This window comes from Oncorhynchus masou, chromosome 14 (assembly GCF_036934945.1).
Source record: "Oncorhynchus masou masou isolate Uvic2021 chromosome 14, UVic_Omas_1.1, whole genome shotgun sequence".
NCBI classification, from domain to species: domain Eukaryota; kingdom Metazoa; phylum Chordata; class Actinopteri; order Salmoniformes; family Salmonidae; genus Oncorhynchus; species Oncorhynchus masou.
The window spans coordinates 8,293,038-8,437,216 of NC_088225.1; the positions used below are offsets into that span (position 1 = coordinate 8,293,038).

General features: G+C 42.4%; 1 protein-coding gene across 1 annotated transcript; it reads right to left on the minus strand.

Annotated features, from left to right (window-relative positions):
• Positions 1–19,670: 19,670 nt before the first annotated feature.
• Positions 19,671–109,153, minus strand: hs3st4 (heparan sulfate (glucosamine) 3-O-sulfotransferase 4). Its single transcript, XM_064985652.1, has 2 exons — positions 108,521–109,153; positions 19,671–20,572 (listed from the first exon to the last, which is right to left on the minus strand). Exons 1-2 carry the CDS (start codon positions 109,135–109,137, stop codon positions 19,918–19,920), a joined length of 1,272 nt encoding a protein of 423 aa, XP_064841724.1. The 5' UTR covers positions 109,138–109,153; the 3' UTR covers positions 19,671–19,917.
• Positions 109,154–144,179: the final 35,026 nt, after the last annotated feature.

A 144,179-nucleotide genomic window follows, 5' to 3' on the forward strand; every position in this document is an offset into this window, starting at 1 on the left:
GTCAGGTGGTCCACCTTCCCTGTGCCTCTCTCTTCTCCTGTAGCTCCAAGGTCGTGTCCACTATGTCTTCCAACAGCTCTTCTGTCAGAAACAGTTTGAAGCACTCTGCCTCAGAGGGAGATGGCAAGGGGCTTTGCACTCCAGACTGGGACTCATCAAAGCCAACTGCAGGGCCAGGAGGGGTGAAATGGCTGGAGGCCTTCCAGCTACCGCAGACCTCCCACACTTCATCCACTGTCGGTCTGCCTCCATCACCACCAGCATCTTCTGAGGGACCTGGGACTTCTTCGGTGGGCAAGGAGCAGCTCGTCACTGTCAGAATCTGATTCTTTACTGTCATACTCAGAATCATTGTCAGAATTTTACAAATATCTCCAGAATTTCCACATTTGTGAGTCATCTCCTTTTGAAAGGCATTGCTAATGCTACAGCTTAGCCCACTAGCTACATACAGTACACAAACAACAACACTGAATGGCTTCAAGTGAGTGTCAGGGATGACGCGATTGCTGCAGGTGTGGTGATACTGATGATTTGTCTCCCCAGATGGTTTGTTTACATAGCAGGTTAGGATAATTAATGTGGCTTGTTAGGAGAACTAATGCAGCAGGTTAAGTGAATTAACATAGGAGGTTAAGAGAATGAGGTTAAGGTTAGTAAAAGGTTTAGGGTTAGCTACAATGCTACAGTTGTCGACAACTGTTGTCCCCAACACAACCACTAGATAGGTATGTTGTATGCTATCTACTCCATGTAGCACAACGGTAGAAACCTAAACCAGCCACCTGTGGCGACAAATGATATGTATCATAGCACAGGCACAGGCCACATGTATCAATAAATATCTGAAAATGGTTTATGTGGTACTTATTTATTCACGTTTACAAGTACTAGTGATCAAATCATGCATTCTGATTCTGGCATATATTGTAATGGACACATATGATATGTGTAAAATACTTTTTTGAAGGTTGTACTGATTATAATGAGCTAATGCTAACTTATTTTCCATGTTTGTTGACATCATTCAATGCGTGTCACGTAAACATTTGTCAGACCAAAGTTGTTATAGCAAAACAAGGTTAAGAAGGGATGATTCACTCGACTTTCGAGTAAACTTTCGGATGTGAAAGATGGTGGATGACACACTCCCTTCACCTTCAACATGCACAGTGTAAAGAGACCCAACTCATCTTGTCACCTCTTCTTATCTTTGGTTGACACAGAAAAACAAACATGGCAGCGCATACAAACTCTACCCATCGTGGGATTTCATTTGACTTTTAGAAAGTGTTTTACTTAATTATCTTGTTCACTGGTGAGCTCACCCGTGATGTGATGAATTGTAAGTAGTAATTACTATTAGCTCATTCATATGATGGTTTCTATCAGCTGATTGTTGGATAAATATGACCACGTGTGTTAGCTCACTCTTTACTCAGTTAGCGCTAGGACTAATGTAGCCGTCATTTTCCGATTTGGATGAGAATTGTTTTATGCTGTTGCTACATCTGCGAATTTCTGAACATTGCATCCAAAAATAAACTGCTCACAAAGTTGTAAAGACTGTGGTTGTGCAAAAATGTTTCTGTGAAATAACAGTGTTGCAAACTCAAAAGCTGACTGTTACGTCAATTATAACTAGACATTCCAATGAAGTCTTCTAATCATACCGGTTTGAGCGTACACTGCAGGGACCACTGTAGAATGATCACACGTGTGTTCATAAGCGTCAAAAGGTTAACCTTCTCTGGCTTGGCCTTTCGTGTCATGTCTTTCAGGGTAGACACCCGAGCAGAAAACTACAGAATAAACTGCTGGTAGTAACTGGCCAGCCTCATGATGGCTCTTACCTGAGTCTTGGTGGTTGGATAAGTTGTGGATTGTCTCAACATTCTTCTCCTGTGGTTTGATGAGTCCTCGACCAATGGTGTATCCAAAATATTGCACCTCACTTTGTGAAATGTAGCACTTCTTTGGGTTGCCGGTCAGGCCTGCCTGTCTGTCAGAGAGAACTCAAGACACAGCCTAACTTCTCCAAGTAATCTTCCAAGGTCTCCAAACAGATCAAAGTACCGATGTGGCCGTAGGACAATGTCCATCAGCGGATGGAAGTTGACCGGGGCCACGTGAAGGCCAAAAGGAGCCCATCAGTTTTGGAGAAGGCAGTTTGGTAAGATCTAGTGTGGTGATGTAGTAAGCTCATCCAGGCCACTCTATGAGCTCATCAGACCTTGGCATGGGATAGGAGTCGAACTCTGACACCTCATTTAGTCATCGGTAGTCATTGCAGAAGCGCAGTGTACCATTTGGCTTTGATACCAGGATGATGGGGTTGGCCCATGGACATTTTGATTCCTATATGGCATCCAACTCCCACATCCTTTTGACCTCAGCACGGATGGCTTTGTGATGAGCTTCAGGGACCCTGTACGGCTTCTCGTGTACTGTCTTCCCAGGTGGAGTACGCCTATAATGCTCTACCACATCTGTCCTCTAGAGAAAGAGGAACATACACCCGTGTACTGATCAACAAAGTGTCACCTCTTATTGGGGAGTAAAGTCTTGCGCCATGTTTACGATATCTAAGGGTATTTCCTGGGAAGCTCTGTGGGGTCAAAGGACACAGTAACATCATCCTCCTCCCACTTCTTCAAAAGGTTGATGTGATACACTTTCTCCTGTTTACGGCAATCTGGTAGGTTTTACTAGTATATTGCTGGTCCATAACTTCGTAGAGACCCTGCCACCGGGTGAGGAACTTGCTTTCTGTGGTGGGGAGAAGGATGATCAGACAGTCACCAGGATTGAACTCATGTGCTTCTGCAAGTCCCCTGTTCTTTGTGACTCTTGCTCATGCTAGTGCACAATGGGCATCACCCAGGTGATCCTGGTCTACATCCCAACCCCATGTTCTACCAGGGTACAATGGGCAGACACTGGGTCTTCCCAGGCTTCCATGGCAACATTGAGGAGAACTCTTGGGCGGTGAGTGTAGAAGAGCTTGAATGGGGGAAATGTACCAACTCCTAAGCTATGGCCTTGGTGGTAATGATTCACAGGGGAATCATCTAAGGTTACCTGGTGGCATAGTCTACCACCACCAGGATATCTCATTATCTTCACACAGAATTTGGGAGGGGTCCAACAAATGGGGTCTCAATGAATGAGAGGAGCATGGGTACACCCTACTGGTGCAGTCCACTGACAGGTTGGACACCTCTGACAGTACTGTGTGACAGCCGTGTAGATTCCGGGACAGTAAAACCTCTCTACAATTTGTTGCCTTGTCTTTTTCTTGCCCAGATGAGCACCCAAGACATGACAGTGGGCCAGCTGGAGAAGAACTGCAACATACACTTTGAGCACGAGGAGCTGTGATGTATGACATTCACCTACTTCTGTAACCCAATAGAGTAGCCCTTGACAAAGGGCAAAGTAAGGAGTCACCAAAGGTCGGTCTCCCAGGGCTTTTACCATCCACCTCCTGGACCATTCTAGGGCACTTGGCGAGGTTTTTGTCTCTCAGTTGGGCAGTGCCGAAATGGCCCTGCAACCAAATGGAGAAGTCATTGATAGGTAGGGGGGCTCACCTTCAACATCGACAAGATCTTTGTTGTGGTCAGGCTGGTCTGGTTGTGGGGCATCACCCTGCAGCACCTCCATTGACCTCTACTGGCAAGAATGGGTGTTAGTATGTTTCCCCTTCTCAATAAGCAGCAAAGGCTTGTGTTTATGTGAACACCAGCAATAGTGCAAGAGGGATTTTTGCTTACCCCAGCAGCCTTAAAAACGGTAAAATCCGGGGCAGTTTCGACCCAGGAGTAGAGGGGCCATCAATTCTGGCTTCACCCCTGCAATGACAGTCCATGCCCCACAATCAGTGTTGAGCTGGATGCAGGCTGTCGGGTTGTGCCTGGTGTCCCTATGGATGCAGGTGAGGGGTATGGTGTTATGGTTTCAAAGAGACCATACAGGAATCTATTCTGTCCGTATTCGAATCATGGCACTACCAGAGTCCAGAGTAGATTATGGGAGCCCACCTGCACTGGATACTTGCAAGCGGGTACCTCACTTCCGTCATCGCTCAGGTCTGACAGGTGGCAATGAAGGGTTGACCAACCACCCCTGGGTCTGTAGGCATTGGCTCATCCGTTAATCGACACTTGTGAGTAGGGTGTCCCTTGGCCCCACATTTTCCGCACCAAAATACATTACGTCATTCCTCTCTGGCTTGGAAATACGCGGCTGTTTTGGCTCACATTTTCTTGAGGAAAAAGCTTGTGCGTCGGCTTGTTTGGAGGTCGTTCCTGTTTGTTTGATTTAAGTGCATCTTTTGTGGCCTACAACTTTTCCACTAGCTGAATTATGTCCTGGTGAGTCTGAGGGAATTGTTGGGTGGCTGCTTTGTGCAGATTGTAGGAATGGGGTCTCATGAACCGGTCCAGGACAACTTTGTCAATCACCTCATCCACAGAGTTGACTTGTGGCTTCAGCCAATTTTTCCCAAGCCACCCTAGGTGGTATGATTGCACCCGGGGTGCCTGGCCAGCTTACTATTTCCAGGTAATGAACCATCGTGCGCTGGCAAAGGGGTTGAGCCCTGATCTGCTTAGGATCCCCTCCTTCAAAACGGTCATAGTTATTGGTCTCTACTGTCTCCAGATCCTGATAGGCTTGTTACTCTTCTCCTGTGAGATAGGGGCTAGAAGAGCTGACCATGTCATCTGGTCCCATAATCCTCACTCTGCCACTCTCTCAAATGGCGAGAGATAGGCCTCTGGGTCATCATCATCAGACATTTTAGTGAGGATCTCTCTGGCCTTAATTGTGGGTGAGGGAAGAGGGACCAAGGACAAATTTAATAAAACAACTTACGTACATTTTCTCCTTATCATCTTCCAAGTAAGTACGTTGCCTTAACTTTAAGTCCGTTGTACTGACTTAAGTGCTTAATTCAGTGTGGATATCGATGTAAACAGAATTTGTGGAGGTGAATGTTGCTTTCCTCTGCCTTGGTTACAAAAGGAAAACATCAACCTGCTGGCTAGATGCATAGCTAGCAAGCTACTTAGCTAAACAATGGAAGGTGCACAAGCCATGGCTACAAAGCTATCTACCTGCTCTGTAAGTTATCTTGACATGCTAGAAAGTAAGAAAGTAATAGAAACAAGTTGAGAAAAAGGTAACTAAAAGAAATGTGTTTAATTATCTTTGAAAACAATTTGTTTATCCTGTCTTAAAAGTAGAAGTTTTCTTTTGCATCATACTGGAAGTATTTCTGTATTTTAAACGTTTTATATTGAAAACAAATGTTGTCTCTATACTCCAAAAGGATTTGAAATCAAACATATTTTCATCCACATTGGGTGAATCGTTTAGAAATTACAGCACTTTTTGTACATAACACCCCCCATTTTAGGGGAACAAAAGTACTGGGACAAATTCACTTATATGTGTATTAAAGTTGTCAAATGTATACTGTAGTATTTTGTCCCGTATTCTTAGTATGCAATGACTACATCAATCTTGTGACTCTACACACTTGTTGAATGTTTGTTTTACTTGTGTTTCAGATTATTTTGTGCCCAAGAGAAATAAATGGTAAATAATGTATTGTGTCATTTTGGAGTCACTTTTATTGTAAATAAGAATAGAATAATGAATAAGAATAGAATAGAATAATGAATCATGAATAATGATGAGTGAGAAAGTTACAGACGCACAAATATCATAGTACCCCCAAGAGATGGTTACCTCTCATCATTACAATAACAGGGGCGCTTAGCATTTGTTGGGCTGGTATGAGATGTATACCAGTGTAACGTTCTCACCTTCTTCCTCCATGGTGTTGGAAGTCCGCTGGCTGACAACATGAAGGATTATGTGTTGTCCCAGCCTCTCCCAAGTTTCCTCCTCCAGGTTTAGACATGGTTTCACCATTGCACAAAAAGAAAGAGGGACAACAAGTTATTGTTTACTCAATTGCCCAGCATTAACTGCCCCCATTAAATGTCGAGAAGAGTGGCGTGTGGCACTATACACGAGCGACAATGAGTAAACACACGAGAAAAGAGTTCAAGTTACAGATGCTTTAACTTGAGCTTTTACTCTTACAGCTTTCAATTGCTAAGCTCTTCAGTGTCTCTGGAGACTTAGTCCACAAAGCAAGAGTGTGGTTAAAGATGGCAGCCATCTGTAGTCTCTTGCATCGGTGGTGGCGTGGCTTTACTGGTAACTCTCCTTTTGAGGAGTCTATAGAAGGAGAGACAGTGTAAGTGTAAAGGCGCCAGCATGCTAGTAGGTTCGGTTTGCTCCTAGCAGAATTCGGCTAGGCGAAGCAACCACCTGTGCCTCGCATACTCCTTTAAAGCACGTTATAGTTTTTGATGTGAAAAAAGCAATATTACTGTTTGTCCCTCTTGAGACGCCATAGCAACAACATGTAACCAGTGTACACTTCCTCAAAATAGCGTAAATTAATCAAAGATAAATCAAGAAGAGCTCCTCGTTTACGCAGAGGAGGTTTGGTACAGTATTTCTGAGGTTAAAAAATGTGCATTAAAACTTAGCCATCTTTTGTTGAATGACAAACACTTAATTAATGAATACCATCCATACAGTAGTTCCCCATCCTATTGGGAGTAGTTTTGTTGTCCGGAAAAAACCCTGCCGAACACAAAAAATGTCACGACATTTCAACATAATATACACAAACTGTTTCAACTGGGAAGCATGCAACAGGCTTTAGCGCCCACGCCAGTAGAAATCCACTTTTTCGAGCTGAAAGATGATGGCCAGAGCTTTACCCATGATCATTGCACAATGAATTTTATTCAATAAGTAATTATTTCTGCCAAAGTATGATACATTTGTGTATCAAGTGAGAATCCCAAACTGCCCACTTCATGCAAATCCATGTGAATGCAGTCTTTTCCTGACATACAATTTATTTTCAGCCTACGTTTCGTTTCAGGGCTGGGTTTTACATGAATGTTACCATCCAAAAGCATGGAATAGTTTAGAATCAGAAACAGCTGTTCTTCCTCTTCGTAATTGAGATAAGAAAAACAGCCTGAGCCATGGAGCAAATTAAAATAGAGGGTTCAAACTTATGTTTTTGCACTTTTTACCAGAAAAATTTCATAATCCAATGAATAATTTGTAAATTTTTACTTATTGTTTTTGCTGGTAAAAATAATAAAAAGATACACTTTATTAATATATAATTGAGTGATATGATAGCATTTTGCAAACCTGCTTCCCCCGTCACCCCAAGATGAATGGTTTTGACCACTAAAGTTTTGCTTCACTACATGCTCCAATGCTTTGATAGTTGTAACCGTTAGCTAGATTTTGCGGCATGTTCTATCACAAGCAAGGTCATTGAAGCCTATCATTTCACTTCCCCTGTGAGAACCATGAGCGCGGTTTTACTGGCTTTACTGATCTGCAGCCAAATCCTGCCAGCAGTCTACATACCAAAGGTTGCACCGTGTCCATTACAATGTAGAAAAATGTATATCAGTTATTTTTCAAGCTATCTTACCCGAGCTTCATCTTATTCTTTCAAACTGTTTTAATGGCTGATTTGCAACTGCAATTTATGGAAGGTGCCCCAAAAAATTGGCAATAACAATAGATGGCAAAGTCAAAGATAGGCCAGTGACTTCCATCTGAAGCAAAGTTCACCCTAAATCAATGCTTATGACAAATCCAGTTCCAAAACCGGCCAATCTTTTTAATACGGTGTAGTAAAGAAGAAAAGAGCTACATCAGATAACATTAGATTACTAGCAACTAGCTTAGCTACACTGACAGCTGTCAGAGCCCTATTTGTTGATGTTTATCAACTCCAAGTAGAAATTGCCACACCTAATTCGTGAATATGTATACGTAGCCTTTATCATTCTTCTGAGGTGAAACCTAAACATGCATTTCCTCCCTAGGATGGGAAATTGCATCAAAACAGTGGCAGCAATTTCCTCTGAGAGGCCCTTCAAGTGGGAGAGTAGGCATGCTGTGGCTGTCTTCTTAACTGCTCCAATTGAGTGAGATCCAGCTTGTACTCTTGTGCCAGTCAGTTGATTAGGGAATGCCTTGCAGGTGTGCTGATTAGTAATCCTGTGTTGGGTGAGCAGAGCTGTGGTGCTGTCTTCGGTTGGCCTGGTGCTGAAGGGAGTGCAGCTTTCCACATTGCTAAACTGAATGCTGCAGTGCTGAAGTGAGCGCATCTGTCTCCTGTGTTGGGGTTGGTGGCTTTGTCCAATGTGCTGGGTATATCTCTTGGCCCATACTGTTCTATATTGTTCTATATGTTTACTAATGATCGACCGCTAGCATTAAACAAACGCCTGTGTGTCCGTGTACGTTGATGATTCAACATCATACACGTCAGTAACCACAGCTAGCGAAATCCCTGCAACCCTCAACAACGAGTTGCAGTCAGTTTTGGAATAGGTAGCTGGTAATAAACTAGTCCTGAACATATCTAAAACTAAAAGTATTGTATTTGGTACAAATCATTCCCTAAGTTCTAGACCTCAGCTGAATTTGGTAATGAATGACGCGGCTTTTGAGCAAGTTGAGGAGACGAAACCTCTTGGTGTCACCAACTGTCATGGTCAAGGCATATTGATTTAATTGTTGTAAAGATAGGGAGAGGTCTGTCTGTGATAGATGCACAGACAGACCAAACACAGTTGACCAAACATGTGCTGCATGCCCCAGTTTTATCTAATCTTTACTATTGTCCGGTGATATGGTCAAGTGCTGCAAAGAAGGACCTAGAAAAGCTGCAGCTGGCCCAGAACAGAGCAGCACATATTGCCCTTCATTATACACAGGAGGCTAGTGCCAACAGTATGCATGTCAGTCTCTCTTGGCTCAATTCTTGTTTTTGTGAGAAATATTAATGTGTTGAAAATTCTAAATTGTCTGTATAATCAACTTGCATATGGCTCGAACATACTTACCCCACTAGCAAAAGTGCCACCGGGAGTTTCTTCACAGTCCCCAGGTCCAGAACAAATTCAAGAAAATGTACAGTATTATATAGAGCCATCATTGCATGGAATTCCCTTCAATCTCATATAGCGCAAGTGAACAGCAAAAAACTAACACATTTGTTGTGTGTATGTACTGACATGTACACTATATATACAAAAGTATGTGGACACCCCTTCAAATTAGTGTATTCGGCTATTTCAGACACACCCATTGCTGGCAGGTCTATAAAATCGAGCACACAGCCATACAATTACCATAGACAAACATTGACAGTAGAATGGCCTTGCTGAAGATCTCAGTGACTTTCAACGTGGCACCGTCATAGGATGCCACCTTTCCAACAACTCAGTTTGCCCCTGTCAACTATCCCTCGGTCAACTGTGAGTGCTATTATTTTGAAGTGAAAAATGTTGAGGAGCAACAACGGACCAGCCGCAAAGTGGTAGGCCACACAAGCTCCCAGAATGGAACCGCCGAGTGCTGAAGTGCGTGGTATGTAAAATCGTCTGTCCTGGGTTGCAACACTCACTATCGAGTTCCAAACTGCCTCTGGAAGCAACGTCAGTGCAAAAACTGTTCATCTGGAGCTTCATGAAATGGGTTTCCATGGCCGAGCAGCCGCACACAAACCCAAGATCACCATGCACAATGCCAAGCGTCAGCTTGAGTCGTTTAAAGTTCGCCGCCATTGGACTCTGGAACAGTGGAAATGCGTTCTCTGGAGTGATGAATCACGCTTCACCTTCTGACAGTCCGACGGACAGATCTGGGTTTGGCAGATGCCGGGAGAATGCAACCTGCCCGAATGCATAGTGCCCACTGTAAAGTTTGGTGGAGGAGGAATAATGGTCTGTGGCTGTCTTTCATGGTTCGTGCTAGGCCCCTTCGTTCCAGTGAAGGTAAATCTTAACGCTACAGCATACAATGGCATTCTAGATGATTATGTGCTTCCAACTTTGTGACAATGACAATGCCCCCGTGAACAAAGCAAGGTCCATACAGAAATGGTTTGTTGAGATTGGTGTGGAAGAACTTGAATGGCCTGCACAGAGCCCTGACCTCAACCCCATCAAACACCTTTGGGATGATTTGGAATGCCGACTGCGAGCCAGGCCTAATCGCCCAACATCAGCGCCCGACCTCACTAATGTTCTTGTGGCTGAATAGAAGCAAGTCCACACAGCAATGTTACAACTTTTATTGGAAAGCCTTCCTAGAATAGCAGCCAATATCAGACCAACACCATATTAATGCCCATGATTTTGGAAGGAGATGTTTGATGAGATGTTTGATGAGCATGACCTTTGGTCATGTAGTATATGTGTAACTGATGGATGCACACACACACACACACACACACACACACCCACCCACACACACACACACATGCACTCTACACACACCCACACATTATTATTGTTTATTTTGTGTGTGTGTTTGTGTCTTTAGTTTTTATATATATATAAGTATGTAATGTCTTTGCTAATGTAATACATGTATGTAAATTGTAAAGTATTTTTGTCTGTAATGTATTGTTCGTTATGTGTCGGACCACAGGAAGAAAAGCTTGTGGCCCTGTCCATGGTGCTGAAGGGTCCTTCAGCCACACATTTGCCCATGCCACTCACGGTTTCAAGGTTTTCCTGTTATGCCACTCATACAAATGTATGACAGTTTGCATGCAAATCTTCAAAGCTGTTGAGCTAACAAGGAAAATATAGTAATGACTGGTAAAATGTGGATCAACAAACATAGATGACAGCCACCAATGTTGAGATGGTAAGACGCGGTCACCGATTCTGTTCACTGACAACACTTCTTACCTTGTTTGTTTGTGCTAGGTGTGTGGGGGTTGTCAAGTATACATGCATTATGCACTCTTCCCTCAGAAAACTGACATTACTTTATTTTTGCATCATTTATGTAGTGTCAGAGTTAGGATGGAACAGAACAACAGTCCAATGTCCAAACATGAGAAAACCAGGTGCAACTTTTGGCATCCTGCCTTCTGCCAGGTTATCTCTCCATTCAATCCGCATCGTGGAAGTTCAGCTTTACAGCGTGATTGAAATTTAAAGGCAATGTTCCCGCTTTAGTGGAGACTGCATTCATGGTAAACTCTCCATATTTTGGCTCAATCTGAAATTACCTTTGAAATTTCTATCGCGGAATCTGTAAAGCTTCAGCTTTACAGATTGACTAGAGCCTTAATACGTTTAAACTTTGCCTGTGTACCTCAGTTTTTGTGTCAGTTTAACAGATTGTATAGAGCTCTAATACGTTTAAAATTTGCCTGTGCACCTCAGCTTGTGTCAGCTCTTGTATTGCCTGTAGGCTTTCGAAATGAGGTTCTTGAACATATTGTACCCTTCTCACTCTGTCACTTGCAAAACACGTGGAATACATATGCATTGGAAACGTCCAGAGTGACATGCCTTTTCTGCAAATGCGCTGAAATGCCAACCAGAGATTTCTAACCCTATGATCGTGGTAAATCCTGTGCATTGAATTGTCTTACAATGTAAGTAACTAGCTAAATCACCACATGTTGTATCACTGGTAATGGAGAATCATAACAATGTTAAGCAAATATGTACGTGTTATGATTAACAACTGCATAAAACCTCCCAGAAAAGTTTGATCAATTATTCAAATAATACCTGGGGCAATTCTAAATAAATGTTAACCATGAGGGTAAGCGTTTCCATTACCATTGTTCATTTCAAGTAACACTTTCAGAAATAGGACAGGGGGCTGTTTAATAATGGAGGCTTTCCAAATAATTTAATGCATGATCTGCACTAAGAGGGGTAGCTTGGATGACAAACTACATAAAGCAGACCATAGTTACATTCTGATAGATACACAAAATCCATTCTACTGTGCACACTTGACTGTGTGCTATATGTTTACATTACAAACCACACACCAGCAATCCCGAACCCAATAAGCATTCAAATTAAAAGGCTATACAAAACAATATGCATACCTGATAAATGGAAATTGTCCAACCTTTATCAAAAGGACTTTTTTGTGAATGATGTTAGCTGATTACATGTAAATGGAACTGTTGGGAGATTAGACAAATCTAATGAAAGCTGGTCTTTACATGTGACTTGAAGGAAGCTGGTACTGTACAGTTACCGCCAAGGGAGACAGGTTTACTTGGCCTAGTGGGAACAGATTCATCTCCCTACTTAGATTCCCGTCACGACTTCCGCCGAAGTCGGTCCCTCTCCTTGTTCGGGCGGCGTTCGGCGGTCGACGTCACCGGCCTTCTTGCCATCGCCGATCCACTTTTCGTTTTCCATTTGTTTTGTCTTTGTCTTACACACCTGGTTTCAATCCCCCAATTACTTGTTCATTATTTAACCCTCCGTTTCCCCCATGTTTGTTTGTGAGTGATTGTTTTTATGTAAACAGTCTGTTTATTGTGGGCTTGTATTTGGCTATTTTGAGTAAAATACGTTTATTTACTCATATCTGCTGTCCTGCGCCTGACTCCTCTACACCAGCTACACACAGACTACATTACAGTTCCTCTCTTACACAGGACTAATTCATCTCCTACTTAGGGTTTATTGTTCATGCAAAATTGCCGTACCTCACAGAATATGAAGATTATGTAGACAATTCTCCAGAGATGTCTTTTCATTGCATGCAAGAGAAAGATAGAGAGGAAATTGCAAGGCTTTTGATAGTGATTGCAACGCAAATGTATACATTATAGATTAGAGAAAAAAATGCATGAATAAATGTATCACTTAGGTTACAGTCAGAGGTGTATAGTCAAACAACATATAAAAATACAATTTTATCTTTCATAAAAAATTGATGATTCAAGGAACAACGTGAAGTAGGTCTCTCATTAGCGACATTCCCCCATGGCACAAATGGATCATAAACTCATTGAAATAAGGCTGTTGGAATAGTGAATCAGTTTTATGTCATGCATATGAAAAACAAAAGGAGAGCCGCACACTCTAGGAGCTCAGATGCAATAATTAAGTAATTCTTATTACACATCTGATAAAAGATTAACAACCTTGTACAACTCACCCAACTGTGGCCTTCCATGTCATTGCAATGACGTCGGAGTGAGTGTCTTGTAGCGACCAAGATGTCTTTCTTTAAAAATCAACAAACATTGATAATTGTTACCCTCAATACTCTCATGAAAAACATACCTTCTAATTAGGCTGAGAATCTTTTACTTTGCTGACAAATGAGAGTGGAGACCAAACCCTCATAGGAGAATAGGAGCTATTGAAGGATGTGCACTAAGCCTAATTAAGAAAAGAAAGAAGTGCTGCATCGTATGTGATATCTAGTGAGGGTAGAATTGGTGAAAAGTTATTTTGAGAACTTAAGTGGTTTATATTCCAGTTGCAGAGTTTTAACACCCCAGGCTTCCTCAAACCCAATCGCTAGCATGTCTAAACCTAACATTACCCCATCCCCTTACATGAAGCAGTTATCAGATGCATCGGGCCAGGCATTTAGATCACCTACTGTACCATGAGTTTTAGATTTTTCAGAGCATAATAATTGCCCCCGAAGGCATGCATCACTGAACAAAGCAACGTGAGGGACCACTGTTGCCACTTTCATGGCAAACTTACATGATTGTGTACAAAGGAAAACAGAACATGAACAGGGAGAGAGTAGCGAGTCTATCGGTATGGCAACTGAAATCAACATACAGTAAATGCAGTGAACTGTAATATTTCCATTTTAAAGCGCAACTGAAGCTCAACTTATCGGATAGAAAATGGCCTATGTGGCATCGATATTAGTCAGAAACATTTATTGACTACAAAGTGTAAAGGATAATATTGTTCATAAAGTTAGTCTCATCCAAAACAGTTCTTCATGACTTACTTGAGGGTTGGGTTTTGATTCCGACAATGCTCACTTGCCCTTAAAGGCACGGCATACTAGATTCGGTTTGCTCCCAGCAGAATTAAGCTAGGCGAAGCGAACATCTGTGCCTCACATACTCCTTTAAAAGACCTTCGCTTGAAAAAACGAGAAAAAAAGGCAACAAAATGACCGTTGAGATGCCGTAGCAACAACATAGCCAAACAACTTCCTCAAAATAGTCATAATTAATAAATCAAGAAATCTGTAATTCATTTTTACTTTTTTTGCAGAGGTCTTAGACGCGCAATTTTACATCGAACTAAAATGTTTGTTGCAGTATTTCTCAGGTGAATTTTTTTTGCATGAAAACTAGTCATCTCTCATTGAATGACAACAAACACATCATTGAAGAATCCCATCCATAGTTCCCACTCCTACTAGGAGTAGTACTGTTGACCAATCATCGACGAAGGGGCGTAGACTTTGGCTACCGAACTTCGAGTTGCCTTAAGAAAAAAAAGTGCTCGAACAGACGAAAAAAAACCTGCCACACACCAAAACGAACAAAAATGTCACAAAATGTTGGCATAATATATGTGCGAGCTGTTTTGACTGGGAAGCATGCGACAGGCTTAGCACGATACACAGCTGAAATGATTGCACTCTCTCCATTCCTTCCTCAGAACACACAGACAGTGAGACAGACCTGCCCATCAGGATATTGGATCTGACTTTGTTTACATAAAACGATTAATTGCAACAACAAAAAATACATAACAAATATTGCAATGAACATCTTAGCTAGACATAAAATTGTACGACTAAACCCTTGGCAAAACACGTCAAAATTCATTACAGATTTCTTGAGTTATATTAGATTTATGCTGACTATTTTGAGGAAGTAATACTGTCTTTGTTCTATGGTGTCTCATTGGGGACAAAAATCAGCCACATCGAACCACATCGCCAAGAATGAAATCCCTTTTTTTCTTAATGAGCAACAGAGAAACACATGCAGAATCAATGTGTTCAGTCGCTCTTTAAGAGGTTTGTTTATGTGGCCTCCAAGAATCTAATTCACAATACATACTGACTACACCTCTGACAAACATAATTAATGATTGCTGGCAAAAGGTTAATATCCACTCAGCAGAAAATGAATCAACAGTGTATTAATGAGCCCATTACCAATGATGGATCAAGAAATTAGTCTCCTTTAGGACGAGGAGCATATTGGATGCAGAGAGATATTGATTGGAAAAATAATGCTTTTTATATAGACAACACTTTGTCCTGCTGGCATCAGAAGGGTGATCCCAGACAATACAGGCCTTCATGCACTATAAATGGTAAGGTAATTGAAACTCGGAGACGAGGATGAAAAACAAGCTCACCCCTTCCCCTCCTCTACAACAACAGTTTACCTATTTAGACACCCCCACATACACACACACACACACACACACTCCTACAGTAATAGATGGATCATAAACTTTCAATGGCTCTCGATAAGATCAGTTTAGGTCATGTAAATGATATGCTGGATCCTGTTGAGATGCTTTCTATTGTACTTTACAGGAATTGTTTGTTTCCATTTGAGATCACATTTCGCTTTTAGCCAGTCAGAGTAAGATTGGACTGCAACGTAGCTAACAACTATGATTCTTTCTAGACATGGTAAACTACTGTACTGTGTTAAAAAGGACCCTTCTCCCAACATATTTGATGACAAATTCATATTTTTAAAAGAGAGAGTGTAAGGGCTAGATTCAATCCGGAGTGTGGGAGATGCGCGCTATAACACGATTGAAATTTAAAGGCACTGTTCCCAAGTTGCCAGAGGGTGTTTCTCAATATGCATACTACCGCGCTCCACACTCTCATACTCCGGGTGCATGCTCTGGCGACATTCTCTTGAATACGTTCTTGTGATGACGAGAGTGTGGAGAACGCATAAAACATTACATTTGAGAAGCACTCATACTCCCCCTAATGTATTACCTCAGGCTACACCTCCCCATGCACTGAACCTTCTTCCAGCCAGGACAATGGATAACAGTAGACTAAACAACATATACACAAAGCAACCGTTTTACTTCATAACTGTCAGTTAGCTATATGTGAATCGTAATAATGTAGCTAACCAGATAGTTTAAAAGGCTAAATGACCTAAAACTAATATTATGCAAGATAGATGTAAATTCTTTGTGGGTAGCTAGCTAACAATTCTTCATGGCTAGCTATTGTAACAGTAGTAGCTCGCCAGTTAGCCCTATTGACTTATTATGGGCTTGCAATCTACGATACGAAGGTAGGTAAACATGCAAAACTGAACACAGCATGTATTCATTAACGTATCAAGATAATATATTGTAGTCAGGCAACATATGAGATGTGAATAGGCAACATTTCAAAGTCAGAGTGTATTTTCTCTCTTCAACTCAAATAATGGCCGCCATTGATTTCAATAACATTTTTCAATAACATTTTGGTAATTTTTGTCTTTGCATACTTTCTGTTAAAGCTTGCATCGATGCATGATTCAAAATATATACAAACAGAGTACGTCTTCGAAAAACTGCATACAGAACGCTGTCAGAAATTACCTTTACGTCTCAATTTCACTATAACTCGGATCTTCCGCTCTCCGGAGTGTATCTACGTGCTTCTACAACTGCATTTCTTGCTGTTTGGAGTTTTAGGCTGGGTTTCTGTACAGCACTTTGAGATATCAGCTGATGTAAGAAGGGCTATATAAATACATTTGATTTGATATCCAGCCCTTAGTTTATTGTTTTTCCAAGGGTAGATTTGCATCATTGTTGTTTACGTTCATGCCTTAATGTTCTTCTTCGTCATTCTGCGAGCTCGGCTATGTTTATAAAGAGCTTTTTTCATTGGACAGTAGGCTACTGTGAAGTACTGCGGATTCCACTCGCGAGGAAATTATACACAGTCTCTTTTATCTCCTTACAGGTATTGAGTGACAGACATTCATTTTCATTTGTACATTCGGGGAGCATGATGACAGCATAACAATAGTGGTTGTGATGAGTGGGCGAGGCTCCTCCTGTTGTCTAAGTAGAGCTCCTCTCTCCTCTATCTCCTCACACCACCACCATGCCGAGCCAAAAACACCCCACGACCCCCATAGGGAGAATCATGTGGAGGACAGCTTTGCATGCCTTTCATACAATGGAACTCTCGCAAGGCATCTCAAAGCACTGCACTACTCCACCGACTGTGGCCTGTACTTTGGTGCACAAAGAGAAGATACTTACATGCTTTGTTAACATTTGTATCTGTTTTCATGACACTTTAGGTATCTTTGTCCTTCCGTGTGGCATCTCTGAATGTTTGAGGGGAATTTGAGGCACACAAATGTTGGATCGATCTTTGATCACCCTGTTGCATGATAACTTCCTTGAAAATCAGGACATTTAAAACTTCCCTACAAAAAATGTCACTGTTGCGGCAGGATTGTTATCCTTCTGTAGAAACTGGCTCAAATTAAGATCCTACATCTGTATGTACTTCTACATATACCAAAGTTGTTGTTGCCACTTTGTCAAATCCAGTGTTTCCATCTTTTTATTAGATTTGGCTTTACTGAGAAACCAAGTAGGTGTTTCCTAAAAGTATGATTGATATTATGTTTTTCCTCTCAACCCTCTTGTTTAATCTCTTAGTTGTGCAGCCCTAGTTTCTCAAGCACACTGACTCAGCAGAATTTTAAAAAACCTTAATAGCATGGATCCTAATTAAAAGGAAAGAACTTCTGCAAGCAATATCTGAAGGTTTGCTACAGAAAATGTTTAAATGAGTTGCCAGAAAAAGAATTGCTTTTGTGTGCAATATAGTGATTCGCTAGCTAGAATATTTTGTTTGTGTTTATTTGGCAAATGGAAAGTATTCTTTTTGCAAGAAATCCCATTTCTCCACCTCTAAGCATATGCATTCAATGCAGTTTCTTCATCGGAGTAAAACAAACACACTATTAAAACAGGCAGCAGAATCCCATTCAAATTTGATGATTTGATGCGACCTACCATTTTCCCCAAAGTAGTCAAACTATAAACAATCTTATTTATGACCCCGCATCTCTGTTCTAGACTGAACAAAGAGAGTAGTGCTAGACAGAGAGAATCATGTGAGGAATGAGAGAGTGTGCTCCGGGGACGGAGAGAGAGACAGAGGTTCAGAGGAAGACACCAGGGGATATCTGCACAGGGAAGCCTCAGTGGAAGGTGTGACTGGGAAACCGAGGCTCTGAGGTAAGTGTTCATGCTCAGTGCTCGAACGGGTAGTAGAGTTCTTACCTTGATTGAATCAATTGCTCTGTGTAACGAGCTGCTGCACCCAGCCTCCCCTGGGTGACAGGGGGGCCGGCAGAGAGCGAACCAATCCAGCCTGTCATGGCCGACCAGGAAACAGGGAAGATGAACAGTGTAATGCGTCATAGCTGTGGGCGACCATTGATGTGTAGAAGACTGTATTTATTGACTCATTGACTGTATTGATTGTCTCAATTGATGAAAAGTCCAGAGACAGTAGCAGACAGAAGCACAGCAAGCTATGCAAAAAGGATGACGGTTCTTATTTCATGGAGTGAAACATAAAGTAACATTTATAGAAAAGCAGCAAAGGACTGTAAAACTCTTGTTATTATAATCCGTGCAATGTATACAAACCTGGATGAAGATGAGCACAAGTGGGTTGCAATGCGATGATGTACATAATGTTTCCTCAACAAGTAGACATATTCCAGTCAGATACATGATACTGTCAAAACAATATGGGAGATTTACTGGGTAAACCTGTGCATAATAACATTTTGTCTGAAGCAAATCCTCAATTTGACATTGACAATGATGTTCCAGGCTTACTTAATTAACCCATTTGTCTCTTAATGACAGAAGACTGTGTGGCACCAGATGTTTGTTAACTCCCTTCTGTTGGGTCCTCCTCTGTTGTTCTTCACTTCATCGACTTAACAATAACAGGAGAACCCAATTGGCTCGCAAATCTCACTGCAAATTTTGTTTTCGTAGTAGTTCTGTCACATTTATCATATAATAGCTCTATATAAAATAGTTTTTAGAATAGTTTTCCTCCATTTATAATATACTTTGTGCACACCTCAAAATACTGTTACTTCAGATTAGTGGGCATAGGATACTTTGCATGGGTGTGACATTTACAGTAATCCCCTTGATGTGTGTGAGAAATACATTCTAGTTGATAAACCATATGCCAATTCCAGCCTCACAAAGGATGATATACAAAAACAATTTGAAATATATGTACTGTACATTTGTTTAAAACATGTTACCTACAAGTGCAGGTCAACAAAAGTATTGACTCTGACAAAATTAAAGCTCTGCTTTGGTAAACTTGGATTGACAAAGAAGGGATTGTCTCCATTTATAATACATACACGGACAACCTCAAATACGACATGAGGGTCACGTCAAGGGATAATTGTACTGTAATAATTGTACTGTAATTTTTAGCTCTCTACAGAGTGTTGAAATAAATCATCCAGAATACTTCATGGCCTCAGTCATCTGAGTAGTATGACTGTTTTGTACTGTATGCTGGTGGGTGTGGGTGAAAGGGCAACAAACTGCATGAAAAGTAAAAGGAGAAGAAGCAGGCAGAATACACCCTCAGGGCTCAGGAGGTAAGGACACTTAACTTATCGCATGCATCGTCATAGTCGACATGATTCATGTATCAGCTCTATGTTTTCAAAACAAAAGGAATAAAATCAGCTCCTCTTCACAAATATAAATATAATTTTATGTATAGTATGTACAATAATGTTTTGCCACCATCAACAACATTAGTTTTGAGGGCGAGAATAGAAGCATATCGGTAAACTCTTTTTTTCCTATGGATACAGACACCTTCTCAAAGACAGCCATGATTGATTGACGTACTCAAGCCCTCTCTCAGAGGATGAAGCGGTAGGGACAGACAGTGGATGTGTTATTGAGAAAGGCTGGTGGTGTAGCTGTGGCTGTGACGTGAGGCAACAGTCTGTTAGTTCTGAGAGCCCCGAGAGTCACTGCCCTCCTCCAGCTCCCACTCAAAGTTCTGGCCAGTCATTTGGTAGAACATCATGTTAAAGGGTTTGAAGAACTTGTGCAGTCGGCGGATAACGTCCGGGTCAATTTTAGGGTGAGTTCTCCCCTTAGATTTGCCGAGACATCTCGGGGTGCTGCTGTCCTCTGGCTTCTTGAGACAAGGAAATCCCTTCGTTTTGTTGAAGTAAAAGTGTTTATCCGTGACGATCCGCTTGAGCCCAAGAAAGTCCTGTACCTTGCCCATCTCTCCAGCGGGATCAACAATAAGCCTCTCTCCACTGACAAAGTGCATCTGGGCGAGAGGGAAGTACTGCATCCACGTCTCCAAGTGGAGCGCGTAGATCCCTATACGTAGAGCACTCCACGACGCATCTATTAGGCCCAGCGTCCGGTTCTTAAAGGCCAAAACCTCAAAGGTTGGGATCTCAGGTTTCTTGGACAGAGTCTGTGTGTAGTCTGAAATAGCCCTGGTGACAGGGTTGCGAACCACAATGATTAACTTGATGTCCCTGGCCATCGTGTGGATGCGTTTGGGGGCGTGGCTAGTCACAAAGTAACTGGGTGTCTTCTCCATGGTGATTTGTCCCTCCAGCGTCGAAGGCATCAGGTCTCTGTGAACACAAAGCAGCAGTTAGCTCAGCTCTGTTAATACTGAACTTTCTGCACCTACTGCAACACAAATGAGGTACTCAAGGAAAGGGTAAAAGAACATTTGGTATTTATGGAGCAATAAATTATTTGAAATTACAAGTGAAAATAACTGTTATTATCACTGGATATTATGTAGCGAGGAGAAACATACAGCTTATTTCATCCGTGGAGTAATATGGGCAAGATGAAAGAAATGGAAGATGTAGCGGCAAGTGAGCAAGTATGCTCATTGCCTAATTGGCTCCATCTGTGTTACTCCAGGAGCTGTTTTGGAACTTTAATAATGAGTTCACTGCATATCATTAATACTGCTGGTGCCTGGGGTATTGTTTTGTCATACATTTATTTTGTGTGCTCCACACTGTGTGCTTGCCTTGAGTTCCATTCCTTAGCATTCACTTCCACTTCTGCGTTGTGTGCAACACACTCATTCCTTTTCTTTCTTAAGGTTAGTGGCTGTTCATTGAAGGGAATAGTGATTAATTATACGATTCCTTGTGATCATTTGTAGTAGACCAGAAATGCCCCTGCCTTGAGAGATTTATCTCAGGGATAACAGGAAACCATTTGCCAGTGCCGCAAATATTATGTTCAACTTTGTCTCTGGGACTAAGTTGGGGGATAAATCAATGTGGAAGCAAATGTAATTCATACATACGAAAGAGAGATTAGTTCCTACAGTTTCTCTGTTTTCCTGTATGGATAATGAAGCATTATGTGTACCTCAAGCAAATCGATATTAAATGCTTACACTGTTTTTCATTGCAATCCATGTTCTATTTGTTTAGAAATGATTACAGTCTAAATTGGCTACATTAAAAGCTGTGAATGGTGTAGCCTTTATGTACTTACACCAAATAGAAACATGAAATACAATACAAATGTATGAACACTGTAATAAATGCTACTGCTTTGATCATGTTTTACAATCTCCTTGCTGTATAAAAGTCCGTCTATTTTTAGTCATGCTATATTTTCTTTGAATATTTGTGAAATCCACATCTCGTAACTATTCCATTCCTTCAAAACAAATTATTCCGCTTTCACAGATACAGAGAGTACAATGTTTTCTCAATTTAGATTGTACCATCTTTAAGTCTATGATGATGACAATGTAGCCACATCAATCGTTTGCATCCTGGACACATTCTATAGGGACTGTTCTCTTTGCAAAGAATCCAATTTACTGGGAGAAACAAATCAAGTGTAATGTACATACATATTGACCCCCCCCCCCCACACACACACACACACACCACATAAACACACACATGGACACTGGCCCTCAAGACACACAAGTGGCCTGGTGATGTCATTTCTGTAACAATATTGCACTCCTGATGGGTAATTTCCCCCTGGATTCTGTTTGGCTCAAGATACTATAGAGGCTGTGGCTATTTCTTAGGCTGTAATTGGATTTAAAACATACCTACAGATTGCATAGTGACTGGAAGGAGTATTAGTTTTCATTACATTCCATCAATGTTCCACACTTCCTCAGTGGGGTAATGAATGGCTAAAGATTTTTTTCTCCCTTCAAGGTCTTCAGCTGATGGCTATTTAAAGGCAAGTCTAAAGCATGTTAGATGGTAGCGAAGGTGTGCCATCACTGTGTATGAGAACTAAAGCACAGAGAGAGGAAACTCAATAAAACACACCACAATGAATCGCCTTGAAACAACCTATGTACTGCACATCCTATATAGAACCATAAGCACAAAATAGCATGTCTCAACAGTAATGTGTCATGCCTCTTTGACACAAACATCCCATTGACAGGACAGATAAATGATTCTCAAGGTGACCTCTTCTATATACGTCAGCCACATCAGAAGCTATTGTCCTCATCAGGCTTCATTAAAAAAAACATAGTGGTTGAACAAGCGCGCGATACCTTCATCTTTGATAGAGGTCGAACTCATTTTGATTGAGGAGGAATCCGTCATGGATCGTGTACATCGAAAATGTCAGTGGAACAGGGAGGCGGAACAGAAATCACAATGCTGATAAACAAGCTAATTTTCCTGCATGCGCCAGGCAGATTGCTCCTCTGGCCTTGCACTCTGGCGAAACTGAAGTAAACAACAGCGAAGAGTTAACTCTCATATCTCTACCCATCAGCTGTTGAGCTCAACGTGGGTCATTCAGGTGGGTAAGTAAATAAAACACAGAACGCTAAAGAGGCCCGGCGAACCATCTGCTGTTTACTCAGTCAGACCACATAACACATCTCTTAACATTTACCTCTTGTACCATAACAGCAGACCCTCTAATGTATACACTAAGGGCTGGATTCAATCCCTATCGCTGTCGTTCAGCGATAAGCTCACTTGAAATGGAAATGGAACATCTGATTGAGCCAACATATGCAGCGTTTACCGTTTAATGCAGTCTCCGCTCCATGACAATAGGGCTACAACGCGGAACTTCGGCAATACGGATTGAATCCAGTCCTATCTAACATAAGTGTAAGGGCTTCCCGTTTCCTGGAAGACAAGTGAGTCACTCACGTCCTGCTTCTGAAGCATAAGGGGATGCAGTGGTTGTATGACAGAGTACATGGTGGTCGTGCTTGTACCAACTTAGAGACAGGAGAAAAAACTGTGTGACTACTACATATTATGACAACAAAGCTGCAGTTCTCAACATGAGAGGGTAGAAAAGGTCATTTCGATAAGTACTTTGAAAAGCATGCTGTTCTGAAGTAGTACAATGTAAACAGGAAAAAGTTCTCTTTAAAATGCATTTTCATTTACTGCTTTGAAGTTAAATGATTTCTAATATACAGAGGAAAAAATAGGAGGATGACAGCACTGATAATTTCTGCCAGGTGTTTCAAACTCATGCAAATGGAATGTCCTTTGAATACCAATGGATAGCTACAGATGTTAGCCCAGACTCAGACAAACACCTATTATAATATAGTTGCTTCGCCAGATTGGGTGCCACTATCTGTGCACTGTAAACTGGGTATAGGTTCACTCCACCATCACAGCTTTGAACCATTTCACATAGAGACAAAAATGAATGCTAAATTCACACGTCTGGAGTGGTTACAAAAGATCCAGGATTCAGTGCCATTTCATGACCATCTCTTAAACACCTACTGAGGAAGTCTTCTGCTACACTCACTATATCGGCAAGTGAGGTAAAAAAAAAATGAGTGGGCTCTGGAACATGCCCATGCATTTCCCTCAATGAATATGTTTCATTACGCCCTGTCAAAACCATTAAAGAAGAAAATGTTGAGGCATGACGAGTTGGGGATAATATTCATTTGCATCCCAGACACTAATAAGGCCAAGCTGTTTCTTGGAGCATAGAAAACATTGCTGCTGAGAGGCTTGGTCATTTCTAATAAAACACTGGCACAGTAATAAAAGCTGCTCCAATCTCTCATTTGGCTTCATCGTGGCACTGGTACTGAATCGAACTCACAAAGCCATGTCATGTCAATGGCATTTGTACAATCCTTGAGCAGTCCACACACAGTGGGTCCTATCCAGCGAGAAAACAACATTTGTTTGTTTTTTTGTCATGAGGAATACTGCAAATGGACTTATTCTGTCTTTGTTAATGGATGAAGGCATTATTTTGAGAAGAAAAGTGGGTTATGTTGCAAAACACTTGTAGCAGCTGTGTGCCGGCACACTTCCATCTCCCAGCTTTGCCATGTTACTTGGTATGTGTAATGAGCACAACATTGGTGTATAATTTGCTAGTGCGAAAAGGGAGAGGTGAGTTGAATTAAAACATGACACAGCCTCCCCGCTGTAAATAAACCCATTATACTGCAGATGAACTGTGCGCTTCAATGGAACAGTTAAGGAGAGAACTGACAGCTGGTCCTGATCAAAACCTTTTTCCCGCTCTCTTCTTGAGATCCCCTGAAGACCATTCCACTTCCAACAGTGGGGGAGCCAGGCACTTTCTCTACCCACAACAGCAGACTGGCGCGCTGAGATCTGAAGCAATGTTCACATTCTCTTTGGACATAGAACATTGTGAAATAAAACAAGGCAAGGGGAAAAAAAACTTTATGGACCCTTGGAATATCATAATAAACTGCATGATTAGGCCATTATTATTATACATTGGCCAGTAAATTAGCCTATTTTCACATTGAAGCCAGGGGAGGAGAATAGGAGCAATCGCATTTCAAGGATTCCAAGGATTCTAAGATATTATCGTCAGCTTTCAAGTTCATTTTCTGTGTCACTCTTTTAAGTTCAGTGGCTTAGAACCGAAACTGTACTCTGCAGATCCATCCATAAGAAAAAAATATTTTCAAACATTACTGGTTTTATCAGCACTCAAATACACAGGTCTACAATACTAGGAACATGCCACTCATTTGAATATATATGCTGTTACTTCTAAATGTTCCTCGCTTGTGTTTGTTTATGTGCATTTGGATGAACTGATGAGAGTGCTTCAGGCTACACACATACAATTTGCTCACAATAGCCCTCTATATTATACGATTGGTGTTGGAATTACAACAACAAGCGGATGTGATGGCCTGTAATTCTGCTTCAGAGCACCACAGTGAATAGACAAGTACAAATTATCAGTCACTCTCATTGTCTCTCAATGTCATTTATTTACCTTACCCAAACACAGTCAAGAATATATTGGAATAAAATAAAAGCCCAGACAGTAATTGCTGGTCACACCTGAATATACCAGAAGCAAAGAGTAAAATGTGTATTCAGGGCATTTTTGCAGATCTGGTTCAGTTATGCAGAACCAATTAACAATATGACAGATTGAACTTGATAGATTTCCTATCCTGCATTGGAATAACAGCTAGGAACACTCATCTGGCCACTTAGGAGATTTGGCTGCAACTGATCATGGATGTAAGAAACTCCACACATCTCTCTCATACTAAGGCCTTTGCATGAGTGATGAGTGAAGGACATCTATTAGTGCGTGGATAAGCATGTGGGCGTAAAATATAGAAAACCACTTCACATCAGAGAAAGCCCCATAAGGCTCACACCACCGTCCGAACAAAGTGACATAAAACCACCCATGGATAATGTTCAATATGGTTTACTCATATTGTAAGACATTGTCATCAACCCAGAGTGCTGTTAGACAATACAGTGCATACTGTCATTGTACTATAAATGTTTCACTACAGGAAGTTTTAAGTTGAATTCTAGATCCAGGAATCATGGAATCCAAAAAGCAAAGAAACTAAAATATATATTTGACTTAATAACTCAAATGGCTTTAGATTCTGAATTTGACATTTTAGTAATTTTACAGTTTGTGCATTAATCTTAAAATACTGTAGCCAGGTGGGACTAGGGCTGTAGCGGTCATGAAATTTTGTCAGCCGGGTGATCGTCAAGGTAATAACTGCCAGTCTCACGGTAATTAACTGTAATTAACATCAACACATTTAGCATCTCCTGGCTTCCACGCATAGCCTACACGACACTGATGCAGACGTTTGGAACATCTACATTTTCACAAGTCTAATAAATCCATATAATATAGCCTACACCATCACAGTACATCCATTATTTATTTTAGACAGGTGTAAAGAATCATGATATGAAGAAAATATAGTATATTTCAGAAGAACAGAATAGCATACTCTGAGCTGTCCTTATGTTAGGCCCTGATCTGGCTATGCCATATGGCTGTGGGCGACACTAGTTCATTTAACAGACAAGATTTGCTTAGAATTCCGTGGCATTTTTTTCTATTATTTTATAGTATGAAGAATACAATTGAACATAGCTGAATAAAATAGAAAGGACATTTTCTCCAAACGATTTGAGGGAATGCGCACATGTGGCTATTCTGTGTTGACCAGTTAACAAAGAAACAGGCACTCCTATATGCTTCATTTAGAGATATTTAGTTGTGATACAAATGTCGGGCTATATGTTTTGTTTTTTAATACATTCTAAGGCTGCATGATGCGACTCTAATGATGATTTTTTTTTTTTAAGTTGCATGAAAGGCATGAGCTCCGCTTTGTTTTTTGAACAGGCTGTACACACTTCATCAGTCACTTGTTCACAATTTAACAAGCACTTGATGCCTCAAATTTCCCGGCTGAATCCCCTTCGTGTGGCCATACTCCCCCTATAATCCATGCCTTATGCGGCCAGTGGCCGTTGTGCCCTTGGGCGGAATATAATAATTAAAATTCCCTTCCCCCGCTGTTTTCTGAACCACCTCTCACTCACATGGCACTCAGTCACGTGATCAGGTCTTTCTCACAGGCTACAAGTGAAGACAGCACTAGCAAAAGCACTAGCCTATGTCAATCTACTATCCCCCTTAGCACAAAAGTTGACCTATTCTATTCTGTGCGAGATATAAATATTCCAAACATAGTCCGGAAGAGTTGTGGGATGCGATAGATCCCAAAATAATACAACCACTAGCATCAAAAAACCTGTTTTAAGCAATGAACCTGACACAACAGATGAGAACGTTTAGCTTAAAATGTTGATAAACTATTAGGCTATTGCGCACATGGTAGTAGGCTATAAGTGCAAATGTTCTATTAGCAGGAAGTCACGATTCTTAAAAGTGACCACAAATGCGATTATTCATGTTATTCTTTTATTATAAATGTGCATTTTTATGGTGAAAATTGTCTTCCCCAAATTTGAAACTCACGCCAGATAGGCTCTAAATGTGTTTCCCTTTAAGAAGTTATTTGGCCAATTTAGTTGTGATACAAACCTTTTCAAAACATATAGGCCTATGGGATATGCTACATGAGGTGTGCGACTATGATTTGAAAAAGCTGCAAAAAAAAGAATGCGTTGTTTGCCTTTAGTTGGGCATCATTCACAAGTGGCAATACATCATGTACAAGTGATAGGCTAATATTGTCACCCATCACACTATTCTTGATTTCATCTTGTCTTTACATATACTAAATAATATGTGTGAGAAATTTGTTTTGATTTAGAATGGACCATTATCATGCAGCTTTCTCGAAACAGGGATAGTGGGAAAATAATACATGTAATCTATGCACTTTAATAGCGAATGAGGACGCTTTTCCCGTGGTTAATTTTCATGCCAGCCAGGTAGGTTATACAATGACCATCAGCAGCACCAGAGCTTGGAGAAGCCTAATTACCTTGACTACATGGTCACATGGAATTTGACTACCATCATGACTGGTGACCGCCGGTGTGGCGGTACTGAGGTCACCGTAACAGCCCTAGGTGGGACAACCACATCTCAGTCATAGTAAATATTTTTTCATCAATAAAGTATCCATAAGCAAAGTCAGTGCCAGTAGGAAAAAGTCAAGTGTGAGTATTAGCTCCCGAAAAGCAAAGGCTGAATGTCTTTTAGATTGTAGAATATAAGAATATCTTATGTATAGATTTTTATTTAACTAGGCAAGTCAGTTAAGAACAAATTCTTATCTACAATGATGCCTACCCTGGCCAAACCCTAACCCGGGTGACACTGAGCCAATTGTGCACTGCCCTGTGGGACTCCAAATTACAGCTGGTTGTGATACAGCCTAGAATTGAACCAGGGTCTGTAGTGGTGCCTCTAGCACTTAAATGCAATGCCTTAAACCACTGTGCCACTCGGGAGCCCCTTATAGCTTGTGCAATTCTCTCAGGAAGGTTGAGATGCCAGACCCACAATATCTCCCACTACTCCATGGAAACCGCTATTGGTTTGAGTCAGCAATCCTCGCTAGAACTATAATTGTCCACAGCACTGCTTTGTCCAAACTAGAATTTGGAGTTGGCCAAGATTCAACTCACGTTCTGTGACTGTCAATTTGTTGGTGTAATATGACTGATGTGATATATCCTCTCGCCCACAAACTTAATATTAAACACTTGTTTACTGTTCATAGTGTGTGGATTTAATACAAATAATGCTGATGATATCCCTGACAGCAACTGCTCCAAGTTGCAGATAATTCTATAGTTATACGTTTTGGAATTGCCTTAATCATCGGCCTCCAATATACTGTACTGTTTATCTTCCTTCCTTTTGTATTGTGTTGTAGTGGGTGTTGATGAGTGCTTACAATATAAAGTGCTTTGAATAAACCCATAAATGAATCTCCATTAAATGTATTTCTGACTTGTCAATTGTTCCCCCAGTCTTCAAATGAGCTCATGATTCAATGTACTTTCTTCATCTGTGAGAAAAGAACAGGCCTGCAGGAACCCTCAGACATTTACTGTGTTGCTGAGGCATGATTTTGACGTTGAAGTTGTGAAATCAGGACACGTCAAGTTAGAGAAGCTACTGTAGATTCCTTTCATTCGTGATCAATTGAATTGGGTGTCAGAATTTTACCAAATTTTTGTCAGTTTAACCTGGTTTACCCCTAATCTGACTCAAATTGTACAATCACACTCCAATCATGATATTGAACCTCCAGTTTGCCTCTGGTCTCTTTCTGTTGTCGGTTACTAATTACCCCCAGGATATGGAGTCATTAATGGAATCACGCACATGGGATAGTTCACAATACTCTTCCCTTTTTGGTGTCAGGGTGAAATCACACGGAGGTTTGTAGACACAAAAAGATCACGTAGAGTAAATACCTGTGCAAAGAATGTGGAGATAATTCACTCACCTATAAATCTGGTCCATTAAACCAGCATGATCAGTTCAATAGAGATCAGAATGACACTTGAAATACTGAAATCAAATCAAATTAGCATTATGAATAGGGTTTAAGTCAGAGTTGTCTCTTTACTCTATTATAGCATGTCATAAAAAAATTTAAATCCCTGAGTTTTGTATACATCATTTCTAAGTGTGGTAGGCTATTGCCTTCCCTTCAAAATCTTGAGCTCTTTTCTGCAACTATTTATAAAGTTACTCAGCAAAGGGCTGCCAGAAAGCCTTTAAACATGCAGTAGTAGGTGGTCACTTAGAATGAAAGCTATTTGCTGCAATCTGAAGATGTCAGTATGTGTCCACATTCATTAAGGAATCTGAATAATATTTCAAAATCCTATGCCACTCACAGAAGCTCTTCATATGCAGGAGGTGCTTCAAAAATATATGTTTGACTAAATTAAATATATGAATGGAAGGTATTTGTTTCTTAAGCAGTCCTGAGAGGAAGAGGGGTGAACCTTGGTCAGAAGATAATGAGTTTTTATAATGCACTTCTGTTGCAGTGTCAAAACATGTCAGCACTGTTCAGTAGCTAAATCGCAACGTCTGCGCTTAACCTGCCAACCTATTTCAGTAGATTCTTCCTATATCATTTGTATTAAGAAAGTTACTTAGACATCTGTATGCACGGCTTAGTTTCCCTGTCACAAAAAAAGAGCACACCAGGTCTGGGTTTAAGGGGAAGAGCAACATGATTACACCCGGGTGTTTATTCCCGGAACATCTGGCTACAAGAAAATAGGCTGCTAAGAACGTTATAATCATGTACAGAAGGCCTAAGCCGCTCCATTAAGGACTAAGCTGACCTATCAGTGGAACCTTTGCTAATCCAAATTGTGCTCTAGCTGGCACAGATTGCTCAATTCAACCAGTGAGATGAAAATACTCTGAAATGGTGGATCAGGATCCTGAACGGCTATTGCCATTTATGCAAATAGTTATCCTTTCGATTATCTCTGTTACACAAAGAGACTGCAATAAATAATACAAATACTGAGCGATGTTGTATGCTAAACAAATTGAAAATTATTTTATACTAATACTAATTAGAAGCAATATTTTTTTCTATATAAATTATTGCCACCCCTGTTTTCAATACCTCACCTTGCGAGGATAACGGCACTGAACCTTTTCCTAAAATGTTTTATGAGGCCTCCCGGGTGGCGCAGTGGTTAAGGGTGCTGTACTGCAGTGCCAGCTGTGCCACCAGAGACTCTGGGTTTGCGCCCAGGCTCTGTCATAACCGGCTGTGACAGGGAGGTCCGTGGGGCAATGCACAATTGGCCTAGCGTCGTCTGGGGTAGGGAAGGCTTGGCTGGTAGGGAAATCCTTGTCTCATTGCGCACCAGCGACTCCTGTGGTGGGCTGGGTGCAGTGCACGCTAAACAAGGTTTCCAGGTGCACGGTGTTTCCTCTGACACATTGGTGTGGCTGGCTTCCGAGTTGGATGCGTGCTGTGTTAAGAAGCAGTGTGGCTTGGTTGGGATGTGTATGGGATTTGTCTCTCCCGGGCCTGTACGGGAGTTGTAGCGATGAGACAAGATAGTAGCTACTAACAATTGGATACCATGAAATTGGGGGGTAAAAAAAGTCTAAAATCAAATGTTTTATGAGATTGAAGAACACATTGCACATCACCTGATATACTTCGTATGCGCTTATGGACTGCTCTCTTCAATTCAAACAACAGGTTTTCAAATCGGTTTCAAGTCCGGAGACTGAGATGGCCATTGCAAAATAGGCTTGGACGGTATGCTGAACCATATACCGGGGTACTTGGGAAAAGCCACGGGATGTTTTTTCAATACCGTCACTGGCGTCAAAAGTATTTGACATTTGAATATTTGTAGCTCCTTTTTAAGTTAACACCTGCAGTCAACTTGTGCAATACATTACGAGATAAAACAGATTGCGTTCATTTTACATTATGAAGCTTACAGTACCTTCGTTCCCCAGAACAGTTGAGCTAGTCGCTTGTTTGTTTGTAAACAGAACAGTAGGAGAAAGCAGGAGCTAGTGAGTCCATAGCGTTCTATACAGTATCTATCGGCGAGTCTCTGTTGTGCTGCACATATGAGTTTATGAAGCTACACTTGTATGCAATTCACTACTACATGTTTGCCATAAGCTACCTTATAACGGCTTTCTGCCGTGAGAAGTTTAGGTGAATTATCTGTACAGCTGCCATTTTTCCCCCCTGTGCTTTTTTCTCCTGTGTTCTTCCCCCCTCTGCTCTGTGCACACGAGGCTCTTCCTTCAGAAACAGCATGTTTTGTTCATTTGCACAATTTCTCTCGTACACTTTCGCTTGTAAATGTCGGCACTCATCGAAAGTGACATCCGGTAGCGCCTAGCTATGCTTGTATAACCTTATGAACTGGATTCACCTGTCTTTGCAATTAGTTTCTGTTCGCTTTCGCATCTTAGCATTTCGCTAACAGCGTCTATGTGACTTCGCTATTACTTGTGCTGATTTTGTTAGCATTGTGGTTAATAGTAGATCCTCAATGGGCTTTTTTGTGTGTTTTCTTTGCGTCCAGCGGTTATACTGTAAATTCCGGGATGGCAGAAGAACGGTGTGATGTTATGAAAATCTGAATACTGGCCAAGCCTATTGCAAAATGTTGATTTTGTGGTCAATTAACCATTTCTTAGTGGATTTTGATGTGTGTTTGGGGTCATTGTCTTGCTGGAAGATCCACTTGTGCACAAGAGGCAACCAGATTTTTGGCTAAAATGTTCTTGTACTGGGTAAAGTTAATGAAGCCGGTGATCTTAAACAAGGGCCCCAGGACCAGTGGAAGCAAAATAGCCCCACAACATCAAAGATACACCACCTTATTTTACAGTAAGTATGGGGTTCCTTTCTGCTTAAGCATCCTTATTTTGATGCCAAACCCAACACTGGTGTGCGTGGCCAAAGAGCTCTATTTTCATGTCATCTGAACATAACACCGGTTCCAATCCAAGTACCAATGGCATTTATAGGAATTCTCTTTCTCCCCTCTCTCTCCAGATGAAATCTCGCTTCTTGTGACGGCCGGCCGCCCAACAACCTGCCCGCTTGACCCTATCCCCTCCTCTCTTCTCCAGACCATTTCCGGGGACCTTCTCCCTTACCTCACCTCGCTCATCAACTCATCCCTGACCGCTGGCTACGTCCCTTCCGTCTTCAAGAGAGCGAGAGTTGCACCCCTTCTGAAAAAACCTACACTCGATCCCTCCGATGTCAACAACTACAGACCAGTATCCCTTCTTTCTTTTCTCTCCAAAACTCTTGAACGTGCCGTCCTTGGCCAGCTCTCCCACTATCTCTCTCAGAATGACCTTCTTGATCCAAATCAGTCAGGTTTCAAGACTAGTCATTCAACTGAGACTGCTCTTCTCTGTATCACGGAGGCGCTCCGCACTGCTAAAGCTAACTCTCTCTCCTCTGCTCTCATCCTTCTAGACCTATCGGCTGCCTTCGATACTGTGAACCATCAGATCCTCCTCTCCACCCTCTCCGAGTTGGGCATCTCCGGCGCGGCCCACGCTTGGATTGCGTCCTACCTGACAGGTCGCTCCTACCAGGTGGCGTGGCGAGAATCTGTCTCCTCGCCACGCGCTCTCACCACTGGTGTCCCCCAGGGCTCTGTTCTAGGCCCTCTCCTATTCTCGCTATACACCAAGTCACTTGGCTCTGTCATAACCTCACATGGTCTCTCCTATCATTGCTATGCAGACGACACACAATTAATCTTCTCCTTTCCCCCTTCTGATGACCAGGTGGCGAATCGCATCTCTGCATGTCTGGCAGACATATCAGTGTGGATGACGGATCACCACCTCAAGCTGAACCTCGGCAAGACGGAGCTGCTCTTCCTCCCGGGGAAGGACTGCCCGTTCCATGATCTCGCCATCACGGTTGACAACTCCATTGTGTCCTCCTCCCAGAGCGCTAAGAACCTTGGCGTGATCCTGGACAACACCCTGTCGTTCTCAACCAACATCATGGCGGTGGCCCGTTCCTGTAGGTTCATGCTCTACAACATCCGCAGAGTACGACCCTGCCTCACACAGGAAGCGGCGCAGGTCCTAATCCAGGCACTTGTCATCTCCCGTCTGGATTACTGCAACTCGCTGTTGGCTGGGCTCCCTGCCTGTGCCATTAAACCCCTACAACTCATCCAGAACGCCGCAGCCCGTCTGGTGTTCAACCTTCCCAAGTTCTCTCACGTCACCCCGCTCCTCCGCTCTCTCCACTGGCTTCCAGTTGAAGCTCGCATCCGCTACAAGACCATGGTGCTTGCCTACGGAGCTGTGAGGGGAACGGCACCGCAGTACCTCCAGGCTCTGATCAGGCCCTACACCCAAGCAAGGGCACTGCGTTCATCCACCTCTGGCCTGCTCGCCTCCCTACCATTGAGGAAGTACAGTTCCCGCTCAGCCCAGTCAAAACTGTTCGCTGCTCTGGCCCCCCAACGGTGGAACAAACTCCCTCACGACGCCAGGACAGCGGAGTCAATCACCACCTTCCGGAGACACCTGAAACCCCACCTCTTCAAGGAATACCTAGGATAAGATAAGTAATCCTTCTCACCCCCCCCCTTAATGATTTAGATGCACTATTGTAAAGTGGCTGTTCCACTGGATGTCAGAAGGTGAATTCACCAATTTGTAAGTCGCTCTGGATAAGAGCGTCTGCTAAATGACTTAAATGTAAATGACTTAAATGTAATTTAGCAAACTCCAGGCGTTTACATTTGTTGGATGACGTGAAAATAAAGCTCTGAGGCCACGCACATCAGTGGTGGGGATTGGCGTCGAAATAAGGATGCAATGCTCTATTATAAACTGCGTTCAAATGTTTTCAATACAGTGGCAGCTGCATTCATATAGACAATATTGCCATAGTCAATAATGGGAATGAAAGATTTGTTTTCAGCTATTTCACGAAAGACATAACCTGTTCCTATAGAAGAGTTCTATAGGAATTCCTATATTTTAATTCTTAAATTCTTAACTAAGTCATCAACCTGCTTTATTGAAAGAAAGTCATGTCTAATCCCGTTCCCCCTCTTTGGCACTCATTGTCGCTAGTTTACTAATTACTACCCGCACCTGCGCCCCATGAGACTCACCTGGACTCCATCGCTTCTGTGATTACCTCCCCTATATCTGTCACACCCCTTGGTTCTTTCCCCAGGCAGTATTAGTTATGTTTCTCATGTCCAGACACTACTCTTGGTTTGCGCCATGGTTTTTGTATAATTAAATTCACCCCCTGTACTTGCTTCCTGACTCCCAGCGCCTGCATTACAGATAGCTTTTCTTGAATCCAGATTCCCAGGTATTTACAGTATATGTGGGGACACAATCAATGAGGGCACCATACAAAGTGATTTGGAAAAGAAGTATCAACTATTGAAATGAAAACAAAAGATTCACTAGAAGTTAACAAAACTTACATTGAGCCAGCTAGAGGCTGAGATAAGGGCAGTCAGTCGATTGGCTGACCAGGGTAAATTAAACCACCATTTCCTTCAAATAAAAAGCCTGCCGATATCAAATGTTGATTACAAGCATCACTTATCAAGTTTTTCTCAGTAATGATGCCCAAGTCTGACACAACTTGCTTAGGCAGGGAAAGAGAGGAATGTCCATGCTTCAGTGCAATAACTGTTTTCCAAAATGTTGACGGATCACCAGGAGAGTCTGAGATAGAACTTAGAAAGTAGCCTGATTTAGCTTTCTTGATTGAGGAAGTGCATCTATTTCTCAATTGCCCATAAATCGGCCAATCAGCTACAGAGTTCATTTTTCTACCGTGCGCACAGACCTGATTTCTCATCATAACAAGATCTGAAAGTTCTATAGAGAAACAAGGAAACAAAAACAGTGAGAAAAAAGTATTACTTGTTAAACAAAATGTGTGTTTCTGAACTGTATTAGTATAAAATAATAGAATTTAAAAAATATTTTCTACATACAATACAGTATTTGTATTATTTATTTTATACAGTCTTTATTGCTCATCTTTATCAAGGGTGTCAATAATTTGGGATGTGACTGTATCTATGAAATTTAGCATGCTATCATTTGGACATTTCATAGTTCTTCCACAGCTGCGGTATAGTTACATCACACACGGATGTATTGAGCGACAGACCTTTTCACAGGCACGACAGTAGAGTAGGTGAAGGACAGGAAATGCATGCTTATATAAGAACGACAACTATGTTTACTTCCATCTGGTTAGTGCAGGGATAGTTTTTCCTGGTAATGTCTGACAAAATGTTTTGAAATGGGTTTAAAATCATTCAATATGTATGGGAAGATGTGTTGTTGTACTGAGTTCTGGCCTGTTTTCAGGGAATAGTCTTATTACCATTACTCTATGTGGGTTGGTTTATGCAAGCCTGGCTTTTTATGGATGGGTTGATGCAGTGTTCAGTTTGAGTACATTTGAGTGAACATGCCACTGGCTACTTGAATTTTCTGTTGATATAATTTAATTAATTGCAATCTGATCTCACAAAAACACCAGAGAACAACTTAATCTCAAAAGATTGCTTCTAAAGGAATCCCCATAGTGTGCCCTGTTTCTGATCCAGAATCCCTAAGGGAGGGACCCTTGTTCAACAACATAAGGGCAAGAGGGTTAACAACACTGTCAAAATAAACAACTCAAGAGAAAAAAAATGCTATGGCCAGACCACTCGATTTAATGTCGCTCTCTGCGCTGGACAGGGTTCACGTAACACAAAGAGCCCTTTTTCATTCTAGGTTATATTTTCATGTACAGTGCCTAGTGAAGGTCTTCACATTTTAACATAATGTTATGGGTATGCTTGTCACTGGCAGAGACTGGGGAGTTTATCAGGATCAAAATAAATATGAAAGGAGCAAAGCCTCTGGTGCGGATTTTCCTCTCACTTTTTACAGTCTTTGGAAAACATTACCCTGGGATAGAGTTTTATTTTTCAGCGGGACAACTACACACATTTTAATGCCAAAGACACCACAATAGCATTCCAAGAGGTGTTGAGTGTTCCTGAGTGGTCTTGTCTCAGTCCTGACTTAAATTTTCTTGAAAATCAGAGACTATATTGCTGTCTATCAATGACTCCAAACAGAATTTACTGAGCTTGAGCAATTTTGACAAAAACGATTGATATATGTTGCCCTAACAGCTGTGCAAAGTTGGTAGAACCTTATTCAAAATTATTCATAGCTGTAATGGCATCCAAAGGTGCTTCGACCAAGTAATTATAGTGCATTTGGGAAGTATTCAGACCCCATGGACTTTTTCAACATTTTGCTACGTTACAGCCTTATTCTAAAATTGATTAAATAATGTTTTTCCTCATCAATCTACACACAATACCCCATAATGACAAAGCAAAAACAGGTTTTTAGAAATGAGATATACATTTTTTGTTTTAACTAATACCTTACGTATTCAGACCCTTTGATATGAGACTCGATATTTAGCTCAAGTGCATCCTGTTTCCATTGATCATCCTTGAGATGTTTCTCCAACTTGATTGGAGAAAATCTGTGCTAAATTCAACTGATTAGATATGATTTAGAAAGGCACACACCTGTCTATATAAGGTCCCACAGTTGACAGTGCATGTCAGAGCAAAAACCAAGCCATGAGTTCAAAGGAATTGTCCATAGAGCTCTGAGACAGGATTGTGTCGAGGCACAGACCTGGGGAAGGGTACCAAAAAATGTCTGCAGCATTGAAGGTCCTCAAGAACACAGTGACCTCCATCATTCTTAAATGGAAGAAGTTTGGAACCACCAAGACCCTTCCTAGAGCTGGCCGCCTGGCCAAACTGAGCAATCGAGGAGAAGGGCCTTGGTCTGCGCGGTTACCAAGATCCCAATGGTTACTCTGACAGAGCTCCAGAGTTTCTCTGTGGAGATGGGAGAACCTTAAAGAAGGACAACCATCTCTGCAGCACTCCACCAATTAGTCATTTGTGGTACAGTGGCCAGGCGGTAGCAACTCCTCAGTAAAATACACATGACAGCCCGCTTGGAGTTTGCCAAAAGGCGCCTAAAGGACTCTCAGACCATGAGAAACAATATTCTCTGGTCTGATGAAACCAAGAATTAACTCTTTGGCCTGAATCCCAAGCGTCACGTCTGGAGGAAACCTGGCACAATCCCTATAGTGAAGAATGTTAGTGGCAGCATCATGTTGTGGAGATGTTTTTCAGCAGCAGGGACTGGGATACTAGTAAGGATCGTGTGAAAGATGAACAGAGCAAAGTACAGCAAGATCCTTGATGGAAACCTGCTCCAGAGCGCTCAGGAACTCAGACTGGGGTGAAGGTTCACCTTCCAACAGAACAATGACCATAAGCACATAGCCAAGACAACGTATGAGTGGCTTTGGACAATTCTATGAATGTCCTTGACTGGCCCAGCCAGAGCACGGACTTGAACCCGATCAAACATCTCTGGAGAGACCTGAAATAGCTGTGCAGCCCCATCCAACCTGACAGAGCTTGAGAGGATATGCAGAAACTCCCCAAATACAGGTGTGCTAAGCTTGCAGCGTCATACCCAAGAAGACTCGAGGCTGTAATCGCTGCCATGGCTTCAACAAAGTAGTGAGTAAACGGTCTGTTTTCAGTTTTTATTTATTTATACATTTGCAGAAATTTCTAAAAACCTTTTCATTGTGGGGTATTGTGTGTAGATTGATGAGGGGGAAAAAACGATATAATCAATTTTAGAATAAGGCTGTAACGTAACAAAATGTGGAAAAAGTCAAGGGGTCTGAATACTTTCCCAATACACTATATTATTAGGTGTGAAGACATACACAATCAAGACATCATAATTTAAATACATAATCACAATTTATACTTTGAAAATGTGGAGTAGGTTGTGGATCTCTATATTAAAACCCTCAATGTAATCCTTTTTTAGATTTCATTTTAAGGCAGTAAAATGTGACGAATCTACGGGGTGTGTAGACTTAGACACTGTATATTTTATGATTCTCAGGATCAAAGCCTAGCACCTGCAGTCCAATTGAACTGTGCCCAAGTACCCCACTTGTAACCATGTTATAAAGAGAATCTCAGACAATATTCCACATTGGTAGAGCACTCAGTACAGATTGATTGTTGAAGTTTAGCATTATGTCTCCTCAACAGTATGTTGAGCCAACTCAATATAAAGTCCTTCTTTATCTTTGGGAAAAGGGACAGGGACCATGTCAGTTGTGAAATGGCCATCCCAAGTCATTGAGCAGACTCACTGGCTTGCAATGCTAAAGATGGGGGGCGATAGGTTTGTTATCCTGGAATAGATCTCAGTGCATCCCTCTGAGGCCAGCTTTGAGCCAATGAGCAGCACTTCCAATAAACCACTGTACACAACATTCTTAATCTCCTCAGCAGAGGTAGTCTGACACTGTGAGAGAATCTACCATAAACACACATTGCAAATGCAGGATAGTGTTTTACAGATATACAGATTAACTCGTGTAATCCTCACTGCCAAAGGGGGAGCTTAAAAAGGAACGTATCAAACGTTTATGGACAAAATAAAACCCAAATATTAAACCCTCATCTCAGCTCCGGGGGCTTTTTTTTCCTCTTGTTGCTTTAATCTGAAATGTTTTTCTCTTCTATGAGTATCTGCAAGATCACTGACAAATCTTCTCCCTCTCAAGAGAACTGAGAATCTCCCTTTGCTGAACAAGAGGGTTAAAAATGAATAGTTGAAGAACTTTACCGACTTTACCAACAGTGTCCATGGTGACAAATGACTGTGATCCCGGGGTTATAACAACGCTAAGTATAAGCGGTGTTTCTCTGACCACAGCTGAAATAAACTATTTAACAGTACTATTCACCAAGGTTATGGAGAAAAATGAGTGCTAGGGTAAATCTTTTCCAGAATGTCAGTGGGCTGGCTCACACTGCCGAGGTTAAACTGACTTATTCACCATCATCAGCAGCAGTTTTACAGTCTGAGATATCGGACTATTATTCAAAAGGCCTTTTGATGGATTTAAGTTGTGCCTAAATGTGCCTTTTTGACCAAATATTGGCGTTTCAAGCAAGTGAAGTGAGTGAAGATAACCCAGCCAAGAGGATTTTGCAGGATGAAAGAGTGTTCCAGTATCAGTGAGCATTTCCTAACTGGAAATAAGATACATCTCCAGACACTGATGGAGGATCCTGTCCTTCGATCCCCAGCTGCACAGCCAACCTTGAAAAAAATGTAATTTAGCAGGCAGGGCGATATAAAACATTTTACTGCTAAACAACAGCTTACATCACCTCAAAAATGTCAACAAAATACATTTTACTGGGTGGAGCACTGCAGTGAAACAGAAACTTCAGGTGGCCTTCTGTACTTACACAGGTTATCTTTCATCCCAAAGTAGTTGCAGAAATACACATAAATACAAAAATACAAATGTCCAATACTAAATGCGAACTGTTATGATTGCATGACTTTGTGGGCGGTGATGGTCCTGATCAGTTAAAGCAGGGGCATATCTCCGGCTCTGTGCCTGTGTGATGGAGTGATTGACCTAGGACGGTATATGCAGCATAGTCAGAGCCTTTGAAGCTTGCCACAAAGAAGGCCTGCTCCACTTCATAAATGGCAAGGATGTGGACTAAAAGGTGTCTGGCCGATGAATAACCTCTTGGAGAGTTTACTGTCCCCACTTTTATCCATATACTGCTTCAGTTAGACTATATTTTCTACAGTAGCTCAGGAGAATAAAAAAATAAAAATACTTTGAAGAGAAGTGAAATGGTACTATTTACAATTTTCCATGACAGTTAGCTCCTTGAAAGGCTGGATTTATCTAGGGATGGTATAATAGAGAGGCACCAGTTTTTTTTTCTACAAACGAGTATGAATTTGGTGTTTTGTTTATTTTCCTCAGCTAGCTACAGTACATTACACAATTTCTATTTTATTGGCCTATATTCCGCTTCTGCAGATTTGATTTTTTTTTACCTTGTAAAATGTTTGAGTAAATGTGTTTCACCGATTTCACGATGCAACTGAATGTCTGTACTTATCATCTGTAGAGTGTCAGTCCAAGTCTCCTGATATATACGGAACAAGATAACAGTTTAGCAACCAAACCCTGCAAATATTTGAGAAAATAAGACATCCTTTTAAATGAATGAAGACATATTAGGAGGGGAAAGTCATCTTACTCGTGTGGTAATGAAATGATGGCCTTTGGCATCATTTCCACTGAGGCTGATTTCCCTTCCTATAATACATGCAGATATATTCCATGTAATAGTACAGCCTCCCTCTATGCACCATTGTAGTTCCATCAGCCTCATTTTAACACTCGACCCTCAAACAACTCCCTCATGACCCACTTTAGTTTTCCTCAACTGCTGTGAGAGTCTCTTTTGTTTAAGGACGATCCACTGCCTGTCAATTAACCCGAGTGTCAGAATCACTGGATATAATAACAGATCTCATATCTGACCAAAGATTGTTTAATGTGATCAAACATTCTAGAGAATTTCACGACTTTACAAGTTTTTAAAAAAACCTATCCAGGAATTGTGGACTTTTTTTCTTGTTCATTACATTGTCTACTTGTGGTACTGAATATGTATAATCACATAATACCGCCTTGGCAGGAATCATTCTGATAATCAGACAAACCCCTTCCAAAGCACTTCTGAATCATGGGGAGCAAGGAAGGTTCACTAGCAGCTTTATACCTTACACTTGATACCTGAGAACTTCCTATAACCTCAGTCACCCCAGTGCCAGAGACGGTCCCTGGGCCTCATTAAGTTGAGCGAGACAGGGTACAAAAGGATAAAACATCCCAGTAAAGCCCTGGAAAAGCTCATGGGGACTGCTACCCGTGCTCCAGCTTGGTTACCGGAGAGCACTTAAGTGGAGGGTACTCCACTCCTCAGGAGCATGTTCCCCATCTACACTATTGTTATAATAAGCCCCTGTTTCTGAGACCACAGCACATTGTCAAGACCTGTCATGCCGCGGAACTGTAGGTTATAACAATAGATTTGCATTCCATGAAAGTTCAATGACAGTTCATCACCATACACCTCTGACCGTGGAAGGGCTGTATCCCTACACAATAATGATATCAGGCCTATTCCTCTGCAACCAAAGTATCTATCTATCTATCTATCTATCTATCTATCTATCTATCTATCTATCTATCACATTTATTTCATAAAGCCCTTTTTTACATCAGCAGCTGTCACAAAGTGCTTATACGGAGCGTTACAGAGGTTTAAAGGGTAAATTGATCAAAATAATTTGCTATGAACTGAACTGTATATTTTAATTACTTTGAATTTAGCCGGCTGGCTATTACTTGCTGCCTGGTTCTTGAACAACATTCAATTAAGTACTGTGATCTGATGATTTGACACAGCAAACTGCATTGCGGCTTTCTGGCGTCTCCCCTACTGCGAGGAATCCGAAACAGATGTTATTTCAAAGAGAAGACTCTTTATAATGAGGGAGGAAGGAGGGAGTGGAGTCAACCTATATTGAGGATACATGTTTTTTATTTTCACCTGTCTGAGAACTTGCAGACTTTAGTTCAGAATACATTTGGATTCTGGTCTAGACTGTCAGCATGACTGGGTATACATTTGTCTGGTTGCTTTTAAATCTATAAGACACATGGATAGAGCTACTCTACCTGAAACAGAGCTACTAATCCCGAAACGCCCCGTGAAAATGGCGTCAACGTCTATGTGGCTGAAAATGAAACACTCACTACACCAATGCCCCATGTCTTCATCAACACTACAGTAAGTGGTCCATCTGTATACGTCATTAACTGCTGGGCTTTTTACTGATTTATCATCTAGTAGAAACTATCATCTAAAAGCAACAGCCATCAGCGGTAAGATGACCGGCCCTTGAACTCCTACTGAAGGCTGCATCTGACACAGGTGGTGTGTTGGATGCATTCCTGCTAGGAGAGGAATGAATAGTTGCTTTGAATAATTTGGTTAGCGCCATCGATCCATAATGACTCACAGAAGCAACTGAAAATGTGGACCAACAAGAAAGTTAAAGGACATCTGCATAGCACACAACTTTGTATATTGATTGACTAGACTGCTTTTGTTTGCTAGCAAAGAGTGGTGTGGAGCTAACAGAAGATAAGTGCAGACACACACACAAGTGAATTATTTAACCCCACAGTTAGCTAAGAGGGTTAGCTAGCTAGCTACGGTTGTGTTAGTTTTGCAACCATTTAGCAATTGTGACACACCTGCATGCATATTCACTTTCCATGTAATCAAACATTTTTCTTCAACATTGGCTTCATTAATTCTGTCTTGACTCATCTTGCATTGAAAACAGATCTCAAGCATTCACATCTACTGATGAATAACATTGGAGTTATTATTGTTTTTAAAAGTTTGAGCACGGCAGTTAAAAGCTTGTCGAAGGAATTTTCCAGGCAATTAATTCCCTGCTTTGCTTATTTCACATGATCACATCTCAAATGAGCATATTCAAAACTACTGGCAGAAATATCATGTGCTGTATACGAGTGGTAGTTGTTTGCACCGTTCAAGATGGAATCAACATACACAGAGCACTATAAGCGTGAATAATGTGTATATTGACTATCCAAGACTATGGTGAACAATTCCGTTCAGAGGGTAGGGGCATGACACGTCCATGCAAGGTTTGTGAGTAAATGGCTTTGCTGTCCACCAAATGAGCAGAAGGGTGTTATGATGAGGTCCAAGCTCCTGATGGACTCATTATAAATGGTTTCTACACTAATTCTTGCCTCACACAGGCAGTGAGCTATTACGAGCTTATTTTATCCCTTTAACTGTTCATTATTTCCTTGAGCAAAGGACGCCGGCATCTCACAGTCCTCCCAAGTGTCCTGCCTCCTCGCATGTCCACAGCATGGTTAGGGTTGACATTAGTATCATGCAGCTTGGAATTCTTTCACACCATTATACCCAATGACCATGTGTAACGGAGTTAAAAACGTACCGTAAGCTCACTCCACGGATAGCTTGAAATGTCACCGAAGGAGCTATCGAATTAGATATTTGATATAATTCGATAGCTCAAAAAGTTGGTACGTTGTCGAGGAGGGCAGTCACGTGTGTCTGCGAGCACAGCAACACTGGTTTGAGTGCAGTATGTGGACAGGGGCAGTGGAGGAAGCTAAACTGTTATCAGCACACTGACGTCAGTTGCACACTCAGCAATACATTACTTTCCATGGAAGGATTATCTCTCAGTGCATCAGTGCTGCAATCTACACCGATATAGTGTCTGAATCTGTGGTTGTATTGAGGAGGAGTTCGGATTCACAGCAATGTTTATTCAGGTGTCTTATTCAGGACCTGGTCTAGCCTTTTGGGGGCCCTAACCGAGATTTGGTTGGTCCCCCCTGTAATTCTACACATTCTACACAGGCATCAAAAATTCATTATTAGAATTTTATAAAAAATGTAGCCATGATTTATGCCATGCTAATGATATGAGTCAGAATGACAAACCAAATGATGTATTTTTTAATTGCTGATGCACAACCAAATATCGAACTTGCACCTTGGTCCCCCCTGTAATTTGATTATTCTCTCTCATTATTCTCTCCCTGGTCTTATTAGTACGTTTGTACCAGATGAGGTCTAGTGAGAGGAGCTATATCAGGACAGGCTCATTGTAATGGCTGGAAAGGTATTAATGGTACGTTATCAAACACATCCAACACATGGAAACCATGTTTGACTCGGTTCTATTTATTCTATTCCAGCCATTACAATGAGCCTGTCCTCCTATAGCGCCTCCCACTAGCCTCCTCTTGTTTGTACGGTACCCAAAGCCATTCTGTGATTCTCTTTGACCATTACAACCAGAATACTGCAATGCGGGTTCGATGGCCTTAAAGACATTACTAGAGCAGCACGGTACAAGCTCAATGGGAGGTCTGAATTTGCCTTTCATTATTGATGTGACAACAGCCCTAGTTGGACAGTGCTGAAATCACGTTGCCCTAATGTGCAGCTGATGACAGTCACACACAGTCAGACCTCACACACTCACTAGTGATGCTGTTTTCACACACACACAGTGGTGTAATGTACTTAAGTTAAAAATACTTTAAAGTACTACTTAAGTAGTTTCTGTGGGTATCAGGGCCCCGTTGCATAAAACACTTTGAGGTGAATTCCCCCCTTAAATGAAGAGACAAGTTAAGGGTGCCCATGAGGTCCTTTTTAATTGCTTCGTTCAGTATTGATATCAATGTAAAAAGCTTTTGTGGAGGTGAATGTTGCTTTCATCTGATGTGGTTACAAAAGTAAAACCTCAACGAGATAGCTATTTAGATAAACAATGGAAGGTGCACTACCCCTGGCTACAAAGATAGCTGGCTAGATAGCTATACTGTAGCTACTCTGTAAGCTAGCTTGACGTACTAGAAAGTAATATAAACAAGTTGGTTTAAAAAAAGTAGCATGAAACATGGTTTACTATCTTCTGAAGCAATTTGGTTGTCCTGTCTTGATTGTAGACATTATATTTTTTTCCAATCTCACAAAACGAAAGGGATCTCTTTGAGGAGACGTTTAGTCAGTGAATCAGTCCATCTCCATGGTCGCCAGATACTCTTTCTGCCATACATGCCTTCAAACTACCGTAAAACCCCTTAAGTATGCCCTTACCTAAGGAAATATTTGAGGGGCTCTATGCAACGCCCTTAAACAATTCCCTTAGGTAAGGGAACATTATTTATTAAGGTAAACCCTTAAAGGAAACACTTTAGATGTTTTATGCAACCGGGCACTGTACTTTACTTTACTATTTATATTTTTGACTACTTTTACTTTTACTCCACTACATTCCTAAAGAAAATGTTGTACTTTTTACTCCATACATTTTCTCTGACAACCAAAAGTACTCCTTATTGTGAATGCCTAGCAGGACAAGAAAATGGTCCAATTCACGGACGTATCAAGAAAACATCCCTGGTCATCCCTACTGGTCATCCCTACTCATCCCTACTGGTCATCCCTGGTCATCCCTACAGCATGCACACACACAAGCTGCTGTCGCCCCATCCTACCACAGAGTGTAATTATTCATGCTGCTTAAGTGCTCTGAACCAGACATTGGAATCATTTGTTAGGTGGAACTTGCTTCAGAGAGAAAGTCAGTGACTTGGGTATTTAGTTTCTCCTTATAGTGAATACAATGGACTTGAAATTGCTGCTTGAGATGAGATCCAAAAAGAGAGAAACTGATTGAAAGAAACAATTTTGGGACACCTTCTCTTTTCTTCAAGCACCTGTTTAGCCTAAACATTCCATTTACCAGTCAGTCCAGACTCAAGAGCAGGACTGACAAAAATATCCTGCACAGATGTTGGATCTTCATTGTATCACCCTGTTGCAGAAGAATTTTCCTGCAATGCAGGACATTTTAAACGTGCAGTGTATGTTACATTGCCGTGGGAAACAGGGGTGCTGAGGGTGATGCAGCACCCACTGAAAAATCTTAACAATACAACAATATGTTACAAAAAATTACATATAAATATATATATACATCACAATAGTATTGCCCTGGGCCTTTACTTGTATTAGTGGACCGATATAGCCATCTGTAGCGCGGACAAACCTATTTTTGCAGCACCCCCACCCCCAAATGTATCTACCCCTACAAAAATATAAATGACTTATAGTCCACATAATAATTCACATTTCCTGTTGCTACATTATCTTCCTGCTGTAGCAAACTGGCTCAAATTAAGATCTGTAGCCTACATAGAACTGATTTCGTACTCATTCTAAATCACAAAACACATGTTCTGATAAAAAAATATATAATAAAAAGGTTAAAAAAACAGCCCCACTTTCAATTTCCACAACATTTTAGCACTTAAATAATATTCTCATTCAACAGCTTCACTCACGGTGACATTTCTGATCTGACAGCTTGCATGCATATTGCATAAACTAGCCATGGGCAGTTTGCTCATCATTGACCAAAACTCCCCATCTCACCCTCCCTCCTCCCTGTCTTCCCACTCCCATATGAGATAACACAGCACAGGGCCCTTTGGGTTCCTGATCCTGACACTGAAAGCTGAGTCTCAGAAACCTCCAGCTCCTATCTGCCTGCCTGGCTGTCACTGGCCCTGACGATGACAGAGAGGCATAAGGCTGCAGGCAGCTCACACATTTCCCCTGCACTGATTCTGCTGCCTCAGACTGTGACAGTCCATCTCATGTGGGATGAGCTATGTTGGAAGGCCCTGGGAGCAACTCCTGGCTGTCTAAAAAAAGAGGTATGGGGAGTTTCTGAATACCTGTCAAGCTATGCCAAGCTGTGTGTTGTACACTCTAGCAATTTTAACGACCCTAGACTTAACTAGCTGTATGTAAAGCAGGGATCATCAACTAGATTCAGCAGCGGGCCGATTTTTTGTTGCATTGCCTTTAAATCCTCAGTTTTCACCTATCAAAGCCATTAAATCTCTGTATGTCACGTTCTGACCTTTATTTTCCTTTGTTTTGTCTTTATTTAGTATGGTCAGGGCGTGAGTTGGGGTGGGCAGTCTAGGTTCTGTGTTTCTATTTTTAGGTTTCTGTTGCCTAGTATGGTTCTCAATCAGAGGCAGGTGTCGTTAGTTGTCTCTGATTGAGAATCATACTTAGGAAGCCTGGGTTTCACTGTTGGTTTGTGGGTGTTTGTTTCCGTATCTGTCACCACACGGGACTGTTTCGGTTTGGTTTTCGTTCATGTTCACATTTATTGTTTTGTAGTTCTTAGTGTTCAGTTTATGTTTTATAATAAACGATGTGGACACTTACCACGCTGCGTTTTGGTCCGATCCCTGCTACACCTCCTCTTCAGACGAAGAAGAGGAAATCTGCCGTTACAGAAACACTCACCAACAGAGGACCAAGCGGCGTGGTAACGGGCAGCAGAAGCAGCGGCAGCGATGAGGAGGAGGAGTGTGAGGAGGGATCCCGGCAAATGGAGGCAGCACGGCGGCGCGGTAGGAAGCCCGAGAGGCAGCCCCAAAAAATTATTGGGGGGGGGGCACAGGGAGTGTGGAGAAGCCAGGTAGGAGACCTGCACCAACTTCCTGTGCTTACTGGAGCGTGAGAGAGACCGGGCAGGCACCGTGTTATGCTGTGGAGCGCACGGTGTCCCTGGTGCGGGTGCATAGCCCGGTGCGGTACATTCCAGCTCCTCGTATCGGCCGGGCTAGAGTGGGCATTGAGCCAGGTGCCATGAAGCCGGCTCTACGCATCTGGTCTCCAGTGCGTCTCCTTGGGCCGGCGTACATGGCACCAGCTTTACGCATGGTGTCCCCGGTTCGCCAGCACAGCCCAGTGCGGGCTATTCCACCTCGCCGCACTGGCCTGGCTAGGGGACATTGGCCTGGCCTGGCTACCGCACCAGCCCTCTGGTGGCAGCCCCCCGCACCAGGCTGTCTCTCCGTCTTCTGCCTACAGGGTCTCCCGCCACAACAAAGATACAGGCGTCCTTCCTAACTCAGTTGCCGGAGAGGAAGGAAACAGCTCAGGGATTTCAACATGATGCCATTTGTGACTAAAACAGTTAGAGTTTAATGGCTTTGATAGGTGAAAACTGAGGATTTAAAGGCAATACTAATTCAGTGTATGTAAACTTCTGACCCACTGGGAATGTAATGAAAGAAATACAAGCTTAAATAAGTCTCTCTACTATTAAAGCTCATTTTGCGATGTTCATGAAGAAAGGATGAGAAAAGGTACAGATCTTCCCACAAATGATACTTTGGTGCAGCACATTAAAATTGATGAATACAAAAGTTATTTGTATAGTCCTTTTCACAATGACTGTCACAGAGTGTTTTACAACAACCTGGTCTAGACGAACAAAGAGCACGCAGCAAAGGTTATGCATATGACCATCTAGGCCATACAAATTGTCAATTTAGACGAGAGTACATGTAAAGTATGTTACCATTAATTCACCAGTTGTTCATTTACGCAATATTCACGCCATGGATGACCATAGTAGATCAGAGTGTACAAGACACTTTAGCCAGAGAGTTGTCCACATAGGCCGACAAACATCTCATATCCTAAATAGGCCTCAATCCGGCCAATCCACTTCATCCCCATTGGGACATAAGTCCATAATGAGTCTATATCTGGGCATTCTGAGAATGTGGCCAAGCCATCAGAGTCATGCTGTGACATTTTGGCAACTGGTCTTGTACAACTTACTGTAGTGCATTTTATTCGACCAGAAGACGCAGCAGATTCTCGAGACAACCACTGCTAAAAGACTCCACCCTTCTCATGTTCTTGACAACAGGGCATCACTCCAAACCATACAACAGAACAGATTTGACAGAGCTGTTCTATTCTAGATGGATATTTGTTTTGAGGCTGTTCTGCTAAGAAATTCAAATGGGACGAGTTTGGCAAATGCACAATGAGAAATTGTTGTCTAGAGATCTTCCAGCTGGGAGAACACTCAATACCACTGGGTTTATAAGATTGGTTTTGGTCATGATCGAGTCAATGTTAATAAGAAAGTGGATAGGAGAGATGAGTGACCCCGGGCCTGTCTTACTCCAGACTGTACAGGGAATCACTTAGAGGGTACTGCCAACGAGAATATACATAAAGAAACTGCTTCTCTAATAGAAATCCTTCATCACGCTTGTGGGCAATGTCATCGTGACGTTGGCTAACTAAGCTCATGCACAGAAACACATAATCAGGTCAGTGTCCCGCCGGTCTACGCATGTGCAGGCCATCAATTCAAAGGCATTCCTTTGAAAAAAAGTTGTTTTTGACTCAAATTCAAACGTGTCAGTTTGTCACTTTTATGAGGTTGTAGTAATTACATGTTCAGCTATTTGAGACTTTGGCTTGAATCTAGGTTGTGCCTTCAGAGAAAAGTAACTAGTAAGGAAGACATTTTCACTTCTCCCATAGACTCCCCAAACCCGTCTGGTCTGTTGAGTCTGTTTCTTGAGACGTTCCCAGTAGTATTGGCCACTTGTAACTCTGGGTTTGAAGCCTCTGTGGTATTACCCTTGAGCTTCACTTTCAAGCATTATGTAAATAAAATAATAATGTAATACAACTTTCTAATCAACAACAGAAATAATATTATATTTGGTAGGTCGTCAGAAATGCCGATTTCATTGGATTTCTTGCCATATAATAATCAGAACTGTTTATGGTGTTGTACATGGTACCATTTTAATCTCTTGCCATCAAAACATGGGGGTAGACATCATATTTTTGTTGTCATGTTTAGTTCAGCAGATATGATGGAAAATACATTGTCCGGTTATGGCGTGTGCGTAAAAGGACAATTGTGAATTGCTCAAAAATGGAAATGTTCTCTTCAGAAATATTACTTGAGGAGTGGTGGGCCGCATTTGGGACCGACAAGCACTTGAGGTACATATGTGCCCATGAAATCACCAAATACCTGGGTCCAGACCATTTCTAAAACCTCCCTTGTGTTCCATGAATTTACACAGTGTCTCACAGTATCCACATTCACAACCAGGGACAAGACGACAGCAGTAGACAACTGTACGGCTCTGTGTGCCACATAAATAATATTCAATAGGGCACGCTGTCAGAAACAACGATTTTATTGAATTTCATCCCATGGCTTAACTTGGCAGGCCACCATTATATAATCATCTAACCTGCTTGTGATGTTGCACATGTCACTGTTGTAATCATTGACCATCAAAACAGAGGTGTAAATATCAGCTTTTCTGTGTTATCATGGTTGGTTCTACAGATATGACGAAAAATACATTGTACGTTTATGGCTGAATAGCAAAATGTCCGCCACGGCTGTCTGGAGTCTTTTTTGATGCTGTGCATGGCATCATTGTAATCCTTGACCATCGAAACATATAGGCAAATCAAATCAAATTTTATTTGTCACATACACATGGTTAGCAGATGTTAGTGTGAGTGTAGCTAAATGCTTGTGCTTCTAGTTCTGACCATGCAGTAATATCTAACAAGTAATCTAACCTAACAATTTCACAACAACTGCCTTATACACACAAGTGTAAAGGAATGAATAAGAATATGTACATAAAAATATATGAATGAGTGATTGCCGAACGGCATAGGCAAGATGCAGTAGATGGTATAGAGTATAGTATATACATATGAGATGAGTAATATAGGGTATGTAAACATTTTATATTGTGGCATTGTTTAAAGTAGCTCATGATTAATTTATTACATCAATTTTTCATTATTAAAGTAGCTAGAGATGAGTCCGTATGTTGGCAGCAGCCACTCAATGTTAGTGATGGCTGTTTAACAGTCTGATGGCTTTGAGATAGAAGCTGTTTTTCAGTCTCTCGGTCCCTGCTTTGATGCACCTGTACTGACCTCGCCTTCTGGATGATAGCGGGGTGAACAGGCAGTGGCTCGGGTGGTTGTTGTCCTTGATGATCTTTATGGCCTTCCTGTGACATCGGGTGGTGTAGGTGTCCTGGAGGGCAGGTAGTTTGCCCCCGGTGATGCGTTGTGCAGACCTCACTACCCTCTGGAGAGCCTTACGGTTGTGGGTGGAGCAGCTGCTGTACCAGGCGGTGATACAGCCCGACAGGATGCTCTCAATTTTGCATCAGTAAAAGTTTGTGAGTGCTTTTGGTGACAAGCCAAATTTCTTCAGCCTCCTGAGGTTGAAAAGGCGCTGCTACGCCTTCTTCACCACACTGTCTGTGTGGGTGGACCATTTCAGTTTGTCTGTGAAGTGTACGCTGAGGAACTCAAAACGTTCCACCTTCTCCACTACTGTCCCGTCGATGTGGATAGGGGGCTGCTTCCTCTGCTGTTTCCTGAAGTCCACGATCGTCTCCTTTGTTTCGGTGACATTGAATGTGAGGTTATTTACCTGACACCACACTCCGAGGTCCCTCACCTCCTCCCTGTAGGCCGTCTCGTCGTTGTTGGTAATTAAGCCTACCACCGTAGTGTCGTCTGCAAAATTGATGATTGAGTTGGAGGCGTGCATGGCCACGCAGTCATGGGTGAACAGGAAGTACAGGAGAGGGCTGAGAACGCACCCTTGTGGGGCCGCAGTGTTGAGGATCAGCAGGATGGAGAAGTTGTTACCTACCCTCACCAGCTCGCAGCGGCTCTTCAGGAAGTCCAGGACCCAGTTGCACAGGGCGGGGTCGAGACCCAGGGTCTCGAAGGAGAGCCCGCAGGTTTTGGTAGCGAACGAGAGCCTGCAGGTTTTGGTAGCGAGCCATGTCAGTTGCACTGTGTTGTCCTCAAAGTGAGCAAAGAAGTTGTTTAGTTTGTCTGGGAACAAGACATCGTGGTCCGCAACAGTGCTGTTTTCTTTTGTAGTCCGTGACTGACTGTAGACCCTGCCACCTACCTCTCATGTCTAAGCCATTGAATTACGACTCTACTCTGTCTCTATACTGACGCTTAACTTGTTTGATTGCCTTGCGGAGGGAATAGCTACACTGTTTGTATTTGGTCATGTTTCCGGTCACCTTGCCCTGATTAAAAGCAGTGGTTCGGGCTTATAGTTGTGCAAGATTGTTGCCATCAATCCACAGTTTCTGGTTGGGGAATGTTTTAATAGACACTGTGGGTACAACATCACTGATACACTTGCTAATAAACTCACTCACCGAATCAGCATATTCATCAATGTTATTGTCCGACTCTATGCGGAACATATCGCAGTCCACATGATCGAAGCAATCTTGAAGCGTGGAATCTGATTGGTCGGACCAGCGTTGAACAGACCTGAGCACGGGCGCTTCCTGTTTTAGTTTCTGTTTATAGGCTGGGAGCAACAAAATGGAGTCGTGGTCAGATTTTCCAAAAGGAGGGCGGGGGAGGGCTTTATATGTGTTGCGGAAGTTAGAATAATGATGATTCAGGGTTTTGCAAGCCCGGGTCGCGCATTCGATATGCTGATAGAATTTAGGGAGCCTTGTTTTCAGATTAGCCTTGTTAAAATCCCCAACTACAATCAATGCAGCCTCAGAATATGTGGTTTCCAGTTTACATAGAGTCAAATGATTTCAAGGTCATCAATGTGTCTGATTGGGGCGGGATATACACGACTGTGATTATGATTGAAGAGAATTCTCTTGGTAGATAATGCGATCGGCATTTGATTGTAAGGAATTCTAGGTCAGGTGAACAAAAGGACTTGAGTTCCTGTATGTTGTTATGATCACACTACGTCTCGTTATTCACAAGGCATACACACCCCTGCCCTTCTTCTTACCAGAGAGATGTTTGTTTCTGTCGGCGTGATGCGTGAAGAAGCCTGGTGGCTGTACCGACTATGATGACGTAGCCCGAGTGAGCCATGTTTCCGTGAAACAAAGAACGTTACAATCTCTGATGTCTCTCTGCAATGCTACCCTTGCTCAGATTTCGTCTACCAAGAGACTGGACATTGGCGAGTAGTATGCTCGGGATATGGACCCTGACCCGAAGACCGCTCCGTATGCCGCTTCTGCAGCGCCGTTGTTTTGGATTGCCGGCAGGGATCCGATCCATTGTCCTGGGTGGTGGAGGATCAGAGGATCCGCTTTGGGAAAGTCGTATTCCTGGTCGTAATGTCGGTGAGTTGATGTTGCTCTTATATCCAATAGTTCCTCCCGACTGTATGTAATAAAACCTAATATTTCCTGGGTTAACAATGTAAGTAATAACACATAAAAAAAACAAAATGCTGCATAGTTTCCTAGGAATGCGAAGCGAGGCGGCCATCTCTGTCGGTGCCGGAAGTGACACCTCTAGACATCACCTTTTCAGGGTTATTATGTTTGGTTATTATGTTTGGTACACAAAATACATCATTTGGTTATGGTGGAATGGAAAATGGCTGTCTGGAGGCATTTTTGAGATGGCTCCATATGTGAAAATATTCAGGGCCCCAAACTGTACAAGTTTCATGCTTTTATGAAAAAGTTCAATTTGGCATATATCGCCTGGACTATTTGGACTACTGTTCACCCACGACTGCATGGCCAGGCACGACTCCAACACCATCATCAGAGACCTGCCCGGGTAGTGCCAGAATAACAACCTATCCCTCAACGTAACCAAGACTAAGGAGATGGTTGTGGACTACAGGAAAAGGAGGACCGAGCATGCCCCCATTCTCATCGACCGGGCTGTAGTGGAGCAGATTGAGAGCTTCAAGTTCCTTGGTGTCCACATCACCAACAAACTAAAATGGTCCAAACACACCAAGAGAGTTTGAAGAAGGCACGACAAAACCTATTCCCCTTCAGGAAACTAAAAAGATTTGTCATGGGTCCTCAGATCCTCAAAAGATTCTACAGCTGCAACATTGAGAGCATCCTGACTGGTTGCATCACTTCCTGGTACGGCAATTTGCTCGGCCTCTGACTGCAAGGCACTACAGAGGGTAATGTGTATGGCCCAGTACATCACTGGGCTTAAGCTGCCTGCCATCCAGGACCTCTACACCAGGCAGTGTCAGAGGAAGGATCTAAAAATTGTCAAAGACCCCCAGCCACCCCAGTCATGGACTGTTCTCTCTACTACTGCATGGCAAGCGGTACCGGAGTGCCAAGTCTAGGACAAAAAGGCTTCTCAACAGATTTTACCCCCAAGCCATAAGACTCCTGAAGAGTTAATCAAATGGCTACCCGGACTATTTGCATTGTGTGCCTCCCCCTCAACCCCTCTTTTTACGTTGCTGCTACTCTCTGTGTATCATATATGCATAGTCACTTTAACTATACATTCATGTACATACTACCTCAATTGGGCCGACCAACCAGTGCTCCCGCACATTGGCTAACCGGGCTATCTGCATTGTGTCCCACCCACCACCCGCCAATCCCTCTATTACTCTACTGCTACTCTGTTCATCATATATGCATAGTCACTTTAACCATATCTACATGCACATACTACCTCAATCAGCCTAACTAACCGGTGTCTGTATGTAGCCTCGCTACTGTTATAGCCTTGCTACTGTATATAGCCTGTCTTTTTACTGTTTTATTTCTTTACCTACCTATTGTTCACCTAATACCTTTTTTGCACTATTGGTTAGAGCCTGTAAGTAAGTATTTCACTGTAAGGTCTACACTTGTTCGGCGCACGTGACAAACTTTGATTTGATCATTCTATTCTCAATACCATGTTATCTTTGCCTACTGTCTGTTGCAAATTATTGTACAGCCATTTCTAAAGCTTGCACAAAGAAGACTACTGCCAGGGGAAAAAAGCTATTAACCACATACTGTAGGCAGAAGTGTTTTGATGGGTGTCTTGGTGAAATTGTGAACAAAAATTGTGAATAAAATGGCAGTCAAAAGCAGTTAAATATCATCTGAAAAATGGCATAGATCAGGGCCCTAAAACTTTCTTGCGCCCAATTAAAGATAAATATGCCATGGATTGATATGAGAGCCATCCGGTTCAGGGCACTTCCATTTTACAGCAATTAGTTTGCAGAAGACTGGGAGCTTCTCCGACTGGTGAGCAGTTCAGCTTCATGTGAAGAGTTCCACAGACCTGTAACATGAAATCAGTTAGTTGGAATCAATGTCCATGACCTTTGCTACCTCCAATATTGCTGGGTTGTTCTGACAGAGTCCTTAATATAATTGTAGTGAGCACATGTCATGGGTAGGGGTTGAACCAATGTGCCAATCTGCCAGTCACGATCCCCCTTGCTCATTGCTGCCTTTCATGCCCTACAACACATGCCCTTTATAAACTGGCAAAATAAAGAAATGCCACAGATGACCTTTCTGAGGCCTTGTCATGGACATCTAAATTGACCTGCAGACACTGTTATTCCTCTCACCTCTTTTCTCCTGCACACAAAACAATTCCTTTCTGATGAGTTCCTTTCATATGCCACATTGCTTAGGCACAGAGAAGCAGGCTGGTGGGGGAGGGTGGGGGGGGGGCAGGAATTGCTCACATGAAAAGAATCACACAGATTGCCCCATGAAAAATGCACTTGATGTTGGATGAACTGACGCCAGAACTACACTGGATCAGGGTGGATGGCACTCGGGAGAAAAAGGAGAGACAGAAACAAACAATATCATTAAAAATGCATGATTGTCTTTTCTTCTAACATACAGTATTTGACCAAGTAAATGGTTCCTTTACATGGTAATCCAGAGAGACATGGAGACAGGGCTATTAAAGAGAAACAATGCACAGAGAAGGAATACACAAGCCCTGGGAGAGTTGCGACTGAAGGAGAGCTACAAATGCATTGTAAGCCTTTACTACAACACAGGCATACTTTTACAGTGTATCAGAAAGTTTAAAGAAAAAATGGAAACGGTTGATGAAAACATGAAATGAGAAGACCTTTTAGTCAGTGGGCTTCATTTCGTCTGGGGAAATGTAAATGTCAAAATAATTCACCTGGAATATTAGCTATACAGTTTTATCAAATCTACATTTCTGAGAACTAATCTGAGATTCTGTGCACAAACCACAGGCACAAAACTGGGCCTCTCCGACAGCACACATTCAAAGTCATTTCTATAAGCCAGGTCATTTGAAATGCTACATCATTGAGGTCAGAATTCAATTTTCCTGCTTTGAAAGCAGTCAACTCTTGAATGGTTAATCAATTACAGTTGCTTTGCAATTGAATCCTCTCTACATAATGCCGTAGCTAACTGTCATGGCCTTCCTCCTCACTGGCACAAGAATTGCTGAGCACTAGGCACATCCTTTAATGTCAGTGGGCAGCACAGGCTTTTGTTTGAAGAGGTTTGTTTATTTTTTGCCACTTTATAGCCAACAATATCTCATATCCATTAATGCTAGATTTGTCAGTCATTACGAATCATAATCATCATCATCATCATTACCATCACCTTCATCATTATTAAGGATAGTATATAGAACTAAACCTCACTATCATCCCATAGGAGTTAGTAGCTACCATCCAGTAGTAGCTACTTCGGCCGTCTTCTGTGTTCTCCAATTTGATGTATAATAATGAGACATGCTTGTTGTATTTTCCCATCAACTGCAGTTAAAAATATTCTTCCTCTTCGTGTCATCTTTAACAAGCTTGACAGAAAACAACCTTGTCTCAATTAGTTTTGTCTCCTTATTTCTTGATCAACATTTTTGCAGTTGCACGCTATATGGCTTTTATATAATGTGTTTCCCAGACAAAATCAAGCCTGCTTTCTTTCATCTCCGGAGGAGACATAACCCTTGTGCAATCCTGCTTCCAGACACTGTCTGAAGTGTACAGAGCTCCACAGAGCTGTGGGACTTATTTACTTCTCTCCTCCATCATCTACATGTCAAAACCACTTTTCAACTCTTATCACTTCATCTGGGGGAAGAGAAATGAAATGGCGCTTCATTATGACAGCAGCGGCGAGCAGGATAAAAGGCTGAGGATCACACTGACATTTCCCTTGACAAGTGTGGCCTTGGAGTCAGCTAATGTTCAAAAAAGAACAATATACAGTATACTCATTTTTTCCCCCGTATTTAAAGACTCACCTCTAATGGGAGACACAGAGCTATTGTGGGGGACATGTTTACGGCAAACTTTCATCTGCTCAGGGTGGTTACCATGGTAACGATAAGGAGAGGCTCACGTCACACAGACAAAAATTGACCGGGATATTGGAAGAACTTAATAAAGTGGACTCAAAAGTAATCACCAAACCACAGGGAAAGCAAATGTAAAATGTGAGGAATCAATTAAATACGAAATGGTAGGACAATGACCACGCAATAATCGTAGTTTTGAATGTGTTTTTCTGAATAGTGTTGATAAAAGTCGGGTGGTGTGTGGGTGAATTAGATTCAATAGAAGTGTCAAATCTGTATTGAAAAGGGAAGCATAGGCCAGTTGTGCAAACATGCTGTCAGTATGTACATACTGTACCATGTATGAACTGTAGAATATACATACTGTACCATGTATGAACTGTAGAATATACATACTGTACCATGTATGAACTGTAGAATGTACATACTGTACCATGTATGAACTGTAGAATGTACATACTGTACCATGTATGAACTGTAGAATGTACATACTGTACCATGTATGAACTGTAGAATGTACATACTGTACCATGTATGAACTGTAGAATGTACATACTGTACCATGTATGAACTGTAGAATGTACATACTGTACCATGTATGAACTGTAGAATGTACATACTGTACCATGTATGAACTGTAGAATGTACATACTGTACCATGTATGAACTGTTGCATGTACATACTGTACCATGTATGAACTGTAGAATGTACATACTGTACCATGTATGAACTGTAGCATGTACATACTGTACCATGTATGAACTGTAGCATGTACATACTGTACCATGTATGAACTGTAGCATGTACATACTGCACCATGTATGAACTGTAGCATGTACATACTGTACTATGTATGAACTGTAGCATGTACATACTGCACCATGTATGAACTGTAGAATGTATGTACTGTAGAAGGTTTCTAGCTACTGTAATCTGTAGAAAATGAAATGTTTTGGAAAAAGGTGGGCGACTACAATGTCATCCTATGAATATTACCAACTAACAGACATATCTGCAATGACGCATAGTCCTGAACATTCTAAATGGAGGGATCTGAGAGCTGTGCAAATTATATACCATTTCTGACATTGCACCAACGCTACTCAAGCTCATAATAATTAGAATAACATTTTTTTTTAGCAGTGTTTGAAGTACAGTATTTCAATCAATTTCACTAACATATAATCAGACTGTACTGGTCACATCTTGAGCTTTTATCAACAGGTCACATGGACCTGGCTCTTAAAGGGCCTGGAAGCCAGCCGCACCAATGTTTCAGAGGAAACACCATGCACCTGGCAACCCTGGTTAGTGTGCACTGCACCCGGCCCGCCACAGGAGTCGCTGGTGCGTGATGAGACAAGGATATCCCTACCGACCAAACCCTTCCTAACCCGGACAACGCTGGGCCAATTGTGCGTCTCCCCACGAACCTCCCGGTCGCGGCCGGTTACGACAGAGCCTGAGCGCTAACCCAGAGTCTCTGGTGGCACAGCTGGCGCTGCAGTACAGCGCCCTTAACCACTGTACCACCCGGGAGGCTCCTCACCTTACTTTTGATTGAATACCCAATGTCCTACTATGAATTTTAATCAAGTTTAATGTGAAAATGTTTATTTGCTAATTGTGACAGTCTCACAAATAGAGCATCTGGCTGTTTATGCTTAAAGCAGAACAACAAATGTAAATTAGATGACTTATCTCTCCTGCCTCATTTGGATGATAGTGTGCTGACTTAATCTGGACCCCACAAACCAAATGACTAATGTGTCAAAAGGCAAAACGGAGGAATGGAAAAAGCTCTTTCAGGCATGAGTTCTGCTGTTTCCACGCATGGCTGATATGAGGATGAGAATGCCGACCCCCAGGCCCCCCCAGCAGGCAAAGCACTGAGTGAGTGAGTTCCCGTTGGTCACAATGAGTCACAATGAGTCGTCAGCAGGGGAGTTGAGTGTCTATGCGAGGCTTTGTAAATAAATAAAAACAAGTCAGCGTCTAATTAAGCTCAGTATAGCAGGGGTTTGTTCGGCTCAACTTGTACAGCTGACGCTAATTAAAAGTTAGCTCGCTGAACACATCAGATCCCTTTTAATTCATGCACTCGAGTTATTTAAAGAAAACTGTCTCCACAGCAGACATGTCATATGCTTTGAGTTACCGAGGACCACAACTCAACATGAAGAGACTCTTAACTCTCAAGAAGATTTAAACTGGTCAAAACAAGTGATTCATATCTCCTGGAATACAGTAGCTATTCTTCAGCATGCATTCTGAGTATGTACAAAGAAAACTGTTTTAGCCGTTAATTTAAAAAATCATATACAGTCTGATTTGATTTGAAACATTCCAAGTTGATTTGTCATGTGCGCCGAATACAAAAGGTGTAGACCTTACAGTGAAATGCTTACTTACAACCCATAACCACCAGTGCAATTTTTAAGTAAAAAAATAGGTATTAGGTGAACAATAGATAAGAAATAAAAACAACAGTAAAAAGACAGTGAAAAATAAACAGTAGCAAGGCTATATACAGTAGCGAGGCTATAACAGTTCATGGCTATAACAGTAGCAAGGTTATATACAGTAGTGAAGATATAACTGTAGCGAGGCTATAATCGTAGAAAGGCTATAACAGTGACGAGGCTATATACAGTAGCGAGGCTAAATAAAGGCACCAGTTAGTCGGGCCAATTGAGGTAGTATGTACATGTAGGTATGGTTAACGTGACTATGCATATTTGACAAACAGAGAGTAGCAGCAGTGTAAAAAAGGGCTTGGGGGGGGTACACAATGCGAATAGTCCGGGTAGCCATTTGATTACCTGTTCATGAGTCTTATGGCTTGGGGGTAAAGCTGTTGAGAAGCCTTTTTGTCCTAGACTTGGCACTCTGGTACCGCTTGCCATGCGGTAGTAGAGAGAACAGTCTATGACTGGGGTGGCTGGGGTCTTTGATCATTTTAAGGGCCTTCCTCTGACAACGCCTGGTGTAGAGGTCCTGGATGGCAGGCAGTTTAGCCCCAGTGATGTACTGGGCTGTACGCATTACCCTCTGTAGTGCCTTGCGGTCGGTGGCCGAGCAGTTGCCATACCAGGCAGTGATGCAACCAGTCAGGATGCTCTCGATGGTGCAGCTGTAGAACCTTTTGAGGATCTGAGGACCCAAGCCAAATCTTTTTCGTTTCCTGAGGGGGAATAGGCTTTGTCGAGGATCAGCATGCCGGATGTGTTGCGACCAACCCTCACCACCTGGGGGCGGCCCGTCAGGAAGTCCAGGATCCAGTTGCAGTGGGAGGTGTTTAGTCCCAGGATCCTTAGCTTAGTGATGAGCTTTGAGGGTACTGTCATGACGCTGGCCAGGGGATAGGTTTATGACAGTCATAAATACCTCTCCCCCCTTTTTTCCTCTATCTACCCTACTGATGTGACTATTGAAAATCCTTTGGTTAACATAGAGATTCAGGGAACATCAGAAGGTGGGGGGAAATTAACCATATTTTGGTAATCCGACCAGTTGAACATATGCGTTGATACTTAATGAATATGATGTCAGTTCGGTTGTCATCTGAGACATTCCCATCAATGACAGGATGACATAAACTGTATAGTGGAAAGTCTACAAATTATAGTTATCAGATTCACATGGAATTGTTGTCCAATTTAAATGTTTGTATATGAAAATATTTGTGAGGGGATGAAATGTGATTTTAGATTCTAAAATGTTAGGGCCAATTGGGTTTTCATGACTGATTTAGGCCCGACTCAGTGGCCTGCCCACTTGAAAAGACATTGGTTATAAACTATGAAATATGCCCTCCTCTACCTTCATATATAAAGCCTTGACGACAATATAACCATCTGTTCCGAGGACGTGAGGACGACGGTCCATACGTTAAAAAGGATTAACATGTGCAACTACAGAACTAAGCCAACCTCAGCGTGAGCTTTGGTTGTGAATGGTATGAACTTTGAACTCTTATTCACTAAAGAAGTGAGACATCCTAGCCGTTGAGTAAGCAACAGCAGCTGTAAACGTGGGCAAGGAAAGGACAGACAGAGTATCCCATCTACCACACAACAACAACACTACATGTATCCCGTTCACCACCAGATACACTCTTCAAAGGACTAAGTTCCATCTACCACCAACCTATGGAAGCACAGCTCAGAGTAAATAATTATTGCATTTTCCTTTTCCAAATGGGCGGTAATTTAGAATGCATAGGATATTGTATTTACGATAGCACAGCTTCTCCCTTTATTCCTCAGTCTTCCCGCTCTTTCACTCAAACCCAACCCACTTTCTTTGTGTAACCAGTTGTCATAGCTGTTCCGTCTGCCAGGGACGTTTTCCTTTATGACATAATTTGTAATCAAGGTATGATTCATTCTGTGTATATGTCATTCTGTGTGACTAGTTAAGTATTTAGTAAATAAATTATTCAACCCAATTTTGTAATGCTGATTCAACTCGTTAGCCAGGGTTCGTGAAGAATTTACAACTTTCAGATGAGACTGAAATAAGGTGATGATTAATGATTAATATTGAATGCTATTGATGTAAAATATTACCCGGTCTTTAAGAGTTTATACGGAAGATAACAGCTCTATAAATATTATTTTGTGGTGCCCCGACTTTCTAGTTATTTACATTTACATCATTAGCTCAGTCAGGTAATTTTAATTACAGAGAAAGGATTATATAGAATAGCATGTCATATCACTTAATCCGGCATAGACAAAGACATGACAGTACTAGTGAAAGAAAGTCCACCTGTGTGCAATCTAAGTGTCACATGATCTGTCACATGATCTCAGTATATATACACCTGTTCTGAAAGGCTCCAGAGTATGCAACACCACTAAGCAAGGGGCACCACCAAGCAAGCGGCACCATGAAGACCAAGGAGCTCTCCAAACTGCTCAAGGACAAAGTTGTGGAGAAGTACAGATCAGGGTTAGGTTAGATTATAAAATATCAGAAACTTTGAACATTCCATGAAGCACAACTAAATCAAATGGAAAAAAAATGGAAAGAATATGACACCACAACAAAACTGCCAAGAGGGGGCCGCCCACCAAACCTCACGGACCAGGCAAGGAGGGTATTAATCAGAGAGGCAACAAAGAGACCAACGATAACCCTGAAGGAGCTACAAAGCTCCACAGCAGAGATTGGAGTATCTGTCCATAGGCCCAGTTTAAGCCATACACTCCACAGAGCTGGGCTTTACAGTAGAGTGGCTCGAAAAAAATAAGCAAACATGTTTGGTGTCGCCAAAAGGCTTGTGGAAGACTCCCCAAAAATATGGAAGAAGGTACTCTGGTCAGATGAGACTAAAATAAATGCTATTTCTGGCGCAAACCCAACATCTCTCATCACTCCAAGAACACCGTACCCACAGTGAAGCATGGTGGTGGCAGCATCATGCTGTCGGGGTGTTTTTTTTTCATCAAATTCTTGAGGGAAACCTGTTTCAGTCTTCCAGAGACTTGAGACTGGGGCGGAGGTTCACTTTCCAGCAGGACAATGGCCCTAAGCATACTGCTAAAGCAACACTTGAGTGGTTTAAGGGGAAACATTTAAATGTCTTGGAATGGCCTAGTCAAAGCTTAAACTTCAATCCAATTGAGAATCTGTGGTATGACTTAAAGATTGCTGAACACCAGCGGAACCCATCCAACTTGAAGGAGCTGGAGCAGTTTTGACTTGAAGGATGGGCAAACATCCCAGTGGCTAGCTTATAGAGACATACCCCAAAGTATTGTCGTTAGGGGGGTTGAAAAGTTATGCACGTTCAAGTTTTCAAGTTTTTTGTCTTATTTTTTGTTTGTTTCACAATAAAAATATTCTGCATCTTCAAAGTGGTAGGCATGTTATGTAAATCAAATGATACATACCCCCCCCCAAAATCCATTTTCATTCCAGGTTGTAAGGCAACAAAATAAGAAAAATGCCAAGAGGGGTGAAAACCTTTGCAAGCCACTGTACGTACAGTCACTGTGGGGACGACATCCTCGATGCACTTATTGATAAAGCCAGCGTCTGATGTGTACTCCTCAATGCCATCAGAAGAATCCCACAATGTGTTCCAGTCTGTGCTAGCAAAACAGTCTTGTAGTTTAGCATCTGCTTCATCTGACCACTTTTTTATAGACCGAGTCACTGGTGCTTCCTGCTTTAATTTTTGCTTGTAAGCAGGAATCAGAAGGATAGAGTTGTGGTCAGATTTACCAAATGGAGGGCGAGGGAGAGCTTGTACGCGTCTCTGTGTGTGGAGTACAGGTGATCTATATTGTTTTCCCTCTGGTTGCACATTTAACATGGTGAGAGAAATTCGGTAAAACTGATTTAAGTTTCCCTGCATTAAAGTCCCCGGCCACTAGGAGCGTCGCCTCTGTGTGAGTGGTTTCCTGTTTGCTTATTTCCTTGTACAGCTGACTGAAAGCGGTCTTAGTGCAAGCATCTCTCTGTGGTGGTAAATAAACAGCCACGAAAAGTATAGATGCTAATAATAAGATACTCTACTCCAGGCGAGCAAAATCTAGAGACTTCCTTAGATTTCGTGCACCAGCTGTTGTTTACAAATATGCACAGACCGCCCAACCCTCGTCTTACCAGTGTGTTGTTCTATCTAGCTGGTGCAGCGTATATCCCACTAGCTGAATATCCAGTTTCTGATGTCCGGTTGGTAGGATATTCGTGATAGTACCTCGTCTAATTTATTGTCCAATGATTGTCAGTTGGCAAGTAATACTGATGGTAACGGCAGCTTTCCCACTCGCCTTCAGCAGACCCTTACGAGGCACAACGCTGTGTGTCGTCTGTCCCTGCATCTCTTTCTCTTGCCAATGACGAAGATGTTGGCTTTGTCGGGTGTTCGAAGTACATCCTGTCTAATCCAAGGTGAGTGATCGCTGTCCTGATATCCAGAAGCTCTTTTTTTTGCCGTAAGATACGGTGACAGAAAAATTATGTACAAAATAAGTTACAAATAACGTGAGAAAAAAACACATAATAGCACAATTTGTTAGGCGCCCGCAAAACTGTTGCCATTTCTTCCGGCACCAAAGGGGATTAGATTAGTGTTAATCAATTTCACCTCCAGTAGTTAATGATTTTACTGTACAGCCAATAGAATGTAAAGGATTGCATGTGGTACATCTTATCAGATTCTATGTCAAGGACTAGGCAGGGCATAGAGCAAGATTTGTTATAGCTCATATTTTCTCCTAAATCCAACTGAAATGGCTGTAATCCTTTTCCACTTGCATGTTAGGGAGGTTTAAAGCAACGAACACATGTCATTCAGCTGGCATTCAGCTGACGAGTTACCCTCATACAGTACACATCATAAGTATACATAATAAACTAGTATGTTTACATGCACACTAATCATTCACTATTAAACTGATTAGGGCAGTAGGCCCAACACAGCATTAGTCATGTAAACACCTTGCTCTCCTTAGTTTAACAGCATACGGTCATCATCGAAACACAGTTTAAAACGCCTGGTTTTCTGAGCAATCTTTCATATTATTAGTACATGTATAACAGTTCAGAGTTCCAGCAGTGTGTATGTCCTGCCACCAGCAACCTCCCTCTTACGTCAAGTGAGTTTGGAAAAACTGAAAGTATTCATCTTAGAAATAGTTTTCACATACAAACGTTATATGTCCGAACTAGGCTTCCCAAAAATAACAGTCGCTGTGGTAGAATGTTTATTTCGATTGTTTTTCTGCCTTTCCCAAAGTCCATTAGGGAAGCCTGATTTCAGATGTGCCCATGTCAACAGGATTATTAGGGAAATTGTCCTTCTTGCAAAGCATGTAAACGTTTAAATCAAACTATAAAATGTATCTGACTATTCACAATAATCGTGTTATTGTGTGCATGTAACCATACTCACTGACTGTCTAAGATATGAGTACTGATGTTCATACTAAACTCAGTAAAAAAAGAAACGTCCTCTCACTGTCAACTGCGTCTATGTTCAGCAAACTTAACATGTGTAAATATTTGTATGAATATAACAAGATTCAACAACTGAGACATAAACTGAACAAGTTCCACAGACGTGTGACTAACAGAAATTAAACAATGTGTCCCTGAACAAAGGGGGGATCAAAATCAAAAGTAACAGTCAGTATCTGGTGTGGCCACCAGCTGCATTAAGTACTGCAGTGCATCTCCTCCTCATGGACTGCAGCAGATTTGCCAGTTCTTGCTGTGAGATATTACCCCACTCTTCCACCAAGGCACCTGCAAGTTCCCTGACATTTCTGGGGGGAATGACCATAGCCCTCACTCTCCGATCCAACAGGTCCCAGACGTGCTCAATGGGATTGAGATCCGGGATTCCTGAATCGAGCAGTATGGCTGGTGGCATTGTCATGCTGGAGGGTCATATCAGGATGAGCCTGCAGGAAGGGTACCACATGAAGGAGGAAGATGTCCTCCCTGTAACACACAGCATTAAGATTGCCTGCAATGACAAGCTCAGTCCGATGATGCTGTGACACACCGCCCCAGACCATGACGGACCCTCAACCTCCAAACTGATCCTGCTCCAGAGTACAGGCCTCGATGTAACACTCATTCCTTCGACGATAAACGCAAATCCGACCATCACCCCTTGTAAGGCAAAAGTGAAGAGCACTTTTTTCCAGTCCTGTCTGGTCCAGCGACGGTGGGGTTGTGACCATAGGCAACGTTGTTGCCGGTGATGTCTGGTGAGGACCTGCCTTACAACAGGCCTACAAGCACTCAGTCCAGCCTCTCTCAGCCTATTGTGGACAGTCTGAGCACCGATGGAAGGATTGTGCATTCCTGGTGTAATGTACCGATCCTGTGCAGGTTTTTGTTACAAGTGGTCTGCCACTGCGAGGACGATCAGCTGTCTGTCCCGTCTCCATGTAGAGCTGTCTTAGGCATCTCACAGTACGGACATTGCAATTCATTGCCCTGGCCTCATCTGCAGTCCTCATGCTTCCTTGCAGCATGTCGAAGGCACATTCACGAAGATGAGCAGGGACGCTGGGCATCTTTCTTTTTGTGTTTTTCAGAGTCAGTAAAAAGGCCTCTTTAGTGTCCTAAGTTTTCATAACTGTGACCTTAATTGCCTTCCGTCTGCAAGCTGTTAGTGTCTTAATGACCGTTCCACAGGTGCATGTTCATTAATTGTTTATGTTTCATTGAACAAGCATGGGAAACAGTGTTTAAACCCTTTACAATGAAGATCTGTGCAGTTATTTGGATTTTTACGAATTATCTTTGAAAGACAGGCTGCTGAAAAAGGGGCATTTCTTTTTTTTCTGAGTTTATATATGTGTGTATATAGTGTATGTGAAGCATCTCAGTATGTGTATATATTTATATGTTTTGTGTATGTACAGGATGTGCAATATTTATATTCAATGTGATTTTCATGTGGACATTATTTTATTTTACCCTTAAAGTCACTGTAGGTTCTTCCATTAAGCGGGGTGTAAAGATGAAAGGATGAAGACAAAAACATTTACATGGCACTAACAACTAGAATAGGACGTTTCTCAGTCATTGCCAGATTGTCAGCTTGGGAAATTGTTTTCTCTCAAGACATGTCGTCAGAAGTCCCAGGTAAGACAGACATCCCTTTTTAGTGCATTATCAAAGCAGTTTGGCGGTGATATACCGTCATGGACATTGACAAGTTTCCAATTCAACTCCCTAGGAAAAAACATTTCCATAGATAAAGTGAAATAAAAAGTTAAAACCACCCACTGACTAGGAGGCAGTAAGCATCAATCATTGCAGCTGCAACATTTGGAAATGGCTGCGCACAACAGCTCTATATTAATTCTCCAAAATCCACCCATTTCAGGGAATTTAGGACAATAATCACCAAGCACCACCACTTTCATCCACTATTTGTCTGTATATTTCTGCTTTTACAAAGCATTATGGTCCAACAGTGCTCTTAGCATCTACAGTAAATCCCAGTTCCATAGATCAATGCAGACCAGCAGGTGATGTGTGGCTAAATCTGTACTCGTTGACATTGTGCAACTACACCAGTTAATTCACTAGAGACCTCTCTATATACAGGCATAATATTTTGTCTAAACATTTGTGTAGAGGCTAGCTCCACAGAGAGGCTAGCTCCACAGAGGGGCTAGCTCCACAGAGAAGCTAGCTCCACAGAGGGGCTAGCTCCACAGAGAAGCTAGCTCCACAGAGGGGCTAGCTCCACAGAGAGGCTAGCTCCACAGAGGGGCTAACTCCACAGAGGGGCTAGCTCCACAGAGAGGCTAGCTCTACAGAGGGGCTAGTTCCACAGAGAGGCTAGCTCCACAGAGAGGCTAGCTCCACAGAGAGTCTAGTTCTACAGCGAGGCTAGCTTCACAGAGAGGCTAGCTCCACAGAGAGGCTAACTCCACAGAGAGGCTAGTTCTACAGAGAGGCTAGCTCCACAGAGAGGCTAGCTCCACAGAGAGGCTAGCTCTCTACAGCGAGCAGTCATGATTTGATTTGACCATAAAAACAGACAATAATTATTATTAAAAGGGGTGACAGCAAAAGCATACACTTAACTAATTGAGCGTGATGAGTATCCTCAAACCAAATGAGCTATGACTAAACGTCTCCTTGGAAATAGAAAGCTCCATTTACTAGGGCAAGCAAAGAGAGGCATGACATTGCACACCACATCCGATAATATACAGGGACATGCTGCTCCGTGTCAGTTCCATAAACACAGCAATCAGTGCAAAACTGGGTGCCAGGAAAAAAAAATCTATGATGCTTAAACATGTGGTGCTAAAATAGGAATTCTAAATTAGGTGTGAGTTGTGTATGCCCATCCTCTTCATCACTATGGATGCAGTGCCTGGTGTTCAACTTCAAACAGCTAGAGCCACAACCAATCACAAGGAAGATCCAGTAATGAAAACACATGTGTCGCTAATTTAGCGCCTGCTGTCAAACATCTGAGATGTGTCTTCGGGTACGAAAAATGAGACTGAATTGTTCTACATATTTTGAATGCTGCACAATGCTGTATTTGTTCTAACGATGTATTTGTTCTATAAATTTCACTCCTTGGCGACAATGAAAGGCTCTAAAAATAGACACAGCGATCAAAGGCACATCTGGGACTGGCAACCAGGAAAGAGAACTCTATCATCAGTCAGAAAAAGTGGGTCTGTACGAGTCCTTTCGGAGTGCAAAGGAGAGAAGCATAGCTGTTCCTCACACATCTCCTCAGAGAGGCAGGTGTTCCGCGTCACCTGAGATCACCAACACTCTCCCTACATGGGCCTTCATGTTCTCTGCAGGTATTATCAATGTTTAAAAGCTGAACAAGAGGGGGAGTGAAAAATCAAGGTGTACATACAAAGCTAGAAGAAGAAAAAGAGAGAACGCAAGAAGGTAATATAGTAGGAGAGAGAGAGGAAGAGGGAAAAATTAAGCACTCGAAAAGGAAGAGATGAGGGTGGTCAAATTGTTTCAATTACTTTTTCCCACCCATCTTATTCCAGAAATATAAAGTAGGTCATACATTTTACACATTTTGCGTTGTATAAATCTAGCAAATCAGTAGGCAACTTCCTCTCTCTCCAGTTAAAAGCTAAAAATATGAAAGTATGAAAAATGGATGGCTAAAAGAACATAGACATTCCCAGAATGCTTTGCCCTTAGTGCCCCGAACAAAAAGCACCATACAAAGTGTCTCTTCATAGCCTGGACATTGCGCTAAAACTGACAAGCAGCACTGCGAATAACTAACTGCCTTGCAGTGTACAACTGCTGTAATTAAATACTCGGTCACTAAATATGCTCCCCAAAGCTGTGGATGAAGAATGTATTGCTAGCGTTTTAGTGAGTTAGAATTAGCAACATTTTGGAGACTACCCTGCTATTTGATGTGCAGTCAGACACAGTGTATGACAGAAGGCTGTGGATATGTGTGCTTCACAGGGGAGAGACACTGTGGATGCGTTTTGTTCACATAGGGTGTGAGTGTGTGTGTGTGTCGGGGGTTTGTGTGTGTGCTTCAGAGAGGATAGTCTGTGGGTGTGTGTGCTTCACAGAGGGATGGGGTGTGAGTCATAATTGAGATCCAGATCCCTGTGGCAGCCGTCATGTCAATCACAGCCATCAGTTAAGAGCTGCCTGTGAGGCACACACATTACTGTACACACATATAGTGATCACAATGGGCTCTGTATTCATGTCCAGCAGCCAACAACACACCAATGGTACTATGGAGCTTGGAAAACTAATTTAAGACAATTGGAAAAATCGTTTAAGCTTAGATTTACAATGAGCAAAAGCTTATTAAAAAGGTCAACTATATTAGTTTATCGATAATGTAAAGGAATTACATGTATGATCTATGATCCTGTTATAACTTGTGCAAGACAGTAAGTCGAGGTGTTAGCGTTAGTGTGAAACATAATAACCTTGAATCATTGGAATCAGTTGGGGGTCAGTGACATGACATAGCCAACATAGCATGCAGCACAAAGCTCAACCCCATTTTAATGAACCGTTCCATTGCAGCACAACAGCACAGGTAGCGACATAGCATATCTCTTTCATGACAACTTTCCGAGCCCTCAAAGCAGGCTAAGTGGTATAGAAGCACAGCATTGATTACATTACTCAAGGTAGATGTAACCCCGTTTACATCCAGTGGACATCAACATCGGCGCAATAGCTTCTCATCAAAAGCTGCCTCATTACCGGTGGTATCATTAAACTGAATGTTCAGACAGCAGCAGTCGGCCATGTGACAACGGTACAAGAAGCGCAAGGTGACAAGCTCATCCTTAATGACACATTTGCATCTCAAAACACAGGCAGGCCACTCTGTCGTTCGTCTGGAGGTGTTTTATTTATTTATTTATGTATTTAGTTTCCAGTAGTTGTCAGTATTAGCCACGTCACAGGCTAATAGTTGTCAGTATTAGCCACGCCGCTCCCTGTGAGCGGAGCGGAGAACCCACTGTGCTGTAAACGAGATTAGATGAGTCCTGTTGAGAGGTGGCTGTGCAAGCTGTCCTCTTTTGTGTGCCGCTGACCTTCTAATGATCGTGTCCCCGACACGGGACAGCACCCCCTGTCTAAAAATGCAATGCAGGACAGTGTCTGAAGAAGGAGATAGACTTAACCGCCGGTAGCCTACTCATTTCATTTTAGCTCTTTGCAAAGCTGATAGTGAAATCCGTTAGACAATTGGGGAGGCGGTTGGCTTCCCCTCTTAATTACCTGAAAGAACTGCAAGCCAAACAGTACGGAAATACCCTCCAGATTCATTGATGGCAATTGCCGTCAAGTAGGCTAACCCCTCTAAACTGGCGCATGGATTTCTAACTAATCCGAGTGGGAGGGAAAAGCCTGATGGATAAACAGTGGATGGAACGGAGAAAACCATTTTAGCTGGGGCTTCAGTATGTCCTAAAGCAAACACCCCCACCCCAGAAGCAAGAGGGATGTTCATGCACTTGTCTTTTCCTTAGAAGTGAAACTACCAGTGATTTCACTGCAGGCCGAGGGTATACCAGACATATGGTTTCTCCTTATTCCTTGTGCTGTTTTAGTTGTTAAGGGACAGGAAACATCTTCACAGAGGGCACTTCTCATAATAGCCTGAAACAAGCCGATGAATAAACCTGGGCATTTCTTATGGAAATACTGTGTTCCGCCATGTAAGCAATATGCCCCGGGTGAAAAGGCAAGAAGCTAAGGTTTGCTCAAAGCTAATGCCTGCACCGGTATATACCTAGTGGCATGGAAACAAGTAAGGCCATGGCAGTTGTTTCTTTAGGGTGTTTGTGTTGGTAATGGTGGAGGGTCTCCAGTGGTTTGGGAAGGAATTATTAACAAGGTCACAAACTCTCTTTATCCCTTTCCAGACGACCAGTATTCCATCCATCCTGACCTGATCGATGCAGCTTTAAAGTCCACAGTTTCATCGCTAGCTTCTTATCTCACGAAAGAGGGTTGTTGTATTCCACTATTTTGAGCTGCAATCTGTAGTGTGCACTTCTTAGTTCAGGCGTTTTCTTTCGACTGTATCTGACTAACATGTTTTTGAAACGTACAGGGGTTCTAGTATTAGCGAAAGCTAATGATGAATGGCTCTGTGGAGGCATCCTATTTGTCTCCTTGATCAATGTCATCTTTAGTTTCTTCTGAGACGTTCCCTGCACTCCAGTCCACTCGCTCCCCAGTAGTGTCGCACTTGAGATAATGTCACTGGAAGGGCATCGGCAGCACTTTCACCTATCCTCTGTTTGAGACACTCTTCTCTTTTCATCAAGCACCCAACCAGACATGGACAAGCATGTTAAAAGGTTATCAGTGGTCTTCACAGATCTCTATCGAAGATAACTCCCCTAGCAAACGCTTTGTACACAGAGAGACACAGCAGGGTGACATGGCAGTAAATGTACCAGAGACAAGAGGCAACAAAACAAACCACCTTCTGTTTCAAATCGTAAGATGTCAGAATTCCTTCCAAGGAGTGTTGCTAATGCAGTAAACAATGCCCTCAAACCCTGACTAAACTGTTTCATTTTCTGAACCCTGAAACAAAATATCTCTCAGGAGATGGGGGAGGAAAAAAGAGGTCTGTGCTCATTTGATTTAGAGCACCGACTGCAGAGAAGAAACTTGAAAGATGTACATTTACAAGAGTGAAGTAAGGTTTCCCCCGGCACACAGTAAATAATCCTTCTTACTGAACAAGATACGTAGAACTAGAACCACCAAAATCCCCTTTGGGGGGCCAAGTTGGACATCTGTGACACATAGCACAGTTAAAAGAAACCTGTGGTGAGAGAAGCTGAGAAGGGATACGAACATTGTAGTGTTTATATGTCAATAACCCATAGCCCATATGATTGCCTTCAAACCTGCACTTCAGACATATTCCCATTAACATACATACATTTTAGTACTACGAATGTAAAAAAATAAATATAAAAGAGATTCTCAATTTGTAAATACAGTTGAGGTCGGACGTTTACATACACCTTAGCCAATTAAATTTATCCACATCATTTTCCTACTTCATGATGCCATCTATTTTGTGAAGTGCACCAGTCCCTCCTGCAGCAAAGCACCCCCACATCATGATCCTGCCATCCCTGTGCTTCACGGTTGGGATGGTGTTCTTCGGCTTGCAAGCCTCCCCTTTCTCCTCCTAACATAACAATGGTCATTATGGCCGAACAGTTCTATTTGTGTTTCATCAAACCAGAGGATATTTCTCCAAAAAGTACAATCTGTCTCCATGTGCAGTTGCAAACTGTATTCTGGATTTTTTATGATGTTTTTTGAGCAGTAGCTTCTTCCTTGCTGAGCAGCCTTTCAGGTTATGTCGATATAGGACTCGTTTTACTGTGGATATAGATACTTTTGTACCTGTTTCCTCCAGCTTCTTTACAAGGTCCTTTGCTGTTTGTTCTGGGATTGATTTGCACTTTTCGCACCAAAGTACGTTCATCTCTAGGAGACCTTCCTGAGCGGTATGACGGCTGTGTGGTCACGTGGTGTTTATACTTGCATACTACTGTTTGTACAGATGAACGTGGTACCTTCAGGCATTTGAAATTGCTCCCAAGGATGAACCAGACTTGTGGAGGTCTACAATTTTTTCTCTGAGGTCTTGGCTGATTTCTTTTGATTTTCCCATGATGTCAAGCAAAGAGGCACTGCGTTTGAAGGTAGGCCTTGAAATACATCCACAGGTACACCTCCAATTGACTCAAATGATGTCAATTAGCCTATCAGAAGCTTCTAAAGCCATGACATAATTTTCTGGAATTTTCCAAGCTATTTAAAGGCACAGTCAACTTAGTGTAAGTAAACTTCTGACTGACTGGAATTGTGATACAGTGAATTATAAGTGAAATAATCTGTCTGTAAACCATTTTTGAAAAAATTACTTGTGTCATGCACAAAGTAGATGTCCTAATCGACTTGCTAAAACTATAGTTTGCTAACAAGAAATGTATGGAGTGGTTGAAAAATGAGTTTTAATGACTCCAACCTAAGTGTATGTCAACTTCCGACTTCAACTGTTAATTAACAACCATTATTAGGTGAGTTGCTTACATTTCTCCACAATCTTCATGTGTGAATTGGAAATGTGTTTTTTTTCTCCACATATCCCACTCCCACGAAGAGTTGGGTGACAGCCAGGGTCAGCCATTATCAACGGCAACCCTCGAGCAATTAGGGTTAAGTGCCTTGCTCAAGGGCACGTTGACAGATTTCTCTTGTCGGCTCAGGGATTCAAACCAGTGACCTTTCAGTTACTGGCCCAACACACTCTAACCACTACCTGCAATATTGATGATGAATTGAGTATTGGTTTTAAAAAGTTGTATAAAAAAAGGAGATACTGCACGAGAGCTTCGATGACTGCTAAAATCAATACACACAATGGGTTCAAAGTGAGTATTCAGAGGTGAGAAGGCCTTTCCTGTGATAAATAAAGGTTGCCCTATCTTCTCTCTGACATGCTCCACACTCCTTGCATTTAACAGTTTATACGGACTGTGGTTTCCAATACGTTCACCAAAGTAAAAGGGGAGAGAAAGAGAAAACCAGCCAAGCATTTTATAGGCAGAGCAAATGGCTTGGCCACATCGCGTAACGCTCCCTTCCTGGAGTAGTGAGCACGTGTACGTGGAAAGTAGCAGTGCTTAGGTACACATGTGTCTCTGTTTTTATTTCAGCTGAGTCAGAGGCTGAATCGATGCCGTTTGACAGGTGATGCACTTGGACTAAACCTGCTAAGAATGGCCTCCGGACACCTCTTGAATATTTGAGGTGTAGGGAGCCTGGGTTAGAGCATACAGATACCCACAATGCTCCTTTCCATCTTGGTAAAGGTGGACTTCAGTACAATAGGCGTTCCATGTGAAAATACAAATGAGTCAACATCTAAACAGAAAGACAAAATGACAATGGTTCCTATCCGGCTCGAAAGACCAGTGAAAGCTGTAGAGGTCTTTTATACAATAAACATCCACAGCGTATCCCTAGCTGATATTGCCCAATCTATTGTTCCCGCTTCACTCTTGTTGGCTCAATGCTCATGGTCTGTTGCATGCTTAATTAGATAGGCCACGTGAGTTAATACATTTTGTGATGAAGGCAAAAGCCATAGGTTAGGGGCCACTCTATCCAATACAACTCATCTAATCTGAGGGTCCAATGGAGAAATTAATTGTCTTAAAATCATGGAAGCCAGAGTATTGTGTGGATTACACTAATCTACCTCGTACAGCTACTTGTTTCAAATGCAATAGTGAGATGAAGGAGAGGAAGAATGAAGTAGTGTATAATGCACAAGTCATAACACATGTTCATTGCTCAAAATGATGCAGTGTAATTGAGAGTATTACGGTTTGTGTTCTGTGCTGGTGTAGTTAGAGTGCAGTCTAATTTCTCCACCCATTTCAAGTGAAAATAGGCACTGTAAGAGAACTGATTCAAAGGTACACAGATTGTCTCTTAATTGTGTTTCTGTCATGCCTTGCAGTTGACATGGTTTAATAAGTAGCTTGTGCATATAATTACTTCAATTAGTAAAAAAACAAAAATCACAGGATTTTAATACATTACCATTCATTATAAATATTCAGCACATGCAAATAGCCCTCCACAGTAAACATAAGGTAATTATTTGGATATGCCAGGGATGTACAGTACTATACAGTGCAGTGTACTATACAGCAGAACCGTGAACTATAAGCAGCACATACATCTGATCATAAAAAGCATCTGTGCAACCAACCAACCGCACAATCTCTGCTTTGGTAAAGGTTGGAAAAGATTATCTGTAAACTTGCAGTGACCTCACTTTGTGCAGGTTGCAGAAGTACTTTTAGAGGAATTCAAGACTTCACAGTAGAGCAAACTTTGTTTCTCCCAGCTTAAACATACTAAACGTACTAAAACACTTTTACACTTGCTAGACACTATCTGAGTGCAAACTCTACTGATGCTTAATTGATGATACTAGTCTGACATTTTGGCCAGATGGCATCTTTCATAATCCCAAAGCTATTGTGATCGTCTGAGAGTAACACATCATGTTATTTTTCCTCTGATAACAGAGTCGCCAAAGAATGGATCGAACCTAGCAATGACCAGATTACGCAACACACTTCACAAAAATGTATAAATAATAATTAGACCAAAACACATCATGGTGCCACATTGTTGACAAAAAAATATCTGCTCTCTTTAAACATCTCTGGCAGCGACTTCAACCCAAAGTGCTGCTTGTGCCATGGTGGGCGAGGGACTTAAGACTGCGCCTTGGCAACAGAGAGGAGGCTGTTCTAGACCAACCCATGAAGACGCTGCTGAACAACACACACAGCGATGGGACGGCAACATCAGTGCAGTCATGCCAGATGACAAACACTGGAGACAGCGTGTGCAAATAACCAAACAGCAGGAAAAACATTGAGAATCAAATTCAGCTAATCTTCCTGCAGATTGCTGTGAGGCAGGCAGTGCATGAGGTTGCCTATCGTCTGCGAGTTTAATTAATTGTCTTAGAAGTCCCGACTTGTATGCTTTCCACACAGGGCGAGAACAAAAGACCAAAGGATAGGAGGGGAGGGTTGTCTCTCCAATATTGCAGACCAGAGTATGCCCTAGGAATCACTAATGAACTTCCAACATCCAATTTCATTCTAATGGTTATCAGCGGTGATTTGATTCCTCCGGCCTTTGTGTGTAGTCATCGATTGTCCCGAGAAAGGTGGACTGTATAGAGCCCAGTAAACAGCAGGTAATTAGTATTGCTGGACCTTTTGGCAGGATTATACTCAACACAGCTTTTATTAGCCTGCATGAACGGAGGAGGGCGGTATTCATTTACACACGTAGAGAGATAACGCTTGCTTCCGTCATAAGTTCTATCCTGACTTTCTTCCCAGGATGTATTGCATGACATAATTGAAATGACTGATCTAAATAAAGCATATCAGAAGTGACACTGACACATTTAGCCATGTGGGGAAAGAACATGAAAGCACTTGCAGTTGCATCCCTATTATGCAGCAGGGGGAGGAAAAATACACATTATTTTAAGGGCATTAAACATGTTTCTTGCTATGACTCGAGAAAATCATACTTCATAGATGCTAATAGCATCCGTTCCATGCTTTGAAGAACAATGGGGGAGACAGTGGTACTGGTATCTCTCTTTTGTTGTTGTTCAAAGAATGTACTGCATCCATTCAAATGACTTTATCCAGTCTAATTTTACCCTGTAATTACATGTCCCTGTATTAATAAACCTCATCAGCTGTCAGGGATGAGCACAGTGGGTCCTGAGTAAACATTGCATCAATGTTTAAGCCTCGCACACAAAAATGCAAACACTGATTACTGAACTCACAGCGGGTGGCTTTCACAATGCACAGTTTGTGCAACCAGAGCATGAATTCACCATTATGGCTCTCACACAGTAGGAGCACATTAGTCACAGGGTTAGAGTGTCACTGAAAGCTCTGTTCTTAATGAGTGTTGTTTGGTGGGGGCGATGATGATAATGGTTATTTGGCAGGGTCTGTTGTTGTTTAATGTTTATGGCGGATGGAATCGTTGCTTCGATCTTCATCATGAAAATGTGTCCTTTTTTAATGATAAACAATTTTCCACATGACTTCCCACGCAGTACAAAAGGGTGGGTTGATCTGACCTATGCACTTGGGAGCACTGGGGTCATGTCCTATGATTCACTGATCTCAGTGTACCTGCCTGTATCATGGTCATCGCAGGGGGCAGGATGCAGGGGTTAGAGGGAAGGCTGACGCTGACTGATACTCTGCTGATGTCCCTCTACTGTGGTGCCGGATCACTTACTACAACTGTCACCTCAGTAAGCTGCCTGAGCCTGGCGCTCTGCCCCCTCCGGCCATACAACAGTCAGAGTCAGGCCAGGCAGGGGCACACTCTGTGGGGCAGCAGACACTGTGCCCGAGCCCCTATGGCTCTACTAGTGGAGAGTGACTCACACCGTGGGAAGGTGGACAAACGAATACCATGCCCACTGCAGGCAAGTACTTAACAAATAGATAGAATACAAAAGTGGAAGCAGAAATCAATCTCACCAAACTTTGCCCGCTGTATATTGGTGTCTTACTCAGAACAAGTAAGACATAGAGAGAACCTCCAACTGAACTCTTTCACCCTCACACTATAAAGTTCAGTTTAAATATCCAAAGAATTGTGTAGAACTGAAGGTCAGTGGTCAGTTCTACACCATTCTTGAGTCCTTCGTCTCCAGCAGCTAAGAGAACTGCTGTACCTGTCCTCGGAGCATCAACTCCCACGCGCACAACTCAAGCCTCTAGTGGGGGCGGCTAAGAGGCCAAATCACTCCCCTGACGTCTCAGAGAGTAACAATGTTTTTCAAATCCACGGAGTGGAGAAGGTGAAAAATCTACCTTTCACTATTCTACCTGATGCATTATTTAACCACATCTTAATGGCACTTAGGAGGCACAGAGGATTGAATAAACTTCAACAGTGCACTACCTAATTAAAACAACATTTTTATTTATGCACACGACTGTTGAACTTTTCCAAGTCCGGTGGAGATCCAGGTACTCGTGGAGGCCGGCTCTGCCTGCTCTCCCTGATGGATAGCCAGCCTCTAGGCTCAGCTGTCTCCCCCTGACACAGGATGGCCCGATTGATTACGCCTGCTGCCAGTCTTCCTCAGAACTGCCAATACTCCCTATCAAGAGTCAGACGAGGAAAGGCCATGCCAAAATAAAGGCATCAAGTGTGTATCTAGAATTACCAAGCCTACCTCCCCCAGACAGAGAGGCATGGCCAGCAGATGGATCCAACCGCTGACTGACAGAGGATAAGCCCTGGTAGCCTGAAATGTCATATGCTCTGAGCTCCACTGTTAAATATAGGCCTCATTTCCAATAGATTAAAGTAATCAGCAGCTCAATGGCGCTTTCAGTGAAGTTAAAAGGAAGATAAGCTGGCAAAGTGACTGGCTGATAAGGAGCTATCCATGCAACACAAGGAGGAGAAGGTATAGGGATAATTGTTCATCACTTTTTGTCCCCTGCTATGTTAGATGTGGGTTTAGACACAGTGTAGGAGCCTGATACTTGCGTATACTTCAAGAAATGAAACAGAGTTCATACAGCCTGTGTCTCTACCACACAAAGGAACTTTTCCACAGAGAAAATAGGGCCAGGTGATCGTTATTGAAAACTGAATATGAGGGACAATGAAAAGTGAACAAAAAGGAAAGTGTAAATTGAGACAACATGCACCCATTTTCTGCAATTAATTCTGCCACACGGCATTTACCATGGCACCTAAGACTACAGTGGGCAAATTGCTGTATAATTACATGCTAAAAGTTAGACAATTACAGCCATCCGGTCTTTTTTTTTTTCTTCCACAGAAACAGCTGCATAATCACATGTAAATTAGCTCGGAGGATATAATCGCGGACATATTTGAATGGCATTCTTAAAATCACAGAGGAGAAGTTTCAGTCTCACATCACTTATTGCAGCATTAAGAATAACAACAGATCAGGTAGAAATAAAAGTGTTAAGTCATTAATGTATCACGCAGCCTGGAAGACAAAATGTGGCTCTTTTGAGGTTGAGAAGGAAATATCTGACATTTATTACAATCTCTGCAATGGATGTTATAGGGGGTATTCTTTGAGTTAATCCCCCTTTGTGCCCATCCTCGTTTATATATATTGTGTTCTTAGCACTAGCATTGGATTCTTACAGTCTGTTCCAGGTGTCCCTGAGATTTTCTGCAGTAGGTCATGCGTATATTGTGAGGGGGAGTTGGATGATCAGTGTAGACATCCACCGCCAGCCCAGGTAATGGGAAACCACATGACCCATTGTAACGCGAGAAACCAAGCCTAGACACAGCAGAGAAGTCTCCTTTTCCTGCTCCTTACTGCTGTGTCTCCTGGTGATGGCGTATCAGTAGGCAAATCAGCTTAGTCATTGACCCTGTGCCCTCTGGCACTCATTAGGCCTGGCTCTGACAGTGATGGAGGGGTGGGCTTGTCCTGAAGTCTGCTACTGACACTGGAAACACGGGTCAGAGCTGGTCGGTGGCTGGCGAGATTAGCGTGCAGCCAGACAGCTCTCTGGTGTATCATGCCCCGGGCGAGCTTTTTGCCTTCTGCATGAGAAGCTGCTCTGGGACTCTGTCGGGAACCCAACCCCCCCCCCCCACCCTATCTCTGCTCTTGTTACCCTGGATAATGGAGGACAAACTAGAATCGGAGAGAGTGGCTACACAGAGTGATGTCATGTGGCTCAGGCAAGCACTCAAGGCATTATGGGCCCAACGTGCTGAGTGCACTGAAATGAGAGAGAATCAACCGGAGCTTTCTGGCAGTTTCCACAGCACGGGCACACGTTGGAATGGTACATCAGTACCAGAGTACTGGGACACACATCAAACAGTGATCTCTGAAATGCTATTTCTTTACTGACTAGTCCAAGGCTAATCCCTGTTTTTATACAGTGCATATGACACAATATTCACCAGGATTGCATTCCATAAAATTAAGCTCAACTGACTGTAGGGTAGATGTATGCGGTTGTATATGAAAGTGAGGGAAAGTTTGACATTGTGTGTTTGAACTCCTCTCACTTTGAGACTGCCATTTTATGCTCAGCAGTGCGACAGATTATGGCCCACTTTGATCTAATCATTTGAATATCATCCATTGGCAATAATTGGAAGTTGGCTAAACAGATCTCCCAGTGTGAAATCTAGCTGAGATCTTATCAAAAGTAATTGCATCATCTGCTACATGTGTGTGCTGTAAGCATTGTTCTCTTTAAATCATCCTGAATTACTGCTGCCTTCTCGTTGACAGTGCAAAAAGGGAGGTTACCCAATAAATCCAATGGCAAGTAGTGGCCAATGAATCAATCAATCATGGTAACCATGACATTAACATCAGTTTACTTTGCCTTTCTTCATGGCTAAATGGATATATGCTTAATCGTTAGTCACTGAGATGTCTTAGGTTGGCACACATCAAATGAATAAAGACACATTACTGTCATCACGATTCCTGCAACTTGAGTGAGACCTCAGTCGGGACTAGTGGGAGTTGAAAATCTGTTTAGTTTCACAGCAAGCAAAATTATTTTCAGATGCACAAATTTCCCTCGTCTTTCCATGGATCCCACAAGGGGACTGGATTCACAGAGCTGATACTAGCTGCAGAAGCTGACGCATTCAGAGGGGTTTTTTTTCACCCCCCAACTCTGTGCTACTGTTAACTGCACTTCTATAAATACTCCAACATGCAGTGTTAAGACGAAAGACAAAATACATTCGATGACTTGATTGCTTGCGATAGAAAAAAAGGAAGAAAAAAACAGAAGGATAGAAAGAAAAGAGACTTCGGGATCTAAAGATAAAGCGTGCAGGAGGAGTCTTTCCTGGAATATGTGGGATGTGTGGCTAATTTCATTCTTTTTTAGGGGCGGGTGTGAACACTACGGAATGGTGATGCTTCACCCACATATAGCAGTTTATGGGATGGAGAGGAGCGAGCTGGTTGGCTAGAGGCTCTTGTGGTATTTAATCAGGCTCCCCAGGCCATTACCTCAGCGGGGGGGGTGCAAACACTGGGTATTGTCTTCATCTAATTCCAGGCTATTTTTTTATTAAACCAGCGTGACAGACCAGGAAAAGGAATCGTTATATTACGACATAGAAAGGAATGGAAAGGAAAATGGAGAGGCATATTCAGAGCAGGTGCATAAAGGAGGCTAATTTCCCTTATCTCACCCTACAACAGGCATTTTAATTGGCCATTCAACTATTCAATTACAGAGGATTTGAATAACACTCAATTCTAATAATTGACCTTCTGTTTTAATGACAGGTGTGAAATCCATTAACAGAAAACAATCTACTACAGTTGAAGTCTGAAGTTTACATACACCTCAGCCAAATATATTTAAACTCAGTATTTCACAATTCCTGGCATTTAATCCTGGTAGAAATTCCCTTTCTTAGGTCAGTTAGGATCACTACTTTATTTTAAGAATGAAATATCAGAATAATAGTTTAGAATTATTTATTTCAGCTTTTATTTCTTTCATCACATTCCCATTGGGTCAGACGTTTACATACACTCAATTAGTATTTGGTAGCATTGCCTTTAAATTGTTTAACTTGGGTCAAACGTTTCTGGTTGCCTTCAACAAGCTTCCCACATAAGCTGGGTGAATTTTGGCCCATTCCTCCTGACACAGCTGGTGTAACTGAGTCAGGTTTGTAGGCCTCCTTGCTCGCACACACTTTTTCAGTTCTGCCCACAAATTGTCTATAGGGTTGAGGTTTTGTGATGGACACTCCAATACCTTGACTTTGTTGTCCTTAAGCCATTTTGCCACAACTTTGGAAGTATGCTTGGGGTCATTGTCCATTTGGAAGACCCATTTGCGACCAAGCTTTAACTTCCTGACTGATGTCTTGAGATGTTGCTTCAATTTATCCACATAATTTTCCTACCTCATGATGCCATCTATTTTGTGAAGTGCACCAGTCCCTCCTGCAGCAAAGCACCCCCACAACATGATCCTGCCACTCCTGTGCTTCACGGTTGGGATGGTGTTCTTCGGCTTGCAAGCCTCCCCTTTCTCCTCCAAACATAACAATGGTCATTATGACTGAACAGTTCTATTTTTGTTTCATCAGACCAGAGGATATTTCTCCAAAAAGTACAATCTTTATCCCCATGTGCAGTTGCAAACCATAGTCTGGCAATTTTTATGGCGGTTTTGGAGCAGTGGCTTCTTCCTTGCTGAGCGGCATTTCAGGTTATATCGATATTGGGCTCGTTTTATAGATATAGATACTTTTGTACCTGTTTCCTCCAGCTTCTTCACAAGGTCCTTTGCTGTTGTTCTGGGATTGATTTGCACTATTTGCACCAAAGTATGTTCATCTCTAGGAGACCTTCCTGAGCGGTATGACGGCTGCATGGTCACATGGTGTTTATACTTGCGTACTATTGTTTCGACTTTAACTGTATATAGAGCATAGTAAGATACGGCTTCAGCTGAGATCAACAATGAAGAATAAGGACTTTTTCAATTTAGAAAAGTTCAGTTCGGAATTGCCAGCAAACCTGTTAATTTGGAGCTAAAAATCATGTCTTGGCAAGGCGTCTAAGGTTAAATAGAACAGGCTATGAGTCCTTGACCTGGTGTCACTGAATGCATCGGCATGTCTCTGTGGGAATGCGCTCTGACAGTGTACTTTAATCAGCATGTGTATTTAGTGTACTCTAGTCTAAAGCAAACAATCAGTACATTGCCAATTGTAGTAATTTTGGTATGGTGCATTAAAGGGCAGAGAATTTGCATATTTTAAATCACTAGTAACATTCTAGACCCACCATTACTTTCGGTGCATAGATGTCTAAATTGATTCTGATTTGACTCCCGAATAACAGTCTTTGGCCAGAACCAAGTCTGCGGTGCCAGTAAAACTGTCCATTTTGTGTGCCAATTAATATTGAAAACATGGGCCAACATCCAAGACAAACACGAAATATTTGTCTTTAACCTTGACTAATGATTCTAAAGGAACAATTTGGTTTTCATCCAAACATTAATGACTCCAATGAAACCATTCAGGGAGGAAAAATCATAGCTCCCATGCAATGAACAAATTCAACAACCTAGAAACATGCCAACCAGAAAACATTTCCTTAGTCAGTTGGACCAGTTGAAAACAACATGTACGTTCCTAACTTAACCTACCGTGTGGCGGAAAAAAACTATTCCATTGTCACGCATTTGCAGACAAGACTTATGACGGAACTCACTTCTGACAGATTAATGTGTGGCGTTTCGGCAGTTGTGAGCTCAACTCGGATAAATGGCATCGGGTGAGATCAGGAGGGACTGGCATGGTAGACTCTCAGTTCTTTCCCTTAGTGTTGGGTTAATGCAGCTGTGCCACTAAAGCTGTCAGGACGTGTAATAGCACTGCAGATGTACAGCTGCCAGCACTAAAAGGCTATTACTGGTGCTACTGTGAAACTCAAATATGTACAGCAACAAATATGATGGAGTGAGAGGCAGGGATACACCCAGAGTGACAGCCAAGATGTGATGGGAAAATATTCAGCGACAGAAACGATGCATAATAATATACTGCAATCCATGTCAAACAAAACTAGAATTCGATTCAATAATTTACTGTACTTACGCTCATATTGTCTGGAAGTAGAAAACAAAAACACCCCTATATCTATTGTTTATCCATTAGTCTAAAGACAGACCATAATCTGAACACGTTTCTTGTCACAACAAATGCTTTGATACATATTAAACCTGACTTTCCTTAGAATTATTTCATGTTTTAAATCCTACAATCTTCCATCCAAATCATTTCCACATACAGCACAATGCCACCAGCACCAATTATACAAACAGAGTTGCTTGTTAGCGTATATTAGCATTTAATGATCTTGTTAAGCACAACATGATGGAATATTAATTTGCAGGCTTAGCATTCTGAACCAGCGCACCACGCTCCATGACATCTAATTAGTCAAAGTCATTGTGCAGGTTAGTCAGGTCACACAAGTTTTAGAAAGGCTTTCATCATCGTTCTGTTGCTGATGCTAACCATAATCTGCTCTCCAGTCCAGACCTTCATAGTGGATAGAGGATACAGGAAGAATGTAATGACTTCATGTCTGTTGTCATTTGAAGGGCGAAATGACTTCTGAAAGCTAAGTATCGTACTGTCAAGCTATCTCCAATATCTTATCTGAAAGTGGAACACTGCTTTTCCCAAGATATGCACAGAGCTGAATGTTAATAGCATAACGCGTAATACTTTGTAGCTAGCTATTTACATTTCCACAGCATAAAGACATGGTAAAATTGAATCATAATGGACAGGCAAAACCAGCCCAAGAATAGCAAAATACCCTAGAGTGTATTTTCTTTCTCTAGACCATGCGTTTCTTCATTCCTTTATGTTCTTGAATCAGAGGCCCTCTGAGGAGAAGACAAAGAGGACTTACTATATTCGGTACAATGTAGGCCATGCGCCTTCAAGCAAGGGTCAGGCCCCACAGTGGATAGATACTATGGTCATGCTCTGGAAGAGAATCAGAGAGTACCCACCAAACCCACAAAGAACAGCTTGGCCTTGTTATATATTGTTAAAGACACGCAGTAATACAACAAACAAAACCATTTAAAAAGTCACAATTACATTAGGCTGTTATGTAACAACTATTTTTCAGAGTATTTCTATTTTTTGATGCTACTCGTCTGTGCAGAGATGGAAAATGACGCTTCAGTTATTGTTTCATTTTTATTTACTGTGTAGTAGAAGTGTTTTTAACAATTCCAAGAGAAATGCAATTTATTGTTAAACAATAAGGCACAGCAATCTTTTTATTGTTTCAAGTTGAATTATATCACCAATACAGCAGTGAACCATAAAATCAAAAGAACTTGAGCCCGGTTTTAAAGAGCAACGCAACTATCTCCTAGTTGACAGGGAACGGACAGAGCAGACTGACTGGGTGCTATCAGAAATGATGCAGCCGACTGACAGATTTCAACATACCAATGGTGAACCAGGAAGTCAGGCAGGGAATATTAACATCGCTCATTACCATACTAAGAGTGTGTGTTAAGACCTAGACTAAGCAACTGCCACAGACCAGAGCAAGGTGGGTGCCCAAGGTCAGAGTCAAAGCCTGATCTTCCACACTGAATCTAAATCAATCTAATGAGATAATATTAGACAATGACATTTTTTAATGAGCAGAGTCATGATCACCATTAAAACAGTAGCAATCAAACAAGGATGACATGCTACTTGGCCTGTGCTCTGCAGATCCATCCCTGAGCGGAGAAGTTTCCAGTAGAGTAGGCTTTACAACTGGGACTGATAAATTAATAAGCCACACTCATATAAAGTTTATATCCATGTTTTCCACTGGTAGTAAGAGATTCTAGTGCTGGTGAGTTGTGTGTGACACGGCATCAGCTTCTCCGTCCAATAGGAGTGTGAGTGAGTATTCAGTATAGAACTAAACTACAGTAAAGGACCTCGTAAACCATAAATCTGTATACATGTTGTGCAGTTATCATGACTCCCCAATCCGTTGGCAGTGTTCTCCACACAGATACCAACACAGTCTTATACTGTGACACTTGAGATGTGTAACGTCTCTAAGAAAAACATTTTTTTTTTCAGGTGTGTTCTGGACGTTCAGTGCAATTCCCCTTTAGTGGACATGTTGTCATGACGGCCTGTCACTTTGAGGAATGGCTCGCCATTGTCATGCCGATGGGCAGTGGGAATTGGTTGCACAGCTGGAGTTATGTTAAGCATAAAGCGAAGTGACAGAAATGCTAATCAAGTATCAAAACTGACACTGCATCCCCATCGGTGCACATCAGACCTTCAATGATTTATTAGCAAAAGTGAAAGCATGTGTCAGTGTTGTGAGTGTCTCGTGGGTACACCCAGCCTTCGCCAAGGTGCACCACTTAGCCACTCCCCCAATTCCCCCTCAAGCGTGGTCAGCACTCTTCACCGGGGCCGCTGATAGCACCGCTGAGGAGTAACTCTCAATATAGATGAGATGCACGCAATCTATCTACCTAACTCACTCCCTGTGTACTAAAGGGGCCACTATGAGAGTACAAGGAAGTAGAGGTTGTGTGCATGCCCACCTCAAATGTGTTCCACTGCTGAGTAAGTCTTTTTTGACCTCTTCTCCACCCTGTCTCCCCTTCCATTGGCTGCCCCTGGATCTGAGAGGGGGAAAGAGAGCTGCAGCAGACCCCAATTATCTCAGCGTCATTCACAATCCCTCATTCACCTCTCCAATCGCCGTCTACCCCTGCATTCATTTTGGTCAGGATATTCCTTTCGGAGACTTGGGGATCCGGAGGTGGAGAGGTTAAACACTGCACAACTCAACTGAATTTGGCATTAGAACTGAGGGGATGAAACTTAAAAGACAGTGGGCTCTGCTTTTCCCCATACTGAATATGATTTGCATCGTGGACCGAGTGAGAAAGGTGTCTGTTTGCTGTGTCTCCATTCTGTTGTTGCCAATTAATACTGAGCTTCTTTGTGAGAATTCTGGAACGAGGCCTGGTTTGACGCATAAACAATGCTATGGTGCATAATTTAGATAGGGTGTTAAAAAAAAAGAAAGGAAACATGAGATCCTTTCACTCTCCTGGTTGCCTCAAAATTCCTTTCTGTTGACTATAAAGCCCAATTCTAAATAATGAGATCACTTACCATTGAGCAGCTGAAGACATTTTATTGGGATATTGTTATGCTAGCACAATACCGAACACTGCAAACCGTATTTAAGGATTTGCATGAAGTGCAATTCTTAATACCCTCATATTTCATCCTTTAGCATCCATCAACCAAATGTATGCCTAAATATGTAACAGATATAATGACTTTGGCTTCCCCCATATGCATTAAAGAATATTCACACATAGTGATAAATATTGGAACAGCTGGTTTCTGCATAATTCATATGTCTTAACATCTGAGAATGGCCGCCCCCGCCAAGCCGTTTTATTGGTTCCCCCGCAAATCAAGACCAAGTCCCTGCTGCCAAGTTTTGCAGCCATAGCGGGCCTGTTCATTTTTAATAGCGAGGGGAGAGAAATAGAATTCATAATGATGTTGGTTATTTAGTGGGGCAGACCAACATGTTGCCTTTTTCCTTGAGTAAAGTATGAATCATCGTAGACTTTCCACATTGAAAATATTCTCATTCAGCACAAACAAAAACACACAGACAGACTGACAGGCTGACACAAAACATAATGCACGCACGCACGCACGCACGCACGCACGCACGCACACACGCACACACACACACACACACACACACACACACACACACACACACACACACACACACACACACACACACAATTTTTTTGTTGAGTCCGCCACTACCTTTGATGTTGATCACCATTAAAAAGGCTGCTTTGTTTATGTGTGTAATTAATACCAAGTCTTTGATTTTTAGAACAGGAGAGAAAATTGATATTCCACTCCTTGTGAAGTTTTCTTTCTCCACAACATAATCAAGTGATACAGGGATGGGCAAAATCTCTACGTTTCAATCGCATACAATACCGTCCTCCCTCGCGACAAGAGGTTCTGCGACAAGAGGTCCACACTGTTGAAATAGTCATGGTCTCCTGTGAGTAAGGTGAATGCTTTTCTGTGTTATGGACAGTGTGAACCATTGTTGCATGAGAGTAGCCCCAAGGCAGTTTATGCTTCATAAGGAAAGTGAAGGTGAGAATGCAGTGGGAGAAGTGGGTGTAGGAACAATATGGAAAAGAGTATAAGAAGAGGACTGTGCATTTCCAAGGCAAGTTTTGTAATTGTCAGAAACACTGTAAATCACAAGCTCAAACAGAGAGCTTGCTGAAAGGTTTTTTACTCCCTAGAGTATCTGTTGCTCAAATATGCTACCTGTCCTGTCTAAATACAGACATCTGCCTCAGTGATTCAGCATTACTCGAGCTCTTTCTGCCTAAAAATCACTACCGTCCCGGGTTTATACACCACAACATGATTCATTTACGATCACCGGCCAGTTGGTTTCATACATTTTATAAAACCCTAAGTATATGGCTCTAACCCATAATGAAGGCCTTTAAAGATAAGCTACAGAAGGGTTGACAGTTATGTAGCTTTTCCATGTCTCTCTAAGTGATTGTTGACAAGTGTAGTGGCCAATTCCCAATAACTTTATTTCAAAAAAAGGGTTTCTGGGTAATTTTTTCAAAGCAGCTGTGCTCGTGTCACATCTACAGGGAAGGTTGGTTATGAAAAGCTTCTGAGAAACGCTTCAAATACAGTCATGCCTTTACAGTAAATGCACCCTGGGATCAGAGCAAGCTGGATGGAGGAGCTGTAAGGGGACAGCTCATTGTATGCCAGCAGCATACCACCCTGCATACCACTGCTGGCTTGCTTCTGAAGCTAAACAGGGTTGGTACTGGTCAGTTGCTGGATGGGAGACCAAATGCTGCTGGAAGTGGTGTTGGAGGGCCAGTAGGAGGCACTCTTTCCTCTGATCTAAAAAAACATCCCAATTCCCAAGGGCAGTGATTGGGGACACTGCCCTGTGTAGGGTGCCGTCTTCGGATGGGACGTTAAACGGGTGTCCTGACTCTCTGAGGTCATTAGAGATCCCATGGCACTTATCGTAGGGGTGTTAACCCCGGTGTCCTGGCTAAATTCCCAATCTGGCCCTCAAACCATCACGGTCACCTAATAATCCCCTGTTTACCATTGGCTCATTCATCCCCTCCTCTCCCCTGTAACTATTCCCCAGGTTGTTGCTGCAAATGAGAACATGTTCTCAGTCAACTTACCTGGTAAAATAATGAATAAATTTAAAAAATGACTGGAATGGAATAAATGGAATGGTATCAAATATATGGAAACCACATGTTTGACTTTGTTCCATTTATCCTAGGAAACATAGTCGATGATTCTCAAATGTAGTCATGACAATAAAAATATTGAACAATGAAGGCTCTGATATACAGTGGGACAAAAAAGTATTTAGTCAGCCACCAATTGTGCAAGTTCTCCCACTTAAAAAAGATGAGAGAGGCCTGGAATTTTCAAGCAAGATTTCTGTCTCTCACAGACCTGTAACTTCTTCTTTAAGAGGCTCCTCTGTCCTCCACTCGTTGCCTATATTAATGGCACCTGTTTGAACTTGTTATCAGTATAAAAGACACCTGTCCACAACCTCAAACAGTCACACTCCAAACTTCACTATGGCCAAGACCAAAGAGCTGTCAAAGGACACCAGAAACAAAATTGTAGACCTGCACCAGGCTGGGAAGACTGAATCTGCAATAGGTAAGCAGCTTGGTTTGAAGAAGCAGCTTGGTTTGACTGTGGGAGCAATTATTAGGCAATGGAAGACATACAAGACATACATCTCCCTCGATCTGGGGCTCCACGCAAGATCTCACCCCATGGGGTCAAAATGATCAAAAGAACGGTGAGCAAAAATCCCAGAACCACACGGGGGGACCTAGTGAATGGCCTGCAGAGAGCTGGGACCAAAGTAACAAAGCCTACCATCAGTAACACACTACGCCGCCAGGGACTCAAATCCCGCAGTGCCAGACGTGTCCCCCTGCTTAAGCCAGTACATGTCCAGGCCCATCTGAAGTTTGCTAGAGATAATTTAGATGATCCAGAAGAAGATTGGGAGAATGTCATATTGTCAGATGAAATCAAAATATAACTTTTTGGTAAAAACTCAACTCGTCGTGTTTGGAGGACAAAGAATGCTGAGTTGCATCTAAAGAACACCATACCTACTGTGAAGCATGGGGGTGGAAACATCATGCTTTGGGGCTGTTTTCTGCAAAGGGACCAGGACGACTGATCCGTGTAAAGGTAAGAATGAATGGGGCCATGTATCGTGAGATTTTGAGTGAAAACCTCCTTCCATCAGCGAGGGCATTGAAGATTAAAAATGGCTGGGTCTTTCAGCATGACAATGATCCCAAACACACCGCCCAGGCAATAAAGGAGTGGCTTCGTAAGAATAATTTCAAGGTCCTGGGTTGCCTAGCCAGTCTCCAGATCTCAACCCCATAGAAAATCTTTGGAGGGAGTTGAACGTCCGTGTTGCCCAGCAACTGCTCTAGAGGAGATCTGCATGGAGGAATGAGCCAAAATACCAGCAACAGTGTGTGAAAACCTTTTGAAGACTTACAGAAAACGTTTGACCTCTGTCATTGCCGACAAAGGGTATATAACAAAGTATTGAGATAAACTTTTGTTATTGACCAAATACTTATTTTCCACCATAATTTGCAAATAAATTCATTAAAAATCCTACAATGTGATTTTCTGGATTTTTTTCTCATTTTGTCTGTCATAGTTGAAGTATACCTTACAGGCCTCTCTCATCTTTTAAGTGGGAGATCTTGCACAATTGGTGGCTGACTAAATACTTTTTTTGCCCCACTGTATACACCCTTGTGCTATATTTACAGTGTGAAATACAAGTTAAATGTTTAACATTGTGTAAGGAACTCATTTTACCACTATTGTTGAAAATGATGTTGTGCAGTGCTTCTTAGAAATTCAAGGGCTTTGACTCCAGTGGCACCTGAATGAAATGTGCTTGTTGGATCTTGTTGATTATTGAGGGCTACATCAAGATAAACACATGCTGACAAGAATAATAATTATCCTGTCTGACCAAATACGCATCATTTGATGAAAGGAAATATTTCATCATACCGCTGCAAAGCCGAGATGTGATTGGAAGGAAAGGGCTGTCTGAGAAAGGGTTATTCCAATTTACGGCTTCATATCGGGTATACACTACCGGTATAAAGTTTCAGAACACCTACGCATTCGAGGGTTTTTCTTTACTTTACTATTTTCTACATTGTAGAATAATAGTGATGACATCAAAACAATGAAATAACACATATGGAATTATGGCAAAATCAGGACAATAACCCATATGGCAAAATCTACAATGGAATGGTTAAAAAAATAAACATATCCAGGTGTTAGAATGGCCAAGTCAAAGTCCAGACCTGAATCCAATCGAATCTGTGGAAAGAACTGAAAACTGCTGTTCACAAATGCTCTCCATCCAACCTCACTGAGCTCGAGCTGTTTTGCAAGGAGGAATGGGAAAAAATTTCAGTCTCTCGATGTGCAAAACTGATAGAGACATACCCCAAGCGACTTACAGCTGTAATCGCAGCAAAAGGGGGCTGAATAATTTTGCACGCCCAATTTTTCAGTTTTTGATTTGTTAAAAAAGTTTGAAATATCCAATAAATGTCGTTCCACTTCATGATTGTGTCCCACTTGTTGTTGATTCTTCACAAAAAAATACAGTTTTATATCTTTATGTTTGAAGCCTGAAATGTGGCAAAAGGTCGCAAAGTTCAAGGGGGCCGAATACTTTCGCAAGGCACTGTATGTAGTAACAAAAAAAGTGTTAAACAAATCAAAATATATTTTAGATTCTTCAAAGTAGCCACCCTTTGCCTTCATGACAGCTTTGCACACTCTTGGCATTCTCTCAACCAGCTTCACCTGGAATGCTTTTACAACCGTTTTGAAGGAGTTCCCACATATGCTGAGCACTTGTTGGCTGCTTTTCATTCCCTCTGCGGTCCGACTCATTTCAAACCATCTCAATTTGGTTGAGGTCGGAGTATTGTGGAGGCCAGGTCATTTGATGCAGCACTCCATCACTCTCCTTCTACGGAAAATAGCTATTACACAGCCTGGAGGTGTGTTGGGTTATTGTCCTGTTGAAAAACAAATGATAGTCCAACTAAGGGCAAACCAGATGGGATAGCGTATTGCTGCAGAATGTTGTGGTAGCCATGCTGGTTAAGTGTGCCTTAAATTCTAAATAAATCACTGAATGTCACCAGCAAAACACCCCCACACCATCACACCTCCTCCTCCATGCTTTACGGTGCGAAATACACATGCGGAGATCATCCATTCATCCACACTACATCTCACAAAGACACAGTGGTTGGAACCAAAAATGTCTAATTTGGGCTTTCCACTGGTATATTGTCCATTGCTCATGTTTAATGGCCCAATCAAGTCTCTTCTTCTTATTGGTGTCCTTTAGTAGTGGTGTCTTTGCAGCAATTTGACCATGAAGGCCTGATTCACACAGACTCCTCTGAACAGTCGATGTTGAGATGTGTCTGATAATTGAACTCTGTGAAGCATTTATTTGGGCTGACAACTCTAATGAACTTATCCTCTGCTGCAGAGGTAACTGTGGGTCTTCCATTCCTGTGGCGGTCCTCATGAGAGCCAGTTTCACCATAACGGTTGATGGTTTTTGTGACTGCACTTAAAGAAACTTTCAAAGTTCTTGACTGACCTTGATGTCTTAAAGTAAAGATGAACTGTTGTTTCTCTTTGCTTATTTGAGCTAATCTTGCCTAATATGGACTTGGTCTTTTACCAAATAGGCTATCGTCTGTATACCACCCCTACCTTGTCACAACAACTGACTGGTTCAAACGTACAACTTAACTTAAGAAGGCACACCTGTTAATTTAAATGCATTCCAGGTGACTACCTCATAATGCTGGTTAAGAGAATGCCAATAGTGTGCAAAGGTGTCATCAAGGGAAACGGTGGCTATTTGAATTATCTCAAATCTCAAATATATTTTTATTTGTTTAATAATTTTTGGGCTACTAAACTCAGCAAAAAAAGAAACGTTCTCACACTGTCAACTGCGTTTATTTTCAGCAAACTTGACGTGTAAATATTTGTATGAACATAACCAGATTCAACAACAACTGAGACATAAACTGAAAAACTGAACAAGTTCCACAGACATGTGACTAGCAGAAATGGAATAATGTGTCCCTGAACAGAGGGGGGATCAAAATCAAAAACAACAGTCAGTATCTGGTGTGGCCACCAGCTGCATTAAGTACTGCAGTGCATCTCCTCCTCATGGACTGCACCAGATTTGTCAGTTCAGGCTGTTAGATGTTACCCCACTCTTCCACCAAGGCACCTGCAAGTTCCCAGCCATTTCTGGGGGGAATGGCCCTAGCACTCACCCTCCAATCCAACAGGTCCCAGGCGTGCTCAATGGGATTGAGATCCGGGCTCTTCGCTGGCCATGGCAGAACATTGACATTCCTGTCTTGCAGGAAATCCCGCCCAGAACAAGCAGTATGGCTGGTGGCATTGTCATGCTGGAGAGTCATGTCAGGATGAGCCTGCAGGAAGGGTACCACATGAGGGAGGAGGGTGTCTTCCCAGTAATGCACAGCATTGAGATTGCCTGCAATGACAACAAGCTCAGTCCAATGATGCTGTGACACATCGCCCCAGATCATGACGGACCCTCCACCTCCAAATTGATCCCGCTCCAGAATACAGGCCTTGGTGTAATACTCATTCCTTCAACGATAAACGCAAATCTGACCATCACCCCCGGTGAGACAAAACTGCGACTCGTCAGTGAAGAGCACTTTTTTCCAGTCCTGTCTGGTCCAGCGACGGTGGGTTTGTGCCCATAGGCGACGTTGTTACCGGTGATGTCTGCTGAGGACCTGCCTTACAACAGGCCTATAAGCCTTCAGTCCAGCCTCTCTCAGCCTATTGCGGACACTCTGAGCACTGATGGAGGGATTGTGCGTTCCTGGTGTAACTCGGGCAGTTGTTGTTGCCATCCTATACCTGTCCCACAGGTGTGATGTTCGGATGTACCGATCCTGTGCAGGTGTTGTTACACATGGTCTGTCACTGCAAGGACGATCAGCTGTCTGTCCTGTCTCCCTGTAGCGCTGTCTTAGGCGTCTCACAGTACGGACATTGCAATTTATTGTCCTGGCCACATCTGCAGTCTTCATGCCTCATTGCAGCATGCCTGAGGCAGGTTCACGCAGATGGGCAGGGACCCCGGGCATCTTTCTTTTTGTGTTTTTCAGAGTCAGTAGAAAGGCCTCTTTAGTGTCCAAAGTTTTCATAACTGTGACAATTGCCTACTTAAAGACTGTTCCACAGGTGCATGTTCATTAATTGTTTATGGTTCATTGAACAAGCATGGGAAACAGGCTTTAAACCCTTTACAATGAAGATCTGTGAAGTTATTTAGATTTTTACGAATTACCTTTGAAAGACATGGTCCTGAAAAAGGGGCAGTTTACATGATTCCATATGTGTTATTTCATAGTTTTGATGTCTTCACTGTTATTCCACAATGTAGAAAATAGTATAAATAAAGAAAAACCCTTGAATGAGTAGGTGTTCTAAAACTTTTGACAGGTAGTGAATATTTAGGTGATAGTCCATGAAAACACAACACATGACTTTACAAAGCCGAGATGCACAATGTCAAAGATTCTGGACTGATATGCTTCTGACTGTCACTGTACACATCTGGTCTTTTTACAAGGCACAATTATCGAACCTCACTGACGAACGAAACCACTTGAGAGCGAGCTTCTTCTTTGGGGAAAGTAGTCCTGTGAAAAGCAGGTCAGGATAAACAGCCTTTACTACAAGTCTTTATGAGGTCACTGAAGAAGTTGATGTGTGACCCTGCACATGACTCTACATACAGTACGCATCTTGCACAGACATACCATAAGGATCAGAGGATATGTGACGGAACACTAGCGAAGCTATCCTACTGGGAATAATACATTTAATTAGTGTTCACACAGCCCATGTCTTGGAGAGAGAGGGGGAAAAAAACCTGGCTAGTCTTTTCTAGAGATATCCTTCTTCCCCATAATAAATCTGTCCACGTCTCCCATCCAAACAGCTCCAATATGCCAGGGAGAGAATTTACAGTGCATCTCTGATTTGTTTGCTGCTATTAATGGGGCAGTGAGGAAGGAAGTGGTCTGTGGCTGCCAGCGCAATATCTGACCTCTGAGAGTGCATTAAATCAAGCTATTAGGGGCCGCTGCAATAAAGAGGACAGCCAAGGAAGGCAGAGTGCTCTCTCCAAAACAAACATGCCCTAGCCAGACACAACACGAGGCTGGGATCACAACCTCAGGTTGGGCTGATACGGTTTTATAGGGGGTGCCTTGGTGACAGTCAGTCAATCCAGTGGGTTGTCAGTTCTGGTCGGGTGCAAGCCAAATAGATGAACCAGCACAGCGGGCAGCATTGTAGAATGTTAAGAAATGCATGGTTGATGCTGGGGCCAGGAGTTTTCCTAGCCACGTGACATTATTAGGAAAGATTCCTGTCCCTATTGAAGCCCTATTGGAACATGTTTCTGTATTAAAACATTTACTTTCCTTATAATAAAGAAATACATTATCATTGACAATTATTTTCATCTAGGAGTGGGTGAAGATGACTATTTGGTGTATCTTACACTTCGCCACATGCACAGGTCCACAGGCCTGACTGCATTTTAAATAATTGGGTCTGTGCCATAGGAGAAAAGAAATTACATTCATTATCACACCAGGACTGCTCTGGTGAGGTTCACAAATTGACAGACCATGTGGTGGACCTTGCTGTGTCTTTCAGACTCAGATAATGGACAAGTCTGATAGAAAATGGCCCTTGACTCGTGAAACAAAAGGAACTAAAATGTGGGGAATGCCAGGGCCATGTCTGGCTCTGTGGGGCACCATTTATTTGAGTTGGGGGGGGCATGCCCTTTCAATGTCAAGGTTTGTCTGAACACTATACTGTTTTTCACTGATATTCATTACCATAGTCCTGTATTACTAGGGCTAGTTTTAGAATTTTGCCTTAATAAAGACGCTGTTCAATATGAAAACGTTACATTACCTACCTTCTCTTTTCCTGTTCAAACTCGTGAGGATACGGGGGACAGATCATTTTGACTTACACTACAATAACCTAAACTCAGCCTACACTTCAGCTGCAGTCTGATGGTGGCCTGAGTGAACTGGTTTGGGAGCAAGAAGCAGCATCCAGTATTTCAACCATGCCTAAGGCGATTATACCAAAAAAGTTGAGACATTTACAAATAAACTGGTGCACTCAGTCAAGCAAAGACATTCAATTGTGAATCACATTTACGGTGGAATTTTTATGCACAGAAACTTTGCTATATCAGAATGTGAACAACTCATCAAAAGACAATGGGCAAATCACCTGTCAGAACAATTTAGAAACACGGTGCGGCTAATCTGAGTGTGAAGGCTCCCGGTGAGAGCTGTAGTCCAACGGAGCAGTTACGTTAAAACTACAAACTAAAAAATTCCCATCATGCACTGATGATGAAACACTTGAATACGGATAACTAGAACGTAGTAGAATGAAGACAATTGGGGAACAAATGCAGTTATCATTTAAGTTGATCCAAATGCCATACTGTATGGAAAAATTCATGGAACATCTAATGAGATCTACAAAGACATTTTCCGCTTCCCCATATTTATAGGAAAGCGCACAAAAAAAAGCTACAAAACAAGAGATGATGCAAACCACTGTATATATCGCATGAAAGGGAAAATAATCAGTTATAATTTTAAGACAAATCTTTCTTTATTTAAGTCACTCATAGTGTGGTAATATACACTGCTCAAAAAAATAAAGGGAACACTAAAATAACACATCCTAGATCTGAATGAATGAAATATTCTTATGAAATACTTTTTTCTTTACATAGTTGAATGTGCTGACAACAAAATCACACAAATATTATCAATGGAAATCAAATGTATCAATCCATGGAGGTCTGGATTTGGAGTCACACTCAAAATTAAAGTGGAAAACCACACTACATGCTGATCCAACTTTGATGTAATGTCCTGAAAACAAGCCAAAATGAGGCTCAGTAGTGTGTGTGGCCTCCACGTGCCTGTATGACCTCCCTACAACGCCTGGGCATGCTCCTGATGAGGTGGCGGATGGTCTCCTGAGGGATCTCCCCCCAGACCTGGACTAAAGCATCCGCCAACTGCTGGACAGTCTGTGGTGCAACGTGGCGTTGGTGGATGGAGTGAGACATGATGTCCCAGATGTGCTCAATTGGATTCAGGTTTGGGGAACGGGCGGGCCAGTCCATAGCATCAATGCCTTCCTCTTGCAGGAACTGCTGACACACTCCAGCCACATGAGGTCTAGCATTGTCTTGAATTAGGAGAAACCCAGGGCCAACCGCACCAGTATAAGGTCTCACAAGGGGTCTGAGGATCTCATCTCGGTACCTAATGGCAGTCAGGCTACCTCTGGCGAGCACATGGAGGGCTGTGCGGCCCCCCAAAGAAATGCCACCCCACACCATGACTGATCCACCGCCAACACCAGTCACGCTGGAGGATGTTGCAGGCAGCAGAACGTTCTCCACTGCGTCTCCAGACTCTGTCACGTCTGTCACATGTGCTCAGTGTGAACCTGCTTTCATCTGTGAAGAGCACAGGGTGCCAGTGGCGAATTTGCCAATCTTGGTGTTCTCTGGCAAATGCCAAACGTCCTGCACGGTGTTGGGCTGTAAGCACAACCCCCACCTGTGGATGTCGGGCCCTCATACCACTCTCATGGAGTCTGTTTTTGACCGTTTGAGCAGACACATGCACATTTGTGGCCTGCTAGAGGTCATTATGCAGGGCTCTGGCAGTGCTCCTCCTGCTCCTCCTTGCACAAAGGCGGAGGTAGCGGTCCTGCTGCTGGGTTGTTGCCCTCCGACGGCCTCCTCCACGTCTCTTGATGTACTGGCCTGTTTCCTGGTAGCGCCTCCATGCTCTGGACACTACGCTGACAGACACAGCAAACCTTCTTGCCACAGCTCGCATTGATGTGCCATCCTGGATGAGCTGTACTACCTGAGCCACTTGTGTGGGTTGTAGACTCCGTCTCATGCTACCACTAGAGTGAAAGCACCGCCAGCATACAAAAGTGACCAAAACATCAGCCAGGAAGCATAGGAACTGAAAAGTGGCCTGTGGTTACCACCTGCAGAACCACTCCTTTATTGGGGGTGTCTTGCTAATTGCCTATAATTTCCACCTGTTGTCTATTCCATTCGCATGTGAAATTTATTGTCAATCAGTGTTGCTTCCTAAGTGGACAGTTTGATTTCACAGAAGTGTGATTGACTTGGAGTTACATTGTGTTGCTTAAGTGTTCCCTTGATTTTTTTTGAGCAGTGTATATAAAACACTGTAAAAATCACACGTTTGACTGCACTCGGCTTTTAAGAGTGTAAGTCTCTTCATCTATGGGTGGTACCGTGAGATGTCTTTTGCCTTTTTGGTTTGACTTTGGACATTCACTCGTCTCGAACGCACAACAACACACACCCCTCTCACAGCTTTAGAATTGGGTTAGCCCAACAGACAGGCGAGAAGGAGAGTGATCATATTACACCTGGAGTACCCTATAAGAGAAAATGCCTAAAAAATGTACTTCGATAACATCCGCTAGAATGCAGATCAACCCATCAAGCAGCCAATGGCTGGCTGAGTGAACTAACCAATCACAGCGTCTTTGTTTTGATCGGATTCCGCCATGAGCAACCACCAGTGTTTTGTAGGCAGTTTTCAGTGTTTTACACTGTCTTGCCACCACAAACCAAAAATCTACTGAAAGGAAAAACATCAAATGGGTGTGTTTGTGCAGATCCATCTGTGTGGAGGGAAGGAGCCAGCTAAGTGAGTCCCAACTATTAAATAGCATGAAGAAACACATGTAACATTAGTAGCAAGACAAATTTAACTATCTGTTATTAAACACAAGGTGTAAATTCCTTCCTCTTGCATCGCACTGTTGGTTAACTAATTATTATGCAACATTAATTTTGAAACCCTGAAGCGTTTGTTGAGTTTACCCAAGGTGCAGTGAGTACGTGTTTAGCCCTGTAAAAAGTGGGTTTATTACAGCACAGATCTAACAGCGAGTGATTCAGCGTAAGGCTGAGACGACGCAGAGCCAGAGGCTGCTGGGATTGCTTCATTTATATTCCACTGATTGCATCAGAAAATTGTGAGACTGTTAATTGGAGACAATGTGGCCAGAAATATATACGGAGAGACGTGACTACAACAATGGCATCAAAGATAATATTTAGCTAAAAGCCGGTGTTAGTGATGACAGCAACAACCCTACCATGCTGTTCTACAGAATTATATACCTTTAATCATTAGGAAAATAATAACCCTCACAACTATCCCCCCAAATAAACTTCAATCGCGTTAGATATGCCCAATTAACCTTCCGTTGGCACGTCAACGTTTCGAATCAAGAAGCAATTGTTATTGCAAATGCTCCCTTGCATCCATCTGAGGACATGTTGACAAAGCTTTCATTTATGACCGATTCCCCAGCCCAGCGAGCATGGCCCCAGCGTGACGTTGATTAGGTGGTTTGTACGAAATAAGCTTGAGAGGCCCATTTCACCGCAAACCTGTATTCATTTAGTTCTGCAGATTTATACTGGCCTGCTATCTCGGCAAGAAAATCCAGCATGACATGAGTGAAATTTGCCCTTTTGAAAAGAGGGTTAATCTTTCTTTCTTTCCCACTGCAACCTCAAATCTCACTGTGGCCAGCATGCCTCCAATGACCTGGGGGCCACAGGCAGTAAATTAAATTAAATAAACCCATTAGTTACAGCACTGTTACCTTCTCACCTCTGCCCAGATGCGCTTTCATGGTAAGTTGTCCCATCATGAAAAAAAACAAGGGACTCGGTATAGGATTGTGATGCCAAAGTCACCTTGACTGCAAAGACAGGGTGGTCTGTCCTCAATGTTCATCACAAAGATCAATTAAAATAGCCTGTTTTGCAATACAGGACGAGCCCAATATGTTCGCAGGTGTCTGAAGGTAAATGTATGCTTATTTAAAAATCTATTCATACTTAACATTCTCCCTCCTCGAGTCATGCAGATGTGAAACAAACTGGAGGTCGATGGGAGTGGAAGGAGACCGTGAGTAGAGTCATACCAGGCATACTGAAAATGAACGGGATGAATAACCAAGTGTAGCTCACATATCTAAAGAAAAACCTCAGACAAAAAGAGAGTCTAATCCTGCTATAGCCCTGGGTATGGGTTGGCATGTTTTCACTCCTATCTTTTCTTCCTGCTCTGAAACATATCTTGTGAATAGCTAACCGATCGCTGAAGCTGTACATAGTCTATCGGTAAATAGCCCACCCAATTTTACCTACCTCATCCCCATACTGTTTTTATTTATTTACTTTTCTGCTCTTTTGCACACCAATATCTCTACCTGTACATGACCATCTGATCATTTATCACTCCAGTGTTAATCTGCAAAATTGTAATTATTTGCCTACCTCCTCATGCCTTTTGCACACAATGCATATAGACTCTCTTTTTGTCTACTGTGTTATTGACTTGTTAATTGTTTACTCTCTGTGTTGTCTGTTCACACTGCTATGCTTTATCTTGGCCAGGTCGCAGTTGCAAATGAGAACTTGTTCTCAACTAGCCTACCCGGTTAAATAAAGGTGAAATAAAAAAATAAAATGAAAATATACTGTAACTACAGTTTGGCATCTATCTTTTTTTGGAACGATACAAAGCTAAATACAAAGCTAAATCCTGACATTCAACAGAAAATCAAGACCATGGGGAAACGTGATTGTACCTGTGATGTCTGACTGTGTACCCCTTTGTACCCCCATACATAGAGGATTATGGGATATGTAACTTTTCTTTTAAACACACAAGCATCTTTAAACGTGATTTCAATGAAACACATTTCCTCGTGTGTTGCCCTGCACACGTGTGTGGCTGAGCATGTTACAGGCATAAAGAAAAACTCTCAGCCACATTAGCTAAGAGTTGGCTTCACATGGTTGGGAGGAGCTAATGGCCCCATTAAAACAGGAAGAGCACGTTAACTTGCAACTAAATCTCTAATCCCAATAATCCAAATTATCCAGGAAAAACAATCACCTTCTTATACACCAATTAGTAATTAGCATAATCCCTAAAAGCACCTTTTGCATTTCATCAGCTTAGACCAAGTCTCAAAGGAGCTTGGCACAATGCCACAGCCTCTATATTAAAATCACTTTCACCAGCCTATACTGAGAATAGAGGACAGCATTATCATGGTGGAGCTGATTAATAAAGTGTTCTTGATACAGATGGTTGAAACTCAAAAACCTAAATACTTATAAAGGGGTTTCTATAAACACAACTTCCAATGAAGATCTTCTACTTGAAAGTCCCAATCAACATGGAAAGGGAAAGGGGGATACCTAGTCAGTTGTACAACTGAATGCATTCAACTGAAATGTGTCTTCCCCATTTAACCCATCCCCTCTGAATCAGAATACCATCTCAATGTAAGGACTGTGTTGTGCGTAGTTTACACGTCTAATACTCAGCTCCTTCATTGTTTCACACTGTGCTAAAATATTCTAGCGGAATACCCCATGGTGATTTCAGGCAAAGAAAGAGCATGAATAAATAAACAACATAAAGCGATGAGAAACTTCAAAGGCAATGGGGCAATCGCAGCAAACAAGCTCCTGGAAGCCAATGAATGTGTTGTCTTTGTTTGTGACAGTGACTCAGGGGTGTAAACAGAGGAATTAGCTCACACCTCCGGAGTCTCAGCACATCGCACTGCCATAATTGAATTAAGCCTGTCAAGATTGTTGTGAGCTGTGGATGGCGTCAGTGGCGCGAGGTGCATGTGGGCTCACAGGACACCTGTATGTTTCTATAGCTAGAACTGCCTTTTCATTCTGCTCTGTTCTTTGGCAAGTCCTTGAAAAGAAATGACAATTGCTTTCCATGTCATCCCAGACTATATCTCAAGGTAATTCCTACATCTTGATACGGCCAAGCTGCTGTATTTCCTATGAATAAGCTCTGTGTGTAACATGTCATGGGCATGCAGGCGGAATAATGCTACTGGTGGAGCATGGAGGGAGAAGTTATGATTTCCACTCTCCCCACATCCCTCAGCTTAACACACTCCTGGAGTACATGTCAGGTCACGGCCACATATTTGAAACATGCTCCCAACAGCCCTTGCGTGACGTCTTGGCTCCATGGCCAGCCCTGTCAGAGAGAACCCTGCTCCTACTGAACCAATGCATCAGCTTGTTTTTGGGTTTGTGTCATGAGACTGCATCACTCACAACCGATAAGGGGCATGTATGCACAGCACCAAGTGCTCTAGGAGAGGCGAAAGGAAAATTGGAATCTTGCCCAGTATGATTGACATGCCCATTTGTCCCAAAAGGAAGTCTTATTCAGGAAGATTTAAAGATGGCTGTAAAGCAGCATTCTTGCTGAATGGAATCATTGTTCCTTCTGACTAGAAGCACATCACGGCAATTCTGCGGCAAGTAAATAATCCCTGGGAGATAGGAATCCTTTCAAGCTTAAAATGACTTGTGCTTATACTTTATTTTTGGTCCAAAATAAATCATTTAACAGGCGAGACTGGGGCTGTCATTTTCAGGCAATCCATCTATGACATGGAACTGAAATAGGGGTCTAAGAATTCCCTGTTTTCCCATTGGCGATGGAATGGAAAAGAACGCAAGGAAGAATTCCATCCAGTTCTATTTTGACAGACACAAACCTAAAGGGAGGCCGAGTCTTGATGGCGACCATGCCCCAATGCCAATTGATTGTGTTGGGAAATTGAATCAGCAAATTAAATTCTAAGCTCAAGTAAAGTCAACTTTACTGGAATTGGAGAATGATCACTTTAGGTGTTTGGGTGTAGCTTTGTCCATGACACGGAATAGGAAATGAATGTCAAAGAGAGAGGGTAAGGTATTGCATGTGAATAGCAAGAAGAAGCTGGGGTAGAATGAAAATGTCTGCACTAACCCACTGCCAGAGTGATTTGTCCTCTCTCTAAGCCACAAAGAATGCAGCAGTATTACTTCTTTCATAATTCTAGTGTCACAATAGAAATAGACCCAGATAACCCCCCAAGGCTGACCCTAGAGTAACACAAAACAAATTGAATCCACATTCTCCCAACAGAAAACACTGATTCCATTGCAAAAAAAAAAAAATCTCAGGCAGTGCAATACTGTGTGGATGGTGTTCATGACTAAATTTATTTTGATAATACCTGCTGATATTGTTTAACTGGAAAGATAAAGTGTTGTGAATTGTTCCCACAGTTCCGCTGTAAAGACATACACATTAGATAGCTATACATACCTAAATATCTAGCTAGTAGACATTTAGCTAGCTAGCTACCTAGCTCACACCTCAGGTACAGTTGAAGTCGGAAGTTTACATACACCTTAGCCAAATACATTTAAACTCAGTTTTTCACAATTCCTGACATTTAATCCTAGTAAAAATGGCCTGTCTTAGGTCAGTTAGGATCACCACTTTATTTTAAGAATGTGAAATGTCAGAATAATAGTTGAGAGAATTATTTATTTCAGCTTTTATTTCTTTCATCATATTCCCAGTGGGTCAGAAGTTTACATACATTCAAATAGTACTTGGTAGCATTGCCTTAAAATTGTTTAAATTTGGTAAAAACGTTTTGCGTAGCCTTCCACAAGCTTCCCACAATAAGTTGGGTGAATTTTGTCCCATTCCTCCTGACAGAGCTGGTGTAACTGAGTCAGGTTTGGAGGCCTCCTTGCTCACACAGGCTTTTTCAGTTCTGCCCACACATTTTCAATAGGATTGAGGTCTTTGCTGTCCTTAAGCCATTTTGCCACAACTTTGGAAGTATGCTTTGGGTCATTGTCTATTTGGAAGACCCCTTTGTGACCAAGCTTTAACTTCCAGACTGATGTCTTGAGATGTTGCTTCAATTTATCCACGTCATTTTCCTACCTCATGATGCCATCGATTTTGTGAAGTGCACCAGTCCCTCCTGCGGCAAAGCACCCCCACAACATGATGCTGCCACCCCCGTGCTTCACGGTTGGGATGGTGTTCTTCGGCTTGCAAGCCTCCCCCATTCTCCTCCAAACATAACGATGGTCATTATGGTCGAACAGTTCTATTTTTGTTTCATCAGACCAGAGTATATTTCTCCAAAAAGTACAATCTTTGTCCCCATGTGCAGTTACAAACCCTAGTCTGGCTTTTTCATGGTGGTTTTGGAACAGTGGCTTCTTCCTTGCTGAGCAGCCTTTCAGGTTAGTATAGGACTCATTTTACTGTGGATATAGATACTTTTGTACTTGTTTCCTCCAGCATCTTCACAAGGTCCTTTGCTATTGTTCTGGGATTGATTTTGCACTTTTCACACCAAAGTACGTTCATCTCTAGGAGACAGAATGCGTCTCCTTCCTGAGCGGTATGACGGCTGCGTGGTCCCATGGTGTTTATACTTGCGTACTATTGTTTGTACCGATGTGGTACCTTCAGTCGTTTGGAAATTGTTCCCAAGATCTGAGATCTTGGCTGATTTCTTTTGATTTTTCCATGATGTCAAGCAAAGAGCACTGAGTTTGAAGGTAGGCCTTGAAATACATCCACAGGTACACCTCCAATTGACTCAAATTATGTCAATAAGCCTATTAGAAGCTTCTAAAGCCATGACATAATTTTCTGGAATTTTCCAAGCTGTTTAAAGGCACAATGAAATTAGTGTAAACTTCTGGCCCATTGGAATTGTGATACAGTGAATTAATTATAAGTGAAATAATCTGTCTGTAAACAATTTTTAGAAAAATGACTTGTGTCATGCACAAAGTAGTCCTAACCGACTTTCCACAAATTTCTTGTTAACAAACTATAGTTTTGGCGTGGTTGAAAAAGGACTTTTAATGAGTGTATGTAAACTTCTGACTTCAACTGTATCGTGCATGTGATTATACACAAGTAAATGGCTACACAAACCTGCCATTCACAGTTGTAGGAACTTGCTACAGAGTGAGTTACATTAGGCTATTTAAGTGTGATCCAGTATCCATATTTATACAGACTGACAGTAATTGGTGGTGCAGCAATCTGAAGGTTCTGATTATTCTCCTTCATAAACTCATGTTTAACAGCCAGACAGAGATGACACAAAGGCTTTCTGGCGGGAAGGTACCGTCTGTGTCATAGCGCTGTGCCATGTCTGCATCCAGTCAAAGTTATTGGAATGGGAAATAAATATGTTTCTGTTGAGGACACTGGTGGAATCTCTGCGCTCTGTGGTGCTTGGGAGTTTAATCAAGTGGAAAAGGGGAGGGGGGATGTTGAGACCAACACTGACTGCAGCGGTCCACTCTCTTGACAGGCACTGGGGCATGCTACTAATTAAAAAGTTTAATTCCACGACTGCCGCGTTGGCATCCAAGTACCCAGAGGTGCGTCCTTGCGAGCCTTGGCGCCATCTTATCAGGCATAGACAGATTCCGGCTTGCCGGGGAGGAGCGGAGGACGTGGAGGTGCTGCAGGAGCAGCAACACAGGCCCAGCTGGAAGATGGAGGGGATGGCATCCAGCCTGCTGCTCAGGGATCAGGCCCACCTCCCTCCATCCCATCTCCCCGCCGACTGGAGTCACGGGCCCCTAGTCTGGTGGCAAGACTCCGGGAGCTGAGCCGTGGAGCAGCATGCTGAGGTGGGAGCGCAGGGGTAAACAAGGGATAAACACAGGATTTAGACTCTCTGATGCTACACTCAGCAGTAGATCGCTGTCTCCGACACACACTTCCTGTCAGAGGGTCCTGTCTTACTACAATGAAGGGTGCGGATAAAGCTGGGTCTGGAATTCATGCTATTCTCCTCAGAGTCCCCCCGGGCCTGCAGCAGTGCAAAGACATGGTTCTCTGACATGGTCTCTACACTACTAGCATTTCGTATTTACTGAAAAAGAAGAAGCAGCAAACTGGAAATTCTTTCGTTAAGCTTTTTCCACCATTCAGTGGGAAACAGAGCCTCGATGAAGAAGTAGATAAAAGAATGAGAGCACTTCATTGCAAGGCCTTGGCAGAGCGTAGAGCCTGCACTGTGTGGGCTTCTGAGCTGTGTAGGTCCCTATTGATCAGAATGCATTACAACTCACACAAAGAGAGAAAGTCCTTGGTGATGGCAAGGCCGATTCTTTGGCATCTTTTTTTAAAGGCCACCTCATATAAAAGACAGCAGGCAGCAACCAAGACCTCCGCCTGAGGTGAAATAGCTTGGGGAAGGAGAGCACATTCAAAACAACATTCTGCACGTTATAAGCACCCCTGTAATTTCACATTATTGTTTGTCATCTTGTGCAACACAGGGCCATAGCCTTGCAAAGGTACAAAACAGCTGAAAAGATTTACAGTCCCTTTGCCTCAGCTTTTATCGCTTACAAGGTCCAAGTGTCATTCTCTCAACACAATGATAAAGTGCTCGGAGACCTCAGAGCCGCTTCAGAGCTATGCATCTCATTGACAACTCACACAATATGATCAGCATAGTAGTACAACCCAGATAATCTTCCTGGAAAATCAACTGCATCACAAGCAATAGAGTTGTTCCTAAATACCAGCTCAATGGATCGTCTGCTGTTTTGCAGCACCTATTTAAACCTGAGAAAGGCTTCCAGGCAACGGCGTGATTCTTCTAATGATGGTATATCTATTATGACCCGACACACAGAAAGAATGACCTGCTGTTTAAAGACTATAGCTTCCCTTCACAAGTGGTAAGGAGTTTAACAAGGCATAAGGTCCTCCCCGGCAAGCCTTTTAAACATTGTGTAACCAGATGTGTAACCCAGGTAAAAACAGATGTCACCGAGGTGCTGCATCATATTTCATGAACAAGAAGATGAACTTACTCCCTGTGAAATATATGCCCAGCGGATGGGGTATAAAAATATGTTTTCACTTGATATTTTCTACCAGATGAATTCTGTATGCGTACCGGGATTCTGGAGCACCGTATAACTGTGGCAAGCACAGAATAGCTCTCTCAGTGCACACCTCTTCAGGCTGTGCATTTGTACGGGATTCTTTTAAATCTTTTACAACGGTACCACATTCATCCTCTGCCAGTGTCTAACTCTCCAAGCCATCGCAAAGTATGAAACTGGCCACCGCTGCACAACTAAATTGATTCAGCGCGTGTGATGACATTATCAGACGCCAACGTTAAATGGTTGTGATCATGATTTCAGTCATAGGATTAGGCACACAGCCTACACAGTAGGCCTGCACACAGACGTGATGTAGTATATTTTTTTTGACATGCTTTGTCTGTAGCATCAGGACGTGGGCAGATCACATAGCTCTGAGTGTAACTTTTCTTTCCCTTGTCACACTACAACACTGTTCAAATTTGGCAGACAGAATAGACACATTGCTATATCGTCCCCATGGGTGTAAAAAACACCGCTACCCGATACTTAAAATTCTGCATACGTCATCCTGAGGTTAACATTTCTCAGAGGACAAAACGCGGAAATAAAATGTTAAGAGTGCTTAAGGGATTTGGTTGGCTCACGGGCACTAAAACACACAAGCACACTTTGGTGTTATTTATGTAAGCCTGTCATCTTGTCGTCTGATGAGCCTGACACCGAAAGCGTAACGAAACGCCTCACATTAACACGGGCTAAATGAACAGCCAACAGCTGAGGACAGAGGAGAGCATAGCTCCCATCCACACTGCAATGAGTTGAGGCAGATGGTTCCTTGTATAACCAAAGCCCCAAGCCACTGTACTAGACTGGGTTCACAGGCACAGCACCTCATCCCTCTGGGCACAAGCATGGAGTCAGGGACTCTGTGTACTATTGGCTGGCTTCATTTTCATTATCTGCTCACCGAGTCCATTTGAAATCCAGCATTCCCCTGGTTGGTCAGACCATCATCTTGCTAGATGCTGGCACTTTATTGAGTGAGTGGCACTGTCAAATGGAGGGACGGACGAACCCCCAAACAGAATGTGGTTTAATGCCATGATTGTTTATCTTTTAATAAACAGGAACAAAAAAATCACAAAGGAGGCAGTGAGATGTGCAGTGTTGGAAAACAAATAAAAAAACCTGACTGGGTGATGAACCTGACTGGGTGATGAACCTGACTGGGTGATGAACCTGACTGGGGGAATCTTTACCTTGAATGTATTGCATGTGGGAAGACATGGATGGTACAACACTCAGGATCAGTAGAAAAACATCTGGATTAGTTGATCAAAATGATGATCTCTCTACCCCCATGCAGTCATACAGCAAAAGCCTGGCAATATGGCTTTTAGATAGATGGACTTAAATAGGCCTTTAGCTACATGCATTTGGTTTCAGCTCTGTGTCAGATTAAATAGCTTTAAAATGACCACTTTTTCACAATTCCTCCAATATATTCTGAATCAGATATGGATCTTGGTGAGCCGCAGAATGTTTTCATTTTGTTATCAAGCTACGGGACTTTTTTTCTGCAATGGTGGGGGAAAAATGGTGGATATTACAAAGCATTTGCTAAAAAAACTCAATATTCCATAGTTGGAAACTAGCTATTATCAGATGGAAATACATTTTGTCTAAATGAGACAAGATTGTCTGTTTTTGTGACACTATCAGAACATGTGGTAGAGTATGAACACTAACTCGACATCACATCCCAAACCCAGAGTACACTGCTAAAGTACCAGGCCTGTTGCACAGGGGCAGTTCTGAACACCACAGAAAGGTAATACCACAACTGTAGGTGGGATCTGAGTATTGTTCCAATGCACTCGCACGAACACCTGTTCGACTGAATAGCTTGGCTATTGCTGCATGCTATGTTCATATACATGCATACTGTGATAAAACACGGTATATTATTGTAAAACTAGGTTCACCGTACTTCAGAAGCACTGATCAACTGTTTTGTATTGTTGGATGTAAAACAAATGGGGGATATTTTACGAGACTAGAAACATTTTTAAGCCGAAATACTTGGCAGATATCCAATCTAATAGGTAGGCAATTTTTTAAGCAGTTGTTATTTTTATTATGATTAGGATTATTATAATGAATAATGACATTGATAGTGGTATAGGCCGACGTATTATTAGTGGTAATCTAATGGATTTGAAATATGAACAAATCTAGACTATCTACCAACACATGGTTTATGTTATGTGGGGTAATGAGACCTCTGAACCAGATCGGGTTATTAAGTGAGAGTGGATGCGCGCACCTGTACCAATCCAGCCCTTTCTCGTAGTTCCTGTCGAAGAAATGCGGCTCATTCCCAACGGCTCTGATATCGGGATGGACCCTCAAAGCTTCGAGCAGAGCCCTGGTGCCTCCTTTCTTCACCCCAATTATAATGGCTTGGGGTAATTTTTTCACCCCATAATCCGAGGTGCAGTTCACCCTGAGTTCGTTGTCCGTGGTGCTGAATTCCTGGTGCTCCCTCTCCAGAGCGGGAGATTGATACACCGCGGCAGTTTTAGTCGGAGCCGCTTGATTCCTAACCCAATCCAATGTTCTTTGCTCGGTCTCCACATTATCTTTGACAGTGGAAATTGCAACCGTTTGCTCGGCGGCTGCAGTAACCTCTATCAGCTCCTCGTCCAAATAGCCCTGGGGTGAAGTGGAATAAAGTTTCTCCCTTAATGTTACGAAAGTTGTCTCCTCCGTCACCAGCCTCCCTTGGTACACGTAGTTCTCTTGCAAGGGGAACTGTAACGAGTTGTAACAGCTCATCAAGCTATAGAACAAGTAGGTGACAGAAAGGGAGAGGGTGAACATGAATAAAATTTTCCTGGGCACTTTAGAGGTAAAAACCGAAGTGCTGGACCAAAATGCCATCTCTGATAGCAGTGATCCTCTCAAAGAAGTGGCCAGACATGTTTCCACCCCAATACTTGCATGGACACTCAACAACAATAATCTGTCACTATCAGCATTGCTCCATTTGAAAATGTGAGTAGTTGAACCACTCCAGCATACCCCCAATTCGCATGGTTATAAGGATACAGGAAATAGATCGTTAAAATTCCGAAAGAATATCGCGTCCCTTTTTTGAGTAGCCTATCGATTTCTTATTCCAACGCTGACAGCCAATGTCACCGTTTATTGGACTGAATTTGCAGATGAGAAAGCCTGCGGTCTGGCGTCCTTCCAAATGAGTAGCCTGGTTTGAAACCAGCAGCCTGGTTTGAAATGGGCAGAGTGTGATGGACGAAGTCTTGGTAAGAAAAAAGGGAACGCCAAAGTGTTTGAAGTAGTGTGCAAAGCACGTCTTCATCCCGACACACTGACGGCCAATTACAAATCCGGTGGATCTTCCCAACAAGGGTGAAAAAACTGCCACACATTGGACCTCTCACTGCTAACTTTGTGAAGTAGAAAGTGAATAACCTTTGCATAAATATTAATTGACTCCGCTCTCTCAGTGGCCAGGAATGTTGCTTGCTGTCCTAATGCCTTCTGTTGATTGGTAGATACGATGTGCGCATCAACTGTGTGAGCTCTCCCGCACCGAAGCACTATTATATTAGTAGGAGCACCACAAGCTCAGTAAGTGAACACCCACTTTCCGCAATCGGTGCCGGAGTGTAGGAAACCCAATGAGACGTCAGATACGACAGCCAGATAGCACTGAGATGGCATATGGAAGGCGGGATTATTATTCCTCCTCCTCCCTTTTCTATGCTGTAAAGGTGAGTAGGGAAAAGTAGTGCCCTGTATGCACTTAAGAAGAAATCTTAAAGATCATTTGCCCAACTAATGTAGGCTACATCTGACTTGCCTCAAATTATTTACTGAATAAAATGCGTCATAATAATAATAATAATTATTATTATTATTCTACGACTACTACTACTACTACAACTACTACTAAATAAGTATTCTTCAAGCAGCTCATGGCTGCTCCCTACTGGTGTTCTCTGGAACATTGCAATAATTGTAACCGTGATCTTGGGAGATTTTACACAAGAAGGTAGGAGGGGTGGTTGAAGAATAGATCAATATTTTTTTCGATGGAAATTATGTGTGATGAAAATCGTCCTTTCACTCCACCAATTCATATCAAATAGGTTGTTGCTTCTCATGCATGCTGGCCTGATACAAAGGAGGGTTACATGACAGTGCTAGAGAGTGCAATGTAAGTGAGCTGGAAAGGACACTAGGCTGTGTAGCCTTACTGAGGTATTTTGCATTGAAGATACTTATGAAGGGAGAACATATCTATACCACATTTATTACACAAGGTGACAGTCAGTATTGTTCTCTGAATTGAAAAATGTTGACACATTTGACTTATGCCCTTTTGGGGGGTAAAGTAAGGGATTCTAGATTGTGAGCCACTGAGATATGTCTCCTTAGATAGAGTCTCATTCATCATACTCCTCAAACACATCAGAAATATCTGCGCCACAGCAATGCCTGGACAACAATAAATGGAAGGCTCATTGCTTTCAAAGCAGAATGGCAGGTGTCATTTTACAGCATCTGGAAGTATGAGAGAATATGCTTATTTGGCCAAATTTCTCTTCCCATCACATCTCTAAGATCGTGTAACCAGCAGTTTGGCAAATCAAACAGTGGCTGAAATTACTGAGCAAGGAGGAAAAAAAGTTAGACTAAAGATATTTTATTGCCAAAACGCAATAATCCTGGAGTAGTGAACAAAAAAATCTAAGTATGGCTCTTTTGTGTTAGACCCATGGCCTCCCACAGGACAGGAAATGCTGAACAATCCAATAGGACATCTCTTACACAGAGAAAGGAAGATAAATCACACCCTTCCTTTTTTTCTTAGCAGCTGTGGTACATACTGTACAGCCACTTCAGCATACAAGTATGTTTTGTTATAGTATCGTTATGTAAAGGTAACTGCCAAAAATAATGGAAACACTTGAGTAAACGAGGGATACAAAGTCTATTGAAAGCAGGTGCTTCCACACAGGTGTGGTTCCTGAGTTAATTAAGCAATTAACATCCCATCATGCTTAGGGTCATGTATAAAAATGCTGGACTGGCCATTATTTTGGCTACCATTGCTATGCCCCCGTAGGATGACAATGCCCCCATCCACAGGGTACGAGTGGCCACTGAATGGTTTGATGAGTATGAGCAGCACCTTGGACAGCGTTTTCGACTGTCTTCAACAAAACACCAAATTATGGAATTTATTGTGAGAGAATGGTGTCCCTCCAATAAAGTTCCAGAAATGTGTCAAATCTATGCCAAGGTGCAGCATTAAAACTGTTCTCATTCAATCAATCAAATTCATTTATAAAGCCCTTCTTACATCAGCTGATGTCACAAAGTGCTGTACAGAAATCCAGCATAAACCCCAAACAGCAAGCAATGCAGGTGTAGAAGCACGGTGGCTAGGAAAAACTCCCTAGAAAGGTCAAAACCTAGGAGGAAACCTAGAGAGGAACCAGGCTATGAGGGGTGGCCAGTCCTCTTCTGGCTGTGCCAGGTGGAGATTATAACAGAACATGACCAAGATGTTCAAATGTGCATAGATGACCAGCAGGGTCAGATAATACCGTTTTTCTCAATTGCTAAAACACCATTTCTGAAAATTGCTCCATTTCCTGAAAACATTCAACACAAAACCTCATCTTCAAGCACTATTTACATAACTTCTGACTCCTCTTGCAAAATGAAACATTCGCCTCAAAACAGTTTTACCTGTGTTGAAAGTCAAACACTGCTCTCAAATCATAAACAAAGTGATAGAAATGATTTACACTCTCAAGCAGTCAGTAAACAATACACCGAAAAATGGAAAACACATTGTTCAAAACATACAATTCTCAGGGAGAAGTAAATTTTTTATCTAAAAAAATATTCATATTTTTCCGTAATTGTCTTTGATAAACGAAAACATGTTCTATCATAGTAGCTCAAAATATATCAGAAATTACTACTCTGTTTTGCTCTTTGCAATTTTCTGTTTTGTTCTTCCTCCTCCTTGTACCCCTATTTTTACAGTACTGTATCCTGAATCTCACAAACGTGTCCTTTGTCTCTGTGATACTGTAATTCTTGTTCTTTGTTGATATTGACCTGCAACCAGTCAAAATCTATTGAGCAGTCAGCACTGTTACAGTTTTTCTCAGTCACTTTGGTGCATTTTTCACATCATCCCTAACATGTGCAAAATAATAAGTGCATTTCTCCGAACAATTTGTACAAACTGCAATATACCATAGATATGTTTCTAAAGCTAGTCAGTCACTAAACATCCTTAGTACATCTCTCAAAAGTGAATATCCATGCCAATGATCATGTCAGTGTCATCAGAATGATAAGTCATTGAGTCATTGTTCACGAACAAGGTCTTCAAAATGTTTAGGCATGTTGTCAATGTAACTGTGTACTTTGACAGTATTACCTGATGTAAACTTAGGCTGCAGTTTGGATGACAGTTACTGTATTGAAAATGCACAAGGCTGCACTTCTATGGCATATATCAATTTCAACAGTACTATTTACATATTACTGTATGTGGGTTATTGATTGAAAGAGACTGGACAACCCAAGGGGCACAAAGGAAAAAAAAACAAAGTTAGAAAGAAACACAGGAAACCACCCCTAAGGCACAACTTTGCCCGCAGCACTGTTGTGCTGTCTCTACACATTCAGACGTTCCTGTCTGTCTGCCCACATATTCTCATCCACATCATCACACCGGATATTTTCCCTTCCAATGCAACGTGGAAAGAATCTTTTGGAATGCCTTATCCATCCTCTGCAGGCGACTACTGTGATGTCCTCACATGCTGCATCCATTGCAGCCAGCAGGGTCATCTGTGTGTGTGGCTGACGATCATACACCTTCCACCTCCATGCTGAAAGAACTCTTCAATTGGGTTAAGGAATGGTGAATAAGGTGGAAGAAAGTCTATGAGCATCATCGGGTGGGTCACAAACCATTGCCTTATGATGTTTGATCGATGGAAACTCACATTATCACAAATGACCACATACTTTGGCAAATTATCTCTAAACAGACCCCTCTCATCATCAGGGATGAGAGCCCTGTAGAGAGTCTCTAAAAAGTTGAGTAGATGCTGGGTGTTGTATGGCCCTATAAGGGGGATATGGGTTAGGACACCATGCTCCGAAATAGCAGCACACATGGTGATATTTCCTCCCCGTTGGCCTGGCAAATCCACAGTAGCTGTGAACGATGATATTCCGACCCCGCCTTTTGCATTTGGTCAGGTTGAAGCCAGCCTCATCCACGTATACAAAGTTGTGAAAGGGTTCACTTGATTCCAACTCCATTATACGCTATATCCCAGAAGACACAGTTGAATTTCTTTTGGTAAGGAAGAGTGACATAAAATGTACATATATTGCATGTTCCTTCCACAGCAATGGAAATGTATGCAGTTTATGCTTACTGTACTATGTATCACTATAAAATGTTGCTGTAAAGTAGTTACATAGATATATGTTTTACCTGTACCTGTACCTGTAGCTCCTTAACTCTGTCCTCATTCCTTTGGAATGGTACACGGTACAGCTGTGTCATACTCATCTGGTTTCTATGCAGCACCCTGTTGATGGTTGAGATGCTAACCATATGGATGTTTTCAAAGACATCGTCGTCTTCTATAATGGTCCTTTGTATTTCCCTGAGTCTTATGGCATTGTTTGCTCGGACCATGGTGCAAATAGCCTCCTCCTGTTGAGGTGTGAAAAGGCGTCCTCTGCCACTGGTTTGAGGTAATCTTGCAGTCCTATGTGGGGAAAAATGCAGTGATGCATCGCACACTTTCACATAGACAAAAACTATGCGAACACACATTTTACTGTAAATCATACAGGTGGGTGCATTTAAGGTGCAGTATGTATCTGTGTAGAGTATATTTCTGTATTCTGTGAAATACAAGTGGACTACTGTAATATGAAGCATTGTAGGAAGTATACAGTATACTGCTTATATACAGTAACAGTGCACTGTACATTGGTGGACATACCTGTTCTCGATTCGAAACGTTTGAACTATTGAGGACACGGTTGATCTCCCAATATTCGGCTGCACCCTTCGACCCGCCTCAACCATTGTAAGGCCATGATTGACAACATGGTCTACAATAGTGGCCCTTATGTCATCAGATATTTGCCTATGTCCTCTTCTGCCTCTTCCTCTGTTTTGCCTTCCACCACGCATCCTTGCTCCTCTTCTTCCTCCTCTTGGCTGTTGACCCTGTTCGTTTCCTGGTCCATCCATCATTGGAAAATTGCAACTCTGTGTTGTGGTCTGTCTATATATGCTTGCCAATTGATTCTTCATGAGATGCACCTTTGAGCAATTTAGACAACTGGTTGATTGTTGGTTGAACTAACACTTTACATTCCTTCATGAGTGAGGGTCAATTTCACCTGCATGATTCATCAATTCACATTTCTTTTGATCAAAGAAACGCACCAAAGCGAATGAGAAAAACTGTAATAAATGGAAAGCACAATGTTCAGGGCCATACAATGTGTCCATTGTACAGTATACAGCCTACAATGCACTGTACTACAGTATCCATTCTCAGATTTTCTCCTTCCCACCTTCAACAACCTGTTTGCTCTCTGAACTGGCTTATTTTGGTTGTGTCGCATCATTTGAAACAGGTTAAATCCATTTTGAGTAGTTGTGTTCAATCAATGACATATGTTCTCTATTTGTATTTGATTGTTGCCACTTGTGTTTACTAGTATGGATGGCATGTGCATTAGAGTACAGAATGTGTTTTGAGAATGAGAATGTGTTTAGAGTTTTGCTGAAAAGTCTAAGTGAGATCTGCAAATTGTGTTTTACCATGTGAAATGGTTTAAGGTATTGACAACAGACTGCATAATTAGCTAAATTAGTCCAGGCAACTGAGAAATTTGTCCAGCCAATGGGTTTTAGTGTCTTAGCAATTGAGAAAAACTGTGATAATCACAGTGGTTGTAGAGGGTACAACAGGTCAGCACCTCAGGAGTAAATGTTAGTTGGCTTTTCATAGCCGATCATTCAGAGTATCTCTACCGCACCTACTGTCTCTAGAGAGTTGAAAACAGCAGGTCTGCAACTAGGTAGTACGTCCGGTGAACAGGTCAGTGTTCCATAGCCACAAGCAGAACAGTTGAAACTGGTGCAGCAGCACAAACAGGTGGACTGGGAGTCATCAGGGAGTCATCAGGCCAGGTAGTTCTGAAGCATGGTCCTATGGCTCAGGTCCTGAGAGAGAGAGAGAGAGAGAGAGAGAGAGAGAGAGAGAGAGAGAGAGAGAGAGAGAGAGAGAGAAAGAATACTTAAATTCACACAGGACACCGGATAAGACAGGAGGAATACTCCAGATATAACAGACTGACCCTGTCCCCCCGACACAAACTATTGCAGCATAAATACTGGAGGCTGAGACAGGAGGGGTTCTGGCTTGTGGTGTCCCAACGCCCTATTGAGACGCTTTATGATGGTGTTTCCTTTATATTGTCAGTCATCTGTATATCCACTGCCATTAAAGTACTGTATCAGGGATCCTGCAGTCCACACACATACGAGACATTTGGTTGTCTAGAAGTTCTAATAACTGTTGGTATAATAATTATTGATTGGTAATGTAAGTCAACATTATATATAACACCTGGTTGACAACACCTAACTTTAAATAATCCATTTTGCATAATGCATGTATTGGCATCAACAGGAGATGTGTATGAAAAGTTCTAAAGTTCTTTGGTACAGTGTGGGTTGTGGAATGTGGAGGTAGTTGGAGCCGGCCTAAGGGGATCACCATATCCAGGACTCATTGTCTCCTGGGTGTTTGTTTTTCTGGAGGAAGTCTGTCTCAGAATGTCTGTGTTTTAAGATTAGGGAGATATCTTTTACAGTAAATCCATTTGGATTGCATTCTTCAAAATTGGCATAAAATGGAGTCCATATTTCAAAATGAATAGTTCATTTTTAGTTCCCGTCTTACCAAATGATATCTATGCATTCATTAGAGAAAAATACTTGCTGTACAGGGTCGTAACCTCAACTCATCGATGTGGCAAATCCTTATTTGAAGTCATTATGAGCTTACTGGAATTTACATCATTTCCCATCGATACAGGTGGTTTACATTAATTAACTCCCTGCATGTTTTAGCCTCACACTGACATAATGAGCTGATGTGTTGCACCACAAAAGCACCACATAGTCACACAGTCACAGATGCAGTACGCAGAAGAAATGCAATGGCAGCAGCCATGTCCAAGACCAAAGGTCATTCTTTGATTGAAATCAATCGATGATATAAATAATTAGCTAATGTCAGTAAACAAAGTATTTATTGTAAACTATCACAAGAGGATGTCCGCACCGGGCTGTAGAGACATGCTGTCTGGCTAAGCGTCACTTCAGTGAGATGCTCAGGACACTTTGCTGAAGCCACATACGACTCCCATGGTTAGAAAATGGCTGGAGTCTGTCAAAGCGAAGGTGAAGTGATAGATATCAGGCCTTTATGTGATCGATAATGTTGACCAGCCTGCCGTTCTGTGAACTAATTAGATGATAAAAAGTGATGGATGTGAATTAAATTCAGCTGGCCCATTAAAACAACCTCCTTTGGGCTTTGGATCATCATTTCTTGCTGACCTTTTAAATCCCCACTTTATTGTATGTGAATGCAATTAAATCAATTTGTTGGATGTTTGCAATGCAGCAGTTGGCTCCAAGGTTGTGGCCGGATAAGAGTGGCCTCTCTGTGCTTGAAAAGCCCATGGAAGACAGCAGAACAATTAAATGTGTAAATATAAGGCAACGTCCTACATGGAAAGCAGTTGGAAAATGGACAATGGGTATGTTCCTCTATTCCATTGTAATAAATACAACAAAGGATAAATCTCTATTGATCCTCATTCCAAACGCACAAGATAATGAGGTTTCACAAATTTGCCCTGATAAAAAAGTCACTGTCTAGGACTGCAAGAAAAGGGACAAATTATCCACAGTGGGGTTTGTTGGGCGAAATAATCCAATAACCTCAGAATGGGTCATACTGTATGTTCGATATAGCAACCAGTGAAGACCAAGAGACCAAACCTAGAGGGAGGACAGAGGCGGTCTGATACTCACGAAGCACCAGAATTGAGATGTACATGTAACTGCCAAAATAAAGGAAACACCAACATAAAGTGTCTTAATAGAGCCAGAACTAGCTTCAATGCACCTTGGTATAGATTCTACAAGTGTCCAGAATCTCTCATAAGTGTTAAATTGAGTTGAGATCTGGTGACTGAGACACGCACGCACACACACACACACACACACACACACACACACTTTGAGAACCCTCTTTCAAAGTCATTGAGATTTCTTGTCACATCTGCTCCTGCTATGCCCTCTGGTGTTCATCCTGTGTCTTCCTGACCTGCTGTTACTCCCCCTGTACACACTCTCTCTCTCCCTCTCTGTGTGATTGTGTGGTTGGAGACAGGTGTGCTGGAGTCAGAGCAGATCCCTACCAGCTGCAACTCGTTCTATAATCAAGACCTCTACAAATACTCAGTCCTGCCACTTCCACTATGCCAGATCGTAATCTCTGCTCAGTCAGTTCATGATTCTAGCCATTTATTATTATTCAAGATCCTGTTACTCTGCCTGACACCGTTTATCCTCTCATTGCAGTTACCACTCTGGCTCCTGTTCCACATCTCACCACCCAACTACCTTGCTCTAGATTCTTCTCACCACCACTACCTTGGATTCCCCTCAGGACCTGTTTACCCTGTTCTACTCCAACCTCAGTCTCCACATTTGTTTTTTCTGCAACTCATCCAAGCTTCCCCAGATCTGCTCTCCATATCTCACTGTGGAACAATAAATATTTTGGTTAATTCATCCCTGTTTCATCCGAGTCTGCTCTTGGGTTCCCCTGTTTCGCTCTGCCTAATACTTCTTCTAGCCGTGGTAGCCTAACTAATGGGCAACTGGGTAATTTTATACATGTCATCCTATGGGGGCATAGCAATGGTAGCCAAAATAATGTCCAGCATTTTTATACATGACCCTAAGCATGATGGGATTTTAATTGCTTAATTAATTCAGGAACCACACCTGTGTGAAGCATTTGCTTTCAATATACTTTGTATACCTCAAGTGTTTCCTTTATTTTGGCAGTTACCTGTATTAGGCCTCTCCCACTGGATCACCATAGGGCCAACATCAACAGGTCCTTGGGGGGGCAGAAGTTTTATCCCAGCTCTTGCTTCATTTAAGGACTATGCTATGGGTTGTACTTTATCATATTGTTTCTGCCTGACAGACTTCATGGCAATTTGCAATACATTCTGTATGGTCAATCTGTCTTTGAGAGACAGTAGCATAATACCATCCCTAAACACAAGTATACGTTTACAGTATTACAGTATTAATACTGTAATACTGGGTCTGGCACATTGGTAAAACAGCAGGAGAGGATCAAGAAGAATGTTGAAAAAGACAATGGGCCAGAGATCTTTAGACTCATTTGGTCTGTTGATCCACTTCATGTGTCACTTAACATGGACTTTTTTTTGGAATGGTTATAGTTATTTTCAGAGAAATAAGGTTCATCTGGAAATGTTCAGATGAAAACACACCGCACCGTTTGAAGCCACATCACAAGAAAAAAAAGCTCCTTCAAAGAGTCTCACATTCAGAGAGAAGACCCTATGAAATCACTTTGCTCCTAATGACCTATCATTGTGACGTCTGGGATTGATGACTTTCTATTTGCCCTTTCCGCTAAGTTCCACCTGGGGATCATGTCCCACACATCATCTCCTCCCTGGAGTGGTGGCATCAGGAAACACTCATCTCTTCCAGGGCACTTTGGAGCTTCTACTTCCTCGTCCAGCATTATGCTGTGGTGAGACGAGAACAACCTGTAAGGTGCTGCGATGGCTCCACTCCTCCTGAGTCCCAGCCAGTCAGCCATCCCTGAATCTGCAAGACGTCCCCACGGTGCGGTGCGACCCGGTGCCTCCCAGATGTGGCTCTCTCAGCATAATTAAGGCGGGATCTGCCAGGGCTTCTGGGCCAGGGTCATTCATCAACCAGATCACCTGCAAGATTAATGTGCCCTCGCTGCAGCGCTGCAATGGATTGCTGCCACTTGCTGAGGTCATTAGCTCTGGCCTGCCGTACCACTGCAGAGGCACTCCCCGATCAGTGGAGAGGCAGATCTTCAGCTTTGCATACTAAATGAACAGTCCATCATCGCCTAATTAAGGTATTATTGGAGACACTTGTGTCCAGTCCCCCGGACAGTAAACCATAACTGAAGGGCAAAGGAGATAGATTAACTCCACCTGCTTAGTAGCGCATTGCAAAGTAATAAAACTGCTGACAAAGATAAGTTACAAAGGAGAACTGGGAGGAGGGAGGGTGTCAACAACACACAACATTTAAAACCCCAAAAGATTCAGAGACACTATTTAATAATCCACCGACTCTCCGTACAGCAGCAGGAATCTGGACTGCAACATTTTCCCGGGAATATCACATAAACAGGCTTAACATTATTCTTGCAGGCGCAGAAGGTGATCATAGCGCCCTGTCTATTCTTAATGAACATGCTTGGTTTGGGAGCACCGGAGGTAAGACAGGCTAATTATTATTCTCAGACATGAAGTGAACAGTGTATCTCACATACAGATCTCCAAGCTCTGCAGCCTGTATGGGTACCCCTCATTAAAGAAGAATGGAGCATGGCAGTGCTCAAAAGACCAATTGCACAGTGTTGCTCAGAGCTACATGCGAATTGAATACTAATCACAAGGGATAAGTAACGGTCGATTCCGACAACTCACATTCAAATCCCCCAGATAATTGCTTGCATTCAATTCTCACTCAAGATCAATTCAATCGGCTTACATTAATTTAGTCACATTTTGGTGTGAGTGCCACCAAATCTATTTCTTCAACGTCATCAATTCCATCCTTTCAAACACCCCTCATTATTTTCATATTGAGAGTTGACTCATATACCAACAACCTAGGGTGAGGGTTGGACCTGCTATGCAACAGATCCTGACTTGTACAAATTATTCTTATTTCATATGAAATGGAAAATGGCTCATATTTTCCACTGAATTGACCTCTAGCTCTGAAGCTTTGACGAATTTCAGTGAAATCTGAAGATGACCCCAGTTTTGACGTGAAAAAAGAAACAGCAGAGAAAAAGAGCATCCACTCGTTGTGTGAATCATCCCAGCTCCAACACACAGCACAGGGGAGGCAAGGAGGGAGGGTTGAGCACGGCTTTGCCGACTGTAAGCCTCCCAGTGTACGAGGCTTGTTTTTCATTGACTGTGTCAGGAATCAAGAGGGCTAATCCCTCTGAGAATTCAGATGAAAGTTTCAAAAGAAATAATGAAAGGCACACTGCCTGAGGGTGCATATCAGGGTGAACATACAGCAAGCTGGAGTGAAAAGCAGCAGCCACGCACAACAAGCATACAGCAGAAAAACTGAATAAAACCAGCTTCCCCTGCCTTCCTGCCTGCCTGCCTCCCACCACCCCCACTACCAATTAAAAATATACATACTCACAATATTTCCCCAAGACATAAACAAATACGCACATCAAAAACTTGGCATGCTACTGCACAACAACAAAAAATCACCGCTTGTTTGCTCTCTCCATACGCAGCAGGAAAATCGGAATATGACCCTCAAATTGTCGAGCCAGTATAATGACAACATGGGATAATTGGCTGTTACAATTAGCTATACACCAAAAAGATGATCTTCCATCACATGCGTGTAGTATACATCTCATGCATGTAATGTTATTACAAAGACTCTTTGTAGTAGGAGGAAAAATAGCAACTGAGCAGCATGTGTCTAGAATTTCATATTTAAATATATTACAGAACTTGTACTGCTTGTATGTGTGAAGTTGAAAGATTCACCAGTGTCTGGAGGCTATGCTTTATATCTATGCATCACAATATGTGTGGTATAAGGGCACTGAGATATCTTTTTTTTTGCGGGCGATATTCCCAACAGACCCTTTGCAGAACTCCATGAAGCGCTTCACTTTGAACTTCCAGAGCATGGCCTCTAACAACTACCATCCTCTCTGAACGTGTCTTATTTATCAGAAACACGATGCCAGTCTCGTTTTTCCCCTCAGATAGGGAGCACTGAGCCATGTCCACTGTGGTTCTCAAGTCTACGTCATTTACACAGCCTCAGTAGGCCACAACATTCTTTTAGAGGGGGAGTAGTGGGCTGCAGAATGTATGGAGCTGTATGATTCATTGGGCATCTGTGGCCCTTTCAGGACCCCAGGCTAGGAGTCCTATAAAATGGTGAGTTCCACCTGGCCTTTTTATCATTTCTCATGTTATCTTAGAACTACAAGGTGAAAAAGTTTTTCTTGGTGAGGAAGATTTATCGTCCTGAACCACCCAGAGAATCAACACCAGAGATCATCAGCTTTATCATTCTCTAGCAGTGATCATTTGCAGTCGGTGTTAAGCCATTTTCTACAGGCGAATGATCTCTGTGACCTTAAAGGGATCAGCAGGGTCCCGATGACAACGAGACAAGGAGCGCTTTATTTCTTCAGTAGAGCAGATGCGTTCAGGCGCAGATTTAGTGCATTACGTATCATATGCTACAGAATTCCATGAGCGTAATTCTCTTTGACTTCCAGGGAAACAGAACATTGTGGTCCCTGTTTAAGTATTTAGTATGGATAAGATATGTGATGTACAAGGGGCTTTTCATCAAACACTAAGCATACAGAGACAGAGTACTGTCGTGTCTTTGGCTGCCGGATTAAGTGATATGACATGATATTTTATAAAATCCTTTTTCTGTAATTAATATTACCTGATTGAGCTAATCATGCAAATGTAATTAACTAGAAAGTCAGGGCACCACGAAAGAGTGTTTATAGAGCTGTTATCTTCGGAATAAACTCTGAAAGACCTAGTAATATTTTACATCAATAGCAGTCAATATTTCAGTCTCATCTGAACATCGTATAATTCTTCATGAACCCTGGCTAACAAGTTGAATCAGCAATACAAAATTGGGTTAAATTATTTATTTACTAAATACCTAACTAATCACACAGAATTACATATACACAGAATTAATCATACCTTGATTACAAATTATGTCAAAGGAAAACGGCCCTAGGGGACGGAACAGATACGACAGCTGGTTACACAAAGAAAAGGGGGTTGGGTTTGAGTGGAAGAGCGGGAAGACTGAGGAACAAAGGGAGAAGCTCTGCTATCGTAAATACAGTATCTTATGCATTCTAAATTACCGTCCATTTGAAAACGGAAAATGCAATAAATATTTACTCTGAGCGTCGCTTTGGTAGGTTGGTCGTAGATGCTGGCCGTGTTGGCCAGCAGAGATCTTCTTATCCTCGGATGAATGTCACTGGTGGTAAATTGGATTCGTTGTAGTATTGTCATTGTGTGTTAGACTGAATACGTCGTCCGTCCTTTCCTAGCCCACGTTTACAGCTGCTGTTGCTAACTCAACGGCTAGGATGTCTCACTTCTTTAGTGAATAAGAGGTCAAAGTTTATACCATTCACAACAAAGCTCACACTGAGGTTGGCTTAGTTCTGTAGTTGACATGTTAGTCCTTTTCAATGTATGGACCGTCGTCCTATCGTTCTCGGAACAGAAGGTTACATTTTCGTCAAGGGCTTATATAGTGGAGGGATATAACCCATGTCTCTTCACAGGGGCGCGCCACTGATTGAGCAAAGCTCTAACTTTATGAAAACCCAAATCTCTCATTTGGAAGCTAAAATTACATTTAATCTTTTCACAAATAGTGTCATATTTAAACATTTAAATTGCACAACAATTCCATGTGAATCTGTTAACTAGAATGTGTAGACTTTCCCAGATACAGTTTATGTCATTCTGTCATTAGTCATAATGTCTCAGATGACAACCGAACTGACATCATATTCATTAAGTACCAACGCATATTTTCAACTGGTTCTATTACCGAAATATGGTTCCTTGCCCCCCACTTGTTTGATGTTCCCAGACTTTCTATGTTCAAGAGTCCTTCAGTAGAGTCAGAGAGAGAGAGGGAAGGGAGAAAGGTATTTATGGGGGGGTCATAAACCTTACCCACGGCCAACGTCATGACAGTACCTTTTCATATAGAGCCGTTGTATACCATGCGAGTGGGAAGATACACATTTTCAGATGGCAAACTAAGAAATAGGATCTTGCCCACAGGAGTTGGATAACATGGACGGAGGTGGTGAGTTTATCCACTGTGTTGCGAGAAAATATATAAAGATTAAGCTTTAGTTTTTCCAGTTCTACCCAAAATACTTTGCATTCTTATCGTTGAAGTGTGACATTTTGTGATGAAGAAAAAACGGTTTTAGCAACCAATTTACCAAAGACCCGACAGTTATTCTAAACACAAAGATAAAATACTATTTAAGCAATAATGCCTGAGGGCTTTTATAAAACGGTTGCCAACATATTTATACAAATATTAATGACAAATATGATTTTAATGAGTAAATGTGTTTTTGCATTCTGATGTTGCTACCCAGACAGGCTGGTCGTTAGCTACTTTCTCATTTTTTGTGCTAGTCGTTAATTCTTACAATTCTTAATTCTATTCATTCGACATTGCTAAACAAATCATTATGTCGCTGGCTAGCAGAGATTCAATGACGACGAGAGACAAGAACCTCAATAAATGATAATTTTATAAATATCTAATCGGCCTAAAATAGGCAACAACTATAATGGTTGGCCAATCAGAGCTAACCAAGCTAGTTAGTGATGTTAAAAGTTACATTTCCGTTGATGGCACATGAGTGTAAGAACTGTCCATGGTCTGGTAGCTGGTTGGTGACAGCCAGTGCTTGCCTCTTCTTTGCTGGTATGGGAGAGATCGCATTAGTCAATTTATACATTATTGCACAGGTTGTAGAGGCAGACAGATAGGTTTATACAACCCCCAACTGTTGCAAACCAAATACTAACATTGAAAAATCATGTGTAGGTGTTTTTTCCAGAGGGAGATGAATTTCCTGCCTGGGCTGCGGGACATGATGATATTGTGTGGGAGTTGTTGTCAACCAATCAGTATCCAGGAACCAAACAACCCTTTTATATTTATGATTATTCAAAGAATGTTGTTTGGTGATCGTATTGTGAGTACTCAAAAAGCTACATCTCTGTTTTGAAAAATAAGCAATTATTAGAGTTTCCTATTGAGCAGTTCAGGTAACACCCACTCCTCCCTCTGGCCAACAACATCAGGCATAATCCCTTTACTGAGAAGAAACACAATAACAAGTGGTGTAATGCTTCCACTGCCTGTCGATTCCCTTTGATTGCTCTGCTTTAGGAGTTACAGCCTATTGCTGATGGTCATTGGATATGGCATTGAAGAATGGAGACTGTGTTGGGGCTGTGATACTATACTGGACCATGGCGTTGTGAGCCACCTGTGATACAAGTCAGTATTCGACGTCCATCCATGTCTGAGGACGTTGGGAGATGACCATCCATGTCTGACGACGTTGTGAGATGACCATCCATGTCTGAAGACGTTGGGAGATGACCATCCATGTCTGAAGACGTCGGGAGATGACCATCAATGTCTGAAGACGTCGGGAGATGACCATCAATGTCTGAAGACGTCGGGAGATGACCATCAATGTCTGAAGACGTTGGGAGATGACCATCAATGTCTGAAGACGTTGGGAGATGACCATCAATGTCTGAAGACGTTGGGAGATGACCATCCATGTCTGAAGACGTTGGGAGATGACCATCAATGTCTGAAGACGTTGGGAGATGACCATCCATGTCTGAAGACGTTGGGAGATGACCATCCATGTCTGAAGACGTTGGGAGATGACCATCAATGTCTGAAGACGTTGGGAGATGACCATCCATGTCTGAAGACGTTGGGAGATGACCATCAATGTCTGAAGACGTTGGGAGATGACCATCCATGTCTGAAGACGTTGGGAGATGACCATCCATGTCTGAAGACGTTGGGAGATGACCATCCATGTCTGAAGACGTTGGGAGATGACCATCAATGTCTGAAGACGTTGGGAGATGACCATCCATGTCTGAAGACGTTGGGAGATGACCATCCATGTCTGAAGACGTTGGGAGATGACCATCAATGTCTGAAGACGTTGGGAGATGACCATCCATGTCTGAAGACGTTGGGAGATGACCATCCATGTCTGAAGACATTGGGAGATGACCATCCATGTCTGAAGACGTTGGGAGATGACCATCCATGTCTGAAGACGTTGGGAGATGACCATCCATGTCTGAAGACGTTGGGAGATGACCATCAATGTCTGAAGACGTTGGGAGATGACCATCAATGTCTGAAGACGTTGGGAGATGACCATCAATGTCTGAAGACGTTGGGAGATGACCATCAATGTCTGAAGACGTTAGGAGATGACCATCCATGTCTGAAGACGTTGGGAGATGACCATCAATGTCTGAAGACGTTGGGAGATGACCATCAATGTCTGAAGACGTTGGGAGATGACCATCCATATCTGAGGACGTTGGGAGATGACCATCAATGTCTGAAGACGTTGGGAGATGACCATCCATGTCTGAAGACGTTGGGAGATGACCATCAATGTCTGAAGACGTTGGGAGATGACCATCCATGTCTGAAGACGTTGGGAGATGACCATCCATGTCTGAAGACGTTGGGAGATGACCATCCATGTCTGAAGACGTTGGGAGATGACCATCAATGTCTGAAGACGTTGGGAGATGACCATCCATGTCTGAAGACGTTGGGAGATGACCATCCATGTCTGAAGACGTTGGGAGATGACCATCAATGTCTGAAGACGTTGGGAGATGACCATCCATGTCTGAAGACGTTGGGAGATGACCATCCATGTCTGAAGACATTGGGAGATGACCATCCATGTCTGAAGACGTTGGGAGATGACCATCCATGTCTGAAGACGTTGGGAGATGACCATCCATGTCTGAAGACGTTGGGAGATGACCATCAATGTCTGAAGACGTTGGGAGATGACCATCAATGTCTGAAGACGTTGGGAGATGACCATCAATGTCTGAAGACGTTGGGAGATGACCATCAATGTCTGAAGACGTTAGGAGATGACCATCCATGTCTGAAGACGTTGGGAGATGACCATCAATGTCTGAAGACGTTGGGAGATGACCATCAATGTCTGAAGACGTTGGGAGATGACCATCCATATCTGAGGACGTTGGGAGATGACCATCAATGTCTGAAGACGTTGGGAGATGACCATCCATGTCTGAAGACGTTGGGAGATGACCATCCATGTCTGAACACGTTGGGAGATGACCATCCATGTCTGAAGACGTTGGGAGATGACCATCCATATCTGAGGACGTTGGGAGATGACCATCAATGTCTGAAGACGTTGGGAGATGACCATCCATATCTGAGGACGTTGGGAGATGACCATCCATGTCTGAAGACGTTGGGAGATGACGTGGAAACTGGCACGAGGGGCAACAGTGAGTACTTTCCCCTTCAAGTAGGTTTCGGTTTTGCATTGGCATTGTGTACTGGGATAGTGGATGGGCATAAGCATATGCCTCTGATTCCAAAGGTTGCAAGTTTGAATCTAGTTATATAAAAGTTGTTTTTGAGATTTTTGTTTTAAGCCTAAACTTAACCTTAACCAACAACTTAGAAACGTGACATTTGATAAACATGGATAAACATCTCATTCAGACGTGAGACTGTGAGAGCAAGTTGGGCGTTTTGGCAATGTGAGCCGCTGATTGATTCATGGAAACATTGGTTCACAACAACATAAATAGAACAGGCATTGCCAAGCTGTTCTACACACAGTTTATTAACAGCCAACTTTAATGACAGAATAAACCCTCCATAATGCTTATCCACTATGTATTAAAACTTGCATTTCATGTCTGGACAAGGCTTTCAAGGATGACAAAATGTTCATACTTTTAGAAAGCATCATTATGGCAGAGACAGGATGGGACTTATTAAAGACCAATGTACTGCTTCCTCTTACTGCAGTCTTTATATTGGCATTGATTTGACCACTAATGACTACTTTAGCGATGACTCAAATCGTTCAGAGAATTCACATTCAGAGAGTCACCATATTCCATCCACGCGTCAGATTGGTATGCATATAAAGCCTCTTTTGTCATTGTAAAAACTAAGAAATATTCCACAAACATCCCCAAGGTCACACAGAACTCAAGGAACCTGAGAAAGACCTTTCATTCATTAATTCCATCCACGTCCCGAATGGAAAGAAACACAAGCCATATCATCAATTCATGAGCCTCTCAACTGTCCAATTAGCCTTATCTGTGCTTTGCAAGAACAAAAATGTGTCATTCAAAAGAGAAATGTGAGAATGTAACTGTCCCCAGAGTCAAGATCAGAGTATATTACCTATTTAATTACTAATGATATAATAATTCCAATGCACTGCTTATGTCAGAGACTGTTTTATACTGTGGAAGATACTCCAAATGACAAACGAAGATTTCAATTAAAGATGGCTTTCATGAATGAAAATGATCTTGCTCTGTCACAAAGCCTCAGGGACCTGTAGGTGTGGTCCTCCATCCTTTTATGATTATTAACAGCAATATCGGGGAAAGAAAAGTGGTGTACATTATAAAGTAACATTCATTAGAAAGCAGCATACATCGGAGGCCATAGTGGCCAATGGCACTGATTGGAACACTGCCCTGCAAAGGGTGCTGTCCTTCAAACTTTCAAACAAAGATCTACCCCAATGCTCTTGGTAATACGTGAGTTTGCAAAATGAATGAATAGACGAAGAGGCCCATCTCAGAGCACGGTGTTAATCATCATGGTAAGTAAGTAGGTAGGTACATTCGGAAAGTATTCAGACCCCTTCACTTTTTCCACATTTTGTTACGTTAAAGTCTTATTCTAACATAGATTCAATCAAATAAATCCTCATCAATCTACGCACAATACCTCATAATACTTTCCGAATGCATTGTAAGTAGGTTTATTATCTAAGCCAGAGTGGTCTGTATCCTCATACGTCCATGGACTTACCACTGTCAATGTTTAGTTGGCAACCCATTCAATTCCATGTGAGTTACGATCTAGGGGATTGTATGAGATTGGACATTTGATCCACAGTTCTGGCTCTGTGGTGACAAAATACCATGGCACTTATTGTAAAAATAAAGGTGTTGACTCTGGTGTGCTGGCTAAATGCCCAACCTGGTTCCTCCAATTTTCATGGTCATCTAATCATCTCCAGATTCAATTGGTGCAATCATTCCTCACCTCTCCACTGTGATATGTGGTAAGCCACATTTTGGTGGGAGATTTACATTGTTGGTGGATGGAAAGTTAACTCAATGGAGATTTAGTGAAAAGCACAGTAAATACAATCCAGCAACAGTAGATACTGGTAACATGGTCCAAAATATATGTAAAAAGTTGTTTCATGTGTTTCACATTCAGAAAGACACATCATTCTCTACACATTCATAAAACATGCCAAGCTTCCTTAGGCAGGAAGGAAACATGGGAAACAATTCGCCATTCCTCCACAGGCGATCCGCATCCCCCTGGGCAGGTGCCGCTCGCTGTGAGAGTGTATAAATGATCCACCGGGAAGTCTTTCGGGCGTGTTGACACTAGTCATAAACCCTGCTGACAGGTGGCCATGGCTCTCTACTTCTTCATCAGCTAGCTTCCCCTGGACAACCACAGAGGAAGGCTGAGAGCTGAAGTCATCCACATCACATCAGTACTGCATATGAGCACACCCTGGTCAACACAGACACAGCCTAAAGTACTATACGTGATTGATTGGATTCCACTGACCCAGATAAACATTGATTTGTTTCAGCGATCTTTGCCTCAAGAAATACTGTGTTTTCGTGCAGTATGATGGATATACACTGAGTGTACAAAACATTAGGAACACCTTCCTAATATTGAGTTGCACCCCCCTTTTTCCCTCAGAACAGCCTCAATTTGTCGGGGCATGGACTCTACAAGGTGTTGAAAGTGTTCCGCAGGGATGCTGGCCCATGTTGACTCCAATGCTTCTCACAGTTGTCAAGTTGGCTGGTAGTGAATCTCTACTTCAAATAGCTCATTCCATCTCATCCCACAGACACTCAATAGGGTTGAGATCTGGTGACTGGGCAGGCCACTGCAATAAGCTGAATTCACAGTCATGTTCGTGGAACCATTCCTGGACAATCCTAGCCTTGGCAATGATGTTCAGATATCCTGTGGCATTCAAACGTTGCTCCATTTTTATCAAGGGGCCCAATGTGAGTCATGACAACAAACCCCACACCATCACACCATCACCACCAGCCTGCAATGTTGACACATGTGACATGATGGATGCATGTACTCATGTGGTTTTCTCCATACCCTAGTCCTCCTGTCAGCTTGAAACAGCAGGAACCAGGATTCACCAGACCAGGCAATGTTTTTCCAATTCTTCAGTGTCCAGTGTTTTTCGTTTCTTAGCCCACTGCAACTGCAGTTACTTCCTGAAAGAAGTGAAACTCTGTAAGGTCGTCGGCTGCCATACCCCATTCGTGTCAAGGTACGACGAGTTCATTATTTTATAGGTCTTTGGGCACTAATGCTGTACTGGACCTGTCAGTTGACTAACTGTAGCCCGTCTGTTGCTCTGCACAATTTGTGTCAGACTCCTTTGTCCTTTGGGTGGTGGACCATTCTTGATACACACGGGAATCAGGTGCAGTTCTTGACACACTTCATACAATACACTGTGATGCCCTTTGGCATGTGTTATGCACCTGCTACTTTTCAGCAGCTAGTTAACATTGTGTTTGCAGATGTGCCAAATTGTACTGCTTACCTTGACGATGTGGTTATACATACGTCTACTTGGTCTGATCATCTCTCCTGTTGAGAAGTGTGTTTCAGCGGTTGGAGAATGCTTCTTTAACCCTCAATTTGGCCACGTGTGAGTTTAGGAAGGCTACTGTGACTTACTTAGGGAAACAAGTGGGACAAGGTCAAATGCGCCCAGTATCTGGCAAAGTGGAAGCAATTGTTGCTTTTCCTGCTCCCACGACTCGCCACCAGTTGCGCAGAGTCCTAGGGATGGTAGGGTACTATCGTACATTCTGTAAGAATTTCTCGACGGTAGTAGATCCCCTTTCATCTCTGCTTAGTCCCAAGGTACCATTTAAGTGGTCCAAGGACTGTAACTATGCTTTTGAGTCCGCTAAAGCGCTACTTTGTAGTGCCCCAGTGCTTGCCGCCCCCAACTTTGACAAGCCTTTTAAGTTGGAGGTAGATGCTAGTATAGTGGGGGTGGGTGCGGTTTTCTTACAGGAAGATGAAGACAGAGTGGATCGGCCTGTCAGTTTCTTCTCCCATAAGTTCAACTCATGTCAGTCAAGGTACTCTATAATTGAACAAGAGTACCTTGACTGACATATATGTGGGCTCCAGTGCCTTGCCTGTAATGGTCTTCACGGACCATAATCCATTGGTGTTCTTGAAGCAAATGTACAATCAGAACCGCCGCCTTATGCGGTGGGCTCTGATTGTACAAGGATATAATGTAAAGATTTGTGGGCTCTGCAAATGTGGTTGCCAACGCTCTATCACGAGTTTAGTAACTGGGGATGCGATATCCTGAAATCCCCCAGCTGCTGATTGGTCGACTCCACAATTAATTGGAGAGCTGAACCCGCCCCCTCGTCAGGACGCAGCTGTCTCCAATTTCCAATGCCTTCTGAAGCTATAAGAAGCCAGTGTTCTGTTGTTCAGGGGAGAGATTGATTGTGATATAGATCATTGCTGAGAGAGGAGGTTGATGGCTAAGGGTTATAGCATGTTGGTCGTTGGTATGTATTGTGTTAGTTGTTGCTGGGAGCAGTTGGTATGTTCTGTGTGAGTTTGTTGCTCAGATAGCTTATTTGATGTCCTTTGTTTCTTAGTTTGTTTGAGAAATTGTTTGTTCTCCTGTTTCATTTGTTCCCAGGGGGAAGGGGAAGGCACCTAGGGAGTGCTTAGGCAAGAGGCCCGCGGGCATACATATAACCGTAGTCTAGGCATACTAGGTAAGACCTGGGCGGACCACCCCCTGTATTTTGGTTAGGGCACCAGGTGGTGCTAAATTAGGTAAGTAGTGGTTAGGCAGGTAAGATAGGAGAGGGGGCTTTGATATTTACTTTCTTTGCTTTGATTCCGTCCAGCCCCTTTTCCATATTACCGTGTAAAGGAATGAAGTCCTTGTAAACGGTACCACTCTCTCTGTCTTTTGTCATCCTTACTCACACCTACAGTCCATACCTCTTTCCCTTCGCGGGAAGTTGAGTTGCAGCAGGGTGTTGCGTTCCCTCTTCACAGAGGCGTACGTAACAGTGGGCCTTGCACCTACTGCCATACCTTGTTCAAAGGCACTTAAATATTTTGCCCATTCACCCTCCCTCTGGATGGCAGATATACTCAATCCATGTCTCAATTGTCTCACGGCTTAAAAATGATTCTTTAACCTTTCTTCTCTCCTTCAACCTACACTGATTGAAATGAATTTAACAGGGGTGGCAGCGTAGCCTAGTGGTTAGAGCGTTGGACTGGTAACTGAGAGGTTGCAAGATCGAATCCCCGAGCTGACAAGGTAAACATCTGTTATTCTGCCCCCGAACAAGGCACTGTTCCTAGGCCGTCATTGAAAATAAGAATATGTTCCTAACTGACTTGCCTAGTTAAACAAAGGTTTAAAAAAAACATAAAACAGGTGACATCAATAAGGGATCAAAGCTTTCACCTGGTTTCACCTGGTCAGTCAATGTCTTGGAAAGAGCAGGTGTTCATAATGTTTCATACACTCAGTGTATGCTATGAAATTAGGGGGGAAAATTACAAGTGACACTTTAACTAAAAGTTACTTACTTTGCCTGGTGGCTTGACGGAGCTGTTCTGGAGGGGGCCAGAGCTTCAAGTTCCTTGGTGCCCACTAAGGACTTAACATGGTCCACACAGAACCGCGCAGTCGTGAAGAGGGCACGGCAGCACCTCTTCTCCCTCAGGAGGCTGAAAAGATTTGACATGGGCCCTAAGCTCCTCAAAAAGTTCTACAGCTGCACCATCGAGAGCAACTTGACTGGCTGCATCATCACTTGGTATGGCAATTGCACCGCCCTTGACCGCAAAGTGTTACAAAGAGTGGTGTGGACAGCCCAGTATGTCACTGGGGCCGAGCTCCCTTCCATTCAGGACCTCTATATCAGGCGGTGTCAGAGGAAGCCCCAAAAAATTGCCCCCCTCAAATAATGTGCTCACTCTGCTACCGTCCGGCAAATGGTACCAGAGCATCGGCTCTTGGACCAACAGGCACCGAGACAGCCATAAGACTGCTAAATAGTCAATTAATGGTACCCAAACTATTTGCACTGACCCTATGCACACTAGACTTTATATACACACCATATACACACTCACTAGACTTTATATACACACCATAAACACACTCACTCATACACACTACACTGTTACACTGACACAAAACCCTCGTAAATTCACAATATACGCACACACACATACATATATTGACACAAGACAAACACCCATACATACACAGACGCACATTCACACACTTTTACAATCATTTGCTGGTGCTACTGTATTCTTTATTTGACTCTTATCTATCCAAATGCCGAGTCACTTTGCCCTGCATTCATGTACAAATCTACTTCAAGTACCTCATACCTCCTCCGCACATTGATCTGGTACTGGTACTCCCTATATAGAGTATAGCTCCATTCTCGTGTATTTTGTGTTAGTTCCTATTTTATTTGTATTATTATGTTTCAACTCTGCATCGTTGGGAAAGGTTCATAAGCAACTTCACTGTGAAGTCTACACCAGTTGTAATCGGCGCATGTGATTAAGAGAATTGTATTTGATTTGAGATGTATTCTGAACCATGCAATGTGACACATACTTTTTGTTGTTGCTATATAGGCAACACTGATTGAATTTCTCTACTGCTGCTTAATATTTCACATAAGATTACTGTGATTACCATTGTAAGCACAACCGTGAGTCGACAAAGTTGCACTTCAAGCAGGTTAATTATCATTTGGCACTGCAGAGCGATCATTTTTCTGTAATGGAATTCTATGATAGGGAGTTTTAAATAATGCATTATGGTGTGTATGCTTTGCAGCAGAATATTGTAATACTGTACATTTGGTTACAGTGAGACAAATGGGGTGTGGCCAGGTTTATCTGGAGAATATGGCTGAGCTGAGGCAGGTTGGTTTAATGAGGGCCAAATAGACTGGATCATTTTGTATGTGCTCTCCTAATCCCTCAGAGGTCCCGGTCACTTGGCAGCCAACGGTTGTCTTCTGAAAAGGAACTCTTAGCTAAATACTTAAATAAATAGGGAGGTTTTTAAGTTCTCTAGGTCATAATTTATTGCTGGACGGCAGCATAATGTCTGATCGCTTGTTAAAAGCCTCCAAATGTTCGGACGCGGGCGATGACATTCATTATTTTCATCGTTTCCTCTTGTGCTAACCATTTGATCTCAAGTACATACTTTAATAACTTTTCCATAAAAATAAATGGCATGGGGGATTGTGTTAGCAGCAGTCTCTTTCCTCGGGGGCATTAGGGACAAAACGCTTGTGATTAATAATTCAGATTTCCTATTTGATCCCCATCATCATAGAAATCGTTTCCTCCAGATTTATCCCCTTCGGTCCCAAAAACGGCAGTCTCCAGAGCCCTGCACACCTCGCCTGTCCTGTAAATGAACACATTAATAATGTTTCTATTGCCCTTGCTATCATTGATATGTATTGCAGTTCGTAGACCCGTGTGTTGTTGGGAGATGGGAAATGGAGAGAAAAAACACACCAATTGCGAGTGCAGATAGACTTCAAGTACCTGGATTAGATATCATCTAGCAGTGTTATTACCGAGAGCACCCTCCTTGTGTGAAGTCATTGAGCTCAGGAGGGATCTGCCTTAGCAGAATGAGCCCAGGCCCTGACCATGGTTCACTTCATAACACCTAGGTGCTCTGAGGGAACATTTCCCTTAACCCACCCTCAAGGTCAGATGATCCAGGACAAAGAAGTGAAGCGAAATGGAAGGTAGAACGAAAATGAAAGGTTGTGAGTTCAAATCTCATCATGGACGTCTTTATCATGTTAGCTATTTAGCAACTTTTCAACTACTTAGCATGTTAGCTAACCCTTCCTCTAACCCTAGCCTTAACCCTTTAACCTAACTCCTGAACTTAAACTTAACCCTAACCCCTGGCCTAGCTAACGTTAGCCACCTAGCTAGAATTCGTACACGTCATAAGTTTATCAAATTCGTAACATATTGTGCATTTGTAAATTTGTAACACATACGTATTGTAATTTTTAACATATCATACAAAACGGGTGATGGACATCCACAAATGAATACATATCATACGAACATTAGATATCTTACTAAATGGAGTATCTCGAATTTACATACAGAATAATAAGAAATGCTCTGAGACCAGGTTGCATTTTGAGACAAAGCCAATCCATATCCCAGCCTTCCTCTTATCCTCAGCTAAAATCCATGGAAACAATCAGTGATGTTCTTATACATCTGTCCCTATGCTAGTGGGGCATCCATCACTTAATCCAATTAGAGGGAAAGTTTCATTCTTTATGTTAACTAATTCAATTCCATGTATTTACGGCCTTGCTGTATTTAAGGCATGGCTGAGTGGCACACAGATGTCTGTTTAGGACTCTTGCTCCTGTGATGTGCCAGTTACCTGCCTGTCTTTCAGGGCTTAATGGGAAACCCTAATGGTAGGGCAGAGATTGGATATTAAAACAAGTAGGTACGTTTAAAAAGCTATCTGAAAAAGGTTTGCAGCACATTGGTCATCTCGTATTAAATTGAGGCCCGGGTTGTTATAAGCCTCGGAGGAAAGGATGCTTCAGAATTGAGAGTACTACATTTTTAGACAGAAAATCATGACTGTGTTGGTTAGTGTTCTACGTATTTAATCAAAACAGAATAGAATTTAAATTGTCAGGGGAAATGGGTAATTGCAGTATATCTCGTATTCTTGAATTATTGTGGCTTTTAAGTCAGTCAGGAAGGTAAATATACATGGGAAGGTACGTGATAGTGGATGGATGGATGTTGATATCCTCGTGGCAATGCTGTAGTCTTCAGATGTATCATTTGGGGATTATTGAGAGAGACAAAACCATAACGTTGAGGCCACATAAAATCCATATTCACCAAAAAGTATACAGACGCCATGTTGTTTATGACCATACATTTCCTAATGCAATAAAGCTGTTTATTAAACACGCCCGCGGAATATAAATTCAGACCGACTGATACTGAGATGTATAGACGTCTAGGACGACATTCCCTCTGAAAATAAATAACTCCGCTGGACATGTCCACAGTAATGTCAATCAAAACAACCTCTTCTATTTACCATCATAAAAAAAATTATATTCCATCATAAAACATGGATCGATATCAATAATATAACAAATACCACCATTTTGAATGTGCAACACAGTTTATTCCGATTATGAGATTTCCATCAGGCTTCCCAGTAAAGTCAGTGCAGTTCATTCAACAAAAGCTCAAATCTATGACTGCTCTTATGTTTGTATCTGACATTCAGCCCTGGCAGTTGTCATCTTTGTTCTGTCCACATTGAACATCTGAGTAGTTGGCTTACTGAATACTAAAGGCTTCTCTCTGACCCAGTTGGAACTTTATTCTTTAAAGATATGCCGTGTTTGATGGTAACTGGCAGATGTGCTATCTCCTTCATTTCTGATGATCAAAGGTATGCCTTGTGATACATGTTCACATCACATTATCAATAGATATTGGCGGCGACAAGGTCTAATTGAACTGGTGAAGTTTGCTGTCCGTTCCCAGCACACAGCTTTGGTAGAGCTCCAGCTGTCCCTCCCATTTCATGTAAAAAGGAAATATATATTTTTTTGTTAATTGTGGGAGGAACGCAAACTTTTGAAGGCCAGATTTTTAATATGATTGATCTTAATTCCTTAAAACAGAGTGCGTGCAATCTATGCCCCTACACACTGAACTAAACCATTTGCTTTGAGAATTCCAGAAAATAACATGTGCTCCTCTCTCAGAAAAACCCATGCCAGGCAAGCGAAAATAAATGTAGTATTCCCGGAGTCAAGGGAGACTAGTGATATCTGACAAGCAGAGTTTGAGAGAAATAAGTAATCTGTTTTTGAGTGTTTTCAATGCATCGGTAAGTAACGGCATAGAGAAACCACCTGTAATGCATTGTGAATGTATTTGTAATCATGTATTCAACTGTAAAAGCTACGACAATATTAGGAGTTGTGAGCTATACAAAATGCTTATTGCATTGGTGCATTTGCAATGAATGGTTATATGCCATCAGTGTGTTACAGAGGCATCTGAGTTCAGTGCAGATGAGTCTATAAGCCTGCCCACTGTACCAATCTACATAACACAGAGTATCATCATTAGCCTCTACAGTAGGTATGAAATATTACCAGTGGAATTCCTCAGCATTATTGGTATTTGTGCTATAAACATACATCTGAGTTGGTAATGACTGTCATTAGGGTCCAGACAGTGTAGTGTCATAAGGAATATTAGCAAAAATGTATTGTTGGTGTTTTTCAACTCCATACTATCCTCCTCGATAAAAATGAAACGATATGATTGAGAAATGAATCAACTTCTCAGCGGTCTACACAAGCATGTCTAAAAGAAACATAAGCTTGTGCCGCTAATGGACTAAAGAATGTCTGATGTTGTAATCTTGAGCAGAGAGACAACCTGAACAAAGTATTCTTAACACATTGCTAGCATGACACTAATGACATGAAAACACGGTGTGCCTTCTCTCACTCTCGCTCTCTTTACTCTCTCTACTATTGCTATTCTCTCTCTTCTCTCTCTACTCTCCCTCCCTCAGACAGGATTAATTCTAGAGTCCCCTGTGCAGACAAGCCGAATGGGGATTTGCCACACAATAAGCTCAACCCTTTATAATTGCCTTTGGTAACAGTGAGAACCGTGTAATATGCAGGAATGAATCTGGACAGAGGGTCTGAGTCTGAGGTATCCTAAGGACCAAAGAAAGAAAAGAAAGAAGGAAATAGCACTGGTGAGAGCTCAAGTCTATATGTTTCTGTCCTGTTGTGCACATAGCAGGCTGCAGGTACAGTACAGTACCAGCCTGTCCAGTGTTGAGCCTCTGTGTGGATTCTGCAGGGATTGGCTGCAGTTGAGCAGCAGAGGGGAGCTGACATGCACCTTTCTCACACGGCTTAGGGAGACTGAGGATGCACATAGACAGGGCCCAGTGATGGATGTGCCGCAGGCCTTGCCTCCCCTCTTCCTCTGACAGAGCTGCTGTAATCTGTTACAGTGGCGCCTCCATTAACTTCATGACACATGTGCAGCTGCACTTGCAGTCACTGACCCCGCACTGGCTCCTCTGCATTCTATAACTCCATTCAGGCTCTGATGGAGAGGAGATAAAGGCATCTGGATATCTGCATGCAACATGCAGGCTTTGTGTAGTTAGTGCAGAGATCCTGCAACCATGTCTCCCTGCTGGATAAGATGGTATACAAGTGCACTTCTAGTGGAGATACCTGAGATCCAACCAATGGTGACTCCTAACATGAGGTACCAGTGAGAACGTCCAAATCATTCCAAATGACTCATAAAGGGCAGATAAGATATCTTTTTGTTGAATCTGCAAATCGTAGATTATGTTCACGTCTGTCTTGGATCAAAGCTTTACACAGAGATCTACATCCGTTGAAGCCTGCTAATCCTTTCCTCTTTCAGGTATACATCAAAAGTGAAATATCAAATGAACTGAGACCTGTTTCAGAAGTCCATAATAGCAGCAGTGCAAGAGGTTTCCTGTAGTCAAAGGTTGTCCTGGGTAAAACCCAATCCTTGGTCACTGCACCCATCCATGACTGCTCAGTAGGCAGCACGTGAGTCTTGGAATCTGTCCAAGCTGTGTGATCACAGTCAATGTGGTTCATACCTATACTTAGCGCTATGCACAGGCAATCCTAATGACTTCTGAACACGATTCTAATGATATAACATCTGATGTCTTGCTATGAAAGGGCATTAAAGGAGAACACTTGTAGGGGTGACGGATGGAAAACAATGACGGCATAGTAACGGTGGTGTATGAAACCCAGTCTGACGGTTAAGCTCTAAGGCAGGAAAATACGTCCTGACATTTCTATTGACGCACTCAGCGAATTGCGTTGGGATGCTACCCACAGATCAAGAATTGATAATCACTCATTTATGTATGCAGAGCCAGACGATTTACTTCCACCCTGGGTCAACCTAATCCCCAAAGCCTATAATTGAAGTCAATCATGGGCAGTAGTGGCAATAGGCTTGGGCTACAAAGACCACTACCTGCATTTATTTGAATACACAAACTCAATTAGCCCGAATCTGAGCTTGAATTCTTGATCTCATTCTGTCTTACTAAACAATGAGGCATGCATGGTTGGAGGGATGCACCACAGAAGCCAGTCAATCGCTGAAAAAATCCACTATAATTTTGATTATGGGATGAAAGACAGCTCATTTCCATTGAAATCCCATAAAATCAGGGATTACCGTGTTTTACCCTCAATCCCACGCTGACCTTTCTGTACCTTCATGTGAAGCACAACCCAATGAACGTCTCGGCATATGTGAAAAGGTCATTTGGGGTACGGCTATAGCATTGGATTTCGCTGTGATTAAACTAAGCCAACATGATGACAATGTCACAACGATCCATAATCTACTTGATCATTCTTCTGTTCTTCTGTTATGACGGTAAGACACAAGATTGTGTTAATGTGATTTTTCCAGAAATAGACAAGTATTCCGGCGCCGACAGAGATGGCCACCTCGCTTCGCGTTCCTAGGAAACTATGCAGTTCTTTGTTTTTTTACGTGTTATTTCTTACATTAGTACCCCAGGTCATCTTAGATTTCATTACATACAGTCGAGAAGAACTACTGTATATAAGATCAGCGTCAACTCACCATCAGTACGACCAAGAATATGTTTTTCGCGACGCGGATCCTGTGTTCTGCCTTACAAACAGGACAACGGAATAGAGAAAAAAACGACTCAGAAAAAGAGGGAAACGAGGCGGTCTTCTGGTCAGACTCCGGAGACGGGCACACCGTGCACCACTCCCTAGCATTCTTCTTGCCAATGTCCAGTCTCTTGACAACAAGGTTGATGAAATCCGAGCAAGGGTAGCATTCCAGAGGGACATCAGAGACTGTAACGTTCTGTGCTTCACGGAAACATGGCTCACTGGAGAGACGCTATCCGAAGCGGTGCAGCCAACGGGTTTCTCCACGCATCGCGCCGACAGAAACAAACACCTTTCTGGTAAGAAGAGGGGTGGGGGCGTATGCCTTATGGCTAACGAGACATGGTGCGATGAAAGAAACATACAGGAACTCAAATCCTTCTGTTCACCTGATTTAGAATTCCTCACAATCAAATGTAGACCGCATTATCTACCAAGAGAATTCTCTTCGATTATAATCACAGCCGTATATATCCCCCCCAAGCAGACACATCGATGGCTCTGAACGAACTTTATTTAACTCTTTGCAAACTGGAAACCATTTATCCGGAGGCTGCATTCATTGCTGCTGGGGATTTTAACAAGGCTAATCTGAAAACAAGACTCCCTAAATTTTATCAGCATATCGATTGCGCAACCAGGGGTGGAAAAACCTTGGATCACTGTTACTCTAACTTCCGCGACGCATATAAGGCCCTGCCCCGCCCCCCTTTCGGAAAAGCTGACCACGACTCCATTTTGTTGATACCTGCCTACAGACAAAAACTAAAACAAGAAGCTCCCACGCTGAGGTCTGTCCAACGCTGGTCCGACCAAGCTGACTCCACACTCCAAGACTGCTTCCATCACATGGACTGGGACATGTTTCGCATTGCGTCAGATAACAACATTGACGAATACGCTGATTCGGTGTGCGAGTTCATTAGAACGTGCGTTGAAGATGTCGTTCCCATAGCAACGATTAAAACATTCCCAAACCAGAAACCGTGGATTGATGGCAGCATTCGTGTGAAACTGAAAGCGCGAACCACTGCTTTTAATCAGGGCAAGGTGTCTGGTAACATGACCGAGTACAAACAGTGCAGCTAAGCGTCAGTATAGAGACAAAGTAGAATCTCAATTCAACGGCTCAGACACGAGGCATGTGGCAGGGTCTACAGTCAATCACGGACTACAGGAAGAAATCCAGCCCAGTCACGGACCAGGATGTCTTGCTCCCAGGCAGACTAAATAACTTTTTGCCTGCTTTGAGGACAATACAGTGCCACTGACACGGCCTGCAACGGAAACATGCGGTCTCTCCTTCACTGCAGCCGAGGTGAGTAAAACATTTAAACGTGTTAACCCTCGCAAGGCTGCAGGCCCAGATGGCATCACCAGCCGCTCCCTCAGAGCATGCGCAGACCAGCTGGCTGGTGTGTTTACGGACATATTCAATCAATCCCTATACCAGTCTGCTGTTCCCACATGCTTCAAGAGGGCCACCATTGTTCCTGTTCCCAAGAAAGCTAAGGTAACTGAGCTAAACGACTACCGCCCCGTAGCACTCACTTCCGTCATCATGAAGTGCTTTGAGAGACTAGTCAAGGACCATATCACCTCCACCTTACCTGACACCCTAGACCCACTCCAATTTGCTTACCACCCAAATAGGTCCACAGACGATGCAATCTCAACCACACTGCACACTGCCCTAACCCATCTGGACAAGAGGAATACCTATGTGAGAATGCTGTTCATCAACTACAGCTCGGCATTCAACACCATAGTACCCTCCAAGCTCGTCATCAAGCTCGAGACCCTGGGTCTCGACCCCGCCCTGTGCAACTGGGTACTGGACTTCCTGACGGGCCGCCCCCAGGTGGTGAGGGTAGGTAACATCTCCTCCCCGCTGATCCACAACACTGGGGCCCCACAAGGGTGCATTCTGAGCCCTCTCCTGTACTCCCTGTTCACCCACGACTGCGTGGCCACGCACGCCTCCAACTCAATCATCAAGTTTGCGGACGACACAACAGTGGTAGGCTTGATTACCAACAATGACGAGACGGCCTACAGGGAGGAGGTGAGGGCCCTCGGAGTGTGGTGTCAGGAAAATAACCTCACACTCAACGTCAACAAAACTAAGGAGATGATTGTGGACTTCAGGAAACAGCAGAGGGAACACCCCCCTATCCACATCGATGGAACAGTAGTGGAGAGAGTAGCAAGTTAAGTTCCTCGGCATACACATCACAGACAAACTGAATTGGTCCACTCACACAGACAGCATCGTGAAGAAGGCACAGCAGCGCCTCTTCAACCTCAGGAGGCTGAAGAAATTCGGCTTGTCACCAAAAGCACTCACAAACTTCTACAGATGCACAATCGAGAGCATCCTGGCGGGCTGTATCACCGCCTGGTACGGCAACTGCTCCGCCCTCAACCGTAAGGCTCTCCAGAGGGTAGTGAGGTCTGCACAACGCATCACCGGGGGCAAACTACCTGTCCTCCAGGACACCTACACCACCCGATGTTACAGGAAGGCCATAAAGATCATCAAGGACATCAACCACCCGAGCCACTGCCTGATCACCCCGCTATCATCCAGAAGGCGAGGTCAGTACAGGTGCATCAAAGCTGGGACCGAGAGACTGAAAAACAGCTTCTATCTCAAGGCCATCAGACTGTTAAACAGCCACCACTAACATTGAGTGGCTGCTGCCAACACACTGACACTGACTCAACTCCAGCCACTTTAATAATGGGAATTGATGGGAAATGATGTAAATATATCACTAGCCACTTTAAACAATGCTACCTTATATAATGTTACTTACCCTACATTATTCATCTCATATGCATACGTATATACTGTACTCTATATCATCGACTGCATCCTTATGTAATACATGTATCACTAGCCACTTCAACTATGCCACTTTGTTTACATACTCATCTCATATGTATATACTGTACTCGATACCATCTACTGTATCTTGCCTATGCTGCTCTGTACCATCACTCATTCATATATCCTTATGTACATATTCGTTATCCCCTTACACTGTGTATAAGACAGTAGTTTAGGAATTGTTAGTTAGATTACTTGTTGGTTATTACTGCATTGTCGGAACTAGAAGCACAAGCATTTCGCTACACTCGCATTAACATCTGCTAACCATGTGTATGTGACAAATAAAATTTGATTTGATTTTGATTTGATTCATTTTAGATATTCATTAATTTCATAAATCTATTTCATGATTACAGTGCATTACAATCGCTGTCTTTATTTTTCTCATCGCCGTATGACAAAGACAAAATGTTGTTATTCGGCTCAGTCTACTGAAAGTCAACTACTGTACTATTTTTACTTGGTCTAGATGGTCACACTTTCTCATAGGCACTATAAACGTACACATAAAGATGACGGACATTTCTATCCCCCACTGTTTCAGCCACGGGCCACACAGGAACTCTGAAAATCGATTTAACACCCCATGGTTTATGATCTTCCCTCGCCAGGAGTGCTTATACAGCACATGACCTCTGACCCTGGACTGAATTTTCTACACTTGCTCTCTGCTCTTGTCTTTGATATAGTCCTGACAACCCTTTTGGACAAAACATCACTGGACAACTGAGGTCACTAAATATCCTTCACTTTTATTTCTCCCCCATCCAATTTCCACCACAATCATATCTCAGTTGCAGCCGTACAGTAGGGCATCTGGACCCTGAGGGGGTGGCGTTCAACAATCCCATAATAACCCCCGAGCATCCGGTAATGAATTGTTGTCACTAACAACGTTGTGTACTTCCTTGCCGTAGCAACACAGGTGAGAGATCATTTGTTTTCATGAGGTGTATCCAGGGGAGCAGCGAGACAAATTGTAGACCTGTGTGGGAGCAGCAGTGCTATTTGGCTGAATGCCTTGTCCTGCTGAAACCTTCCCATGTGCCCTGTGCTGGCATCAGGTTCCATACAGGGGAAAGGAGAGGGGCTATCGGCTCCTGCCCACACAATCACAATATAACATGTAGCATACTTTACTGAAGCAGGCTGCTCAAGTAACTCAGTAACCTAAAACCCAGCATTGCTGGCACATGATAATTAAGGTCATCTGTTTGCCAGCTAACAAAACAATTATTTCAGGGAGATAATGATATGGCCCTGTGTCTATGGTGAGTGATCTAGAGAGGAGGCGTTTTGACAGAAATGGAGACCTTTGGCTGGGAAGAAATACATCTTTAGATTGATCGATCACATTAATCTCTCGCACTCTGGCTTGTCAATAATTTTTCACAATCGGTAGATTTGTTGGTTGCCCCCTCGTTTGTCGCTGGAGTTGAAGTATCGGGTCTTCAGTTCATACATCCATTACAATACAATGAATTCGTTCTTTGTTGTTAATTGTTGACAATTGCAGAGTTACTCTGTATCTCAAAATTATACTCCCAATTGCAACATTGCATTGTATTTCCATATATTCCCGTGTTGGATTTCATATTGAACTGCTACCATGGGTATTGTTCGGAAATGAATGAGTGAATTAATAAATTCATGAATAAATCAATGAAGTACAAGCGTACCTAGACACACAGTACATTTACCGCCATGTAATGGAGAATTCTTAATGGTACGCCCAGTGTTCTTGTAAAGCAGCAGCTAGTGTTTTCTCTCTTGTCAGACGGAGGAAGTAGACTTT

Coding starts and splice junctions, on each gene's coding strand:
- hs3st4 (XM_064985652.1), bottom strand. CDS start 109,137: ATGGCATTTTGGTCCAGCACTTCGGTTTTTACCTCTAAAGTGCCCAGG. Junction 20,573..108,520: donor AAAGGGCTGGATTGGTACAG/GTGCGCGCATCC, acceptor TTGTGTTCACAG/AGACCTGATGCCTTCGACGC.